The 144,179-nt window shown below is 31.4% G+C and overlaps 1 protein-coding gene across 3 annotated transcripts; it reads left to right on the top strand.

The window, feature by feature from the left end:
• Window positions 1–32,366: 32,366 nt before the first annotated feature.
• LOC126735427 (alpha-actinin, sarcomeric) lies at window positions 32,367–126,840 on the top strand. 3 transcript variants are annotated; one of them, XM_050439409.1, is made up of 16 exons: window positions 32,367–32,703; window positions 77,705–77,939; window positions 80,630–80,811; window positions 80,872–81,025; window positions 81,609–81,704; window positions 87,191–87,276; window positions 93,915–94,007; window positions 94,412–94,642; window positions 94,776–95,074; window positions 101,348–101,627; window positions 101,714–101,842; window positions 113,852–113,936; window positions 118,839–119,070; window positions 119,126–119,304; window positions 119,388–119,617; window positions 125,764–126,840. In XM_050439409.1, the coding sequence occupies exons 1-16, from the start codon at window positions 32,584–32,586 to the stop codon at window positions 125,920–125,922; spliced, it is 2,790 nt and encodes a 929-aa protein (XP_050295366.1). In that variant the 5' UTR covers window positions 32,367–32,583; the 3' UTR covers window positions 125,923–126,840. The 3 variants fall into 3 exon arrangements, with proteins under 3 accessions (XP_050295366.1, XP_050295365.1, XP_050295364.1); XM_050439408.1 differs by lacking the exon at window positions 81,609–81,704; XM_050439407.1 differs by lacking the exon at window positions 87,191–87,276 and having other exon boundaries at window positions 81,609–81,694.
• The last annotated feature ends 17,339 nt before the right edge of the window (window positions 126,841–144,179 follow it).

Here is a 144,179-nt window from a genome sequence, read left to right as displayed (position 1 = left end):
TTTTGTTGGATATTACGTCACTTATAGTACAAATCAATTTAGGAAACATTATCTCATACGCTCAAATATTTCTTCGAAATTATCACTAAAAATACAATAATTTTGTATGTCTATATTTGCGTGAAGGCTAGAGTGCTAAAATTTTCCTTTTTAAGAAGCAATACTAATACTATAAAAAATAATTAAACATGAATAGTTTGTTCTGCTTATCTTTTTAATTTGACCTGATTAGAAAACGCTCCAAAGATAATACTTTCCATTTCTTTGGAAGTCTTTTCCATATTTGCACAGCGACATATTTAAAGCAGCGCCTAAAACACTCAGTACTATGCATAGGTACGACAAAGACTTTGTTGTTACTGGTTGGGTATAAATGTTCAAATTCCTAAAGACTGAATTCTTAAATATGTTGGTTGACCGTTGGATTTTTTTTCAACTTGATATTTCTACAACGCATTGACTACATTTAAAGCATGCTATGGTAACAACAACAACGTTTCAAATTAGTTTTGTTATTTCTCATCCGTTTACTCCTTTTAAGCATAACAATATGCCTTGAGTTCGAAGACGTCAAAATCATCTTTTGACGTCTTCGAACGGTATTGCTTGCTTGCTATACAGATGTTGGTTTGTCCTATCGCGAAACTAGCCGCAGTATTAATTGTACTGCATTGACGGTAATGAAACATGGTATGATACATTCATGATTAATGTATGATTTCCATTCTCTGGAAAAAAGTCCCTTTTTTACCACAGTAAGAAAACCCTATTTTTATTAATTAAACAAGTTTAAAGTTTTGTTTTTTTCAGCTTACTGCCCCTGTTTGTCCTTTAGCGACACAATAAAGTATATATAATGTAATGCTTTAGTATCCATATGCTGATGTGCAGAATGAAGTTGGAATCCATAGCAGCAACAGAGAAACTGTTTCCTTCCTTAATGGAAGAAACTGCTAAAGAACAAAGGCAAAAAAAACAGAATTTAGAAAATTGTATTAAATCTTTGGGCCAGATTCAAAAGAGAAGTTAAATTTATAAAAAGATAGTATCCTCACTGTATTTTAGGATCCAATATACTTAAAATGTAGTGTCTTGTATAAGATTTTTAGTTTTTAGTATAAGCATTTATTTTTGTTAATTTTCATCTAATCTCTCCTAATATGCACAATAACTAAATATGAGGCAAACAAATTAATAAATATTACATTCAGGATGTAAACTGTGTTTTTTTTTATAAGTAAAACTTGTGTCTTTTACACGCATAAGATATAGGCAGCTAGATGATTTTTAATGTAAAAGTTTATTTTAAAAAATATACTTCCACTTTTCTGACTACATAATAACTTTTATGAAAAAAAGTTGGTACTAAATATAGAGATGGGGGTTTTCATGAGTATATTATTATAATAATATATCATAATATGTATTAATTAAAAAAAAACAATAATGAAGGGCATTGAATATGGCAGCCAAAATCCCCACTAATAATCACCACCAAGTAAAAATAAATCTCAATACCCAAAAAAAGGAAATATATAAAATTTGAAGACAAACCAAAACATTTTAGCCTTTTGTGTCAAAAAGTAAATATTTAATGCCTTAATCCACAGAATAAATGGGCCTTAGTAATTCGTACCACCTATTCTCTCATCACTTGTTATAAACACCCCACTGATGGCGCTAAAAACTAAACTTATTAAATTAAAATTTTTGGTTAAACTCATTTTACGTACTTAAATCTTATATTTTAATTAAATATTATCTTGCTATCAACTATCCTGAATTTCTAACTTAATAAAACTAAACCCAAAAATCCCGAGTAATAAAGTTTTAAATACAAATAAACTTTAAGGCCGGATCTGTGCAACTTTTCACGCTTGAGTGGCTGTGACTGAGGTCAGCCATCTTACACAATAGTACGTGGGCGCATGTAGTCAAATTTTACGAATCAAATGTATAAATTCTTTAAAAAATGCTTAAAACAGTTATTTATTTAATGAAATGATCAAACACATAAAATTTTGCGATTTAACCATGCATGTCATGTGACAATACAAGCAACACCGGCACACGGACTATCCGCGGCACATCAAAGATTCTAATAGATCTCTGAACTGAACTATAAAGGTAATAAAACAACAGTAGAAAAACAAGTTTTTTTTTAATTGTAAGAAAATATCAAGACTTAAGGGTGTTAATGCTGTGTGTTTTTTCTTGTTTCTAGAAACAAATTTTAAAAAATTTTGTTGGGAACAAAACACCATGGGGTAGAGAAATAGCGGATCAGTCTGTAAAATGTTTTGAGACTATGCTCGCGAGCTGTACAAGTTCGTGTAAAGCTGGTGTTAATGTAGAAATTGTGAAAATAATAAGAAGTTTTCGTAACGACGAAATCGAAAATGCTTATACTTCATTATATGGGTAAAAAGCAATCAAATCAATTAAATAAATATTTGCAAGATAAACATACTCCACATGATATTGATTTATGGGAATAGTAAGGTACATGAGGTACCATATCCAAACAAATGATATTTTACGTATTACGAGAGGCTTGTAGAGAGTAAATTGACTTATGTAATAAATATTACAAAATAAGACTTAATTAAAAGCAAACATATCAAATAAAGCCGGGCAGATTTTAAAAAAGCCTTTTAGCTAAAGGAGATTTTACAAGCGGATACACAAAATGGTTGATATATGGTTGAGTTTCTAAACCTTTCAGAAGAATTTAATAAATTCCATTTAGATATGGTCATAATTGCAAATATCTTAGCAAGTATTAAAATTTAATTTTAGTATAGATAATTTTCTTTGCATTTCAAAATTTTTGGTTTTGCATAACTGCAAGAGTCTTAAAACAAAGTATTGGCCTTAATCTTGCACAAAAATATGCAGTCTTGGTCTTGCTAGTAAGACTATTCTTGATGTACATACGTCAGATGTAAGTCTTCGGAGTCTACCCAGTATTTTACAGCAAGTTGTTACGTTGTTAGACATTTTCGCTAACAGAAAATAAAGATTCGTTGAAAAGTAAAATAAAACTTAACTTGCTAGAGGGACTAATAATGCATCAATCAAAATGTAAAGAGTTGACTGATTTTTAACCTCCTATTAGCGATTTTAGGAATATGGAATTTGTACAGGGTGTTCCAAACTTCAGGGTAACCATTGATATTTTGTAAATCGTAAAGATACAAGGTTGGTTAAAATATGGAATTAAGATTAATTAAGACGTGTAAGTAAATTCTTATAAAAATGCAGTTTAAATTAAAAATTAGGAAAATTCGTATATTTCAAGAAAACCGAAAAAAACTACATTTAAAAAATATTTGAAGCTCCATTTTAAACTAGCATTCGCAAGAGGTACCATTTTATTAAAAAAAATATGAGGAGTAAGTACTGATCTAACCTGGGATTCATTCACAAGAAAAACAAAATACACAATTGACATATTCTGTTTTTATGCTCTAATCATTCTCAAGTAAAAATAAAAATTTTTAATACCTATGAAAAAATGTGTCATTGTTCCTTTAAGAACAAATTTTGAGAAAATGGTTAGAGATAAAGGCAAACTTGTATCAGATTGAAGATGAAAGAATGATATAGCAATATGCGTTACTAGATACAGGATGTTCTATTTAAAAAAATAGCGCAAAATTGAATTGAAAATATCATTATATGAGTGGCGATTTTGCTCACCCCGTATAATAAAAAATAAATTTTGGAAAGATAAGATGAACTTAGCAAGGACTCTACATTGATTTTTCAAAAAGATTAAAGCACGCCGGTGGTAAATATTTAAATTTAAGTGATACATTAATTTTCGTAAAAATTTCTTTAAATTATTAATAACCAGGCAATGTCGCGTTTAAGTTCAAGATTTAGGGCTAAAGAGAAAGTCAAATGAGACCCCGATTTCAGAAAAAAATATAGGTGCTTCCATTAAAAAAAAATCAAATTATTTATCATGCTTTTTTGGGACACAAACAAACTAATTTTAAAAAGTAGCCCTTCTAACTCAATTAACATTGCCCTTATTAAAAGTTTTTTCTGTTTCAAGACTTAGCCGCAATCGAGCACCGCGATATTAGATAAAAACACCATGTAAAGACTTAACTACTGAATAAATGATCCCTACCTACTCTTAGCGAAAACAAATGGAGGAATTAATTATTATGGTCCTAACCCGCAGGGAATTTCCAAATTTCCATAATCAGTGTGGTTTTTCGTTAACATTTAAATTTAGCTCTCATTTTTTCTCTTGAGTAGTTATATATAGAATGATGACTATTTGGTTACAGTGGATCATGTAAAAAGCTAAAAAGTTCAACGTCCCACCTGCTTAAGCATTGAACCTTGAAACCACCAGAATGACCTTTGGTGGATAATTGATCCTCAGAACATTTGACCCTTTTGGTGGCTTTTGTAAAATCCTGCAATATTTATACAAGAGGGTAAAAACTTTAACCTTTATAAAATCTGGCTTTAGCATTATCCTTAAAGTAGCAAATAAACGTGAGGCATTGGAAGGTAACGGGAGAATTTGCATCTACTCCGATAGTCAAGCTGCCCTTAAGGCGATTCAGAGACCCAGGGCTAGCTCAGCGCTAGTCCAGGAATGCAGAGACGCATTGGAAAGGCTTGCAGCACACAGGGAAGTGAGACTGAGGTGGGTCCCAGGACACCAAGGTGTCGAGGGCAATGAGCGGGCCGATGAACTGGCAAGACAAGGTTCCGTTAACCCCTTCGTAGGCCCTGAACCTTGTCTCGATCTTAGCAAAAAACAAATCTCCCAGGCACTTAATAATTGGGCCTGGCAAAGAACAAGGAAGAATTGGAGGACAGAAGGATGTAGACAGGCCAAGGAAATGATATCAGACCATGACGGCTCTAAAGCAAGGCGACTGCTAACAAAGACCCGACAAAGTATCAAAGACTTGGTGGGAATCCTGACCGGGCACAACAGTCTAAACAGGCATCTACACCTCCTTGGTATAAGAGAAAGCCCACTCTGTCCGAATTGTGGTACAGGGGAGGAAACTTCATATGGGAGGAAACCACATACTAGGTATCTGTGATAGGTGAAGTCGCCTGAGAAGGAAAATTTTCGAAGCAGCGACACTCCAACGGTAAGATCTGGAACTAAGAAGAGAACGGTATTAACTGGGACAACGTGCAAGCCTTTATTAAAAGGACTTTACATTGGGAGTGGAGGCGTAGGGGTGGGTTATTCTGGGGTTGGTGAAAAGGGACTATCCAGGCCTACTTGCCGAGCTCTAGCTCCCCTCCCCCTACTGCTACTACTACTACTAGCATTATCCTTAAATTTGGCCTATAAATCAGCTCGTACAATATTTTTCACCAATTTAGAAGCATATCCTAAGCTTTCCATTCTTGGCAATCTTCTTCCATGATTTATCGTGAGCTCAGTATTTTGGAGTCATTATTTAACAGGGTTGACATAAAATAAAACTCACGTCTTACCTGACCTCAACCTTAAATTTGCTGACGTTTCGGCTTGATTTAGTAGGTCATCTAAGGCCTGAGTTTTACTTGACCTCCATTTCAACCTATTATGCGAGAGGAAAAATGATAAAGAACAAAATAGAATATATTTAAATAGAGATCATCATCAGGTTAACAGTATTAATATCTACTCACTAAATAAAAGAAAATCTTATAATATAATTTTATTTCAACTAATAAAATCTAGAATAAGATCATACAGAACTCGCATGTTTTTTTATTATACAAGGTTTGTATGTATACCTGTAAAGTCATAAAGTCAATAAAATAAAGAAAAAGTTTCGTAATTTATTGCTTATTAAAATATAGTTTAAAACTTAAAAGAAAAATCAAAATGTGTCTGGAGAATTCCGAAGAAAAAGAAGCACATTAAAACAGCACATTTTGAAAATACTTTTAACAATTGATTTTAACTTAATATAAAGCTGATCCGCTGCTTACCAACTGCTTTATCAAAAATATACTTACAAATTTCCTTGTAAATACAACCGTTTTAAAGTATTTTTCCAATGTATCCAAAACATCTATAGACTGTCAGAAGCTTTACAAAGATTTAAATATCTTAAAAATGTATGTAAGGATTTTAATTTTTTTATATGATATTAGTATGGTGTGGTAGTGGAATTGCTAATTGAGTTTTTTTTACTTAAAGGTTATCTAACATTTATTTCAGGTACTTTCCATAAGACCGTGAGGAATGAGAAACTTTTTGACATATTAATTTATTTTGTCAAAATGTCAAAGTGTTTTTATTGTGCTAGTGCATTGAAAGTGCAATTAAAGGGAATATTTAAATCAGGCCATAAAAAGTGTCAATTATGTTGCTATATTGGTTTTATGTAACGCAACGCCAGAAAAAAATTAAATATAATTTATAAAATTTCGTTTTTTCTGTTTCTTCGGAAATATTTTTTTTAAATTTTTAAGTATCTATCTTTATCATTATTAAAATGCATTACTTTTCCAACATTGCATATTTACGATTCCCATGATCCGAATGGTCACTAATATCGCTAGTAGGAGATTAAAAGTCAATCAAGCCTTTACATTGGTTGATTCATTATTAGTTCTCCTTAATGTTATAAGGTAAGCCTACTAGTACTCGTGTCTAAGATCAGGCAAGGATAAGTGTAATTCTTATCTGGCAGCGCCTATGCTTTTTGATGTACAGTTTAAATAGCTAGAGTTTTATCAGGAATGTAAGCATTATTTTATGTAAAGGAAGCACCTGTTTATTATATTATATATAAAGGTATCTCTATTTTCTCTAAAGATTAAGAGTGATCTGCAATCTTGTACACCAAATTATCTGAAAAAATATTATTTTGTATCTGTCGATTAGTATCCACGCAGCCATCCCACCACCAAACAAATACATGAGTACTTCTTTTAGACTTTATTATTTATATATTTTATATATATTATATATTTTATATATATTATATATTTTAATATTAGATATACTTTATTTTACACCTATTTTATATTATGACTATAACCAAATTCAACAGATTTTCATTTTTATAAGCAAGCAAGTAAAACTCTTCTTACAAATCTAAATTTATCTTTAAAAAAAAATTTAATTGAACTGAATAAGTGCTATGAAATAAGTAGTTGCTGAAGCAATGATTCCAAAAATCACCGGAGGTTCTATTTTAAAAAAATCTACAGCTGATATGGAAAGACTATTTTCGGACATATATTTCCATAATGCTTGAATTTCCTTCCGTTCATATGAATTTACAAAGAAACAGCCTTGCAATTTGAAGATCATTGCTATTGCGTATTCGACTTTCTTGGACATATCTGCACAGGACATTGTAATGATGCATGGAGGTAGCTAAAAAGGAATTAATTAATAGTAAAAATAATTTATTTCTTTTGTATAACAGTGTTTTTGTCATTTCAAAACGAACTACACTTAATAATTTCTTAAAAAAAGACGTATTGATATACAAGGGGACATTAAATTTTATATTTGACAAAGTTCTGTCAATTACCTCCTTACCTCCAGCTAACCTTACTTTGATGATATGTAAAATGGGAATTCCTCTCGTGTGACACATCATTGTAAGTAGAATTAGAATGTCTACAACAGTGGCAAAAAAATTAAATCGGTTGACGTACCAGCGAATAGTAAGCAAAAACGTGTGGTAATAAAAGACATTTTAGCAACTTAAACTAGTAGGTCAAATTGTTGCCTCACACATTATTTTAAATAGCCCGACCTGGGAGCTGGTGAAGCGCCACCTCAGAGTGCGGAACCAAGGTTCAATGAGGAACTGAAAAGAAAACTCTAGAAAGAAGTTCGAGAAAGAGCTCTGCGAATTGAGATAAGGGATAAAGAGATCTTCAGAAATTCAAAAATTCACAACTCACCGAAAGACTTAAATGTTTAGACTGTTTAGAGCATAAGATATACTCGATGATCTCTGAAAACCATTCTTTCAAGAAGCAGATCACTGACTTGAATAACAAACTCAAGGAGCTGTTGAACTATAACGACGTCCTAATCAATAAAAATGTCAGACTCAAAAAGCACCTGGCGATGCTGGGGGATCAGACTAAAGATGTAACAAAACTCCAAGAACAAATGAGGTAAAAAACTAGGAATGATGCGAGCGGGCATCATCCCTAGTTCTTAGAGGGGAGCTGGTATCTGAACTGGTTCACCCTATTAAAACATCTAACGAGGAGCTTGATCCCCCAACATCATCAGATGCAAACCAAACAGTCAATCAATTCCAAAATCCTAAAAACCCATTATACATGGCCTTAAACAACCTCTCCCTGGCGGGAAAAGAGAAAAGCGCGGATCCCAATATATCAAAAGTCCCAAAGGTGATAAGAGATACCTCAAATTGTGCTACAAAATATAAATTAATTAGCGAAAATAAAATATAAAAAACTTACAAGGCTCCTCAAGGAAAGGGAAATGGAATTCCATTCGTTCTTCCTTGAGGAGGATAGAAAACTAAATGTGATCCTGAGAGGACTGGACCAAAACTTCAAATTAGAAGAAATTTGTTAATGAAGATTTAAAAAAAAAATAGACAACTTGATGGCAAAGTTAGAAAAACTAAACTCAAACCCGGCAATCAAGATTCTTCTGGGAGTCGAGATATAACTCCTAGCAGCATCCATTTTTTTCCCTTAGTATCTTCTCATAAGCCATCACCCACAGTCCCAATCCTTAACAAACACTCCAAATACAAATCCCACGCCAAACAATCCTAAAACACCGTAAAAGACCAGTTACGTTCACACCTCCGTCCGACCGTTTCTCATCTACCAAAAGTTCTGTATGTTGAGGGGGCGTGGCTTGCTCTGTTGGTTCGTGTCCAATAGAATCACACCAAGACCTTATAAATATAACGTATATAAAATAAACGACATTTCAAAAGACCGACAAGAGCCATATGATGCTAGTCCGGAAGAAACTAGTGTATAACGGCATTATTTTAAATGGCAAAGAATTATTCATCTTACTTCGCCAAAAAAATCATGCAAGCTGAAGCGATTTACCAGTAAAAATGTATGGTAATAACAATTTGAGAATAAATAAAATCAAAAAAATTATTTAAATAAGAAAATTAAATATCAATCTTTCATTATCAATTAAAACAGTTTGAAGAAACGGATACTTGGGGGTATTTAAAAAGCAAAATTTATGAAACTCCTGAAATATTAATGATCGAAAAAAAAGATCGAATTACTCGCGAATGTAAATGTAGAGATATGAATCTGAAAACAGACGCGCATAACGGAGCACATTTTGAGCACTTAATAAAATAACTTCTGTGAACTGATTAAATTATTTATTTTTCAAACACCTTTTTACACACTTACTATTTAGAAGTCTACAAACTTATGCTTTTTATACACCGTTCGATGGTAGATTATACGCCCTTTAAAATGTATCACACTATAGGATAGTCATTTGACATACCAAAGTATGACGTCAATAAGATATTCATTATAACTGGACATTTTAGCTCACTATTTGCTGGTACGTCAGCCAATTTAATTTTTTTTGGCACTGTTGAATAGATATTTTAATGCAGCTTACAAATCATTGTATTCGATGATACATCAGTATCACACGATAGGGGTTCCCATCTAACATATCAAAGTGAAGTTAGCTGGAGGTGAGGAGGCGCTTGACAGAACTTTGTCAAATATAAAATGAAAGGTCGTCCCGTACATCTTGACGTGTTTTTTTGTTGTTTTTTTATTAAGAAGTTATTAAGGGTGGTTCGTTTTGATATGAAAGCACTGCATAGTGTGCGGGTTATCCCCCATCTGAATCAATTGATTGCGGGAGATCTATAAATAGCCACAATTTAAAAAATGGCAACATACTAAAGCATATGTTGTATTATAACATTTAATTAAGAGTAATTCAAATAAGTCAGACATCACTTCTCCATATACGAGTAAGTATCAGAGTCTATAGTATAAATTTTTAATAGATATCTACAAGGTGTGTTTTCTTCCTGCAGCTTGTCCCGCTTCCACTGTCGAAAGCAGCTCAGGTTGTAGTAGCCTTAAGGCAACCACCCCATTATTCATCTATTCAATTCCTAACACTGCGCTGCCTGAGAGGTCTAGTAAGTTAATTGCTTTCTCATTTGCTGGAACTGTTTTTTGAAAGTTATTAGTTTCCCAGCATTTTTAGTTCTAGTAGGCAGTTCCATACCAGCTTTGCAAGTGCCTTTAAAGTGGCCTGACTGTCAGATATTATTAGAATCTGCTTGTTATTTTATGCTCTTCTACTGTTTTCTCTCACACATTTGAGTATTGCAAAGATTTCTGTCCGTTTCGATGGAATCCAATAATTGATGGAATATCTTCGGTCTTAATTATTCTCAAAAAATTCCAGCTCCTGCGCTTTGGCCGGTCTTTGATCCGCTGGCATACCTAAGCAGAACGCTGCCACCTTATGGTAGCTGTTGTTTGTTTAGATACATTAATTACTTCGAAAGGTGAATCAATGTTAAAATCAAAATCATTTCTAATGTTTTATCTTCACAGATTGTCCTGATCCTGATGTCGTATCAAATCAAGTTGACTGTTACTTCCCATCCGCGGGATTCTTATTCGTATTATTGTAAGGTTGAAAAATAGTCAGTAGTTTTTAGTTGTTTATTAATGAGGAATGTAGAGATGTCTTTACGCTGATTTCAAAATGGGTGGTCAAATTGAGAAGAAAATATTTTTCTAACGTATTATTTTTAGTTGGTACTCGTTTTTGGTTTTTAAGTGGGTCAGTAGCAACAAATGATTTTTTCAAGATACTGTCTTGGTATTCTTTAACAATTCTTTAGGGTTCAGTGGTTATTCATTCCATTTATAATAATTAAGTGAACACATATTTCAGGGATATTCAAAAATGCTAAAATCTAGAAAATATTTTAAACATATCTTCTCCACCCACCTTAGCACGTTGGCAAATTTTTCTATTCAATTTTTGATTAATTTATTACAATTCATCAATTCAATTTTTGGAGGATCACCTTATTTATTTTCATTAGTAGAAAAAAAGATTTAAATATAAAAATAAAGTTAATATTCATAATTAAACTATTATAAATGAGATTTTTCTAAAAACACTTACCATCGCAATAATACTATTATAAAGCATACGAGAAAATAATAAATTATCGGCATTATTATTAAATTTATCTGGATTCCATATTTGAGCAACAGAGAATAAAACCCATAATAGTTTGATTGTGACATTGCCAAAATTTAGCAGAATTTTCATACCAAAATAATCATTCATTAGACATGTCTCCTTTATTGAATGTAAATATAATCTCTTAATATATCTTATATCATTTATCGTTCCTTTTTGTTCCTTTTGAACTCTTCTTAAAACTTCTTGCATGCGTTGTAATTTACACTTTATACCAATTAGTAAAACTGAAATACTAACAGCATTAAGATAGTCCAAATATAAGCTCAAAAGGGAAATAACGTTTCCTAAACTTTGTGTAGTTTGAAAAAAATCAGGTTTTCCTAAACTCATCCAAAGTATCAAAAATGACTGAGATATAATAAAATGCGTTGCAAGAAAGAATAAAGTATTCTTTTTGCAAATGAACTCTTGCTCTCTTGTAAATTCAATCAATGATATAAAGTCGTCCCATTTTCTGCGTCTAAAAGTGCTCTGGAAAAAGTAGTAAAATATTGATAGAAAGCTTACAAGTATCATTAGATTGTCTAAATAAGAAAATAAGGTTTGAAACTGCAAAACAGAGTTTAAGTTATTGTATAAAAAATACAAATATGAAGCGGATATAAGTAAAAGTAAAGAGAAAGACTTTCCATTGAATAAATAAGCTTTACAACTCCCGATTGGTCTTTGAAAACTGTTGTCAGGTAAAACACAAAAGGTATAACTTAAAAGTAAAAATGTTTTTAAAAGGCTTTTGTTAAGGGTTTTTACCCACATTTTAATTAGCACTGGACTAACAGTGACATAAAACTTAGTTATGAGGAATACAAACATATAGGTAGAAAACTATGTTTTCTAACGTACTTCTTGGTGCTTTTTCGATTTAATTTATTAATTATATTAGCTTACAGCGGCCAACCATAACTTGAATACTTGTTTTAATTTAACTAAGTGGAAAAATGAAATTTAGTTGTCGGCTTGTGTATTTGACAAAGAGCGTATTTTGCTAGAAGACACAAAAATTTAATTACTTTCTTTGTGTGAAGACAAATACTTAGTTCCGATAATGTATTTAATTTGATGTATCTATACAGATTACATACTGTCTTGGAATATGTACTATGATTGTAATTTAGGAGGGAAATGTTGGACAATATAGTGAAATATTGGGATGCTAATCTGTGCGCTAGTATGTTTTTTGATTGGGAGGAAAGTCAAGTTCCACAATAAGTAAGTCCTAGTTTTAGTCAGGAAGATAGATGGCAATATTGTAATATATAAACACAAATTAGTGTTTTCACTTCGCATAGTTAATGTGGCTTTTGCCCAAGAGCTTTATTACCAAAGAGCTTCCCTGTTATACTTAAAAATGCAATAATAATCCCCCTACACAAACCAGGTGAAAAGAATATAAGTAAGTATCGTCGACTTGCTATATAAATCATCATACGGGAAATTATTGAAAAACGTTAGCGGGACAGGTTGTTGAAATATCTTTAAAAAATTACCTATTGCATAAAAATCAATACGCTTTCAGGGAGAACTCAAGCACTGAAGATGCACTTTGTGGACTAATGGAGACAATTCTGAATAACATCTAGATCTGGATAAAGGAAAGAAGTAATTGGTATGTACTTGATGCTCAAAAGGCTTTTGATGCTGTGGACCACCAAACTTAGCACTAACATTTCTGGAGGAATTTGTTATAGATACAGGATGTTACAAAAGTCGATGCAAATATTTGCATAGCGTGTTGTTGGAGTCAAAATAAGACTTTTTTTCCTATAAATAGATATCCTAAAATGCACTCCCGAATGCACCGAATTTTATCACACCCTGTATATGCAAATGACTCAACAATTAATATCAAAGGTGTGGACTGACATATTGCTAAAATCAAAGCTAAAGTAGCACTAAATAAAATAAAGAAATGGATGGATCGCAGCTTATAATTATAGCCTCTTGCTTTTCTTCTAGATAACCATCTCAAACGATCAAACTATGTAACACCGATGTTAAATTGGAAGCACACTGCAATCGTATAGCATCAATAGAAAAAAAAACATGTTCATAATATTTAGGCGTATTTATATATACAAATTTGACTTAGAAGGAGCATGTTAAATATGTTATAGCTAAAATGAGGAAACTAATTTTTAAGTTTCATCAATTAAAAAACTTTTGATTTTTGCGTCCTTGCGTATGAAAATGGCGTATTTTGCCTTGGACGAGTAGATTTTGAGTTATGGGATCATAATTTGGAGCGATACAGGGTCAACTGTCCTCAGTAAATTGCAGATTGCACAAATATTGATTATTAATATCATGTTCTTTAAAAATAAACGATATCCGTCAGCTTTGGTGTATCAGAAAAGTAACTTATTTACTCCAATTCAACTTCATGTAAAGGCAATAATAAGGTTTATGTTAAAAACACAGAACAGTAAGAGTTATACAGTGTGGCCCAAATTGGGTGTACATGTATGGGTATCTTGGAAACTATAAGAGAGAGAAAATTGGTTAAATGGTGAAAGTTGTAGGGCATTTAGTCACCAATTTAGTGCCGCTTTTAGAACGATTTTATCTTTTTCCGATTTTGAAATACTTGGAAAAAATCAAAAAGTTTTTTTGATTTTTTTTTCATTATTGAAAAAGCCTTGTATTTTTTTATTTAGACGTATTTTTAAAATCTGTAAAAACATTATTAGGACAACTTTATAAGGACAACGCATACCTGAATTCAGTTTTTATTTTCAACGTTTCGGTTCTGAGATTCCATCCTCAACTTCTTTTTTTCTTATGGCGGCCATTTTGTTTTTTTACTAAATTAAAAAGATCTTTTTTTCCCTTTAAAATGACGTATAACAGTTTATGAAAATATTTTATGTTTACGTCAAAAAATTAAATAGTTTATTTTTCGCTGAGTTGGCCATGACTTTTATTGGCATTTTATCGTACACACAATTATTATTAACTTACTAACTTGTTAACTTATACTTTTACGTAATTTCTAAATAAAACAATTAATTACTTGTAACAATAATATTAAATTAAACTATTCAAAATGACGGCCATTTTTGTTAAAACATTTCTTTAAAACACTTCTAGTTACCTTGCGCAGGGTGTTTCTATTTATATTATTTAAGACATTCCGAACCCTATCCTCTAGTTGTTGGAGAGTCGTAGGAGGTTTAAAGTCGTAAACTTTATTTTTAACATATCCCCAAAGATAAAAATCCAGGGGTGTAATATCTGGAGACTTTTAGGTTAATAAGGCATATGTAGTTTAGGAGTTAGTTGGGATTATGGTTATAGAATTCACTGGAGAAAAAAAAGAGTTTTGGAAATAATAAGCATATTTGCTTTTGGTAGATTTTGGTTTATGGTATCTTATGTGTACCTTGATGATTCTCAAACTCAAACTCAAAAATGCTTTATTGTAAATATAAACATAGAAGTTGTAGACAAAGCCAATAGACCGTACATTAAAGGAATAAAAAAGTTTATTAAACAGCTTTCTACCTCCATATATGATAGATCTACGGACAAGTTCAAAATAAGGAATGGGTAGCCTCAACAAATAATTTTGTCGCGTATTATAGTGGCTTCCTAAGTGGAGTTCCTGTTTATATTTTCTAAAAACTAAGCAAACTGTTTCCAAAATAAAAATACAACAGAGGGTTAAAATATTATGACTTACAAAAAGCGGGCGACATGAGTCACGAGGCTTGGCCCCACATAGATATCTAATGGCCCTTTTCTGGAGTACAAACACTGAACTAAAAAGTGAATTTGAACATGAATCCCAAAAGCAAATTCCATATCGAAGGTGCGACTCGATAATCGCGAAGTATGCAGATCTGGCGATGGAGAAATTAAGACTGGTGGCAATAACCCTTAGGGCGTAGCAGCCTGATGAGACTTTTCTACATACATACACAATATGGTCTTCAAATTTAAGGAACTTGTCTATGGAAAGACCCAAAAACTTACTGAACGGTGGCATGGTGATGGCTTCTTTATTTAAACATATATCATTTTTATTATATTTAAAATTAAGGATATTTATTTTGGAAACATTAAATGTCAAAAAATTTGCATCACACCAGTCTTTTATTTTTAACAAATCTGCACGTATATTGGCCTCCATTTGAGAAACATCAGAGTCATGCCAGAGGATGGTGGTATCATCGGCAAACAATGTAAATTTGCCAGTTACCTGCAGTTGTGGCAGATCGTTCACATAAATGAGAAAAAATAAAGGACCAAGTACTGATCCTTGCGGAACACCCACATTTATATTAAGTTCCTTAGAGATACCACCATTAAATTTGATAGCCTGGACACGATTTGATAAATAGGAACGAAATCACTCAAGGGCAGTTCCTCTGAAACCATAGAGCTCCAGTTTCTTCAGCAGCACTCTGCTGAATAAAAAAAAATTTAGTTAATATTATTTATATTTATGCTTACAGGTTAAGTTATTTATAATTTCTAAGGATTTTTTACCGAACACAACTAGGTCATCTATACAGGAAAACCGTGTATGTCAGCGTCTGCAGGCAAAGGTACACAGGCGAAGCGACCTGGACAGGTGACTGTAGAAGATTGAAAAATCGATTCTTTCTTCTTTCGACCTGTGCAGTTGTGCTTTCCGGAGCGTGTGTGCCGCTTATCGAATGCCTGCGCAGTGCTAATTAAGTTTTTTGTGAAATTATATGGAAAGAATGTCAGGACGGAACAGTAATGAAGTAATAGAACAGTTGATTGAAATATATAAATCTGAACACTGTTTATGGCGAGGAAGAAGGAATATCATGATCGCGACAAGAGAAATGCAGCATACGAAAAATTGGTGACAAAGTTAAAGGAGTTGGAGCCCGATACTACAAGAAACTCGGTAGTAAAAAAGATTAACAATTTGAGAAGTAACGTACGTAAAGAGAAGAAGAAACATGATATGTCAAAGAAGTCTGGAGCATCAACAGATTTGTACGTACTGAAACTATGGTACTACAACTTATTCGATTTTTTGGGAGATCAAGACATGCCTAGTTCGTCTATTTCAAATTTGGATGACGACGATGAAAGTGACAAAGTAAGTAATCAATTAAATAAGAATACTGGAATTTATTAAATCGTTTTCAAAATTTCAATACATATTTTTTCACTTTTTATTTTTAAGAATACGACTTTCCTGCCAAGAAAGTTTACCTTCATGAATAAAATAGGAACTGAATTTATCTCTTGACTGTTTAGCAGTAGAATTCCAATTTCCCTGGTTTTAACGCCTCAATGCGATCATGTTTGATTCGGAGGTATCCAAGCCGGTGCATATAACTTCCCCATCATAATTCTCCTGATATGTGTTATTTGGATGCACATAAGTGGTTGGTTGTTGTTGCATCAAGAAATTATGCAAGACACACGTTGCCATCACTACTTTTGATATGGTTTTCAGTTCTAAATTGATTTGTGTATGGAATATACGAAATCTGGATGCAAGTATTCCAAACGCATTTTCCACAACGTGCCTTGCTCTGGAAAGTCCGTAATTAAAAATCTCTTTAGAAGCTGAGTATAGCTGAGCTTGTCGAAACGGCTTCATAATATTCGTTGCTAGGGGAAAGGCGTCATCGGCCACAAACACGTAGGGAATTTGTTTGAAATTATCGGAGACATTGCTAGGCTCTGGAATATTGAGGTTATTACTGATCATGAAATGTAGTATTTGAAAGAACTCCTCCATCTGAAATTCGGCCTAACAAAATCCCCTAAGAGGAACCGATATGTAGCATCCACTATTGCGAGCAGTACATGCTGTGTCTGCCTTTATAGTTTAAGTAGAATGATCCGGTATTACCTGGGGGAACCATATCTATATGTTTACCATCCATGGCCCCGAACAGTGTGGAAAATGCCATTTTTCCTGAAACATTCCTGCAACTCCTTCCCATTTTTTAGCAGAATCAGGAAACTGAAAAAAAAAACATTATGATTTTTGTGTTCCCTAAATTTATAAATATAATTTGCTAAATTTATTTTATTACATTGTATGCTTATTTAAGCTGAAGTTAATAAATTTGTTTGCTATTAGTGCTGTATTACAAAAAAAATCGGTTGTCGATTTTGAGCATTTGGGTCCAATAATATGGATATTTGTTGCAGGAGATGATCGAGAAACCAGCCCTAATACCTTGCGTGAATGAAGTAACATTAACCAAAAAGAAAACGAAATTAGTCCAAAACAAGTAAGGTCAAGTGAAAATGGACGCTGCAATGATCCCAACGAACGCGGGCGATTTCTTGGGTCAAGACCTGATCTGTCAAAGAAAAGAAGAAATGAGGAACTGTCGAATGATGTTTTAGTTTCGGTACGTGATCATTTTAAGAAGCCTCGGCTACAGGAAGATCGATATGACCTTTTCGGTAAAAGCATTGCTATGAGAATCAGGTCTCTGGATAAACGTCAGGGTTTAATGGTTGAGAAAAAAATTAATGATATATTATTTGACGCGGAATATAACATGCTTAATGCGCCATTATACCCATCATATAATAATCCCGAGTATTCGAACCCTACACTGAGCAGTCCCATGAGCAGCCTCGCTTCATACACCAGCATACCCTATGTCTCGCCATCTTCTAATTATGATTAACGAGGTACAGTCAACAGTGGCAGATTGTACGAGCCAGACAAGTTTAGCACCGTAGTTTGATGCGAGATGTATGTAATTTTTTCGTTGGAGGCATTAAATAAAAAACTTTACGGCAAAAAAAATTAATTTAATATATATTTATTTGTTATTGTACGTACCTGAAAATAGTCCTTTCGTAGCACTTTATATATAGCTTCACATGTCTCTGGAATTAATTTACAAAGAGCTTGGGGCGATATTATACGTAGTAGAAAACTTGAGACATTCGTATGACCGGCTAGTTGCAAGGAATCTTAGGGTAGCTGTCAATCTTTGATGGGCGGAAATTGCAGCTCTCATAACTGTATTGTTCTTTTGTATCATGGCCGCCCTTAGGGTGTATTTGTTGTATAGCTCATATGGTGCAGGTGATACCGGGTTTAATTCTCGACATTGTTTTTTTTATATTTTACTTTAAAATTTTGACTTTTTCTTGTTAATGATTTGCAAAACAAATGAAACAGAGCGATAGAGTTATAAAATAAAATATTGTCAACATTTACCTGTGGTAAAGGAAAGTCATTTTAAAGACAGCAAAGTAGACGTCATTGTATATGACGGATGTGAACGAATAAACTGCAATGACCAATCAGGACGACATAAAGACGTCAAAGTAACGTTCCTAAAATGACTTCGGTTAACGTCATTTGACGTCATCTTGCTACTTGGCTAAATCTTAAAAAAATCTTTAAAAAAAAATATTTAAATTTTACATCGTACATATGTATATGTTGTTGTTATAGTTTTTTTTGTGAGCATAACACTTTAACTCAATGTATTCAAATTTGAAATATTTTAATAAAGCTTCTTTCATTTATCAAAGTCTTAGATTAGTGGTTATAAAAGTAGAAAGCAAACAGGGTTTGGGCTTATAAGAAAATCAACCATAATTTTATAGGTTTCAATAATTATAAAATGTTGATCCGTTTAGAACCATATTTATTGCAAAGGTATTTAAATGACAAATATATGTATACATATATACGAACAGAATATAAAAATTTACATTAATGGATAGGATATTTTGTTTTATAACAGTATCTACTTATTTAGAATAAAATTCATATTAAAGCATAATTTTGACTAGGTTGATATTGTTAGTACCTTGATCATGCCTTGTGAGGTTGTACAGGTGTCTGATTTCTTTCGGTTGCCTTGGTCAATGTCGATCTGAAAATTAGAATGAGACTTTATTATGTGTGATGTCCGTAATAGTCAGTTGAGCAAAATTTGTTGCTCTTTCTTTTAACATAATTTTATTGTAAACAAAGTAACTGTCAAACCTAAATATTGAAATGGATAATGTTTTTTTCAACAAAAAAAACATTCAAGTAATCACAGAGATCAAACAAAATAATTTCAAGTACATAAAAAACATTATTAAAATAAATGTTCTTTACGTGTACAAAAACTAAAACAACAAAAAAAACAAAAACCACGACACAATTAAAATTACATTCAGGTACAAGCCGTTAAAAAAATTTGTTTTCATAAAAAAAAATATAAAATTTATTTTTTATACATTACACTTCTTACCTAGGTTTCTTTAGTTATAATTAAAATACATTTATAATAGGAGCATAGAATTATTTTTAACATGGTTTAAATTGTAGGTGTTATTGTGGGCAAACTAGAATCAACAATAAACCAAGAAACAAATGTTTTTATTCTTCCGAGCGTTTATTTATTTAATTTTTATGATTTGATGTTATGTTTATAATCTAAGGATTAGTAGATAAGGAAGATGTATGTACCTATACGTTCTGGTTTTGAACATATCCAGTATATTGTGAATATACATAGCAATTACATTTTACATATTTATTTATTTATTTATTACCATCAACGTTTACATAAACATTCTAAGATAATACACAATAGGTATACATAATATTATAATACTATAAGGCATTTAGAAATGGAAAACTAAACTAAGATACCAGCAAGTGCATATTTTTTAATTTTTTTTTAAATTACTGCAAAAGGAATCAAGACTATCTGCATACCTGTTAACAGTTGCAGAAATCCTATTTATTGGATTATTTAACAGATATGATGTTCAACAAAAAAGAATATAAAGAAGGTGACCTCAAGTTGCATAAAACGGGATATGGATTGAGAACAGAGCCAAACATTCAGGACGTCTGGTCAGGCCACTCAGCACTTTGTAAGCAAAACAGACATTATGAAATTCTCTTCTTAGTGACAACGCAGTAATAGACAAATAAGACATAGTTTGCTCAGTACTAAGAACTACCCCAGATTTGAATAGTCTTTATAAACCTAAATTGGATGTTTTCTATTGGACATACGTTATTTTGATGTTGAACAAGGGGACTACATTATATTTGCGAATTTAAGATTTGATTGAACTAAAGATAGGTACAATGTTTTCAGTGCCGGAATGTTTGTAAAATCCTTGCATGATCTCCCTACGAGTCCAAAAGTTTATTTGCCTTACAGATGATAATGTCAAAATGGTGAGCAAAACTAAGCTTTGGATCTAGATAAACACCCAGATCTTTCACCAATTCAACACTCTTCAGAGCAACATTGTGAATGGAATAATCAACAGCGTGAAAATTTTTTTGTTCACTAAATCTCATAAAACAACATTTATTTACGTTAAGTAGTATGTCATTATGTTGGCACCAAAAATTTATTGTGTTTTGCAAAGTATTAGTATCATTTCGAGATGAGATTTGCCTGTAGACTTTTAAGTCGTCGGCAAAAAGCAGAAAATGGATTCCAAGAGAGATCTAAGATCGTTTATAAAAAGACTGAAAAGCAGGTGTCCGAGATGGAAACCGAAATAGGAACTCCAGAAGATGCCTGAAATGATGAAGATATGCAGCAGGCTTATCAACTAAGACGGTATGATTGACTTTATCAAATGCCTTACTGAAGTCTGTGTAAATGTCATAAGTTTCACAGCTTTTTCCAAAAGATTTAAAAATATGGTTGGTAAATAAAAAAAAGATTGAAGCAAACAATTCAGCAACAAAAAGGGCAGAGTCAGCTTTAGAGTCACCAAGAAACATTTCAGTTGGAAGACTAGTTAGTATACTATCTTAGACTGAGAATTAACAAACTTTCAGAAATAGTTACTGTCATTGATATAGAATTTTCTAATCTTGTAAGATAGCTGTTGTAACATTCCTTGGTCAGATTCCTAGCTTCCAACATCAAAGCACTTAAGTTTACATAGGCAGAAGGAAAACCATTGTGCTTATACAATTCATGCGCGATCTTCTTCTGAGTTGTAATGTTTTTGATTTTTTTTGAAACTGAAGATAATGTTTAGAAGGAAAAAAGCGTTTTATAGGCCCAAAGTTATTACAACAGTCATACAGCACCGAATAAAAGTTAGCAACAATGAGATCTAAATCAGAATCTGACATGACGGTTTCTCAGTTGTAATCTAATAAGTAATTATTGATAAGATTGAAATCCGCATGTTAAATTATAATACAAAGTTACAGGTGCATCCAAAAGTTTAAGTTGATGACAAGATAACTTCAATTTAAAATGTGGGGATAATAAAAATGAACATACCTTAGGCTGTTGATTCCTTTCTTCTATATACTTGAGCTGCCCGTCACTCCCGTTACCGGCCGGTATTTTCGATAACTTTGGCAAGGTTTTACGATTAGTTACTTAATTTGAGTACTAGTGAAGTATACACCAAAAATGCCACGAATACACGAAAATGGTTCCCTTTTAAGTACTTGTCCACTCCTCTCACGTCTGGTTCCTCGTTCATTTTTAGGAGGGGAATGAGGAATTTTGGTGTTAGCGAGCAGACATATTTTTAGATATAGGGGTCATTTAAAATTTACTTAGAGAAGTGAGATTAATATAAGTATTTAAATAATTAATGCAAGTAATGCATAGAGTAATTAAAAGTATAAATTTTATATTTATTTCTCTATGAAGTAATGCTAATGCCATTACTGAACAACAAGTTTAACAATTATATACAGTTGATCCAAAAAGTATTCGTATACTTGAAATGTTAATAAATTCGGCTTAATAATAAAAAACTATAAGAGAATAAAATTAATTGCACAGTAGAAAAATATTTGTTTATAAGTGTAAATTAAATTATAACTTCATAATTTTTAATTCAACTTCCAGAAGCCTAAACGTTATCAATCAAGCAAAAAGTATTCGTAGAACTAAATAAATAATTTTTGACAACATTTTATGTGTAATTTTTTTTAGTCGGTCTTTATTGCGCAGCTTGGTTGCCGGAAATAAAAATAGCCTTATTTTTAATTTTAAGCAATCAATATGTCACGAAAATCGCGAGAATTAAGTGATGATCTTAAAAACCTTATTGTAAAATTGTTTCAAGAGGGAAAATCTTATTAATTCCGAGATGTTCTTTCTGAGGATGCCTCGGCGTCTCCAAAGGGTTATTAAAGCAAAAAGTTATCCTACAAAATATTAATTTGATTTAATTAAATTTAAAATAAAAGTGTAGGAATACTTTTTATTTTTATATTGTTTTAAAAACATTCAAATCAGTGGCGGCTCGTAGCTTGTGAGAGAAACAGTGCACAAGTTTACCGAACAAGAAAGAACGATAGGAAACAAAAACGTTGCTTTACTAGAGATACGGTCGATAACTCGTTTATTAAAGTCTTCAATATTATTGGAAAACACTTTTTCAGCTGGTAACATTCCCAACGTACTTGATCTTTCATCTCTCATCTAGATACGTAGAAAAGTTTTTATCCGCTTTAACATGGAGAAGCATTTTTCAGCTTCAGATGTTGACAGAGGTGTGATTACCAAGACTTCCAGCAGCTTAATGGTTTCTTGAAAAGTGGTCTTTTCAAGAAACACTAGTTTCTTCCTGTGGAACTAACGATAAAAGAGAAATGGCTTCGAAAATTATTTGAAGTTCATTTTTCACACATCTCAATTTCTTGCATTGCATTTTCAAAGCTTTGTAGATCTTGTTTGGTTTTAACTGGGTTAGAATTAATCAACTGCAGTTGCTTAAAAATTATTTCAACATGTGGCATGATTTTATTAAACACTGTTAACCAAAATCTAAAATCTATGTCCTTCAATCTAAGCGCAACAACAAGCCTTGCGAATAGTTGAATTAAAATTAATATTTTTGTCATTCTCTAAAATATTCATAGCTCTTATCAGTTTATTACTCTATTCATAAACTGTATTAACTCCACGCCATTGAAAATTCCATCTAGTTTTGTGATGATCGTGGTAATCGTTTAAATATGCTATCTTATCCAATACTTTTGTGCTTTGCGGTGATATGCTAAAAAAGGAATAAATCCGCGTTGCTCATTATAAGGCACATTTGATGTGCATAGCAATATACAAAGTTTGCACATCAATTTTTCCTTAATCATTTTTTTTGTACCCCATTTACACCGCTCATTACTGACGCAGCATCAAACCTTAACCCTTTTAACTTATTTTCCGTGTCACTGATTAAAGGATGAATTTCATTTAAAATTTAATTTGCTATTAAATTTCCATAATCATTCCACTGGCTGATTGGAGAAAATATATTGTAAAAATAATTACTAATGGAAAGTTGTTTGCAACATCTGTAGTTTTATCGGCAATTACAGTTAGATATTTTTTTTTTAATTTCTTTAGCCTTCGTAGTAAACACCAAGCATACAGTCTAATAGTTCACTTTTAATAGTCTGAGACTAAAGACACGTTGCTTCGTCAAAATGGTCTTTTAAATCTTTATCTAATTAAGAACTAAAATTTATTAACTTCCGAAAAACTCTTTTATTTGTCAATTCTTCCAACTCATCATGACCTCGCAACCCTATATCTAAAACGCTATAAAATCCGATTTGAATTTTCGAGAGAGAAATAAATATAATTTATTCCTTTTTCCTCAGTCTCAAACATTTTAGAGATACTGAAAAGTACAGTTTAAATTTACATGGGTGCTTAATACCCAACTTTCAATTCACGAACCTAAAATGCATTTAAAACGTTAGGTAAATAAGTGCTCAAAAAGTGTTCCCGAGCCACCCGCATCGCTGCTCGGTTCCTATGTATTTAATCGTAAACCACAAAAATATAGAGAAGTGGTGGTTGCATACAAACTGATAAAAATTCCACTGACAAATCAGCTAGCGTCCTCTCGCTTGGCAACGGACACAGTTGTAATTAACTTGACAGTTTGGCGTGCCTAATTGGACCAATCAAAAGGGTAGAAAGGCGTGGCCAAATTAAGGCGAGAAATCAAATTTCATTCTGATAATCTTATTATTTAAGTAATATCTAAAGCAAACGCCTAATAAAAATGGTTGCTTATAGAGAAAGAGGCTTTTTTGATTGGTGAGCATCAGATATTGATCAGAAGAAAAATAAAATTCTTCAGCTTTATTTTACATATCTAAATGAGTTATTTTACTGCAATAATCAATTAACAATAGTAACTACATAACAGCAATTACAAAATGAAAAAAAAGACTAAATAAATGTTTAAATAAATATGTATTGTAGTGTAAAACTAGCAATATCAGTAGTATCAACGTTATTAAAATTTGTTGGAGAGAACTTATAGGAACAAATTCTATAGCTCAAAGTCTTAATAAAATTTACATTGCATATCTCTCTCCACGTTTTTCTCGTAATGGGGACTGAAGGAACTTGAAAAAATCGTTTCTTACTATGTTTATGACTTGAGAGGCCAGACATTTTGTAAATGTATTTATAATAATAAAGTTAAAAATTAAATACTTGAAAAGTAAAACTTCTTCATTGAAATCACCTGAATTTGATTGTATTAAAGACTGAGGATTGACAAGGCAAAAGCATAATAGTAATAAATAAAAGCAGATTTTCTTACCAGAAACCTGGAATTGCTTGCTGCAAATCAATTAAAACATTACTTCCAATGTTGAATGAGTACTTTTTAGAAAAAAAGTTATGAACTTAAAATAACATCCAAACAAATAGCAAACTCAACCGACGCTTCCAGAGAAATGCGTGTTGCCTAATGAACAGACAGAAATTCTGTTGACAGCTTTATTGACATTGTGGACAAAGATGGGGGCAACCATCTTGGGTGGCATGTGGCGGGAAATTTAAACCATCTATTGGGCGATATTTAAATTTGAAGTAATTTGCAGAATTACAGAAGTTGATGCGTTAACTGACGAGTGATAAGAAATATATTTAAATAGAGTTTTATTTTAAAATTATTAAAATACGCTTATCAGTTTAGAAACACCCACATTTTATTAAAATTGTTAATTTTAAATGCTGGGAAAAAAATTGCTCTCATCTCAGACATCCTTCCTCCTCATCACTTTATTCAAAAATTAACACATCAACTAAAATATTATTTGATTTAAATTTAGTTCTCAAGATATTGCTTACTTAGGACATTTAAGATATTTAGATAAAGATACTTACCAAGAATTATAAATTGGCACGATAGGTATGGGAGCAAACTTGAAATAAAAAAAACAAAACTAAATTCTTTTAAATATTTTATTTTAAGATGAATTAAAATAAATTTAACAAAGGATTTTAAAACACATAAAAATAGCTACAATATATTCTAAATTAAATACTGTAAACTGTAAGTACGGTATTAATAAGACCATTTATGTAAAAAATGGAATTGTTGCAGGTATAAAGCATATTTTAACTGAAAATCCTAATAATTTCTGGATTTTCAGAAAACAATACGTGCTTTTTTTGTTTCTATAAGAGTTTAAAATATTATAAGAAACATGTAACATATGTAAATAAAAAATTAAACATGTTTATTTTTTAACCCTCTATACAATTGTAGCAAGATAATATATATCGACATATGGAAAACAAAATCTAAACTCTAATAACAACAAGAACTAAATTTATTTCTTAAAATAAATCTGGCTTCTTATTGTGAATAAATTATGTACAAGTTAATATGCATGTATTTTTCTTTTTTTATTTTTTTTACTATAATCAAATAAAAACAAAATACAGCTTTTGATTTTTGGTTAGTCACAATCAGGTAAAGATGTCACAAGTCATTGGGTTGTCTCCAGTAAGTATGGAACATGAAACATAATAAAACAGATTAAGGCAGTATATTGTGTATTCAATATTATATCCTAATCGGATTAAAACTAATTATCCAAATAATTATTTCATCTTAATGATCCAAAATATGTAAGTCTTTATTATTAGTAAGAATTGATTATCACAGTAGTTATGATCACAATGACAGTTCTAAATAATACTTATCTACTAATATCTAGCTCTATCTATCTTAGTATTAAATGAGGATATTCAAGATTTTTGTTTTTTTGAAAACATTTTAGATTGTCGAAACTTTTTCTGTTCTTTAGAATGGCCAACACTTAAAGATTGTTGTTGTGATTTTGAAGTTGGCTTTTGATTTCAATCCTTTAAATATTTATAAATTATTAAGCTAGTGTTATCTTGAACAATTTGTTTTACAACGTCATGCTAGTCACAAAAAGAGAAGTCCTTAAAAAAATGTTAATAAACCAACCAAAACTTTTTCTCTAAATGACCATGGTTATCCAAAAATGTTTATAACTTAAGGTGGAATAAGTTTATTAGAGAAATCAGTTTTTTAGAAGGATATAGTGATAGATTTGAGAATTGTACCTACAAGGACAAGTGGCGTGAACTAAGAAAAATATTGCCATCAAAGCAGAAGCAAATTCCTAAATCTTTTGTAAATACCAACAATTTTAATTCATATTTTATAGATAGTACAAGAATGACAAATATTGATAATTGTGATGAGTTAATTAATTTTTATGAGCAGAATGCATTACCAACCTTAAATAAGTTTTCTTCATTTAAGTATTATAATCAGTTCATCCCACTGATTATAATACTATTTCTGCAATTATATTACGTATTAAGTCTAAAGCATTCGGGGTGGATAATCTTAATATTACGTTAATTCAATTATGCTGTCCTTTTATTATACCCTTTATTTTACATATTGTTAACGAGTGTATTAATAAAAACTACTTTCCCAAATGCTGGAAAGAAGCCTTTGTGTTTTCAAAAATTCTCGAACGCATTCTAGACTCTCAAATTCGTAGTTTTCTTAATAATAATGATATTTTACCACCTAAGCAATCTGGATTTAGAAGAAATTATAGTTGTACTTCGGCTATGGCGGACGTTATTGGTGACGTAATTCGGGCTAGGGATGATGGTAAGATTTCTGCTCTGGTGTTATTGGATTATACTAAAGCTTTTGATTTTGTTAGCCACTCAATTTTAAAGTCTTTGTTTCATTATATTGGTTTTTCTGATGCTGCTATTAATTTAATTGCCTTTTATTTAAATAATCGGATTCAACGTGTTAAAATAGATAACGAAATATCTGATCCTTTGGAAGTTGAAAGTGGTGTGCCTCGGGGTAGTATTTTAGGACCCTTGGTTTTTATTATTTACACGTCTAGATTTTACCTTCAATTAAAGCATTGTGCCCATCATTTTTACGCAGACGACACGCAGTTATATTATTCATTTTTACCTGGAGATTTTAAAATGGCTGAGTTTAAAATTAATCAGGATTTACAAGCTATTTGTGATGTTTCTTCAAAGCATTTATTAAAATTGAATCCTTCGAAGTCATCTATAATATTCATAGGTAATCGAACTAATGTCAATAATATTTTAAATGGTATAAACATTTAATTGGGGGACGAAAGAATTCCAGTTGTTAACAAATGTAAGAGTTTGGGCCTTATAGTAGATAATAATATTCGTTTTAAACATCACGTGTCTACTATTCTTAAAAAGGCATATCTTGCTTTAAAATTAATTTATTTGCATAGACACTATTTAAGTAAAGATATTAAGAAGCTTTTATGTGATTCATTGGCCCTTTCACAATGTAATTACTCTGATGTAGTAGTATGGCTGGTGTCTTGATTATGAGGTAAAAGCTCCAAAACTCTTGCATTCGACTAATATTTGGCATTCGCAGGAGAAACCGCATTTCCCATAAACTCCACGAACTTCGATGGCTTAATATGCATAATCGAAGGAATGCTCATTCTTTAACATTTTTTTATAAAATTTTAATATATCGTAGTCCGCCCTATCTCTATCAAAAAATAACTTTTAGAAATGATGTACACTATTTAAATTTAAGAAGAAATACTATTCTCATTCCGAGACATAAAACACAGTTATTTAAACGATCATTTTCTTACAATTTTGCTTATCAAATAAATTCTTTAAATTTGGATTCGGACCGATTATCAATTTCTTGTAATACTTTTCGTAATAGGATGATTGTACATCTAATGAATCAGCAGGGTTTATAATTTAGGTAAAATTTAGGTTCTTCAACTTTGAAACTTTTTGAATGGTTGTTTTCTTGAGTAATTTATTACAATTTTTGGTATTGGGATCATTTTATTTATTTATTTACTGTCTGTAATAATTTTTCTATTTTTCGTTATTTAACAAAAAATTTAATCTGTTTTTAGGGTGTTTGCAATGTGTATTATTTTGCTTGATGTTAAACTGTCAAATTTAGAACTTTTATATGTAGGTTTATTAAGTATATGATTAAAGAAAAAGCTGTATTTAATCAGTTATTAGTTAAGCGTTACTGTTAATAAGCGTTAGTGAAATTACCATTTTTTTTTAATGAAGTGTGGGGCCACAATGCTAAAGACTAGAATCTGCCATGGCAGAATTCTGAATTTGTAGGCCTTTTATTTGCGTAAATTTATTACTAGATTTTGTAAACTTGTATTTTTTTTTCTTTCTATGCAAATAAAAAATATTTATTATTATTATTATTCTTATTATTATATGTCAAACTGGAGGTCATCATTTTCTTTAAACTGAACAAATAGGTGTTGTGTTTCTACTCCATCTGTGAATATCATTTCTACTTCAGCATTCTATCTAAGTCGAACAGGATTATCAGGGTTGTTAAAATCAGAACCGAAAAAGTATTTGGAGCAAACTCGATAATTGGTGACATTTTTAGTCAGACTTCATGATAGATCTTCCTCCAAGATTTTTGTAAGGATGGATTTAATGGAAATTAAAAAAAATGTATGATTTCTGTCACTGTTTGGGCAATTCCTAATATGCAAACTAGTGCATAAAGGATATTTGCAGGAATATCTTAATCTAGATGAAGACAAGGAAAAGGAAATACTAGACATTTTCCCAATGGAGGTCCAAGAATTAAAACAGAAATGTAAAAAAAAATTTAAATTGAGAACAGTGACTTAGATATGTCCAAAATAGTATTAAATGTATAATTATACCCTGGAAAATGATAACACATCCAAGATGCACTTCAACATTATTAGAAAACACTTATATGTCACAATTGAAATTTACCTGTCTCTTACTCTATGTAGTTGCACGATGATTCAATGTCGGCACGTTTGTAAAATAATTCATCAACCCATGACTCAAAAAAATTACAAAAAGCTATAAGGTCACTTAAAAACTTTAAATTGAAAGAAAATCATGAGGCTTGGCTTGTTTTCCACCCAAAGAGAACCGAAAAAAGACAATCGTCAAATGACAAATACGACAGTATTGTCATATTTGTCAAAAATTAGTCAATCAGAATCAATCGGCCATCTTGAGTGGCAGACTATTCCGCCCCGCCACATTCGATCTTCATACCGGTGATTCCAGCTTTCATTGAAAGCTAGAAATGAAAACAAACCCAAATGGTATCAGTCAATGTCAATAACTGTCTGTCAGCTCCCTTTCAATTTTGCCAAGCAAGATGGCCGACATACAGTTCCGATTTTCATACAAGCTTCATACATGTGTTAAAAACGCTTCGGCGATGTGACGAGATCCCAGTAACTCTTTTCAATGCATCGGCATATTAGCAGCGGAGCCGTTTCGCAATGTGCTCGAGCTGCTTGAATTATTAATTTTTTCGTTGCGATTAAAATTAAGTTTCAAAAAATTTTAATAAGCGAATCTTGAATTATTCAATTAAATGTAATTGCAAAATTACCAAATTTTCGGTTCAAGTAAAACCAAACACCAGCCACCAGCAAACAATTTGTTATAAGGCTTTGTCAAATCTCACGTGCAGCCGAATACAAGAAATGTTTTTTTTTTCATTTTATCAATCTCACAACCATACATTCAAAGTAAAACACGTTAACATTACTTTTTTATCTAAACTTTCATTTAACATAACGATGAAGTTAAACCAATAACAATTATTATTATCGATTATTAAAAAATAATTTTATCATACTTAGAATTTGATTAAACCAATAGCAGTATCTGAAATATTTTCAATTTATTTTCCCATCAAGCCTATCTGGTCCATTTCAACCATTAAACCTATTGTTAGTAAATTCGAGTCCAAAGACATTGCAATAAATAATTGTAAATGTTTAACTCAGAAGATCGAAAATAGATCTGAAAAAAGAGAGAACAGAACTCTTAATATTTTACTAAATGTGTAAAAATAAAATAACATACAATAACTTTTTTAAAAATAATAGAGAATTACATAAAAACATCAATTAATCAAATGTTTAAACAACCCCAATATTAACAGCTAAACAATATCCTAATCGATTATAAAATTCATTTCTAACGTTACTAAATTGATATTGGGAAATTTTATTACATTCTAACCAAATAGCGTTTTGTAACTGGTTTAGATTCTCAAATTTTACACTTTTATAAACGACACTTTTTAATTGACCCCACAAAAAGAAGTCATTCGGTGAAAGATCAGGTGACCTGGCTGGCCAAAGTACCCGGTACCGTGGACCAATAATACTGCCGTTAAAAGCATTTTCCAAGCACTCTCTAACCATACGGGCATTATAGGCCGGGCAACCATCCATTTGGTACCAGATCATTTGATCTTCCTGGACAACTTCTTCCAAGGCGGGTCCAATTTGATTTTAAGATAAGTCCAAATAGGTTTCAGCTGTTAGGTTATAGTCCATAAAAAAGGGTCCAATGATATGGTGTCCGATAATTCCCACGAATACATTTGTTTTTTGGGGATATTGTGTCCGAGTATGAACAAAGCGATCATTCATTTTCTTGGCTCCAATACCGGCAACTCTGAACATTTGGTTCATTGTTGAGGGTAAATGTAGATTCATCAGTAACACATATATTTTATTTAAATTCCTATCATTATTTGCTCTTTCCACCATTTCAAAACAAAATGCCATTCTTCGCTCTTCATTTCCATTTTCTCCTTCCTGCAGCTCTTAATGTTTTTCGAATTTATACGAATAATATTTGTGTTTTTTTAAAGTGCGCAATACCGTTGTATGATGTTTATTTACCTCTTGCCCAAGAACCCTCGTACTAACCATCTTGTTTTTCTCCACACTCAGTAGAATATTAAGATCTCTGTTCTCTCTTTCTTCGGCTCTATTTTCGATATCCTGAGTTGAACATTTACAATTATTTATTACGGTGCCCTTGGACTCGAACTTATTGACAATACGTTTAATAGTTGAAATGGACCGAATGGGCTTGGTGGGAAAATAAACTGAAAACATTTCAGATACTGCTCTAAAACTTTTTCCCGCATAATGCCACTTAATTATGGCTATTTTTTCGTCGATTGAATAATTCATACTTGTTTTCAAATATCGACTGTCGCTGATTTATTGACACTTTTTCTCACGTCAGTGGCAATATTCATTTTACTGGTGTCCGTTTGCTTTTACCTGAACCGAAAATTTGCTAATTTTGCAATTACATTTGATTGAATAATTCAAGATTCGCTTATTAAAATTTTTTGAAACTTTGCACAAGGGTTTGCCAGGTTGGTCTCTTCAAAAAGTTATGTTACATTTTTTCTATAAAATGTACAGGAAAGGCAATAATTGATCCCCTTAAAATTTACATGGGTTTTCCTATGTTCCGCTCGGCAACGCACCACCCGGTATTTTACGACCAGTGCCATGGGTCCTTGGCCCCTTAGGACAAGCCGCCACTGGGCACTGATTCAAATTATTTTTTCCTGTAACAACAGAGATAAATAATACTTGAAAATAAAATGTTCTTTTATTATTAAACATTATTACCATATAAAATCAAGATAACATTTTGTTTTGGTTTTTTAAAAAAATATATACATTTAAAATTAGGGTGTACGAATACTTTTTGGATCAACTGCATTATACATTTTTTGCAATGTGGGTTATTAACCATTCCCTACTTCCAAAATGAACTTCAATAAAACCATTAAGGGCTTTACACCACCCTGTAGGCACGACCCTGTCTGTATTCTTCTTCAAAAATTTCAACGTTTCCATACTTCGTATAGTTTCTGAGATATTCGTATTTAAACGTTGGGATCTGGAACTTCAGAGATTTAAGGAATAAATATGGCAACGTACGGTACGTTATTTGTGCAATAGCCTCGCCTAGTCCGGTCAACTGAAAAGCGAAAAGGAAGATCGTGTTGCCGTTGTTGCCGTCAGCTGCGCCAGTGTCGGCCCAGCCCAGCTGAAGCACCCCGAGTATTAGTGGATCAGTGCGGCTGTACGCGTCTTTGTGCGCGCGAAGGCATCTGTTCTCGTGTTACATCTGCCGACGAACGAACGACCATCATTTCTTTTATTTTTTTTTTAATTTTAACGACGATTTGTTGTAAGTTGGAGATCATCATATAAGTAAACATTCATTCGTACCATGATTCAAACGGACGGCTATAATAGCATGGAGCCCTACGACGATGGCTACATGGAACAAGAAGAGGAATGGGAAAGAGAGGGTTTACTCGACCCGGCCTGGGAAAAACAGCAGAAAAAGGTAAATACCGGTGTTTGTGTACATTTTATACAGTTTCGTTTACAGTCATCTAAACCGGCATTAACAGTACTGTTCTTCCGAGTTGTTAATTTATAGGACATCATTATTGTTTCTCATTGTACCGGTAAATAATGTAGAAAAACGATTTATAAAAGGGATTTTGCCCCTATTGTAGTATTGCAGTTGGGCTATTTTTACCATCCTGATATAACTATAGATATGATTATGTTAGGAAACTATATAATGTAATAAAAACATGACACAATTCATAATTGCTAAGTATTAAAAAAAAATAACTTTAATCAGAGAATGTAAATAACATTTTGCCTGTTTTTTGGGGCTATACTGGAGGGTTTCTTTCTGGCACTTCTTGGGAGTTTGTGAGTAGAACACAATCATCAAAAAAGTCATTATATTAATAGGATCCCAGGTTTTTATGAAATATAAATAAATTGCTTTGAGTGGTTGGAAAATTTAAAGAATTTCTTTTTGAAATATGATATAGAAATCAGTGATATAAATTCCAGAAAATCAGATGACATCTAGATGCCTGTTCTTACATCTAACTTAATTATGTATACAATAGATATGTTTACAACGTCTTTTAATCTATTAGATCCATGGATAATGATAGACTATTTTTATTTAGTACAGCCCTGTTTACAAGGATTGATTTTGAGGGTTAAATTAGTCCAGGATTATCTCAGGATCAAAATGTCAGTTGAAGTGAGTTTAAAGGAAGAATTATAGGACATAACCTCTAAAACTTTAAAAGTGTTATTGTTTAAAGATAATAAAAATAAACTTATAATTTCTTTTTCAAGGCTTAAGCTTGTCTTCTGTATTTTCTTCTCTATTTTTGTGTACAAAAATAAAAACCTCCTAAGCTAACATCCAATAAGAACTTGTCATTTTGGTAATTCAAAATAGGTCCCGAAAAAAATACACGTAGTACAACCGAAAAAAACTAAATTTAATCTACCCTTTTTGAGAAGCATCAAATTTGCATATCAAATTTTAGTGCCCTGCCGTTTACACCGAAAAAATAGTCCTCATGACATCATTTGATCCAAGTACTAAATATTTGGTACCCGCGTTGTAAATGTAGCTAATACTAAGTTTTAAAATAGATAATATAAACTGTATGAATTATAAAGAGTACATTAAATAGACTAAAAAAAATCTGACAGAAAGAAATAAGTAAAACTCCAAGAAAAAACACATCACAAAGCCAAAAAATCATATAGTGTTATACATATGTATGTATGTTATACTAGGTATATAATATGTTAGTAGCAATGTTTATTGTATTAATTCTTTTCATAATTTCAAAAGCCCACCAAAAAAGGGCAGCCAAATTATGTTTTATTGTTCTAGCTTTACCTAACTTCTTAAAAATGTATTTTTTAAAAGAACATAAGCTAAAAAGGTTTTTGGTATTGGTTTGACAGCTATTTATAATGTTTTATTTGATCAGAAAATGATTTTCTATAAGTTTCCTTGAGTGAATGGGAAGTGTTTGCCTTCTTTATACCAGGTATTAATATTGTGAATGCCTGTGCAAAATTTTATTGTATTTTATAAATAGGGGATTTTGAATTAATTATATAAAAAATTATGACAATGGGTGAAAAATCCCTCTGTTATGCATAGTCAACCACTTGGTTTTCCTAAGCATGTGACATTTGGGCATTTTGGAGTGTCTGTATCCTTCCTAGGACCAGAGAATGAAATAGCAGAATTTTTGTTTTTCTATTTAAAATGTAAAGATGTGGGTAAGGTTATATTTTTAAGGTTTGAAAATCCTTTTTGAATACTTGTTGAATTTACATGCTGTATGAATCACAGTTCACTATCCAGTATCCAGACTTAAACTGTTGCAGTGTTCAACATGCTTTTTAGGCTCATTATTGATATAAATAATAAATTGATATAATATAATCTTGTAAAAACTTCTCAAGTCGCATCTGCCTCCAAACATTATAAATGATGATTTTTTAGAATTTAATTGTAAGCAATGATTTTTGGAAAACTTGTAAACATTAGCAAGGTCATTAATTAATGACATTCACTGCTGCTTAATAGTGCTGCTTTGATTATATAAATATTTTTGTAATGTTTGATGCATAAATTGAAAAAAGAATTGGACCAAGGATGGAGCTTTAAGGCATGCCAGAAAAAATTCACAAAAAACCAGAATCTATCCCATTATAAAAAACAATGTAGTACCTGTCTTTAAGATAATTGGCAATTGAAGCATGCTCCCTCTCCCAAAACAACAAAATATTTATTAGAAGATCTTGGCTCAGACTATCAAGTCTTGCGATAATCAAGCATTATCAATAATGATAAAATATAAAATATTAGTTATAGAGGTCTAGGGCCAATCAGCTGTGGTTCCATCTAAACCCTGATTGTGTCCCTGGTAAAATTGAGTTGTAAATATATATTGAAGCTGCATTTCCATAATTCTCTTTTTTCACATTGAAGGAATATATATTTAGACAAGAGTGAATATTTTATGTATTTGTACGAAAGTGGATTAAGGAATATTCAAAATAATTATAATATTCTGGAAAAAATGGTCTTTGATATTAATTTGTGGAAAAAATATTGAGCATATTCTACCTGTTTGTAATATTTTTAAAATAATAGTTCCCAATGTGTCAAATGAAGGTATTGGGCACCTCATGACCAAGTAAGGATTTTGTTTATGGAGCAAACTAAAAGATATATGTTGGGGTAGAATCAAACATTTATTATTTCAGAACATTCTTAGAACATTTTACCTGTTCAAGAAATGTTTTGAATAATTGAATGCTATTAATAAGACAAGTCAAGTGTGTTGTTTGTCAAGAGTTTTAAATATTCTCTGCATTGAAATAAAAGTTCTTCAAATATTTACTAAAAAATTAATAATTTTTGTTTTCAATGAAAAAGTCCACCTAAACCTTTTTTAATAGTATAATAAAAGTAGTTTAAAGAATTGGTTTTCACATTAAGAATTAAGTTTAATTAATTTGTAATTTTTCTTCCACACTCCTCTTGAAAAACAAAAAGATATATTAATGTTGTGTTAAACATACTACTAGAAAGGAAAGAAAAACATGTTATACCACACCTTATTATGAAAACTCTATTCTTAATATTATGAGCATCTATTTTACCCAAATATTTTATTTATCTAAATCTATGCCCTTTAATTTTCTTTGTAACTTATGTTTTGTGTGCCAGCAGTTCAATATTATATATCTCTGGTTCTTTATTTTCTAAATTTTTAAATAATAGTTATGCTTTTATGTATATGTGGTTCTGTTTTAATACAAATGCTTTTCTCTTCAGGTCTCAGCCTTTTTAAATAGAATTTAATCTAAAGTATTAGGTACAATTTGCCTTGCTCATTAGGGTGAATAATTCACATTTTCCAACACTATTTTGTTTAACAAATTTTTTAACCAATGTATTTAATTTTATTTAATCAATGTATGCTAAAATTTTTTGTGAATATGGACAATTAGAGCTTGAAAATTTTCACCACTATGTGAATACAATTGGAAATTAAGTAAAAACATTGCAACATGAATTCCTAAAAACTTATAGAAGACATCTAGAAAGGTTAGAAGATTGTATGTAAAAGATGCATCCTAGTTGCTATATGTCCAAGCCTACATATGCACTGTTTCAGGAAAACTTTCCTCTGAAAACACTGGTATATTTATTTTAAACTGAGGATTAATTCTTCCAGTAAACCATTGGATCTGTTTCTAATAGCTGAGTCAGTTTGTTTAAGTACAACCCATGAACAGCCCTCGGAAATTGCTTGAAGAAAATCAAATCAAATATGCTTTATTTTCACATAACATAAAAATGTTGTTGACAAAGTTGACTTAAACATAGAGTAAACAAACAGACAATAAAAGAAACAAATGGAAACACAGTAAAAATAAATGGGTCAATAAAATTAAAATATCAGATTTTTTTTATTGAATTATCTGAACCTTTAAATATCACATAATAAAGCATAATAAAAACCTTTAAAATAGTAGTAACTAAAGTTGGTCAAAATCTGTGTCGTAATTATTCATCATGCTATACTGTAAAAACCACCTTAAATCAACTTTGGTTTTTTTTGCACCAAATCTAAACCTCCTATAATAAGTCAATAAAATCAAAGTCAAATAAACCTAAAAATGGTCCAAGAGGTATAATTCTATACTGTAGTAGGCTTTTACAACTAACATCTTTATTACCTCTCTCCTAAATAACTTATAAGAAACTGTCTTATGAAGAGGCAGTGGAAGATTTTAGGAAGTTAAATATTTTTTTACTTTCGTAAAAAAATGATTTTCTGGTTGAGGAAGATGTAGGGATTGTTAAATTCATATAATATGAGGACCGAGTATTATTTACATTTTCTGATTGGATAATTAAAGAATACTTCTGATGCATCAAGCCAACAGTCTCCAGTATAAATAAAGATGGAAGAGTCAAGATTTTCTGAATAATAAAGTGAGCTTTGCAAGACTCATGATATTTAAGAAGACATAAATGTCTTATTTGGAACATTGACTACAATTATACGTAAAATCTTTTAAACATTTGCAGGTCAATTTGTTTTTTTTTGTTTTCTTCAGCGCAACATTTTTAACATTTTTCGTCCCAAAAATGGTGTATACTAAGCTTTAGAGGAGTGCATACTGACAGTCTATATCTTAGCAGATTTCTGATAAGAATTTGGAAATCTGTAACATTAGCTAGTTAGCAATGGAAAAATTTAAAATGATCGTGTTGAAAAATTAATGCAGTCCACTGTGTGTCGTCCCACTTCCCTTTTTATAATTTGATATAGTCTAATCGGGTTTAATAATGCTCCTCTTTCGTTTATCAGCGATTTTCTTGAAAACGGTTAATTATATTGAAAAGTGTAGATAGATTTTAAATTTCCTTATCCGAGACGTAAGTTTTTTTGCACGGGCTGTAGGAAAAAAAAGTTTTACTTTGACTCCAATAATATGCTCTGAAAATATGGATGCGCATCAAATTTTGTAACACTTTGTAGTGGACTGAATATTTTTTAACACTTTTATTGAAGAAATTCAGGGTGAGCCTTCTACAATATTTTTAAATTTTTGTCATTTAATATTCTTCATCTTCATCATGTGATACAAATTCACTGCTCGCTATTGATATGGAATGAGGTGAAATTTCAACTGTTTAAATAGTTGTTCAAGAACTGAATATTTATTTGGTTTCTTAAAACTTCCATTTAAAATAGTATTTCTCAACCAGATCTTTTTTTATAGCAAGTTAAATGTATATTTAGCCACCATTTTTTTACCCTTCCAAAGCTTTTGGTTTCAATGCATTGTTTTGTGCATTTTCCTCTTTTTTAATTCACCAAGAAAAATGTAGATATTTGAATTAAATTTAACTAGTGAGTACATTTTCTTTAAAAATCTTAATTCTTTATTCTCATACCATTTTTCACATGAATAAGAGTATTTTTCATACTTACTTTCAAATTCTAAAAAATTGGAAAAAATATTTAATTTTTCCGAACAATTCTAAAATATTCTTCGCGTATTCTAAAACATCATCTGACAGCTCTTCTGCCTACCTACAACATATTTTTTTCGAATTTTTGGATACCTTATATGTTCATAAAATTTTATTTATAATTTAACTATTTACAAAAAGTAACAGTTGATTCTGCAAAACACAAATTAAATTAACCGATTATAATCAGTTCTAAATAATAAGGAAACGATTTCCAACTCATAATGTCCATTTACACATGTTGAGATCTCATGGCAGGAAAAAGTTGAGAACTTGAAAATTGCACTCACAAAGTATAGGAATTGCAGGTCCCCGACACCTGTATGGTTGACATCTTTCGCAAGTATAGGATTGGCAAAATAAATACAAATTAAGGCAGCTCTGCGTTTAATTTATTTAAAAATAGAACATCAATAAAGGCCATACCTTTGTTAGACAATCTATCTCGAATTGTTGGAAAATTATTAAACGTGCATTCAAATGGAACCAGTCAGGTTTAAATGTATCCTGTATTCACGATTCTGCCTTTGACGCTTTGGTCGGTTTGCTCTACAATCCGTTTGGCATTTTTTGGGTCACAACCCAACAACAACGAATGGCAATCACTCAAGCTTGTATGTTCTTACCCCGTCAAACTTACCGACAGACGACGGAAAATGGCACTTCGCTTCGTTCTAGTTCATTATACGCCAAATCAAGATGAGCTAGCAAAATCACGGAATGAAGACTGAAAATCTTCGAGCAATCTACGTTGGTAGACGGTTTGCATCGCTAAATAGTTACGATAAAATTATGCATATATTTAAATAAAAATATGTAAATTTTGTGATGTTTGCCTCCATCATTTTCTCAGTTGATTATCTTATGTCACACCACCTTCCCTAGTTGGACATATTTTTTAATTAAATTAAAAATAGGAAAAATATAATAAGATACTTTCAATTAAACATAAAACTTTCGTTGATTTTATTCTGAATACTTAAGATTTATTCATGTAAGGTCGCGAACATTCTACATAGGTATATTTGTTTTCCATTGCTAGTCCGAGTTATCAGGCGAGTGGTAGGTTAAAAAAAATTAAAATTAAAATATCTTTTTTCATAGCTATGTAATATGCATCTAAATGATATGTACTCATTATCTTACATTATTTTTATCTATTTTTAGTAACTTAAGGAAAGGAACAATCTTGTGTACTTACTGACGTAATAAAATAAGGTGTGCATAAAACAATCATATACAAAGCCGTCTATGTAAATCTGAGTCATTATTATCATTTAGTCTAGTCTGTCTCTATCATCTATTAATCTTAAAATATTTGATATTAAATCCTCAAATAAATCATACCTAAAAGGCTGCCAGGTTTTCAAGTAATTGAATGCGAACGAATCTACCCGGCCGTGTAATGCGATTTAAAAAAAAAAAACTTAATAAAAGGCGTTTTATTTTAACATTATTTGTATGTGGCTTAATACTGAAACCTAAATTTTTATTTCTATTTTTTCTCTCGGCTCGTTCGTATAAATATAACGGCATTCAGTTATTTTTAGTTGTGTTTACATGTAGCATAAATAGATCTCAATGATATGTCGCTGAAAAGCTATTTTAAAAAAAAGAACTTGCTTCTACTCGAAAAATATTTAAAATTGCTGTAAGGATGCAGTAAGTAAGCCAAATCTTATGACAAATACTTTCTCTTCTGCCTAAAAATAAAATAATAGAGCCACAAGCTGTCTTATTAATTATTTTATATGACATTGTAGAAATAGGAAGGATTATGTAACTGGACTAAAATAAGTTGATAATAAATTTATATATAGACTTTTAAATTTATACATTTTAAAAGTCTATGTGTATATAAATTAGTTAAATTATTAATATCTATCTTCTTAAGTATGAAAACAAAAAATATAAGAAATAGTTTGGTTCAAAAATGGCAATTTTATAACTATCAGAATAACTTAAGTTTTAAGTGTGATGCAAATTTTTCGCTATCCTCCCATATCTAATAGATAATGAAGGTAATAAATCTTAGCCTGAGACTCTTTCAATGCAAATTTTTTTGCCCTATTTGTTTAGATTGCTTATTAATATTATAATTTTACTCCATTCATGACCAGTTTCTGCATTGTGATTATAATCTAGGTTTCTTGGTATTTTATTAATACATTTTTAGGATTCATTGGAAGAATTCTACATACATCAAAGCCGTCAATTGAATTCTATTTGCTTGGAAGATTATTGCAACAGTAATATTGCTTGCTGCTTCTTCTTCTTAAATTTCTTTTCAACTAGATGTATACATGAAGTAATGTTTCGTTAGCACCCGCTTTTTCTTTCCTTCCAATCCTTAATAAATCAACTAAAATCAACGAACGAATGTCAATACTTAGCACCTTTTCTAGTTATTATTTTAGATGAACCAGAATCGCAGTAAAACTTTTGTTATTATAATTTAATAATTTTTTCCATTTATTTATGACCAGTTATGAGTTAATCGTTCTTAAGGTTTCTACACATTATTAAAAAGGTAAACCTACAAAAATAAAGAAAAATAAAAGTAAGCCTTTTACTTTATGGATAACCGATAACATTAAACTACTTATACAACTAAGAGACAAAGCACATAAAAAATATTTGAAAACTAAAAGTGTTAGTTGTCTCCCGTACTATCGTAATTTAAAAAAAAAACTAAACACACTATCATATACCTGAAAAAAAATGCTTGTTTTCGCAACTTATCTAAAACCTCTGGAAAGCCCTTTTGGGATACAGTAAAAAAGTTAGATATTATACAAAGAAAAAATGATTACAACATACCTGCCGCATTATCGAAAGTAAATGTACTCAATGGCTTCTTTGTACATTTAGTACAAGCACTTGTCTTGTAAATCTTATTATTGATATCAGGCTCTATGAAGACCAAAAACAATTAACAACCTTATATTTACTGCATTTTAAGAAGGCATTTGACACTCTAAATCATGATATGCTGCTAGCTAAATTTCTTTGGTTTTTCTAATACTTCAATTGCCTTTCTAAGATCCTATCTGACCCCCAGGTTTCAATGCGTGGAGATGATTCTCACCTCTTGTACTCAGATTCTGAATTTATTTCTGTTACTACTGGGGTACCTCAGGGATCTCTATTAAGACCCTTATATTATTCTCATTATATGTAGCTGATATGAAAAATACTATATAGGTTGTATCAATCAAAACTACGACAATATATGGAGATTTATACATCGTTCTCATTAAACTCCTTACTAGACTCACAAACATAATTTAATTCCGATTATATAGAAATAATTTATATATACATATATGCTAAGGCTCATAATTTTAAACTAAAGCCTTCAAAATCATGTCTCTTATTTCTAGGATCCAGTGGAAATAACATAGAAGATATTTCTCAAGACTGTGATTAAAATAGACAATACCTATGGTTAATGAAGCAAAGAATTTAGGTATTATTTTTGATGATACTTTGTCTTTTTCAGCCCATAAAAACAAAAAAATTGCCACTGCTTATATGCGCTTAAAACATTTATATAATCTAAACCATCACTTACCGAGTGAAACCAAGTATTTTTTGTGCAACTCTTTAATATTATCATTGTTTGATTATGGTCATGTAATCTACAATAACGCAATTACATCTGCAGTTTCATCTTCCATTCAAAAAGTGCAAAATCCCTGTATGCGTTTTTCCTTTAATATTTGCTACAGAAGTCATATTACCCCATATCTGAATAATCATTTTATTCTTTCAATGTCAAATAGACGCAAATATCACATGTACTCTTTTAGATACAGAATTTTGAAGTCGGGAAACCCACCATATCTAAGAAAATTTTATAATGTGCATGAGCACAATTATAATACCAGATGGTTTAATATTTTTAGGGTTACTCAACATACAACAGCAGCTTTTCAACAATTATTTATTATATTTTTACATTGCAGTTTATTTGTGTTTTGTGTTCATTTATGAGTTACCTCATTTTGTTAAAGATTATTCTTTTTATAAAGGGTTGTGTCATATTGATATAGCTGTCTGGGTCAAGCCTACACTCATATTATATATTTTATTTATATAAACATCAATTGTATATTGGATGTGCTTTCTCTCCTGTGCTTCCCTGATTCAGTTGTTGCCTGTCCCTGCCCTCTATACATAAATAATGTAAATAATTTTTTTTTTTTTTTTTTATTTTTTTGAAACTCTCTTAATTAATAATAATAATAATAATAGACAGTTTATATTTCCTCATAAGATATTACATATGCTCACTTATAGATATAAATAAGTTTACAATATAAATACAAAGAAAAAAAAATCCATCAGTGTGTATTAATTCAGCATGTAACTGTAAAGAGGAAATAAAGGTCATATTTCAGCTACCCTCAGAAGAAGGAGCTGTTAAGACCTTGAATATTACACTTATAATTAAAAAAAAAAAGTCGCGAACCGCATTATAAACTGTACGAATAGCATGCATACCCTACATCCATAACTAACCGAAAAGAAAAGAAATTTAAATTATTCTAGCTTACTTATTATTTACTAATAGGAGGCAGGAAAGGAGGAACGAGGGGGACAGGTATGTTGACTATATTTCTGTTGTAGACTCTTATAGTAGAGAAAAATATACACTTTTTACATACAAAAATTTATATTTACAAACGCGCGCAAGATCTAAACACGGAATCTCGACACAAAAGAGAGCAGAACCAGGGCAACTGATTTACCAGAGATGTCAGTATTAACAAGAAATAACATAAATTATTTCAATGCATTAAATATTATTTTGTTTAGATGAAAGAACCATTTTTATTGATTTTTTAAAGCCGATGTAGATTTAGAAAAATCCCAAATTTGCTATTTATTAATTTTGGACACAATATTGTAAGAAAATGACTTTTTAAAAATTTCTTTCTTATGTAAAGGTATAGACAAAAGGTCATGTCTGCGAATATTTATGTTGTGAACGTCAGTACGATATCTGAGCTTAATATAGAGATATGGTGGCGCTTTAAATTTCATTATTTTATAAAAAAAAAACATATGGAGTGCAACTCTCGGCGATTTAACATATTAAGCCATTTAAGATCAACTAATTTATATGATACCTTTTCCCTACGTCTAATTCCACAATTTGTTATGTGACTAACACAACTAAGACAACTTGTTATGTGATCTGTGAACTTTAGCTTGACGTCTATCATTAGGCCTAGAGTTTTAGTTGAAACATGAAAAGGGATAAGTTCTCCATTAAGAATTAGTTGGACATGATCCAAAACCGCCCTTCTGCTATTATCACCACAAAATAACATTGCCACGCTCTTGGCTGGATTCAATTTAAGAGAATGATCTGTCGAGACTCTATTTACTAGAGCAAGGTCAGCATTCAAACAAAAATTAGCTCTTTCAATATTACTAGCATTAAATGACAAATATAATTGTGTGTCGTCGGCGTAGAGGTTGTATTTACAGAATTGCAATTTATCCATAAAAGCCGACGTAAAAATGCTATACAACAAAGAACCCAGAATGCTGCCCTGTGGGACGCCAGACCTTACTATTGCCACCCTAGACTTATCTTCTTCAATTAAAACTCGTATTCTATCACTTAAAAAAGATAAAATTAATTTAGTAGCTGTAGTATTAAAACCGAAATAATGTAAAATATTAATCAAAAGTTCGTGATTTAGCATATCAAATGCTTTAGAGTAATCAAGCAGTATTAAAATCATTGCATCACCCTTGTCCAAACTGGCGACAACCTCATCAGTGACGTCAGTAAGAGCGGTAACACCGCTAAATCCCTTTCGAAATCCCGACTGTTTTTGTAATATAATATTCTTATCAGTAACATAGGCGGTAATTTGTTTTTCCATTACTTTTTCCAAGATTTTTGAAAGGGCTGGTAAAATTGAAATTGATCTAAGTTCGCCATCATTTAAGGGATTATTATTTTTAGGAAGTGGCAAAATAAAAGCAGACTTCCAAGATTTTGGAAAGTACGAGTTTAACAAACAACTATTTATAATATGGGTAATAAATGGTATTATAAATGGACAAAAAAGAATTATTAATGTTGTGTTTAAATTATCAGGCCCAAACGCCTTAGATTTAAGTTTAATAATTAAATTTGATACTAAATTTTCATCCACTGGTGTAAAAGAAAATAATGGAGGAAACTTCTGATTAGATTTATAGAAATTGAAGGTTTCGTTTGTCTAAGGAGTAATATTAGAAGTTAAATGACTGAACCAGTCGTTAAGTTCATCGACTTTTTTTAGATGTTCGGGAATTTGTCTAGATTTGTAATTTATTATATTCAACTTATAAAGCTCCTTCCATTTGTCTCGAGTAGTGCAGTTTTGAAATTTGTTATGTAAATAAGCCTTTTTTTCATTACGTACGGCGGTGGTGGTAAAATTTCTTATCTGCTTATAATAGTTCCAATGTTCCAAATTTCTTGTTTTTCGAAAGCGCATTAAAGCACGATTTCTGTGTTGCTTCATTATTTTTATATTATCAGTAATCCAAGGACAGTAAGGTCTATTTTTACAAGTTTTAACAGTAAGACGTGCGTGAATATCTAGTATATTAAGCATATGATTAGTAAGGATAGACACTTTTTCATCAATATCCTCAGTATCATAAATTTGATGCCAGGGTGCACCTTCTAGATCAATCTGAAAATTATCAAAGTTAATTCGTGTCAAAGGGGTCTGTACGAAAGCGTATTGCTTTCGTTATTTAGTTTATTTAGTTGTAGATTACAGTATGTTAAAAAATGATCCGATATATGTATATTTATAATACCAGAGTCAACTAAATTATCCGAATTATAGCATATTAGATCGAGGAGAGTTAACGAACCATTAGAGACTCTAGTTGGTTCAGAAATATACTGTTTTAAATCAAAAACATCAAGAATCCCATTTAAGTCATCAACCCTACTTGACTCCAACTTAAGCATGTCTACGTTAAAGTCCCCAAAACATAAAATTTTATAACATAATGAATATCAAAGTTATTAAGAAGTGATCTGACCTTAACATGAGCACACAACATAAAATCAACAAATTATAATATAAGTTATAAGGGGGTGGTAAGAAAAGGATTGGATGGAATATATAATATTAAAACAAAGGAAAGCCTCCTAGGAGAAAAAAATAATCTAAAACCACTATAGTGTAGTAAACGTTAATCCTACTTAAGTACATTAAAACCAAACACTGACCATCACATTAAACTAAACAATATCCAAATAATCTGTAGCCGAATTTATATTTTTCACAATTGTAGCTGTTTTAATTAAGGCCTTTATATAAAGCATTAAATTTATGTTTATTTAGTTAAATACAAAAATAAGTTTGTAGTAACAGAAAAAAAGAAGAAATACTTTATTTGCTAACATTACAAAATGAGAAAAAATCCTAAGGGCTTAGTAATAGAGCAATAAATGACAGATAAATCAATAAGTGAATTTTTTTAAATAACAAACGAAGGTAGAATAATAAAACCATAGTAAGTAGAATAATAATAATCAAAATGAATCGAAAGAAATATTTTTATGTAAGGTTTTTTTTTGTTTCAAAAAGGTACTTGGGGGAACCGTTTTTTATAATCGAGATGCATTCATATTTGCTAACTTCACTTACATCATACATACAATTGTTTTGTAATTTTTGATATTGACAAATAAATGTTTTGAATTTTAATTATTAACCCAAACCTAGTGCTTCTGTTACAATTTTTATCTCTAAGTCTCCAATTTTCCTAATATCAAACTTTTTATAACTATTATAAAAATTTTCAGCAAAAATCAATTTTTTTTAGGTTGAATGATATTTGACATGGCCATGCTACTGACAAATAAGAAATAGTTTATTTTGTTCATTCATAGATAATATTAGCTTATTCGGCTACTATCACCGTTTCGGCAAGAGAAGATAATACATTCTAAGTTCCTTAACCACTCGTTTGATAGTCTATTTCCGTTACTTTTTGCTTGATTCATACTGAATAGGGTTACACAGTATTTTATCGGTGATTATCTCGTTAACTTCTTTTCAAAGGTTTTTTTACGATTTTTTATCGTCACTTCTGTCAAATTTAACAGAAGCCTTTAATTTATGCATGAAAACAAGTATTGAAATGATTTGTCTTGGAAATTACGATAAAATCAGGTTAGTAATTGCTCCTATTGCTTCATTAAAAAATATTATGACTTTAATCGAACTAGATGAGAGATTGAAGTATTAACATTCTTTCAATCTAATATTGTTTCCATTTCTATATATAAGTTGGTTTATAAAATTTTAGCTTTGCAACACATTTGATTTACCTTTAGATGTGCTCATTTATATATTACCTGGGAGCAGCAGTTTTTTTTACAGGTCTGTGCATGCTATAATACTCTTCATTTCAGCACAGATAATGGAACAATATTAAAATTTTAAAAAAATACGGCGCCTCTGCGATATAGCTCAAAATCATAATAGGTAAAGTAACGTAAAACTTGTTGTAGAAAACGTAAAACAGATGTTTTAATTATCATGATACCATATGCGTTATAAATCACATCACCTGTTATAGTAAATGTCCTGCGTTGTTTCTATCGTGATTAGTTTAGATATTTTTAAAATGAAGTCTTTATATACCTAAAGAAGGCTATATAAAAATGCACGGAAAGTAATACAATATATGAAAATAAATAATAGCTAGATTAGTCATTTAAAATAAAAAAAAAGGAAGGAATACAAAGTTTTCATAAAAAGAATAATGGTATCGAATTGGCAATGCAAATATGTTAATAAAATTGCTTCGCCCATTTATATTATAAATTTAGTTTTGGATAATATTTAACACCATATATACAAATATTTATTATTTAAACGCCGATTCAATAAAAGCGCCCATATAGGAAAACAACAAGTATGTGAAAGTTCATGAAGTCAAAATTCATGATTGAATAAAAGAGAATGGAGGCTTAAGTAAGGTAATTAACTACAAATATCGATTTAATAGGGTTATTATTTTGTTAAGATGCATTGTAGCAAACTTAGCTGACTAGTAAAAGTTAGTTATTCTGTTAATAAATTATTCTGTAGTTCTGTAAATAAAGTTATTCTGTTTTTTGTTCTGCGATAGTGTTTATTAGATTTGATTAAGGATCTTTAGACCACCAATCAACCAATAATCTTAACTAGATTGATATATATGCCCAGTTTGAATATCCCTCCGTCGAACACCCGTTATAATAACTAAGTTAAAGATTGATTATTAATAAAATCTCCGCTCACAACTTTTTTAGTTGTATTGTTTAGTATGTTAGAATTGTATCTGGCGAAAATTCCGCATTTGCAAAGGGAACAGAAATTTAATAAAATAGAGCAATCTAAGACCTAGACTTTTTTTAATTTATTTTTTTCTGTAAAAATCCAGAACACTTTTTGTTAAGGGAGCAAAGCCAGCTTTCAAAATCATTTACAAATATTCAACCCTCTAAGTGGGGTGTCATTCCCTAGTATTTTTTAACTGAGAAGAGGGGTCGAATAGTCCTCAGTAAAAAGTGTTTAGTTTCTTACATACATCCAAAAATCTCATCCATTATTCTCTAAGAGACCAACACTGATTTGGTATCACTGACATAGGTTTGCGAACCATTTGCTGGCCTCTACTCATAATTTTTCTCCTGGGGTGGGAGCTGAAATGCTTCATGAATGCCCTAAAGGTAAGAAGCTTGACCTTCTGGAGAAAATGGAAATTACAAAAGCTAAAAAGAGTCCTGTTCTCGTGTGTGTGAATGACGTGTTTACTTTTGAACCTAATTTAATTTTTAACAATTTAATTTAGCTAAGTATTGTTTAACATTTTCCTTGTAGTCACTTTCTTTAATTTACATTGGCTAACGTGTTAAGTTGTTTTAGCATTAGGTCCGTATAGCCGATAGGTTTTACACTTATACTTCTAACCTTGTTGTACCGGGTTCGATTCTCGTTGAGTCTATGTTGTTGCGTTCCATTTTTTAATTTTTAATTTTTTGCTTTGTACAATTATAATCTTAAAATTATTGTTTATTTATGTACTGTGAAGTGTGTGGATGGCTTCTAAAGGTTTTTTATTGTTTTATGAAAGTTTTTAGTTTTTTGTTTAAGTAATATTTTTATTTTAGGCCTGATGATGTTCTAACTAGAGCGAAACACGTGTAGCCCGTTTTATTACATGTTATGAGACCGTGACTTTGTGTTTTTCTTTGTTTTTCGTCAATGTTACATACATCCCTATTGTTTTTTCAAAATCGGTTCACTTGCTTAGAACATCTTGTTTAAAACATTTTAATATTTTACAAAAGAAATTTATATTTTTTGTTCTCAAAAAAAGGTTGATATAAACTCCAGATAACTATCTTGCAACAGAAGTGCAGAAACGTATTTATTCGGGAAATTATATCGCTACAAGCTTAAGTTGGTGCAAGAATTAAATAATGATGACTTTGATTGCTGCACATAATTTTGTGATTGAAAGAATTGTTGCTGCAAATATGAGTGATCGAGGAATAAACATCGACAATTTCCTTTTTAATGTGCGATGTTCAGTCAAGTAAACTTTCTTCTTAAATGGTTTGATTGCCACAACTGTTGTTACAGGGCCGATAGCAGTCCTTCGGTCTTTCACAACGTACATACACAAGACCCTTAAAAATTACAGCAGTGAGCGGGTATTTTTGGAAATTTTTACGACCCTGTTTTTCCTTCATTGAAATAGAACTATTCACACGTATTAGCATTTACTTGAATATTTTGTTGCGCCAGCTCTTACTAATATTATAGAGAACGACTCTGCATACATTGAAGAAAGAGCTTTGTTTCTGCAAGTCCATATTAAACACAAATTGTAAATAGGTATTTAAAATATGGAAACCTGACAAGTTTCTAGGTCGCTGGATACAACCAAGGGGTAAGGTTAAATGGCCTCCTCGGTCACCCGACTTAACATCTTTGAATTTTGACACTTTTTAGACATTAGAAGACCTGAGTAGACAAATTATTAATGTTGTGGGGTATAACACCGCAAATGTTCCAGAATATACGGAAACGGTTTTATCATTGATTGGATTTGGGAGGAGAGTATTTCCAGCATTTACTTGATTAATAAAATAGCATATTTTTGTGAAATTGCTTTATGTTTTGCGTTTTTTCGAAAATATTTTTTAACAATTTAAAGTTCTGTATCTTCTAAAACGATATTTTGATTTTTAAGATACAAAAAACCATATACAGTGAATTATTTAAACAATAAATTGCATGCTGGCATGCTTCCCTTTCTTAGGAGGTTGAAGATTTGCGTTTTTTTTTTGGGTTAACAGTTATCCCCCTAATAAAGAATTTAAATTTAAAAAAATCTCTGGCAGTTATATGCTTGGCAGTAGATTTTTGGTAAGCCTGTTTATATACTAAAAAATATCTACTTTTCATATTTTAGTCATGATTGTTCAAACTCTTTATTTATTTCTAATTTTTGCTGTTTCTTAATGTTATATTTTAAAAGTTTAAAAAACTTTCGCAGTAAAAACAAACTGTTGACAATGGTAGTATATTATGATTTCTCTCATACGCTCATTTCTGGCAAAGTGGGATTTTCTGTCTAACTGTGATCCCTGTTACTCAATAACCAGTTTTGAAATTTTTCAAGAAAAAACTTGTGATTAAATCACATTAAAGAAACAATGGTGATTTTATGGTGTCCTTTTTATACTGCGATATTCAAATTTGCGCAATATTTTTTACATTATAACATTTATACCAGTGGCGGCTCGTGGGTCAATCTTCAGGGGGGTCATTTTGGTTTGAAAACTTATAGTTTACTCTAATAGAAAAAAACAAATCAAACTATTGATTTTTTAAAGTATTTAAAAGATCTTTTTGTCATTTATATTTTGGATAAAAAATACAGACTTAGATAAAACTCAATAATATTTACCGAGATATTTACCCTATTAAGGGTAAAAATAACTTTAAATGCTTAAATCGTTTGCCGAAAATTAACTTTGCCTTTTTATTAGAGTAAATATTTTAAATAAAAATATAAGAAAAAGGGTATAAACAGGTTATCGAAACCACTCTACCCAGAACCATCGTACGTTTTGGAGATCGGCCGAAAAAGGACGAAAATGCGTATAAATTTACAAAAAATATTTTTATCGGCTTATGTTGACCCGCCACTTTTTGCAGGATAAGTTGATGGGCATAGCAGTGCTAGCAATAAAGTGTGCATTTGGGTATATTTCTTTAATTTTTGTTTATACTCCTACCAGTTTACCGCTCATGACTGATGCACCGTCGTAACTTTGGGCAATTAATTTTTCAGGTGCTTGATTAATTTTTGATAATTGAAGTTCTTCCAATATTACATTAGTTAAATGTTGTGCTGTGGCATCTGGAGGGTTAACAAATTTCCAAAATCTTTCATGTGCAATCAGTTAATACATATTGCAATATGACAATCATCTGCGTTTTATTGAAGCTGTCTGTGGTCTCATCTACTTGAATTGCCACAAAATTTGTCTGGCCAATCTCCTTAATTATATGAGTATGTACAATGGCTAACATTGATTCGAAAATATCGTTCTGAATTGTTTTTGTTGTGCCTTTAAATACTGTACTTCTTTCAATATGTTTTTTAAACATCAAATCCAGTTCAGAAACAAAATCGATAAGGCCCAGAAAAATTTCAGGATTATTGGAGTTGATACTTTCGTCATGACTGCGCAATGCAATTTCGAAAACTCCACAAAATTTTACACAGCCGATTAGTTTGTTTAAAATATACCTATTTTTAAAAACCGATTCATTAAAGTCATGCACAGATTTACGATATACACTATCAAGTTGCTGTCTTATGTTAACACCAAAGTATATAGTTTTCAACTGTTAGACTGTGTTAACACGTCCTAAACTTGCGTAACTCATTGATGAATTTATATGAGTAGTGGAAGAAGCAAGCTTTGTAATTTTTACTTTTAAATGCTTAATGTCAATTACTCCATTTTTCGCCCATACAGCGTCATTCGAAAATAGTAAAGACGGGTAGCAAAAAAATTTCTCACACTGCAGCCACAAATCCAATCACACAAATTGTACATTGATTCTTTAAAATATTTTTGAATATCTTTACCCCTATCCTTTGTTGTTTGTTTTAAATTCATATTTGGTTTTGGTCGACCACTTTCCTTTTTCTCAAGCCGTCATAATTATTTAAATTAAAATCTGCTGGAACATCATAATTTAATGTTCCAGCAGATTTTAAGGCAATTATTTCGTGCGGGCGGCAAACAGTAACTATTTAAAACAAAACTGAAAACATTTATCCAGTCGGGCCGTCGACTACGTTAGCGATATAGGACTGAAAGGTGACTCTCACTCCCGCCCACGAAATGCTAATCTGCCTTCTTTGTTCTATTTTACATGCATTTCTCCATAAGCCATAAGAACTGTATAGGGACAATTTAAAATACGGCCCAGCCACGGGCTTGTGATGCGCGCGAGGCGCGACGTTAATAATATATTTATTTGTTTTGCCAATGCAGACTGCTTAGAGAATTTTATAATTCACAATGAAGTTTTAGATAAAAGATATTTATAATAAAATTGGGATTTTTATGAGATTATTTAAGGGGGGTCATTGACCAATTGACCCTAAGAAGGAGCCGCCACTGATTTATACGCGTCAATTTTATGTTATTCTGTTTCGGGGATCTTATCCTATATATTGACCTTCTTTACTGACCCCATTTTATTAAAGTGTCGGACTTCGCAGCTGTAAAATATGTAAACATGCATTATGTATATGCGTTTAATTAAATTCTAATATTGTACTAAATTTCAACTTTTTCGGTCTTTTTTAATCTTCAACGATATTTAATAAACAGAGATTGCTTTTAATTATTACAAAGTCTAAACGTTATATATATTTAATGATACTCCCCAAATCGTATAATATATACAAATTATTAACATCTGAAGATTTTAGTGCCTTATTGCAAATATATATTTTCTCAGTAGGCTCCCCCTCTTTGGAGGAGTTGCTATTTTAATAAATACCAATGCCCCAAGTCTGGCATTGATATTTATTAAAAATATTGATTAACAGGTATAGGATTATTGAAATTAAGATTTTTTTAAGGCAATAGACTTTTTTATTCATAAATACCACTCATCATCAAAAAAAAGAGTTACGGTTTAGAATGAAATCTTGCTTTTAAACGATCTCTAAAATCACTTAGTCTTTTCGTATGAAGTAATGATATGAAGAATTTTGCAAACATTTAACGATTTAAATATTTAGGACTTACGTATTGCCAAAATGATACAATTTACATTTACTTCGGTTGTTCAACGAAGAGTTATATATTTTTACCTATCTCTGGTTACTTTTACATTTAATTTATACATTTTTATTTGAAACGCGTTAACAAATGAATATATACGTGATCAATAAGCTGAATAAATTTAAATTTAAATATGTATATGCCATGAAAATGTGTAATAAATGAGCCATAATCAGGTACTAAAAAACACAAACTTCTAATGTTAATAAGTACTAAAAATCCAGAATTATATAAAACACATCACAAAAGTATTAAAATTTAGGGAAACAGTGATTTAATGGTACTGATAAAAATAATCAAATATTGCAAACAATACATCTATGTGGAGGCATCTATGTTAAGTAGATGTGAAAAGTTAAAACTTTGATGCAGGTCCGAGTTAGGTATCTACAATTTATGTAAAATAGAACAAAGAACGATAAGGAACTCTTGCGTACGTATTGATGGAGAGGAAATTAATTTTTTTTGTCATGAAAAGAGAAGAAGAGGCAGAATTTATTAATTATTATTTATTTATTTACGAGGGCTAATTAAATTGAAAAATCGCAAGCTGTTAAAGTTAGACTGTTCATTGACGCTAATAAAGTTAGCATATTTAATTGCTCTATTTATTTCAAAAGCTTCCAGTAAGTTCAATTTTAACACCTGCTGACAGACATGAATGACTTCTATATTGGTGGATCAAAGTTATGACTTGACTCCAGATTATGGTTTGCGGATCTATGTATTACTTGAACTCTATCTTTGGTGTTGACCCTTCGCTAACCTATTCTCAATTCCAAAACATGCCGGGTGGTGCGACGCCGATCGGAACATAGGAAAACCCATGCAAATTTTAAGGGGGTCAATTATTGGCTTCCCTGTACATTTTATAAAGAAATGTAAGATAACTTTTTGAAGAGACCAGTCTGGCAAATCCTTGTGCAAAGTTTCAAAAAATTTTAATAAGCGAATCTTGAATTATTTAATTAAATGTAATTGCAAAATTTCCTATGTTCCGCTGGGCAATGCACCACCCGGTATACTAGATTTTAATTTTGATTCATTAGAGCGAATTTTGTTTTTAATTTTCTTTTTGAATTTTAATTTTGATGTAAACAAGAGCCTACATAACCATTATCAACACCTTACTTTTTGATTTCTGAATAATCTGCATTTCTTTATGTTCATTATTCGTTATAATTCATTGAAGTCCATCCATCAGTCTATTGATAATTCGGTCTAAGAAACGGTTCATATATTTTGAAGAAAAATACGGCTTTTTTCATATATATAATACACCTTTTTGCGATATGCATGTTGGGTATGTTGCGGTTCGCGGTTGTGTAGAATAACTGGTACACACTACGAACTACTTACTATTTACGAAGGAAAGAAGGAAGGCCGATGTTGTTACCATCGCTCCTATTTTAAAAACGACTCGATGCTTTACTGCGAACGACATGGACTGTACGCAGTATTAAATGGATCTATACAGAATTGACGAATTAATTCAGACATCTAGGTGCCTGTTCCGTGCCTGTAACCTAATTATCTGTACTACTCTAAATAAGTTTTAAATTAGAAATAATATAAACTCTGAATTGAAAAGAGTACTTTAACTAAAGAAAAAAAAAAGGGCTGCATATTGGTCTACTCAAGAAAAAAAACAAATAACCCCAAAAACAACACAACAAATTACAAAACAAAAAAGGTCAATTTAGTATGTTATACGTATGTAAATTATAATATAGATAGAGCTTTAGATTAGAGCTTTAGATATTTTTTATTATCGCAAGAGCCCATTAAAAAAGAACATAATAATATATTTAATGATATAAGTATGAAATTCAGCCCAAAAACTCCTGCAAATTTTTTGTATTTTTTTTGCTTTTTTTCCAGTTTTTTTTTGACACTGACAAAAAAATACATCCTCTACAAACAACAACACACTTGCAAACAAATTACACCTGAACAGGAGTAGTAACGAAAGTAAAAAGAAATGCGAAAAATAAGATTTTGAAAGGCTGCAATTTTACTATGGGGAGAAGTAATGACTTAATATTCTAGAACCATAAAGCATTCAGTGGGAGCTTTCAAACGATGTATCGCATAATCCCCCTTTTTATTAATTTCCTTTTACAAAATGGCGTCCCGCCGCCATTTGGAAGTTTCTTAAAATGAGCTAGGGACCATTTATATCGGGAGACCTATTTACACGTGTTGATCTCAAGGACTGCCACTGTTACAGCATTAGGAAAAGAACGCCTATAAAAGTTTGGTATAGGAAATGTGGCGAAGAATGTCCATTTGTACCCAATTTATATAAAAAATATAATAATATGATTGATAAAACATAATATCAAATTTTTTAAGCTTAAACGTATGCACTAAAATAAACTATTGCAAGTGTCTAAAATATGATATTCTTAAATACCTACGCTGCGATATCATAATTTAACAACCAATATTTCTATGCAATTAACGTTGCCGAACATTGTTGTTACTATTACTTCTTCTCTAAGTGTAATTCTTACATTAATTATATCTTTTGTAACGTTTATGAATTTACAGATTTCATACTTTTTGTGATAAGATACAAATAATAAATTAATTTTAAAAACTTCCTCACTAAAAAATCCTTCTCACGGGGAACTGGTTACGTTCTCAAACTCTTTAGTTATACAACATTGTCGATCTTAGTTAAAGTAACTGTTTCTTAATTCAAGCTCAATTCTAAAGTCGGGATCTCACGACGCGGAGAATACAATTCTTAACTTATGGAGATCATTAAGGTTTGTGGATCAATAGCAAGACATGCAAATTGCGTTGCCATATGGCGATTGGTGATGTTGCTATACGTTATAGTGTCGGCAATTAGAAGTAGTGATCTAAAAGTCGATCTAGATTAGTTTAGCAATAATAATCTTTTTAGAGATTGTTTCATTATTCTTTTTGGATATGTGATGATAACTTTCCTTTAAATTAATAATAAAATAATGTTTTATTTTTGTATGTTTTTAGTTTTATGTCAGTTATATTAGTTATTGTCATTCGATTTAATATATTACTTTAGAACATTTATTACCATATTTTTTAAGAGAAAAAGGATTTTAGTATGATAAGGAATTCAGAAATTTTAGTTGCAAAATTAATCATGCAGTATAGTTATAATACCTTTGGCAAACAATGGTAAAATTTTCGCAGTTATCATGTTCATTTATTATGCGGTAAACTACATATTATTTAAAAAAAGTAGCTATTAAAAGCTAACGGTGTGATTTTATTCCGCGATTTTTTTTCTTGATATACATTCAGTGCTTTTATTATAAAACGACCACCCTTAATAGTTTTCTTTAAAAAAAAAGTTAATTTATATATACAGGGGCAAGTTTAATTTTGCACTTAATAAACGTCTCGCAGCCACCTTCTTACCGTGTCACACATCATTGTAAGTAGCATAAAATTGTCTATTCAATCACAGCAATAAAAATTAAATCGGTTGACGTCCAAGCAAATGGTAAGCAAAAATGTGTGGTAATAATCGATTTTTTATTATTTACCTCAAACTCATATATTTGATTGGTATTTTTGAATTGGGTCCCATTTATTCAAACTGACCTCTTTTAAGAAAATTAAAAATGCAATTTTCATAAAGGAACTCTTTGTTGCCATTCTGTCATCGGGTTCGGCACTCCAAGTATATTCTAAATTAAGCAAGCAATATGGATATACGTATGAGAAATGAACAGTTGGTTAATGGGTTAAATTATATATTTTTTGTTAACAAATGCTAATTGCCAGCCTCAGAAAATCACATAGAATGAATTATCCAATTACACACAAAAATAGAGTGTATGCCGTTAAACACAAGTTATCAGAAGATATAGCATATAATCTAAAAAATGAAAATCCAGACATGCGACATACCTTGCGATTTGACGTTTGTGACGATAAGGAAGAAATTTATAGTGCTATATTCAAATATCAGTTTAAAGGACATACGATATGCTGTCCAACGGATCAAAAAAATATTAGGTTAATAAGACCTATTAGCAACTAGGGTGTAAAAAGGCGTGCTAGTAATAAACAGTTTATTCCGTTGAAAGAATTTTATTTATATTTTATTAAATGCTCAAAATATGTGCTGTTATTAGCGAGATAATAATAAAGCTTATTTTGGAAATTTATCGCAAACCTTGGCAACGTTTTGTCCACTTTACATTCCCAAGCAATATGATCTGTTAAAAAACATCATTCATGTGGGGTTTTATAAACTTTGCTTCTTAAATACCCACTAATGAAGTTAAGTCTAAGGTAACAGAGCAAAAATCTTTCTAAGGAAGGTCAAATGCAGATTCTAACCCTATATGAACAAAGTTGGAGTTAGTGACGTCAGGCCACCAAATTCTCCAGACATGAATCTAATAGAACATGTGAGTTAAAGATCCGAACTGTTCCAGTAGAGAATGTTGACCAACTTCGAAATACGGTTTTAGAGGAGTCTGAAAATATCACCCAAGAAGTCATCAATCACCTCATTGTGTAATTTTGAATGATCAGTCTTATTATTTGCTAAAATCAATTTCGTAACTTTAATATTTTTTATGTCTTTTAAATTATTTTTTTTTAAATATTATGTTTTTACCTCTAGAACATTAAAAATAAATGAAGAAAAAATTTTCGGCATTTTAAGAAATGTATATGATAACGCACTTCGGCCGCTGATTATATTAATAATAAATCTGCAAAAAAGGTATGAAGCCTAAATTCATTTAAAAATAAAAAATAATTGAAAGTAGATCAATTTCTATGGGAAACTTTGAAGCTATCAATTAGATGAAAAATCTTTGAACGTTTAAAATGTTAATCCTCAATAGAAGCTTTGATGATTCCAATCGGTAGTATCAGAACTCTGCTTTGCATATTAACTTTAGTATACCGGGTGGTGCGTCGCCGAGGAACATAGGAAAACCCATGTAAATGTTAAGGGGGTCAATTATTGGCTTCCCTGTACATTTTATAGAAAAAATGTAAGATAACTTTTTGAAGAGACCAATCTGACAAACCCTCGTGCAAAGTTTCAAAAAGTTTTAATAAGCGAATCTTGAATTATTCAATTAAATGTAATTGCAAAATTACCAAATTTTCGGTTCAGGCACCAGTAAAATGAATATTGTCACCGACGTGAGGAAAAGTGTTAGTAAATCAGTGACGATAAATCATAGTCGATATTTGAAAACAAGTATGAATTATTAAATCGACGAAAAATTAGATATAAATATTTAATATAACTTCATCGTTATATATTAAATAAAAGTTTAGATAAAAAAGTAATGTTAACGTGTCTTACTTTGAATGTATGGTTGTGAGATTGATAAAACGAAAAAAAAAAACATTTCTTGTATTCGGCTGTACGTCAGATCTGACAAAGCCTTATAACAAATTGTTTGCTGGTGGCTGGTGTCTGGTTTTACCTGAACCGAAAATTTGGTAATTTTGCAATTACATTTAATTGAATAATTCCAAATTCGCTTATTAAAATTTTTTGAAACTTTGCACGAGGGTTTGCCAAACTGGTCTCTTCAAAAAGTTATCTTACATTTTTTCTGTAAAATGTACAGGGAAGCCAATAATTGACCCCCTTAAAATTTGCATGGGATTTCCTATGTTCCGCTCGGCGACGCACCACCCGGTATAGATCTGAACCATGTATGAAATACTTATGTTTAACAGTCAGAAATAATTTGACCTGAATAGAGTAAGCGGTAATGAATGAATCATGAAGTATTTTTAAATAAGGGTGGAAAGACCCCTATGGTTGCCGGTTGTCGCTGCCCTAAGACAAGTTAAAATAAATTAGGGTATGCACGTATACATTATGTTACAAACAGTTGTATACATTACGTATACAACTGTTTGATGTTCTAAGTCCATGTTATTGTTTAGTTTTTCAATTAAAAGGCCAACAGCCTTATGAACAATACAAAAGGCATAATGCGTAATGACCAAATAAGCTAAATGCTACACCTTTTAATAACTCAACTGGTTTGTAACTGACCTGAAAATTAGATAAGTTGTTAAATAATTAACACCACACATTCCAACGATTTTTTTGCGGAGAGCTTTATTGGGCAAAATTCCCAATGTATTTTTATTAACCGCTCTGAGTGCTATTAATTGAAACTGCTGTTCTGAATTTGGCTCGTATTTAGTAATTTAATTTAAGGATGTTGTTTTGCTGGTAATAAAAGATGCTTTTTGAACCATGTAATAGGTATGTGAATATGTAACAGTTAAAATATTTACCCAGACTAAATGTGTGCCTGTGATATTTTTGAATAAATATAAAACAAAATCAAATCAAAAGCACAAATGTTAACTTTTAGTTTTACATGTTTAAAACTTATTAGAAGTCATTGAGGTTAAGTAACCCTATTTGTGAAAAAAGATGGGACTGGATGGAATAAAAAAGGGAATTGTGCAGAGTTGCACTTGAGCAAATATCTATTTTAATAAGTTTAATCATTGCATTATCATTAACGTGAATATTTCTTGAACTTATTCAGAACTCTTAACTGACTGTGAAGTTCAATACTCATCACAGTTCAAAGCAAATGCATTGGAAATATTTTCAGAAAGCTTGCTTGTTTTTTAACCTTTTGAACCAGTTGGTCTAACATTTGTTTCAGACTAGATTGGTATTTTGTTGATACAAACAATTTTAACCTTAAATAAATATCTACCAATTCTAACCTTTCTTGAATACACTGTACTTATAGTTGTTATGTTTTTTTGAATTTATCCAACTTTGCCATCTATGAGAATAAAAAAAAATATTTACATTTACAAGGCTCATACAGCCTTAAGGATTGTCCTACCAGAAATGTAAATGATCTGATTCAGGACTTCAGTCCTGTTGAGAAGACCAGCAGTGACTCTAGATATCTTGCAATAAAATTACCTTACTTAATAATCACCTTATTTTAAAATTCTTAGCCAGTCCGAGATTAAAATTGAAACCTAGCATCTAAACAAGGATTTTCTTGTCTTTCATTCTGATTTCGGATTGTAAATCGTATCCGATAACTGTCTAACATGGAACAACATATAAAACAGCTTTAGCCAGATTTTATATTTAGTACTGTGGACTTTTAGAGTCTCACGACTCCTATAATAATCTTTTGACTTGACCCCGCCTGTTTGAAAATAATTATTACCTACTGCGATACTGACACTTCCTTTATTCGGGTATACCTGGCATATGTATATGTAATGATGAGGAATATCGGTGCAATGAAAGAGATATGTTTGGTTATTTCTGCGCAATAAAAAATTTAATGATTAATTCTAATTGATAATTAAATTCATGTTTCTTTACTCCTGTTTTTCTAATATTCTTCGTGGATTATATTCGATATCGTATCCTGTCCTTGAAATCAAGCAAAATTATATTAGTTGCAACTGAGAGCTTGGAATAAAAAGTCATAATCTTCCGTTTATTTTAGTTAAAAGTGCAAACAGTATTTAGACGAGATGTTAAATTTAATATAGCCTCTGTGTGATTTTCTAAAAAATAACGGGTTACGAGCCAAAGGACAACGTAACTAAATTCTAATCTGATGTCACATACCGTGACGTAGGAACGATTAATTTTAACCTGCTATATTACTGAAAATTTTGTGTATAACTAGCCAGTTATTTTTAGAGGGCGGCAATTCACTTTAGTGACAAGTAATTATATTAGGTCCGGAGAATATTACTCAGCTTATAAATATTGGCCAAAGATCAAGAGCAATAAAGTTTCTGAAACAAATTCTATAAAATAGGTTACCATAAATTTTAAGAAACCTAATTTGTACATTTGCTTGCCTGTATACATTTGCTGTTGGTTAGTTGTATTCGTAATATAAACCCATACGTCTAGAAAACTATATAGAAAATATGAACCTATTTTATGTTACTAAATATCTACATTGAATATGTAACCAAATCCATTAGTTTCGTAACTTAATTTATCTTATAATGTTCTTATTTATTTATACTATGAAAAAAAGAAAAAAAGAACCGAAATTCTTGAGAATGTAAAATGACCAAATGAGTGTGACAATACCGACATTATTGAAAACTGGTTTCTGTTAATCTGACACTAGACAACAAAAGGTTTACAGGTTTTAATATAATATAGAAATGTAGAAATAAGTATTAATACATAGATTTTACTCTAATATGATTAATATTAGATTTTACAAAACTATAAATTTTCTTGCTTTAAAAGAATGAAAATCTCCACCTTATTTCTGATCAATGCCTCAGTATTATATAATTTAAAATAAATATGTCTCTTTTTGCTTTTATTTTTTTAAATTTCACTACTACTACTAAACTTGTTGAGTAAACGCGTACTATCACTTATTCTTAAGTCCAATGCAGTGTATTACTTTTTAAATTCAAAGAGTTAAACGAGATGTAGTCAGTCAATAAGGCTATAACATTGCTTACAGAAATAAAGAAAATAATGTCAAAAATTAGCTGTATAGCCTAGAAGATATTGAGGAGACGTGAGTAGGGTGTTGATGCCATAAACAAAATAATGCCGTCTCCAGTCTTTAAATTGAGCGCATTAATTAATTTTGAAGCCCTTTTTCTGTAACATAACAAATTATATATCGTTGTATTCTTTCGTTCCTGCACCAAAAATAAAATCAGCGATTCGCTATGAAAATATTCTATGCCTTGAATGCTAATAGGTTGTGAAGATGTTACTTTTTTAGTAATAAATATATATATATATTTATATAAAGTATATATTTATATATATATAAAGCTCTAGATGAAATTACCGCAAGACACAACATATAAGTAGTTTAAAAAATTGAGAAATAATATAAAATATAGTTACTTGATATGGAATATGTTTTTGACTTTTCGTGAAAAAATATTTATTTTATTAGGAAAATTATTATTATTTTTTTTTTGGAAAAAATTATTTCTGAAATAGTGAATATTTTCGCCATCACAATTGTTTGTAGTAAAATAACTATCTTCAAAAAACTTTTAAAACTTTTTGGCTTAGAAAGTTCCTTAAGCGGTGTTTTGGCACAAAACCAACAAAAAATGCACTTTTTAGTTTCTTGGCTGTTTCTCAAGCTTACATAACACCTTGTTCGAAGTTGCTTGTTTGAATATTTACTATAGCAAAGTAGATACTAATCATATTACGAAAGAAGTTTATCCTAATTTTGTTATAGTTATATATCACACTTGTAGACTGGTGCCATTGTGTTCTTTTATACATCAAAAATATTAGGATTTCCTTATTTAGATTTGAAGTAAGTAATTTTGATCCTTTATAAATTAATTAGGCATTTTGTATAGAATAAGTCAACAATATTTTTCGCAAATACCACCCGTAACATAATAGTGGGCTGGGTTTTGGTTGCTATTCAAAATCTCCATTGCATAGGTGCGCTATTAAGTCGGTTTGACAAAGTGTAACAATAACCTTTTAAATAAAAATAGTTTAAAACACATAGCACTAGTAAATACTCCTGAGTGAATGGGGCAAGCGTGGGCGATAAGATACCCGTGTGCGTGGGCTTTCCTTCTGGCGCCTGTTTTTCTATTTTGTTATCATCTTTGGGTAACTCACTAGGCTAAGTATAGAAAATATCATGAATATATGTGGATTAAAGAAAACTACCTAAGTACCTTATTTCATCTAAAAATACGTTGATAAAAATATAGTTATATCTATTAAAATTTAAATAATAGTTAATTAGACGTCTTTATCAGCTTAATTACTTTTTAACTTTACTATTGGAATTTATAAACAAAATACCCATAATGTCATTTTAATTCAAGAAAATTCAGAAAACCAGAATAATAAATAAGCAATCAAGTGACCACTTTGCCAATCCAATCGTTCTTATCTTCAAAGAATCTACCGTTTTGCAGATGGCGCGCGTAACTCACGAGATGCAAATTAGAATTACTCACTTAAAAGCTGGATGATTACGGGTTCATTAATAACGGCAATACGGTAGATGTTATCTGTGTCAAAAGGCGAGAGGAATATTATTAAGTTTTTCGATTAAGCGGAAAAACATGCTGTTAGAGATTCAAGGCATTCGGCGGCCGTCTCGTCTCGATGCTCGAACACCGCTGTCTCAGCCAACAGTGAATGAGTGAATCCATTTTTGGGCACGCTATGCGGCGTCGAAATCCGACGCTCGACTCCTACGATAACGGATGCGTTGTTGCCTATATAACCATTTTTTCATAATAATCCAGATATTTACCATAAGATGTGACCACCTCATTATAACCTGCAATTTTAAAGTGTATGACCATTTTAAAGAGCTTTGCATACAATTTGTTTAGGTTTAAAATTTAATCCAAATATTTTAATTTATGTATTTCAATTGTCATATATTATTTAATATTTTTTAGGTGTAATTTGGTTAAGCTAAAAAAATTCTCGTTTTGAAATAAATTCACATATCTTTTTTTGCATTATATGAAAAACAATAATGAAATAAATATATATATTAATAGGTTATCTTCGATAATAACTGTCTGAGAGATAGCTAGGCAGCTATATAAACTATTTAGGCAAATGCAGATAGACTAAAGTTGTCATAAATTTAATCTGATATTTAAACAGTGTAAAAATTAAAAAAAACTTAATAAGAAGTTTGTAGGTGGAAAGCATGATGTATTTAGGACAGTATATAAAAAAAAATTTAGAAATACATCTTTGCTATTTTATATTTGTTCTCATATTTGAAAACTCGATCACTCATGTGTGTTATGATGTGTATAATAATGGTGCTTTCTTTGAAGTTTAATTTATGGTTTATCGCCCCCGTCGCGTCGTTTCAAATGTAGTTGGTTTTAGACACTATGTTTTTCATATTTTTTTTAATTTGTTTCAAAAATAATTTTGAATAAACCTCAAAATGATATTTGTCGCTTGTCATTACACTGACTTTTGATATTTTTTATTTCAATTTAATTAGCTTTTTATTGTTCCAAAAAAGCACAATTCTACATTTCATCTTAAAGGATTAATTATTATAATAAATCGAAAAAGGAGCGAAGTTTAGTTGATCATGGCAGTATAGAAAGTCAGTCAACTAGTTTTCCACTTAAACTTGGGCCTATAAAAACAAAAATTAATAACTTACCTCAAAAATTAACTCATAAAATATTACTAATGTTAAATAATATATTTCCAAGGAATAAAAAATAGACTTAAATTAAATTACAATAAACATAAACAAAATAATAGTATCTAATTATTAAATTAAAGTATTGCCAAATATTTAAAATATCGACAAATGTCTTAAAATCTCAGTAACTTTAACTTTCCATAAAGAGAATTTTCACTTTCAATTTAAAAACTGCCTGTCTAAAAGATTTAATATTAAATGAAAGTCTGTTAAATTGATTAACTGCTTGGTTTGAATACGATTTCTGGAAAAAGGCTGTTTGATGTTTAAGGTAATATGCAGATTGGTTATATTTCTGAGCTGAAGGGTATGCTTAACTGACCTAGGTGAAAGGGTCGAATTAGAAAATCAAAATTGGAACGAAAAGTCAGCTGGCAGTTGTCGAGGGAATTTTGTGACCCTGTTCCATTAACATTTTTCCATTCCATTAACATTGCTCCTTTGTGTGATGCTCTGGGTGGTTATGCCTTGCATCATCTATTTCAGGCAGCAACTAGACAGGGTGTTTCCTTGGATAATGTCTTTGTAAGTCCCTATATCAATGTACTTTCATTACTTGTTGTACAACCCAATATCTCAGACCATGATGGTCAGCAGGTTGACTTTTCAGTACCTACATCCCGCAGTTTAATACATACAAAAAATATATGCCGGCCTGTAACACAACATGGGCTTTTTAATTTCCATAACATTATTTCAGATACACCTTGGCATTTTGTATCAGAGCCTAACATATTGGTTGAAGAAAAGTTTATCACATTTCTAAACATTTTAGAGGATACATGCTTGAAGTGTTTTCCCATAAAGCAGTTTACTGTGAGATCAGATCAATCCAATAATATTTCCTGGTTTAGTGACGAGCTTAGAGGGATGCGTGAGAGGCTTAGGTTTCTTGAATTGGTGAGTAAACAATACACAGATGTATATCATAAAAATGTGTTTCTTCAGTACAGAAATAAATACAACAAAGCAATAAAAGTAGCAAAAATTAAAGCAAATGACCGACTCATTCAATCTTCAAGTAATCCTGGTCGCACTATGTGGCAAGTCATAAATAAATCTTGTGGCAATAAAACTGGAAGGGTTAGAGATTGTAGTCTTACAGCGAATGATTTTAACAACTTCTTTTTGGGTGTAGGTCAGGGTATCATGTCAGGAATGCTAATTTCAAATATTGATCCAATATCATTGATTCCCAAACTTGATATTGTTTTTTCTTTCAATGAAGTTTCCTATAACAAAGTCCGTGATATTATCTCCAGCCTCAAAAATAAAAATAGTAAGGATATTTTTGGTCTAAATGTTAAAATATTAAAATCAATTACAAATGAAATTATTGTTCCACTTACAAATTTAATCAAGTTGTGCCTTAAAGAATCATGCTTTCCATCTGTTTTAAAGGAGGCACTTGTAATTCCTTTGTTTAAGAAGGGTGATTGCAATAAACCAGATAATTACAGGCCTATATCTCTTTTACCAATTGTGTCCAAGATTTTAGAGAGGTGTCTAGCTGAACAGATTGTGGACTTCTTTGAAAGAAACAACTTATTTAACAAATGTCAATTTGGTTTTCGTAAAGACAAAAGTACAGTTCTGGGCGTCTTGGATTTGGTTTCAGATATTCTTGAAGGTTTTCAAAAATTTCAATATGACACAGTTCTTTGCTACGACCTGAGTAAAGCTTTTGATTGCGTCGACCTTCTTGGAAAGCTCAAAGCCTATAATTTTAATCCATCAAGCATTCAACTTATGAAATCTTACCTTGAGGGCAGGTGTCAGTCTGTGAGTTTTGCTGGGGTGGCGTCGGCAATAGGCGATATTACAATGGGTGTGCCTCAGGGGTCAATTCTGGGACCCATTCTTTTTTTAATATATATCAATGATCTTCCACTAATTAGTGAATATGCAAAATTTACCCTCTTTGCCGATGACACCACAGTATCCTTTCGGGCTGACACTCTGGGTGCTTCCCTGGAGGGATCCCTGGTGGCGCGGGAAGGAGTTGAAAGCTGGTTCTGCAGCAATCGGCTTCTCATGAACTCAGATAAGACACTTAAAATCATTTTCTCTATGAGGGAACTTGGGCAGGTGGAGTCTGCTGACACAGCTAAATTCCTAGGAGTCACACTAGACCAACGTTTACATTGGGGTCATCACATCAACCAACTGACTTTAAAGCTAAACAAAGCTGCCTATCTAATAAGAGGGCTCAGTGATAGGGTCTCAGCAGCAGTTCTGAGAACTGCATACTTTGGTGTTTTCCATTCACACTTGTCATATAGTATTCTAGCCTGGGGACATGCATCTGATACCAAACGTGTGTTCGGTATACAGAGAAGGGTGATAAGGGTACTAGCTGGTCTTGCATATAGAGAGGACTGCAAGGCAGCCTTTAAACAACTTGGCATTCTCACCCTGCCCTCAGTGTACATTTTGGAAAACCTTCTGTACGTTAAACGTAATACTCAGTCTTTTACTACTCACCAAGATATACATGGCTATAATACTCGCCATAGAACTGACTTTGTACCTCCTTACTGCCGTCTGGGAAGGTGTCGGGATGGACCGGGCTTTTGGGAAATAAAATTATTTAATGCTCTTCCCTCTGAAATAAAATACTTACCTCTAAACAGTTTGAAAACAAAAATCAAAAAAGTTTTATTAGTGAATGCTTTTTATTCATTAGAGGAGTTTTTAAACCACATATTTTAAGGTGATTTTACTGTGTTTTTATAACATCATTTATTGTTTTAGTTATAGTCGAATTTTAATTTAATGTTCTTAGTGTTAGTACTGTTAAGTAGTCTGTTTTGACTTTACCTATGTATTTTTTGACTTGTGTAAAATTTATATTACTGGCATCAATAAAAATTATGATTATGATTATTATGATTATGATTATGATTAACATTGTGACTATGCCATATTTGACTGGGGACATAGTCTTCAAGCAGAGGATTTTTAAACTCCACAGAAAAGCAGTTCGAGCCATAAAGGGTCTTAAGACCTTCTTAAGTTCTTAAGACATCTTATGATACTATATATATCTTGGTGCCTAGTCTATACTTAAAAAGACTTAAATGAATATCATACTCCAAGTGAATGTCATGGGCATACTATTGTGGTCGTGATATGTGTTGTGTATTTTGGTCCTATCTTCACAAAAGATTTTGATAGGGTTTTTAAAGACTTAGGTCTACGAATAGTCTATCTAAGTTCGGCGAAGTTAAAATTTTTGTTTAGGAAACACAAAAGATACAATGAAGACCAATGAAAAGTCCTGGATCTATGAGATTAATTATAACGAATGTGATAAGAAGTACATAGGGCGATATTAATTAGTGTCAGATTTAAAGAAGATGTAGGTCATGTGAAATATGGAAGTGTTGAAAAGTCAAGTTTGGCTGAACGTGTTTTAAATTTTTAAATACTGGCCACTGAAGGAATAGACAATTTAAAATTACTTAAACCAGTTAATAACAATAGAAAATTAGAGGCATATAAAACTGCAATATTTAAGAATCAAAAAACCATTCTTAACAGGGATAAATGCCCAATCCCTTGTGGTCAATTGTATAATTTAGTTAGGGTTTAAACTTTGTTAGCCATGCTTCATTGCATTTTCACCTTATTAGTTAGCTTTTTAGTATATATGGCCACTTGTAAGTAGTTTTAGTTTAGTTTTAATCTTTTCCTGAAGAGGCTAATATCCTTAGCGGAACACGTGTCAGAAGTAAAATAAAGAGTATTGGTTAGCGGTAAAACTGTTTTTGTGTCACACCAAAGGTTCCATGAGGCTAAATAGGTCATATATAAGTGTAAACCTTTTTGTACCAAAATTCTTGTCTACTCAAGTCAAGTATACGAGTGAAAAACCATTTTAATATATAAATAAAAAAGGATCCATTAAGAAAAGCTTTTTATAATTTTGATGATTACTTAAACACTAATGACTTTATAGAATAAATTATGGTAGGGTTGCGGAATTGCTTGTTTGACTCTGTCTTATTTTATTGTAATGTAGAGTGTAGTATATGTTTTGCATTTTTACGTTTGTGCAATAAATTTTGTAATTTTGTTGGCTTAATAAAATACAATTTTATATAAATGTAAAGAACAATTCAAGAGGTTTTTTTTTAAATTGATACTTTGATGCTCTTATTTTGTGGTTTAAATTTCCCGCCCCTCGATTCTGTTGGTAACGAATGATAAACTGATCGGTGTTTGCCAAGTTTGATGTATTTATTTGCGTTTTGTCGTTAAGGTAAATTTCTTAAGCTGTAAACTTACAACTTGCGATCGAATAATTATTGACTTAATATGTTGCATAATATCTTGCAGAATACGTATTTTAATAGGCACCACATTAAGCAACTTTTCTATAATTTAACCGATTTTGTATCTCTTACGGTTTCCGAAATCCCAATCAGAAGCTTAAATTTAATTCAAATTGTATATGTTACGATTCATGAAGAGCATTGAAATTTATTTGGTACGGGCTGTAAGTAAACTATTATTAGTCCACGGTATAATTCTGGGAGTGTAGACATTTTTATCGATAAAAAGAGCCAGCCAAAAAAAAAAGGGTTTTTATATAATGTTCTCTAAATTTTATATCACCAATTAAATTTAATTTTAGAAATATATTTTTTTTATTCATATATTTAATCAACAATAAGTAAATAAAGAAAAAAATATTACAATTAAAAAAAAATCTATTTATAGAAATAGAATTAAGAATATTTGAAACACCTAATAGGAAAATATATTTTTTTTTGCTCTATTTAGGTAGATTTTCGAATTGGGATCTATACCTCTATACATTTTCTTATTTTACGGTTTTTTTATCGCCAAAATTAAAACGAGTGGGGATTTCGTCTGCCACCAGATAATTGTACAGTGGGTCTCCATAAATAAGATGCATGTTAACATATTCACTAAAGGAATAAGTCTTAGAAATTCCTTAGACTTATTCCTTTAGCGAATTACTGAGTCCCAAAGTACTCAATAATTAAATAATATATAAATATATAATAGTACTCAATAATTTCCTGCTGATTCAAACAAATTTTACAATTGACAATTGCACCGTTCCTCTTACCAAAAAAAACGAATTTTCCATTTTTAAGATAATGTAAAAGATTGCCAGGTTAATAAGATAATATAAAATCCTCATTCATTTTTTCAAGAGACCACACAAAATGTAAAGAAACAAACAAAAAACAAAGTCACGGTCTCATAAGCAAATTTTATTGGCTACACGTGTTTCGCTCTGTATAAGCAGGGCATCATGGCTTTAGGACCTACATACACTGTAAATCTTACAACAAACATGTTGTTGTTTTGTTATTGTTGTTGTCAAAAATATTTTTGTTGTAAGTTTTACTGTGTATGTATAAGGCCTGATGATGCCCTGCTTATACAGGGCGAAACACGTGTAGCCAATAAAATTTGCTTATGAGACTTTGTTTGTTTAATAAGATAATGTTTAAATTTGTAAGTAGAAGTCTATTCTTGTAGTGGAATGGCTGTAACATAGCGGGTTAGAAAGGCTAACGTACCTTATAAATGTATTTCTCTCATGAAAAAATAAATTTTAGAGTTTGATGATAAGTGAATTTATGGAAATACATTATTCTTGATTAAAACATTGGCATTTTTTGGTAGAGAAGCCTTCTCGCTCTAAAAATACTAATTTTTTCTATGCAAATGTTTTATACCTTTTAAGAAAAAAATTTTTATTTATAAAAAAAGAAATCTGTTAAAAATTTCATCAGAAACGTATAGTTGCTACTCCGTACTTGACTCTCGTGACGACGTAATAAACCTTAAGTCTTAAGTGTCGTTATGATTTATAAAACTGACCAAAATGTCATTAAATTATACAGTCAATTAGAGCCAAGAAGTACCTCGTTGCGGCCCTGTATCTCCGTTAAGAGTCCCTTTAGAAATTTTTTATATAACAATTTCTAAGTAGCATTATGTTGATCTGTATATATTGCATTCTGTATATGTGTATAATGGTAAAAACAGTATTTAAAAAGTAAAAAAAAGTACTTTTTTTTCATTTCATAATTCAATTGACGTTTTATCACTTTTTAGGCGAAGAAGCATAATTATTGTTTTTGTAACTTAATATGGCATATACTTCATTAGAATATTTTTTAAAGGGATATCAATTTATTTTTCACAAAAAATGATGTTAAAATAACGATTAATACTGGAAACAAATTAATTACTTTATAAGATGTATTCATATTTTTAACAGTGCCAGTACTTTTTATTAGAATATTAGTTAGAATCTAAGAATGTATGGCATCTTTGATGAGTTTTTAGACGAATTTGTGATCACATGATTTAATGACAGTAAAAAGGTATTTTTTTATATCGGAATGCATTCATATATGGTGAACTATGACGGCCCGAAAATGTTTACTGAAGTTAAGGTTAAGTCCTGGGATTGGTTGACTATTTAAGCTATTAAACCAATCTTTATTATTTTTAATCAATTCTTCAATTATTTTTGCATGAAGCATATTTTAAATCAATGTCTTGAAATTCCCATTGCAATACTCTAGTTACTACTAACTACATTACAAACCTATACTACATTTGTATTGATAAAAGGAGCCAGCAAAAAAGGTTTTAATATAATGTTCTATATATTATCTATAAATTTCATATTACTAACTAAATTTTATTTTAAAAATATATTTTTTCTCTTTGTATTTAATCAAAATTAGTGAATAAACAAAAAAAGTGAAACCTAAATTAATTTTTTATAAATTTTCTTATTTCACAGATATTTTCTAGTTAAAACTGAAACAACAAGGGCGTAGTAGCATATTTTTTTGCAAATGGTAGCATTATCTTGCCCAATCTTTCTTCATATTGAAATCGGTTCACTTTACCCAGACCATTATATTCAATCATGCTTCTCAGTATATATGCTTTGATAACTACTCTGCTTACTGATTCTGCCATCAATCCAAAAAACGGTATACTTTTTTTTTTTAAGGAAAAGAGGATGAGCTCTATTCCAGTCTATTTCGATTTTTTTATCTTTATGTTTCTCTGATAGAAACGGTTTTTTAACAGCAACTTTTCCATAAATACCGTTATTAATTAAGTCTGTACATCAAAAGCGTTACTCAACGCACGTGACCACAGAAACTGCGAACCCAGAATTTTATGTTCATTTTTATGTCAGATTTTGTCTAAAAACAGCGTTTTCATGATTCGAATTCTGTTAATTGATTGCCCATTTTCAAAGTCAATTCTCATAGGAACATGGGTATTTTCATAATTTATCCGTCTCATCAAATTACAATAGTAAATTGTCGATTGTCATTTTTATGATAACTTTTACTTTAAAAGTTATCATAAGTTTTCAATATAGTTTTCCCATATTTTAAAACTTTTTGTTATGTTTGTTTTAATTAAACAACTTGGTGAAATGTTTAAACTAAACTACTGCACTATAAAAATTTTATTTTTATGCATCTCATAAACCAAGCCGTGGTATTATTTAGAAAAAATGCATATAATCTTTAAAGACAAAGTGTTTTACACAAAGTCATCTTTAAGTAAAAGTAGCCAAATTAATAAACTTGCAAAACATAAACTTGGTGTTAAAACAGTTACTCTTTGTAAATATATTTCCAAATAACATTTTAATAAACCAGTACGTACAGTTCAACGTGCACAGCAATAAACTTTTATTATTAACCTATAAGCCAATTTGAATTCATTATGAAAATATCAGTCGTCTAGAATTAATTTATTATCGATTAAACTGTGCAAATTTAATCGGCGCGCCTGCTAGTATACTATACTTTCATATATCAAATAATATTAAGTAACACCCTAGTTTTTTCTTTAATGATATATATTTTTTTTAATTTATAAATTAATATCGATAAGTTAGATAACATATATGCATGCATAATGCAAAAATGAGAATAACCGGTTTAAAACACAATTACTTTATATTTTCTATACGAACCTATTTCGTTGGGTATAAATCGATTTAAGCCAATAAAGCTTCTTAGATTTCGTAATTCAGCACAAGGACGTAACATTTAAAAATTATTATTTGGTTGTCAACAATTAAAAATCTGCTCATAAACTTGTTAATTCAATCCATATTAGATTGGTCATCAAATTAGATTCAAATTAAATTAGATTAGAGATTTCCGGTTTGCAACGTTTTATACAGATTGCTTATTACATCAAAGTCATACAGAGTGTTTTTGGTTAAGTAGGCTATTGCTAACTTTTTGTGGTTAGCAGTAGCATGCTAAGTCTTTCCTAGCGACGAAATTAGTTACAAATTAGTAACGGTTTTGAAAAATTAAGGAGAATCTATATCGATAGCGTTCCAAACAAAGTGCAAAAATGAGTTTTTTTATTTATGTGCTCAACGATTTTTTAACTAATAAAGTTTATAGGTTATCAAGCGAATATTTTAATTCTTACTTTGAATATTTGAATTTAAGAGATCCTTTGGAATAAATCAACGCAGCTCTATTGTTACAGCCAAGGCTTATGCAATTGTTGATGCCCTACTATATCCAGGCAGTATCAATTGTTATGTCACAGTTTCAATGTTCTGTTTAAAGGCCTTAAATAACAAAATCAAAAATATATATACATAAGTCCAATTATTTTTTAAATTTTATAAAAAGTTTGAAGTCTCACAAAATATAACATCTGAGTACTCATCTAGCTGAAAAAACATTCCAGAATTCAAGGAAATGAAATTGCAGACCACATCTTGCTAATAAGAAAGACGTTTATGGATTACAATTCTATGACATATTTCCTTGCCTTAAGGAAAGCAATAAACAACAATTTAGTGAATATAAACCCAATAACTGTAATTTTTATACAAAGACCAATAAGCAACTTACCCTTAAGTCATCAATAAAAAATAACAACTTTCAAGTAACTATGCTGCTTTGAGTAGACTTATCTGTGGTCATAGCAATGTAAGATAACTATTACACAAGATAATCGGAAATCCATATTATAAAACATGCAATAATACAACTACTATTGACGATCTTAACCATTGGCTCTTTGGATGTCAGTCAAATCAACGGGCATCCATGTTGATGAACCAACATTAAATCTGCTACTAACAAATGCATATAATTTAGTAAATATATCACAGAAAGACAATATATGGTTAACCATATATTAGCTAAATTTGTAATTTGCACCAATGTCGGAACGAATGGTTTAATTCATTCCTCCTATATGTTTTACATTATGTGTGCATATAAGTCACCTTGACGAACCCCTTGACCCTTCGGCGTGAAGTGTGTCCAGATCTAAATCCTCTTAAGTAGAGTAGATAACATTTAAATAGATTAGATAGATTAGGTTAAGGTAGTAGCTGAATGCACTATGTGCAAAGCAGAGGAAAAAGTTCCTTTAGAGCGGGACGTGTATATTTCAGTACAAATAGATATTATTTAATAAATCGTCTTATTTAGAAGATCATTTATTTTTAATGTTCTAAGCTTTAAAAAAAGTTATAACTATTTAATTGTTATTAAATTTAATTATTAACAATTTCTTTGCATTTCCGGCCAATTTTTGGCAAGAGGACTGTAAAATATATTACGTAGAGAGCACTTCTGCTGATATCTAATCCAGTAAATAGGATATGTATAAAAAAATCTCAATTGACAAATGCCACTAACACAGATGAAACGAGACCAATCTGTCTTGTGATAGCTGTGCTACCAGTCTACTGATTTAATTTACCTTGAAGATGCAATAATAATTAAGTTAATAATAAAGGTTCAGTTACTAATATTAAGACTTATACCATCATATATATGTAATAATAAAACGTAGCACTAGATTTATATTTTCAGTTTATATAAGGTTTTAAGTTTACTTGCATTGCCTGCTTAGACAAATATAGTTCATCAATAAATCTTTTCATAAATGTAGGCAATCTATTACTATTGAGTCAGAATTCTTAAAATTAAATGTTGACATATTGATATGAATGAGGTATCGTCATTCGTTTATCAGGCTTAAAAAATTTTTTAATTTATGTTAGAATTTTATAGTTTACATACACTGTGTATTATTTTCCTTGCAAAAAAACTTTTAAATTTAATAAAGAGCAGGTTAGTTTTCAGGATCTTGTGTGATCTTTCCACTCATGTATAATTTGTTGCTTGATGCAGACTGGTTGTCCGTCTTGCAGTCTTCTGACGTTGACTGCGTTTGCAAGGAACTTTACAAAAGACTTGATTCAGCTTTTGCTGCTTCAGCACCTTTAAACAACGAAGACGACGGCGATTTCCAGTATGGTATTCAAAACAAATTATTTCTAATATCTTTAAGAAGGAAAAAGCATATCGTGATTATAGATCCTCTCCAACTGAATTTAATCTTTCCAGATACAACAGGCTTCGTCAGACAGTAAAATATCAAGCCCGTGAGGCCTATAACTTATTTGTGACCCAAGCCGAGGAGAACATTGTCACTGATTCCTCATCGTTTTGGTTTTTTGTTAGAGCTAAGAAAGGTCACTCTTCACTTCCGTCTATCATGTGCGATGCCAATGGTAATTCTTTTCAAGGAACAGAAAATATTGTGCCAGCTTTTGCCAAACTTTTTCAGAATGCCTATAAAGATCCAATCAACCTCGCAGAAACCTATCCTCCTTCTAATTCCTCAGACCTCATTGACATTCTTCCATCAATTACCACTGAGGAAATTATTGCTGCTAGTCGGAGGCTAAAAAACCAGTTGACAGCCGGTCCAGATGGTGTTCCAAGTTTTGTGGCTAAAGACTGCATGTTTGTCCTTTGTCGGCCTTTATGTCATATTTTTAACCTTATTTTAAAAACTGGCAAATTTCCAGGCATCTGGAAATGTGCTAAAGTAATACCAATTCACAAAAAAGACGATATAAACAGAATCGATAACTACCGACCTATCTCCATACTTTGCAATTTTTCCAAAACTTTTGAAACTATTGTTTATAACAGAATTCTTCCCCAAGTTCAATCACTACTCTCTATAGATCAGCACGGTTTTATTCCTTAAAGGTCGTGCATCACTAACCTCTGTAATGTGACTCATTTTATTTCTTTAGCCTTCGATAGAAAAAGTCAGGTTGCTGTGGTGTATACAGATTTCAGTAAGGCTTTTGATCAGATAAATCATAGCATTCTGCTAGAAAAATTGAACAAGGAATTCAGCTTCTCAGAAAGGCTAATTTCGTTGCTTTCGTCATACCTTATTGACCGTCTACAGTTTGTTGAGGTGGAAGGTTGCAGATCTAATACCTTTGTTTCAACTTCTGGAGTCCCACAGGGATCCAATCTCGGCCCACTTCTTTTTATCTTTTATATTAATGATCTTATAGAATTGATTTCCTGCCTTAGACTAGCTTATGCTGATGATCTGAAAATATTCTGGTGTATCAATAGTATCTTGGACTGCTTGTTCTTACAGAGTAACTTGGACCTAATTAGGGGGTGGTGCAGTCGAAATCAGTTATGTCTTAACATCTTGAAATGCTGTGTGATCTCCTTTCACCGAACCAAGGATCCTGTTTTATTTAATTACAATATAGACAATCAAAGCCTCTGTAGAAGTACTTCTATTAAAGATCTAGGGGTTGTATTTGACGATAGGCTCACATTTGTGCCACATATTGAACAGACAGTGACCTCCTCATTGAAACTTCTGGGTTTTGTCATTCGAAATAGCCGACTCGTTTGACTTTAACAACTCAAACTTAATAAAACTATTGTACTTTTCCTTTGTTATATCAAGACTAGAATATGGTTCCTTGGTGTGGTGTCCTTTCTATGAATGCCATGTTGGCTACATCGAGAGTGTTCAGAGAAGGGTTTTAAAGTTTCTTATGTTTCGTGAGGATGGAATATATCCTGTTAGGGACATGATCATGATCTGATGTTAGGTAGATTTAATCTGCAATCTCTGGCCATGAGGAGAACAATTCATTTTGTAACATTCTTATAAAAGTTGGTCAATAATCAAATAAATTCTCCTCCTCTCTTGAACGATATTCTATTTCATGAACCACGATTTGCTTCTAGAGCTAATATCACTACTAGATCGCGCCAGAACTAACATTAGGTTTCAGGATCCCGTATATCAAATGTGCAGAATTTTTAATTCAGTATCATCAACCTGTGACATATTTGTATGCTCCATAAAGGATCTAGTTTTGTCTCTGACAAACCAACAGTTACCATAATTCCTTTTCTCTTCCCTTTTCCCTTGTCCCATGAATCCCTTTCTTTGTTCATTCTAATGTTAATTTACATCTCCTTTAATTTTGATATATACATGACATTACTATAGTAATTTAAGTTTTCCTTATTTTTCTTTCTTTTTGTTATTTAATTTATAGTAATTTAATACTTGTTTACACTTTCAAAACATTAATTGTAGATTTTCCTGTAACTGGGCTTTGCCTGTTGGAAATAAACTGCTAAATAAATAAATAATTTGTTTCCCTGGCTTAGGACTCAGATAAAAATAAAAACAGGTTTCATTCATAAATGACGATTCGAGGATTATTGCAAAACCAACAATAATAATGAAATAAATATCTTTTTTTTTAATTTGCGTTTGGGCAATACATGATATGTATCAACAGATGGAAGGCAACAATGAATTTATCAGAAGATGTTACTCAGCTCGTTTTATTGAATTGTTTTTATTTGCCAACGACGATGTTATGTTTTTCCTTGACCCTGTTATTATTTCATGTAGAGATGTCGGTCCAGATTCTATATTGATGCATAATCATGCTACCCCACATAAAGCAACGAAGAGACAAGAATAATCCTGGCAAACGAAACGTGTTTTAGATTGGCTCGCTTAATCACCCGATTGAATCCAATTGCCTGGCTTATGTTTCAACGAAGACTTTTTAGGACCAGGATCAATCTGCAAACGGAAATCAGCTGTTTTAAGCTCTTTAAAACAGTGCTTCCCCAAGAAGTTAATTTAATCATAATGAATATGGAAGGGCGTGGTAGAGCGACCATAAATGCACGAGAATGCAACATTTTACTATAAAATAAATTTTAGAATTTTTTAAAATGAAACTACTTAGTTTGTGTTGTATATTAAGTACCTTAGCTACTTCTTACTTTAATAAACTTAATAAAATAAATAGAAAATTAAAGTAATTATAATAAATAGAAATATGTACTGTATTTATTAGGTCCCTTGATTTTGAGCACATTTTTCTTGCTGTTGGTCTTGCGAAGCCCTAATTCAAAGCAAAAAAAATTGTAAAACTCTTCAGTTAAATTTCAATATTTTTTATTACAGCTTTTACCAACATTCTTTATCAATGTATTAAAACTAAAGTTTTCAATTCTGTGAAATAAAATATGTGAAAATAATGTGAAAGTATGAGTAATTCAGGAACAATGCATGTTAAAAATATTCTGTTTTACTACCGATGCCGATAAATCTTTTACATATACACCCAGAAGTAATATTGCCCACTAAAATATCGTTGTATTTATAGATTTGTTTAAAATTGTTTATTTTAAGTTTAACACTGATGTACGTGGAACACAGAACGTAAATAGTACACCATATTGCTGTATATTTACAGAACAGCTCTTTATTCCGTTGATAGGTCAATCCCATAGCCTGCGTATGCCTTTATTATTTTAATCTTACGTGATATTACATTTAATTGAAATTTTTATAAAACTATAGATTTTTTTATATGCGGAACTGTTTAAGTCACGTTTTAAAAAATAGATTAGTATATCTAATGGTATCTTCTTTTTAGACATTCACGGCATGGTGTAACAGTCATTTAAGAAAGGCCGGCACCGGTATCGACAACATCGATGAGGATTTTAGGAATGGGTTAAAACTAATGTTACTGCTCGAGGTTATCTCCGGTGAAACACTACCTAGACCAGACAGAGGCAAAATGCGTTTTCACAAGATCGCAAACGTAAATAAGGCACTAGATTTTATTGCCAGCAAAGGAGTCAAGCTGGTGTCGATAGGTGCAGAAGGTGAGTGTTTAGATTCGGATTAAATTAATTTGCGTCCAACAGCGCAAACTTCCAAATTCAAATCTCATCGAATTAAGATATTTGACATTTGGACGGTCACTTAACACCCCTAAGATAAGGATATCCTAAAACTATAAAAGAAAGAAAAAGTGATAAATTGAGAGAAAATTGCAACATTTTAGATTTATTTTTAAATATATAATTTTTATTAATTTTATTGATGCTTTATCTTTTACCGTTTATAATATCCTGGTGTTCAACATGTTAACCCTAAGCTCTAGGTGCCCAAGCTCTAGGTACTCTCTAAATAAAAAAAATCTGGAGGGTTTAACAAAAACCCTTTTCTTATTTTCATTTAATTTTAAATTAAATATGTACAGCATTTCAACTAGATTTGGGACTTACGTGAATAAGTTTGGTAGGCAGTTTCAGCTCAAAGACAATTGTTAAAAAAAAAATTATTTATTCTATTAAATGCACTTAGATTAGATAGTACAAAACATTAATATATCTATTGTGTATACTAATCTATACCATCTTAAGGAAATAGTTTATTTTACTGTGCTGAACACAATTTTTATGAAAAAAAAATGCCGTATCGAGTTTTGTCTAAAAAAATAGGCGAGTAAATACCCAAAACATTTTTATTTCATTTAAGCATTTAAGATCCATAATTTTGAGATCCATATTTGTATTTGAATTTAAATTAACATTCGATACCTAATTCCTATGTAGGTTTTAAAGGCGTCTGTGACCGTGTGTGTGCATATTGATGTCCAGAGTTCCAGATTTAATAGTTTCCTATTAATAATCATACTGTAATGCCCAAATTATTTAAAAAATATAATTTAATATAAAATAATACTTGGCTGAAAACATTTTAATAAAATACAACTTTTATATTTATATACTGTTGTTCCATAATAGTGAAAAAAATGCATTATTTAAATATCTGATTGGAAAAATATAATAACTTAAACTTTTAAATAAATTTTTTAAAAGAAAATAAATCTTAAGTAATATGAATCTAATATGTAAAGTAGCTCTGCTTCACACTATTATATGTTTCAGTCAGTAGGATAATTTTTTTTTCTTCAATCTTGACTCTATAGGATAGATGTCATCCCTTCAAACTTTTTCTTATAATTCCTAAACTTATATAAACATATAACAACCCAAATATTGGTATAATATAGATCTGTATATATGATGTATGATATTGATTTGTCTATCTGTATGATACCTACATATTAATCTTTGGATTGTTATATGTTCTCCAAAAATAGACCCTTAATGGACATCTCATGCTTTATGGTGTCAAGTAAAAATTTAAAAGGCTTGGAGTTTGATTTGGTCCGATTCCTGTTTTATTTTTTGTTTTTGCCTGATACGACCTGAATTACTTTTAGCGGTCATTTTTCCAGTCAAGGGAAACAATTGATTTATTAATAACCAAACCATTCAAGGTACAATAGTCAAGAAAACAATGAAAAAAAATTACCACGGCCCATTGCTTAGAACATTGAAAGGCTAGAATTAGCATTGCGGTGGAACTATGGGCCGTTTGTTTACTTACAACATCTCTGATTCAATGATGCCAAATGCTTATGTAGAAATGGCAAAAAAAACACACTTTATTATATCATAAAAATTTCTCACTTATTTTGATAACGTCCCTATATTAGAGAAAAAGTCAATAACATCGCAAATATTTACATGATAAATATTTATTAATATTAGATTATGCTTTAAATTATAAACAATATTACCGTTTATGAACTCTATGCGTTTTTTCAACGTACTTCATTAGAGTAAAGATATTTATGTAATAAAAAGAATTTTACGGAAATTAGATATTTTATAATTATTATAGATTTCTTATTAAGTTTTTATTATTCTACGTTCATGGCGACGGTTGTCCCTTGATATGATGTTATGACAATATAACTTTTGAAAAGGTCGGAATAAATCGCCTATTTCCTATGGTACGGCACAAGTTTTTACTATCGTAACAGTTCACAAAAACACTGAATGTAAACACAAAACCATTTGACAAGATGACATTTCGCAAGATGACATCAGCTTTTGCTTGCGGTGTTGCCATTTTAATTTTTTTAGAAGTGGTTTTAGGAATGAGAATGTTAATAATTTTTTTTTTGCTTTGAAGATTTTATTTTTGTGCTAACATATATCTATTTCCAAAATCTAGCATCAATAAGTTACATTAATATGATTACATGTGTTGATATATAGCTCAAAAGGTCATATCTTGAAAATGCGTGTAAACTTGACAATCTTTATCGATAAATATGTTTGCAAAACAAAACACCCCCCTTGCCCGAGTGCACATATTGAATTCAAACAAAGTTGTTGTTTACTAAGTCTAGCCTTTCAATTTTCTAAGACCTAATTATTAAAGGAGAAGGTTAATTACAATACAGTCTTTACATAAATAAATAAATACATACATGTGTACTTGACATAAAGAGCATTGATATGCATTGATAGGATGGAACAACTTAATATTTCAAATATTTTATAAACCCATGCAAATGGGTATATATACCTAGTTTTTAATATTTTTAATAAGTTGCCACATTGGGCATAACATTGTATGTTGCCGTTAAAATGCGTATACACTTGTTTTTTTTTATTTTAATTTTGTTTTAATATTTATCCTATATACACAGAGATCGTAGACGGAAACCTCAAAATGACACTTGGAATGATCTGGACCATCATTCTGAGATTCGCTATCCAAGACATTTCGGTAGAAGAAATGACTGCTAAGGAGGGTCTTCTACTTTGGTGTCAAAGAAAAACGGCACCGTACAAAAATGTCAACGTACAAAACTTCCACTTGTCATTTAAGGTAAGAAACCTTACAATTAGTCTCTTATGATAAATCAAACTAATGCTTGTATAAATTTAGGATGGTTTGGCCTTCTGCGCTTTGATTCATAGGCATCGTCCAGACCTGATCGATTACAACAAATTAAGTAAAGACAACCCATTAGAGAACCTAAACACTGCCTTTGACGTAGCTGAGAAGTACTTGGACATTCCAAGGATGTTAGATCCTGACGGTAAGAAGTTATTAATTGATTACTAAAATCACACTTTATATGATTTTATTTTCCCCTTGAAGATATTTTTTTTTTAATGTTTTAACTCTCAACATTCAACAAGCTACCAGGTTATTGTTCAGAAATAATATTTTCTTGCGTGTTTGCGAAATAAGTCTATTTAAAAAATCCCAGTAAAGTAACACGGCTCATTAAGAATGTATTATTGTTTCAGTCTACCACAACAGAATTCTTTTTTAATGACACAGTGCTTTGATTGCTACACAATAAACAATCACATTCTGCAATTTAAAATCGGAATTTTTTTAAACATTCTTTTTAGATGACTTGTTATTGGTGAACTTTAAATTCCTTTTTTTAATACCTGATAAATTACTGCTTAAACAATGTTCATTTTTCTATATTAAAAAACATTAATTGATATTTGTAATATATCTTGTACAAAAAAAACCATGTTATGCTTCCAACACAAGTTTGGTTTGCTTTAAAAACAGCTTTCAACGCTTGCAATTTCCGATTGCTTGATTTTCGAGACGCTTTTTTTTTGTAAATTTTTACATAACTTGGGTGAAATTTTTTGCAGATTTAATAAACACTCCAAAGCCGGACGAACGCGCCATTATGACCTATGTGTCATGTTACTATCACGCGTTTCAAGGCGCCCAACAGGTAGATTTTTGTAACGGAACACGTGACAGCTTCTGTTTTTGGTTTTATTTTTTGATGTTTTTATTTTTTTCTTTATACTAAAAGTATGAAATAAGTTGATGATTTTATGCCAGCTCTATAAATCCCTGCGTTTTCTACTAATTTATTTTTAAATTGAAATCCCTAGTAATTAAAACGAAATCACCATGTTCGTGAAAATGTTTTTATTGATCTTATCATATATACTGTCCCAAATTTAACCAAGAAAATATAACAAAAATAATTAATTTTTATCTATGTACTTAAAATATTAAATTTTCTGTAGCTATATGTAGATAGATAATCCCCTGGGAACCGGATCGAACGATTGTGTAAAAACTATAATTAGATAATGTGCTAAGTAGGGTCGGAGACATGTATGTGCATGTACATGCTTAAAATTGATATTAATATTTCAATATAACAGCTAAACTAAATTGTACATCTAAATTAACAATAGTTGATGATAATGATATTATTCCAATTAAATTATGAAATAATATAAAATATGTGAATAAGATAGGCAGAAAGGAAAAAAACAGTATTTTCTTATTAATGTTGCTAAGATAATTATTATTTAATATCATTGAGATTAATACAAAAAATATCCAAATAGAGGAATTTAAGCTGAATTGACAGTCTGATCTCATTGTCGTAGCATGAAAAAAGAAAATGAAATTTAAAGAAAAGATATTTTGCCAATAAGCCTATAATGTGACTTAAAAACCCTACAGTCAGTATTACTTAAACATATTTTAAAATTTAATTGTTTATCAAGCGTGACTACTACATCATTAATTTGAGCTTATACTATAAGCGAGTTTTTACCTGATAACTTAAAATAAGTTGACATTTATAATAAATGTTCTATTTTAAATACGCCTTGAAAACATTTTGGGCGTAATTCCTCGATCACGTTAACGCAGATTGCGACATTTTTGCTAATACACAATTATAGTTTTACTACAATTGCTTGATTAATTTCGCGGATGACTACCCTTGGTAAAAGCGTAGATTTGAAAAAATAGAAGAACTTGATTTAGATACGTAAGCAAATAAATGATTTTTAACACATTTAAGTACCGCATATCCTTTTAACTAATATATAAATGGAAAAATATTTCACGTGGATAACTTTGGGACATTTTTTTCCTTGTTTGACCCTGTTTTAATGATATTAAACCCCCATATATCTTATTTTTTTACTTGTCAGATAGTACAGTTAATTGGAGTAGGTACGCAAATATTTAAAACGTACTTTTTTTAAAACCGCAATTTGCTTATGACCCTGAAATGTGATATTTCATAGCGCCGTGAAGGCGCACTATTTCATTGGAACAATATACTGTAATATTTCTAAGAATCTGACTTTATTATAAGAAATGTAATTGTACTATGAAAACTACTGCGAGAATTACATTTGATACTATTTTACTTTATTTATTAAAAATAGAAACTTTACCTTGAACGTTATACAATAGATAGACAAATAGAAGTGCAATATAATATATTTAAAAATCTGAGATTTTTTTATCTGGTAATTGTTAAAAATTATATAAAAACTGAAGATAGATGAATCCGTTATACCAGCTCATTATCTTATATATGCTTAATCATTTTAAGAAAAAATTTCTAATCTTTTTGCAATTAATCAAATTTTATAGTTTTTTTTATAGTTTTGCAGGAGTATCGCTGTTTTGAATCATATTATGAAAATGATAGATGAGCTAACACTGTAGACATATATTTTATGAAAGAAATCCCATTCATAAACTTGTTCACCAAAAATACATAATTGAACTAGTAGCCAAGTTCAGTTAGATACAGAATCAGTGACAATCCGAAGGCTAATTGCTCCATATCAAAGAATAATGGGAAATGAAGTAATGAAAGGAACATTGTATATCTTTTACGAAAATTGAATGAAGACGATTTTGACAGGCGTTTGAAATTTTGCGAGATTAGAACTTTATTTAGGTTTTAACATCTTGGAAAATTAAGACATTTGGGTTGAAATTTATGTCTAATCGATTTTTTAAATGAACAATATTCGAAATATTTGCCATATCTCGTTTTAATTGATCAAGCTTGAAAATTTCAATTACACATAATTTTACCACGTAAATTTTTCTTGAAGTTTATATAATGCATTCATGATGAAAGGAACAAATTCATTTAAAATTCAGGTATTTCTTCTTTTTTATTTTTCGGACACGTCGATTTTATTGCAATAAAAATTTTCTATGCAGGGTATCTCAAGTAGAAAATATAGCGTCAACATTGATTTTGTTAAATGCAACACCCTGTACATCATGACACTTTACAATTCTACTATATATTCGGAATACTTTTTGTATAGCATACCATATGCCTAAAGTTAGCGGTTTGTCAAATTTGACGTTATAAGCTATCCAGACATACGACATTAAAAAATACAAATTTATACAATATTTATTGCAACTGATGTTCAATTTGTTGTCCATTTACTTCAATGCATTTTTGAAGTCAATAAATAACTTCCAATTGCACATTCGATCACTTGAGGATCGATTAGTTTAATTTGTTGTCGAGTTCTTTGCTTTAAATTATCAACATTATTTGGTCTGTTGACATAAACTTTGGACTTCAAATAGTATCACAAGAAAAGATCTAATGGGGTTATATTCGGTGACCTTGGTGGCCACTCAATCGGTCCTCTTCATCTAATCCATCTGTTAGGAAAAATTGCATCAAGAAATTGTCATTGAAAGTGAGGAGGTGCTCCGTCCTGCTGAAACCATATCTCATTACTAGGTATGTCAGCCTCTTGTGGATCAGGGAATAAAACAATTAATGCAGGGACAAGTTTAAACTGTAGAAAGTCCAAGTAGCGCTCTCCTTTTAGAGTTTCTTCGAAATAAAAAGGTCCAAGGATTCGATTTTTCACAATACCTGCCCACACATTAATTTTTTGAGGGCGCTGTGTATTGTATTATTGGGTCCAATGAGGATTTTCGGTTGCCCACTGTCTGCAAATTTGCAGTGAACATTTCCAGTTAACGTAAAGGTGGCCTCATCAGAAAAAATAACATTTTGAATGAAATATCCGTTGTCATTTTTAGCCTCAGGAATCTGCCCACAAAAATGCACTCGGCGGTCAACATCCTCTTTTAACAATTCATGTATCAGTTGTACTATATAAGGATGATATAAAGATCGTGTTTTCGTTGGTTACTTATAGGAAACCGCATAGAGGTCAAATTTTGCAACGTCGCGCGTGTACGAGTGCCTGCCACAGAGCACCGCCCCGGCCAGCCCGAGGACGGGATTAGTAAACATCTGACTTTCGTGGGAGCTGCGTCGTTTGGCGACAAAATGTCCCAAAATATTACGCGAAAATGCAAACAAACTTAACAACATATCATTTTTTAAATAAAAGGCTCAAATAAACCGCCTTCTTTCGCTAAACAAAAACTTAACCTATCGTAAAAGTTATTTCGCACCTCAAAAAGAGTTTCAGGTAAAATGAAATTGGCACCTTCGACAATTTTATTTCGCAACTCCTCTAAATTTGTTGGCGTACTAAATTCATGCTTGTAAATGGTCTCCTTAAGGTAACCCCACAGATAAAAGTCATTTGGAGACAAATCTGGAGATCTAGGAGGCCATTTAATATCGCCAGTCCCACTGTCGCCCAAAATACCTGCCCAAACATTCAATTTCTGAGGATACTGGGTACGAAACTGAAAACTTCTGTGCTTGTTTTCCTGAGACCAATAACGAACAATGGAAGGATTGTGTTTGCCATGTAATGGAAAAGAAGATTAATCAGAAAACAAAATATTCTTTTAAAAATATTCGTTTTCATTTGTCTTTTCCATCATGGTTTCAAAAAATTCCACTCTTTGCCACTGGTCTTCATGAAATATCTCCTGAGTTTTTGAATACTTGAAACATTTGTACCCATATTTTTTCCAGATACGAGCAACAGTTTTATTGCTCATTCCTAGTTCCTCTCCAACACTTCTAGTGGACCGTGTCGAATCAAGTTCTAGGGTATTGCAAACCATTTCTTCCCGCCGTTCTATATCCTGGACCACTTCAACAGGTGGTTCTTGACGTTTTGTGTGGCATTTTTTACAATCTTGAAGACAAAAAGATGTCTCAAAATTTGTAACCACATTTAAAACCGTTTTTGCACAAGGAATCGGTCTATTCTCAAATGCCGAATTGCCTCCATAAAACCATTTAATTAGTTAAACTCTTTCGGAAGGGGTATAAACAGCCATAGTGAAAAAAACACGAAAATAACGCTCAAAAATTATTAATGCAACGTACAGTAATACTGCAAAGTGAGGTCTGCTGACTCCCGATTCAAAAAATAAAAACGAAAAATTCCGCCGCCTGCAAGCCGCAACCAAGCGGTGTTGCCATTATTTTGGGTAATACGTAGCTCACGATAACACGATCTGTATATCTACAGGTACATATATATTTACAAGTATTTTTGCCACTACAATACTGATAAATTCCAATTCCTGGAATTTATTAATCGCAACATGGGGATTATTTTCCGTTTCTAATATAACATTTAGATACTTTTGGAGGTTTTCCTTTAGATACATTTTTTACCTGGCCCTGATCCCTAAATTTTTATTCAATTTTGCTAAGGGTGGATCTAGTAATAGGAGGATCATCATGAGTTGCATTAAATAGATTACAGATTCTTAATGTGTACGCACCCGGTCTTTTCAGATAAATTAACTAATATGACAATTATACTCACAAATGCGTGACAAACCGTTATCAAGTAGATTCAAAAATTGGAAACTGTTTGAAAATAATATGGTGTACTTTCTAAGAAATCATATAAAAAATTAATGCTGGCGTCCTAGTTTCTACTTGAGACACCCTGTAACCAAAATTTTCATTGCAAAGGAGGCATTGAATCAAATGGATAACAAATTTTACGTTAAATAGATTAAATTTTTATGTTTAATTTTATATGTTTGGTTAGTATGTTACATCATATTTGACAAACCATTGACTTTAGGCATATGATTTGCTATACAAAAAGTATTTAGAATATATCATAGAATTGTAAAACGTCATAATATATAAAGTGTTCTACTGAAAAAAAAAATTAATGAAATTACCATACTTTAAAGATACCATACTTTCTACTTGATGCACCACATATAGAAACTTTTTAATTCAAAAAATTTTTAATTCTTTCTTGGTAAATGCGCTGTATTATTAAATTTAGATTTATGAATCAAACATAAAGTTACAATTCCTATGCATATACTGTATCAAATGAGGGTACGAAAAATATAATTTGCGACAATTATTGCTATCTGACAAGTAAAAAAAAAAATAACAGTAGCTTAAAAAAATACTGTTAAACGATTTAACCATGCAATTTATCTAGGAAATGTGCCTCGTTAAGTGTTATCGCATGTTGTGCCATGTTCATAATAATATGTTGTTTGCACGCAGACTTACAGAACACTGCCATGCCCGATGAGCGAGCGGTCATGACTTATGTGTCATCCTACTACCACTGCTTTTCTGGCGCTCAAAAGGTGAAAAGTTAAGTTTTATAAAAGCTCTAAAACTGCATAGACATGTAATATTTTGTTACTTGAAACTTTATTGCATATATTTTCTTATCTGTCAAGTATATAAAAATGAAGTCGACTTTTTTTTACATTATTTTACAGATAATTTGATGTTGATTAAAATAGGTACCAAATCTCTATATAAATTCAATAAATAAAAAATGCCACAATTTTTTAATAAAGGATATTTGTTTTTACCAGGGTCAATTGAAGAAATAATTAAATCTTTTTCATTTAAGTTTTCAATAGATCATCATTTTAGATCTAGTAGTGGCCATAAATCACAGAAACTCTATACATATTTAAGAATTATAATTATTCGCGTACTAAATGGTCTAGCTTTTACGATTTTACATTTTCTTTGATGTAAAATGGATTTAATTTTTGGATGCATATCAAAAAATGTTGGATGTAAAACAAAATACATTTTTATCAACAGATTAAATTAAAATCAGTCTTAGAAAATATGTTACAATCCTTACTACAATATAACGCATTAAGAGACGACTTGCTTACACCTAATTGCTTTAAACCTAATTCTTCACAAAATTTCCGAATATATGCATATATTATATATCCATTAACTAATTAAATCCATGACTTGATATACTGAGGTAAACAATCTAGCTTTTAGCCTTATTATAGAAAAATTAATTATAATATTATTATAGTTAAACATGTGTTTTGAAATGGAAGTTGGTATGATTATGGCCATCACCGCTACCTGTTATGTTTGAACTCGTTGGATAATATACCTACATTAACATTTTGGAATTTTTGTTCTGTTCTTCAGTGTTAAAATTAAATTCTCGGAAACACTAAACCTATTTTTTTAACTGGATTGGTAGCCAGGCTTCTTGTTAATTATATTTCTCTACCTGGACTAGTAAAAAAATTAGCAAGTAGAAATTATGAAAGTCAATGGATATCCCGAAATTTTGAACACTTGCCAGAGAGGGCATTTGCATTTTGTTCCACTAATTTTATGGCAGCTGCTTTAGCTTTGGATATATAAACGATTGTTGTGGTTTTAACTGTTTTTACTGTAGTGGCCATAATTATAACAACTTTTGAAAATTTAAAAAATCTTATGCTATATCACTTCAACTAGTTATTAGTTTATAATAATATGTGCTATATTAAGTTAATGCTTTAAACGGAATACCACATACCAATATTTTTTACTTAAAAATATGCATACATGTATCTATTTTAGGCTGGGCATATTTATAGCAACTTGTTTAAACTTAATCATTTTCATCCTTGCCCATCATGCAGTTTAAATTGTCTACTTATTTTTTAATAATGGGTCGTAGTAATACTATTTCATTGGCTGTGAGAAAAATTATCATTCGACATTAGGAAGAAGGAGATAAGCAAATGGTTATTGCAAACAGTTTGGGTCTAAATAAATCAATGGTTTCCTGCATTATCAAAAAATTTACATTGACAGGAGAAGTGGAAGCTAGGAAAAATCCGGGACGTATAAGGCAGACAACAACAAACACTGATACATTATACAGTCAAAAAAAAATCCTTTTTTGTATCATCGGCGCAAATTCAAGCTAACCTGGAAGAAATGAGTTTTGCTATAATAAGTTCAAGAAGTATAAGGAGAAGAGTGGATTTTGGTCTATTTGGCCGAAGACCAGCAGGATAAAACCGCTTCTACTGAAAAAGAATCAAAGTTTAATTTATTTCGAAGCGATGGGCTTTCTTATGTTCGACGTCCTGTAGGGTCAAGGCTGAACAAAAAATTCATTACTACCTACTATAAAACATGGTGGAGGTTCCATAATGGTATGGGGACGTTTTTCAGCTTGTGGTGTGGAACCTCTCCATCGGATGGTAGGTGATATGGACCGGTTTATGTACCGTAAGACAAATGACAAATTGGTCCTATATCTCGATGAAGTAATTAATGCCTTTAAGAAATGTTTTTCAACAAGATAACGACCCAAAATATAAATCCAATTTATCAAGGATAAAGGATAATAAAATCAATGTTTTGCCGTGGCCTTCGCAGTCGCCAGATTTAAATCCCATCGAGAGCCTCTAGGATTATATGGATCGTAAAATAAGGCATAAAACCTACTCCAACCTCAACCAACTTTTCTCAACTTCAAAATGCTTGGGAAAATATAGATATGGCTTATATTCAAAAATTAATTGACTCTTTGCCACGAAGTTGTGCGGAAGTTATTAGCCAGAAGGGTAGTACACCAAGTATTAGTTTTAAATTACTTAGGGTTTATTTTGTTTAAAAAAGACTGGAAAAATTTAAGTTGCTATATTTTTGTCCAGCCAAATATTGGAATAAATTTTTTTTTTCTTTATGAACTTTTTTGTTATTTCATAATAATTTTCTTTTTTTCTTACCATAAATAACAATGTTCCATAAATAATATAATATTACGGTGTTAATCTGATTAAAATGATTGCTGATAAATTATTTAATATGTTTAAAAGTTGCTATATTTATGGGCTCTACTGTATATTTTTGAGTAGAAATCGCCGGTTTTGCTTTCGATAAAGTTAATTTTGTTTGTACTAATAAACTTCCCAATATAATTACCAGAGTATGAGCAGATATGCAAAAGGGTATTGGGTCTTATGTGGCTAATGCATTGAAATAACTGATACCCAATAATTACAGTTACCTACCTTTTCCTGTACCCCACCTTGTTCGTGGGTTTTATGTTTACCGATATATTTAGCATAATAGATAAAAACAATAAAGCAAATAGATAATACATGGCACATAACAACATACACAACACATAAAAATCCTTAGCATTAAATTAATATAATTTTTAAAACGTGTCTATGCAGTTTTGGGCTATTAATATTATTATATTATTATCTTGCTGTGTAGGAATACATTTTATTGTCATTAATGTATATTGTACCCTCCTTAAAAATTGATATTACTAATAGCTATTACCTTATGACTCTATTTTACTTGTAATAAACGACAAACGACATTAATTGATTACAAAATGTCACTTAGTTTAGTTTGTCGCGATTTAAATATTAAGAGAATAAGTTATGCAATTATAATTAATCACTTGTAGCAGGTTTCCATAATCAATAGGTGTACCTCAATCTAAAAATTGTTTTTTTTTTATCTTAGTTCAAGTACTATTGAACGTTACAGCAAGAGAAATGTTATGTTTTCCGAAATTTTCCATTTACTCCTATGATTTTTAACTTTTTATATTATAATAAAAAAGCATCGCCTATAAAATTAAAGAGAATTAATAAAATCTGCTTTATTGTTGAATTGCGGCTCCTGTATTTCTTTATAATGTATCATAATAGACCGCTCGATATTCCATCTAGTAATATTCCATAAACAAAATGCAATAATCAAAATAAAAAAGAATAAATAAACTATAGGGCAAAGAAAAATGTAAAAATATTTTTTTATTATAATTTTCATGTGTGAAATTACGTAGGAAAAAACTTAAATGGGAGAAATTGTGCCAGGAAAGTCAATTAAATCATTTTCTGTAGTCTTAAAATCCGAAAGACGATAAATCTTATAATACTGCCTTTTTTTGCTATTTCTTGATAGTCTCAGACTAAACGGGCTTTCGATAATATATTCTGTTGTGTGTTTAAACATGCCTTTTACCTATCCATCCCAATTATTTTCTTCAATTTGTTTGGTACTAAACTATTGCAGAATATTTATTTTTATATTTAGCTATATTCATTTTTATATCCTTACACATTAAAAAACTAGAAATATACTAGTAAAAGTTACAATGATCACTTTTCAAAATTCTGCTTTTGAACGGTAATTTTGTTAATACACCTAAAATATATCATTAAAGCAGATGGAAATTTACAATTAATTAGCATTAGCATAGCATAATTAACAAAATGCTATTAATTGGAAAGGGGTTTGTAATAGATTTTTGTAGACATAAGCCAAAGTTACCAAAGAGCTGACAAGCTCATGAAAGTTATAACGGTTGGCTTTACATCTCAATTTAAAGAATTTTAATATTGAACTTGTCAAATTATTAATTTGTCAAAAACTAAATTGAACAGATGTTACGTTATTCTATGAGAGTTTAAACAGTGTTTTCAAATTTTAAATGTTACGGATTTCAGAAATTCGCTGTCAAAAGCAAAATTTTAAAATACTAATTTCTCTCTAATATAGGTTTGGACAATTTAAGCCTGATTTTATTTTAAAAGGCTATCCTTTCAGGCGTAATGCACGCTTATCCCCTTTTCCCCCTAAAGTAATTTTCAACACCCCATATTTGTACGTCGTATGTGGCTTCGTAGTCTGGACAACCCTCCGGGTAACATTAAATAAAAATTAAATCCATTGGGGACTTTTAATTACTTTTCAAGTTGGTTTAATTTTTAATTAGATATATAGAGTATTTCATAATGAAACGATCATACTGTGAATAGAATATGATGTTTTTTCATCAACATTTATGCAATTTTTACGATTTGTATAGGAAGGTCTTGAGAGTGCAAACAGTTATTAATAGTGACTTCTTTATTATGTACATATATAGATAATGTAAAATTGCACGCCAAATAAAATTAAAGGTATAGTTCCTTAGTTATGACTTAGGAGGGACGAAAGTAAAAAAATTAAGAAACTTAGCTAAACTCTATTTACGATTGGTGTGTTCTTTCCATACGAAACTCTGTATATTTCGATTGGAAGAATAACGATTGTAAAAACTTCTCTTTAAAAGTTCTTAAATACATGGTACTTCAGAAATGACCACCTCTACAAACAGACCATTTTAAAAAAGATAATTGCCTTTTTTGTGTTTTTTAAACTTAAGTGAAATAAGAAAAGCTTCTCTCCTGCGTGATTTGCTTTAAAAAAATGTTTGCCAAGAATTATTACAATTTTAGTGTATATAGAAAATTTCATGTTAGCCATTCACACAATTCGTCAAAAAAATAATAAAATGTTCGAATTTCTTACCACTTCTTTTTTATAATACCTTTCTTAAACGTTTATATACAGGGTGATTGATGGTTGATGGTACCTTGGACGTTTACGGAGAACGGAAAATATTTTTTTTTGAAAATTTGGCAACATGGGTTTTAGCTGATGATCTAACGATTAAAAATATTTTTAGCGATACAGCGTTGCCGCTTATACCAAAAAGTAGTAGCAACTTTGTTATTTTAAATGGAATACCCTGTATATTTTTTTATTTTCCGATCCGCTATCACTTTATGATTGGTTCTGTATAAGGTGTTCCTATACCTATCTTTAGTGGTTTTCGAGAAATTATTTTCTTTATTTTTTGACCAAAACATAGCTCCAAATCAATTTGTATTACTACGGCACTGTCCTTGAATAATAAATAGATTCATGAAAACTTTATTTGAATAACTATTTCTTTCCATTTTAATGAATTTTTAGGTCACTATTTTTAAAAAACACCCAAGCGTATTTACTATTAATCAACTAAATGTCACTGTCAAACATCAATAGCATAGCATTGTTTCATCATGACCTTTCATGGCCAACTAAAGCAAATATGTCAAACTATTCCGATTTTTACAGAAAATTGCTTTTATTTCCGAAACCGAACTACTTCGATATAGGAACATAATACCTCTTTAGACAGGGATTTTAATTTCCTTTTAGAATATGTTATAATATACAGGGTGTTCCATTTAAAAAAATGCACTTTTTACCATTTTTGTATCTAGCGGTAAAATCACTAATTTTGAGCAACCCTGTATAACGTAGAACAAATTTTCATAGTGAAAAATAATGTACAATACTTCCATAAATTACGTTTATAATTTCAAGGTTCTGCGCGGTCCAGTGCCGTAGTAATACAAATTTATTTGGAGCTATGTTTTGGTCAAAAAATAAAGAAAAGAATTAATTTCTCGAAAACCACTAAAGATAGGTATAAGAATACCTTATACAAAACCAATCATAAAGTGATAGCGGATCGGAAAATAAAAAAATATACAGGGTATTCCATTTAAAATAACAAAGTTGCTACTACTTTTTGGTATAAGCGGCAACGCTGCATCGCTAAAAATATTTTTAATCGTTAGATCATCAGCTAAAACCCATGTTGCCAAATTAAAAAAAAAAAAATTCCGTTCTCCGTAAACGTCTAAGGTACCATCAACCATCAATCACCCTGTATGTTATCCTCTTAAGCTGTTTCCTTCCATTAAAAAAGTCTTATAAATGTGTATTCTACAAGCAAGATAATATGAAAGTTTATAAATATAACAATTTATCTTTTACTTCCAATATTTCAAATTTTATATAGTATAATATGTATAAATTTTGAAATTTAAGTAATACTTCTATTGAATATTATTTCTCATTAAAGCTTTTCTGTTATTTCATAATTCATTTTGTTGATTTTTTTAAATATGCATATTATTTTTCAATAGTTGTATTATTTAAAATAATTTTAAATAAGAGAGGGAGAAACCTAATATGATTAAATATAATACAATTACTGTCGTATATGCATTCTCAAAAATTAACGATGCTTTGCTTTGAGTTCTTTCTTAACTACTTGAAGTTTTTCTGCTCTTTTGGAACCGAAAAATAAGCTCTTACCATATTTTAGGCCGAGACGGCTGCCAACAGGATTTGCAAGGTACTTAAAGTCAACCAAGAAAATGAGAGACTTATGGAAGAATATGAACGGCTGGCAAGTGATGTAAGTAAAATTGTAAAATATGATAGCTTAGGAGGCTATAAATAAATAACAGGTGCTTAGGTAATTATTTAGGTTGAATAAATCTAGTTTTACTTCTTAAGTTTTATTTTCAAATGCCTAATATTATTATATAACTGTACTTGAACTTAAGCCAAGCAGTTTGAAAATGATGAAATCGTCTTTAGATGCCGCTTAGTGCGAGATACATTGTAATTTACTACTATACTTAATAATTAAATTAACTTTATATCGAGGTGTAGAGATATAATACTATAAAACAGTTTTATTAATGTCGAAATGCATTTTACTATTTTTTAATTCGAATATTTCATTAAATTACTATATTTTAAATATTATGAGATAAAATAAGTAGCCCCAGAGATATTAATGTTATCCCATTATAGTTGCTCGAATGGATCAGGCGTACCATGCCTTGGTTAAATTCAAGGCAAACTGACAATTCATTGGCAGGTGTTCAGAAGAAGTTAGAAGAATATCGAACTTATAGGCGTAAACACAAGCCACCTCGTGTTGAACAGAAAGCGAAACTCGAGACCAATTTTAATACTCTTCAAACTAAATTAAGGTTATCCAATAGGCCCGCCTACATGCCCACGGAGGGAAAAATGGTTTCTGTAAGTATCAATGTCCATAAAATATAAACCTAAAAATGTAGTTTTGATAGTGACTTTTGATGACAGTGGTCAAAAACTGCGTTCATAAAAATTATATCAATGAAAAAAATTTATAAATTCAAATATATTTTAGGATATTGCAAACGCATGGAAAGGTCTGGAGGGAGCAGAAAAAGCGTTCGAAGACTGGCTGTTGTCAGAAATGATGAGACTGGAGCGTTTGGAACACTTGGCTGAAAAGTTCAGACGTAAGGCTGACGCACACGAAGAATGGACCAGAGGTAAAGAAGAAATGTTGCAGAGCCAGGACTTCCGTAACTGCAGGCTTAACGAACTGAAAGCGCTTAAGAAAAAACACGAGGCTTTTGAAAGTGATCTTGCCGCACACCAGGATCGCGTCGAACAAATTGCTGCTATTGCTCAAGAGTTAAAGTAAGAGTAAACTATTAGAACTAAAGTAACTTATTAGAACTATTACTGTATGTTTACACTTCTTAAAAGGGGTAAAATGAAAATCCTGCAGTCTCCCTCCACTTATTTATTAAGCATTCAGTTATTTGAAATTCCTTACATGTTTCGAACACAGTCCATCATCAGGGGATAAAATTTGGGATACAGAAAAGTGTAATTGGTTTTAAAGTAGTATATTTTTAAATAAGGTGAAGTTAAAAAAGGTCTTATTTCTCCAGAAAATTCCTAATTTTTATTTTGTGGCAACCGTTTTCGCGATTACAAAACTTATCGCATCATCAGGTCGAGGACTAAATATCAAAAAAGGGGAGGGTTGGAGTAAATTGATTAGGTCCTAATAAGCACGCTCACTTATTATTATAAAAGAACTAAGTTACTTACATTAGTTAAAATTGTCAAATATACTATGGCTAAAAGACGACAAACGTACATTTCCTAAAAAATTATAAAATTTTAAAATACAAGTACACTTTTAAAAGGTTTCTTTAAAAAACATACAACGGACAACACAGTTAAAACTTAATGAAAAAATAAATGAAATAATGATAATTGTCATATCTCTTTAAAAGGAATTAGTGGAGGTAAAACTTATAAAACTAAAATAAAAATTATACAAAGAAAACTTATCTCTACAAAAATCAGTTAAATTCCAGTTGTGTATCAAAAACACCAGGAAGCGGTACTCGAATGTAATCTAAGTTGCAGATTGTTGTTACAATAAATAAAAAACGGGTGGCTCTAGCAGTTAGAAAGATAGGAAAAAAAGGACAAATTTGACACAATTTTTAAGTTTGTCGAATTTTAAGTAAGAAGATTTTAACATAACAAGGCAAAAATTAGGGGGAGGGGGGTTAAAAGAACTTTAGACAATTATTAGTTAATTAATATTTTAATCAGATTATTTCCAGGGAAATCAATCTGGATGTTGAGTGATTTTTCTTTTGCCCTGTTAAAAAATCTTTGTGTTTCTAAAGGCTCTAGGTTACTTAGGTCGTCGTGGTTTGTACTCTGTGTAAAATTACATGGTTTTGTTGTATGTTTGAACGGTGTCGTCACGTTCACATCGAACACGTTTCCATAACGTGTTTTGCAAATAACGACTCAGATTATTTTGCCTAATGCATCTATCATGTTCACTAAACCTGATCTTAAAGCTACGCTTTGTTCGACCCACATAAAAACAACCACACTCACAATGAAGTTTATAAATGCCTTTACAGTAAAATATCTGTCCGATCCTTATTAATAACCAAAAGCCCACCTAAGGTATGTTTAGTTCTTAAAGCAATATCAACATTAACAGAGGCAAAAACCCTCTGTATTTTATATGAAACAGCCCCGTTATATATTAGTGAAAAATATTTTGTTTTGGGTTGGTTGTCTAAAACCATTTGACTATTAGGAATATAGGCGTTTCTGGATGCATTACGCAATAGAATTTTATTTTTAATTTTATTCACCAATTTAGGGTTGAAGTTATGTGTAGCGGCTATTTGTCTAATAATAGACAACTAACTCCCTCTCTCTACATTCAGCCGACATCGGAATCTCTAAAGCTCTATTCATTCAGCTACTTAAGGCGGCTACCCTATGTGAAAATGGGTGGAATGACTCAGTATGGATAATTGTACCAGTGTGGCTAGGTTTCGTATAAATTTGAAATACGTTCCTATTATTTATGTTTTTAACACATAAGTCTAAGAAGGTTATTGTTTTATTAGTTTCTGTTTCTAGTGTAAATTGTATTTTAGGATGGATATGATATTATTAATAAAAGACACGAAATCATTTAAAAATTGATTGCTACCATTCCACAGTAAAATAAAATCATCTACGTATCTATAATAATACAATAAATTTGAATTATTAGATTCAAAGTAGTCCATAAAAGTGTCAGCTTATAGAGAAGAGAGGGGAGAGCCCATTGCAAGGCCATCTTCCTGAATGTATGTGTCATGGTTGAAATTCAAGAAATTTTGTTTAAGGCATACTTCTAACAGATCTAAACTCTCCTGAACTTCAATATCAGTAAGCCTAGAACTAACCAATTTATTTTTAATAATATTAACCACTTCTCGTATGGGGATATTGGTGAAAAGGTTTTTTACATCTAGAGAAATGAAAAAAACATTTGTTGGAATCCCTATGTCTTTAATTCCCTCTACCAACTGTATGTTACTTTTAATCGTGTGACGAAAATTGCAATCTATGCTGTTTATCAATCGTTTATTAAGCCACTTAGCTAATTTATATGTTGGGGAATTGGTGAATGCTACTACAGGTCTTATGGGCATTGAAGCGGGATTAACGAACTTGACGAACGATTAACGGGATTAATAAACATTAAGGAGTCCATAGAGTTTGGGAATGCTAGTGTTGCTGATGCTGAAAGTATGTAACGAATTGAAGGTTCAATTAAGTGTGAGCACCTTTTTAAGGTGTCATTTATTTTTTTAAATAAATGCTGGAAGTCTTGCAATCTGTTTTTTAATATTATTTTGTTGAATAAATTGAGCAATTTTGTCATCATAGTCAGTTTTATTTAACCGGTCGTCACAAAATAAAAATTAGGAATTTTCTGGAGAAATAAGACCTTTTTTTACCTTCACCTTATTAACAAAACCTACTATATGTTTAATAAACCCATATTATTCCGCAGTAGAATAATGTAATTGTCAATAACTATTATTTTTCCATGGCCCTGAATCTAATGCTACTATAGTGAATTCCAATATGCTGATTGACAGAAAAAAACGTGTATAGCACCTGCAACAGGAACATTATATTAGGCGTATGAAATTTTGTGGTTGGATAAATGATAATCGTACTGTTGTATCGCGCGTGCTTTTTTTCCGATGAAGCAGCATTCACCCGTGATGGTAATAATAATACTCACAACTCTCATGGACAGACGAAAATCGAAACTATTTTAAGCACAAGTTTTCGGTAAACGTGTGGTCATTAGTTATTTGATTGGCCCGCACATTTCAGAAAATCGTCTCACAGGAGATTAATCCTTTTTTTTTTGCGAAATAAGTTTAAAGCATTATTAGAGGAAGTTTCTCTAAACATCAGAAAGCAAGTGTTTTATCAGCACGATGGAGCTCCCGATATAATATTGCTCGATTTTGATCGTCAGGTCAAGCAATATTTGGACGAAGAGTTTTCAGGACTATGAATTGGTCGGGGTAGTCCTATTAGTTGGCCTCCAGAATCTCCAGACCTCACGCCACTGGACTAATGGTTGTTAGGCTGGTTTAAAAATGAGATCTACAAGGTGAAAGTCGACACTCGACAGGCACTCATTCGACGCATTAGAAATGCGGGAGTGTTTGTCCAAGACAGACATGGATCACTTAGGAAAGCCAACAAGGATCGACCATCCCATCGCAGACGAAGTAGAATATATTTAGAGGTTAATGGCGGTATTTTTGAACATTTGTTAAAACAGCGCGGTAATTAAAACGTTGGTATTAAAATTTTGTAAAACCCTGTATACAGCGTGTGTCATAATTAGTAGGACAAACTTACAGGAGTTGTAGAGAACTTCAAAATAAGAAAATTTTGCATAATAAATTCTTACCCGAAAATCATTAGATTTTGAGATTCAGGGTAATCAAATTTTAAGAAAAAATCTTATTTTTCTTAAATCTTCCTAACTTTAAATCTTTCCTAAATCTTATTATACACGATGACATCCCTGTAGATATTATTCTGAAGATTAGTAGGTGGTTTCTATGCATCTAGTACTATTTTTTAATACATAATTTAATTTTTTATTTTGCCAGTGGCGTCCACGCGGGCTAGAACCTACTGAGCTATTTAAAAAAAAATGGCACGCTACGTTTTTTCTTCAAATAAGAAATATTTTTCAAATCCTCATTTAATTTAAAGTAAATTTTGTCTCCTAGCTTTGTTTTTTTATTAAAAAAAAATAAAATTTATTGTTCGAAATTTATTTCTTGCTAGAATTTTAATTTTTAGTTTCATCTGTTTGATAATAATTACGGTAGTTATTATAAGGAAAAAAAAACTTGTCTGGTATACTGGTCTACTTGTCTGGTATCTGCGTGTTAATATTTTTAGCAAGAAACAGATAAATAATTAATAAATAGGTGTTTTAAAATGGAAGTACATTCGAATGTGGAATACGCTGACATGCAACTCATTTATGGAGAAGCTGGCGGTAATGCTAAAAGAGCCGAGCAGCTGTACGTGTTTCCAGCACGTCGTCATCCGGAACGTAGTTTTTCCAAGGATTCATAGAAATCTTCGTGAAACTGATAGCTTCCGACGTCAGACGGGATAAGGGCCACCGTTTGCTATTCGTACAGTTGAGTTTGAAGAAACGGTTTTTAACCATGTCAAGGCCAGTCCTTCAACAAGTATGCGTGCTATTGCATATGATATGGGAACGGCTGCAAGTACTGTTTGGCGGACTCTCCGAGATCAACAGATGCGTACGTAACACTTACAAAGCCAAGTTCAAGCCATGGGTCCAGATGATTACATTCTGCTCCAGATGATTACATCCGGTTTTTTAGGTGGTGGTTGCATCAGTTCCTGCTGCAACCACCAGGTTTTGGCTGCCTTGTTTTGTTTATTGACGAAGCTTGTTTTACACGGGACGGTTTTTTTAACAGTCACAATACCCATATTTGGAGTAAAGATAATCCTCATCCCTTTGTAGAGATCAAAACCAGTTTTCAATAAGTATTTGGACTGGAATCGTAAAGGCACAAGTCATCGGGCCATATTTGCGGCCATCACAGTTAAATGGACATATTTATGCTCAATTTCTACAGCTTGTGCTTCCGGACCTATTGGAGGACGTGCTAGTAAATATTAGAGCTCGTATGTGGTTTCAACACGATAGCGCTCCACCCTATTTTACTTTGCAAGCGCGGTAATATTTAAATGCAAGCTTTCTTAATAGGTGGATTGGTCCAGGCGGCTCTGTTCAATGGCCAGTGCGGTCGCCCTACTTGACCCCATTGAATTTTTTTTATCGGGTTTTTTAAAAGAGTTAACTTGCTTCTAGCCCGCGTAAACGCCACTGGTAAAATAAAAAAATCAATTATGTATTAGAAAATACTACTAGATTCATAAAAACCACCTACTTATTTTCAGAAACATATCTACAGGGATGTCAAATTATCGTGAAAAATTAGATTTTTTTAATAAAATTTTATCACCCTGTATCTCAGAATCTAATCATTTTCGGATAGGGGTTTATGGTTCAAACTTGCTTATTTTGAGGCCCTCTACAACCCCTCCAAGTTTGTCCCACTAAAGATGAAACACACTGTATATCACTTTTATGTCATCTCATTGAACTTACTAGTAGTAATTTTTCTCTATACCCAAAACATTCACGCTGTTGTTTGCATCATTTAACTTAGCTCCAATAAATATTCTGCTAAAAAAATCTTACCTAGGCGCGAACGTTTCGAATAGATAAGTATCTTGATTCTCCGTCTTGTCCCCAGTACTGCTTGTAGGAGTATTAGAAGTACCAGATCATCCCATATTTTAGCACGCGATCTCAAGTTAAATGCAAGAATTATCATTATTCCATCTACATTTGCGCGCTTATATTTCGATTTATTCATGTACTATTTCCTATTTTATTCATTTATTTTTATCCGTACATTCATTCAAGTATTGATTGATTGCGTTTAAGTTTGTAGTTAATTAAATAGCTTTGCACCATTATACGCATTACATTACAATAGGTTATAATTTTTAAAATAAACGACCGGCTTCCATGCGATTTGTCCGAGACCCCCTTTTCGAGATCACAGAAGTCGGTTTGCGACTTTACCGCCACTTTCGTATCTGCAAAGTGGTTTTGCCGTATCAAAACATTGTCCAATACATCAAGTAGACTTATACTTCCCTTTATCTCGGAACAAGATATAGAAATATTGCCGAACATTTATATCTCTTGCATTGCTACTAACCTCTTTATTACATGTATTTATTTCCATCAAAATTCTTAAATGAAAAATTTAAGAATTTGCGTCTTATAAACCTATAACCCTTAATATTATTACAATTATAACACAGTATGAATTAAAAATCATAAGTATCATACAACTATATTACATACACATATAATTTGCCCACAAAATAAATGTATTCCTAGTAACTCAATTATCTAGTAGATCAAGCGTGAAAATATTAAACGAATATTTTTTATAAAGATAACTAATACAAGAATTTTTATTGCAGTACACTCGATTATCATGACAGTGTAACTGTAAATGCCCGTTGCCAGCGCATCTGCGACCAATGGGATCGATTGGGAGCACTAACGCAGCGAAGAAGGCAGGCGCTGGATGATGCTGAAAGAATTATGGAAAAGATCGACATTCTGCATCTCGAATTCGCCAAACGTGCCGCTCCATTCAATAACTGGCTCGATGGAACAAGAGAAGATCTCGTTGACATTTTTATTGTACATACTGTTGAAGAAATACAGGGATTAATTGACGCCCATTCCCACTTTAAGGTAAATTGTTTTATTGCTCTGGTCACTTAGAGTCTAATTTTGGTTATTAAGTTTTATCCAAAAAAAAAATTATGCGTATTTGTTAGGCTACATTGGGAGAAGCTGACAAAGAATATCAGAGCATCGTTGGATTAGTAAGAGAAGTTGAAAGCATTGTAAAGCAACATCAAATCCCTGGTGGACTTGAGAATCCGTACACTACACTTACCGCTCATGTAAGTACAAAAGATTAAGTTATCTTCGTGCGGTCTAATAATACATCCCATTACTCTACTTTTATTTCATTAAATATTACTTTAGTTTAGAAGAACAAACATTTTTACAAGACTCTTCTTTAATCCTGTACTGAAAGCAATAAAGTTTTAGTCTATTTCGAACAGTCAAAATATGCCAGCTAAAATACATTAAAAGTGTTAATATAAGAATGAATAATACGACATTATTAAAATTAGTAGAAACACTCGGCTTTTTTTTAACTCAAATTGGTTATATTGGATTTAAATTTTGCAATCTAGTGCTAACATTTGATTCTCTCCGATTTTTCAGGGCAAAAAAATCGATAAGGACATATTTATTTGACGCTTATTTTCTTAAAAATGTAATTGTTTGTAAAACTATTTAAAAAACTATGAATAATTTCCCTTAAAATATTTTTATTTTAGACAAATCAATTTTCATTTAAAATAGTATGTACCCAACTAGCATTTATAGTGGGCAGGAACGATATTCCGACTCTAAAAGAAACTATAGAGGGGACGACGACCTTGCGACTAAAATGAGGAATGATTTTGGGTAGCTGGGTAGTGTTTTGGGTAGTTTTTGCCACTAAGGCATTTACTCTGTTGTGCTACTATAAAGTAGATAATTTCGTCCCAGATACGTAGGTGCCACGAGGCTGCCTAGTTAGTGCGTGGTCACAATTTCGTGGCAAACTAATGCTTTTTCGAACGTCTTCACCAGCGCCACCTTTATGAAATTGTAAGATTGTTTTAAAATGGCATGATGACAAACGAATCATAAACAGCCATTTTACTTATTATATTATGATTTTTCATAATATTGATTTGAGTTTTTCTTAGGAATATGAAAGTAAATTTATCGACGCAATTGAATTTACTGGTTAAAACTATAGGTTTATATGAAAATAATTTGAAGCGTCGCACCAACTATCTGAATTAACCTTTTTATTTATGTTAAAAAATTATATAATATTACGAAATTTTTTAGTTAAACTTAGAGACTACCTCGTAAGCTTTCAAAAAATATGGCCGATACCATGAAAATTACTAAAAAGTTCTATACGCTACTATAAAGTGGTAAAAATTATGAATAATTAGGCCGAAACTACCCATTTGAAACCTTAAAGTATAGAATTCAATAAAGTAACAATCGTAACTACCCAGAAGTGACTATATCGAAACAGGAACTCTTTTGGAACTGTATTGCCAAGGGTTTTTAGTGACTATAAAGTAACACTCTTCTATAAAGTTCCCCGTGCAACCAAAACGCCACCTTTCAGAAGCGCTCGACTCGATATCGTGGAGACGCGCCGCGCCGCGTAATACCTTGGCCACTATAACATCCTTCCAAAAACTTTCTTCCACCTACAAGTATGAAGCAAAGGAAAAAATACAAGCTTATCTTTCCATTCGATTGGAAATAATTTACATTTTATTTGATCTAAACGGTATGATTTAGGCAAACTAAAATCGTTTTTACTTTTATGCTTACATTCATAAATATTCATGTTAGACGATTTAAATGGCAAAATAAAAAAAATCTGTATAATTTTTTATACCAGCACCGTAAACGTAGTATCATTCTTTATCTTGCATTACATACATTAACTCAATAATAATATTATCACTCGTCATAAACCATTTATTTTTAATATTATTAGATAACATATTTTCTGACACATAAATGGTTTTGTAATGTATAACCTGTATCCTGCAAGTGCTAAAGACTCTGGTTTTTTCTTTAAAATTTCATTTGTCGCATAAGGAGTTACTAAACCAGGAAAAGCATCTATTTTTAAGCTTTGCATTTCTGTCAGCCGTTTGGCAATTTGTGCTAATGGCCTTTTACCAGTACGAACTAATGATTTTAAACTAAATAAAAAAATTTCAAAAGGATATGCACTTATATCAGTTAGAGAACCAAACTTTTTAACGTCATTCACAACATGGCACAGATTGTGCACGTTGCTCCCAATAGCATCCTTGCCATATAAATTACTAAATGTTGTAGTAAACTGAAATAACAATTTCTCAGCTACATTAATGTGTTTTAAATAAGCTGAACAACTCAAAACAGTAGTAGCACAAAATAAATAAATATAATTTATATATACTGGACCAGCTAAAATATCTTTAAGGGGTACTGGTCCCAAGTAAAGTAAAAACGTCCGATATTCAGATCCTTTCCAAAATTTTAAATTCTTTAGTGGTCTTATTGCTCTGTAAAGTTCAGTTGGCCTTCTGATGTTACATGATATTAACATTTCTGAGAGATATTCAATATCTCTCCCAGAGAATTTGGTTTTAAAATTGTAATTACCATAAACTCCATTAAGACACTTCTTCATCATACCTAAAAGAATTAAAGATTTTTTAAGAAAAAATAAAATATTATATGTATATTACCTAAGTCAAATAAATGTAGTGAATCAGCAATAATTATATCTTCAACTATATTAGTGGGCAGCTTCAGTAGAGGTGTTACTTCCTTATGATGACCTTCATCCAACTGATTTCGGAAACTTTGGTCTGTTCTTAAATAAGGATTTTTAATATTTGGGAAATACATATGTCTTCCTCCTTTATCATAGGCTCCTATCACTGTACACTTTAAACAACCATGAGCTGAATTAAAGCCTAGTGTGCCTTTAAAGAAATATTTTATTTATCGAATAATATATAACATTTTACAATAATAGTGATACTTACCTTTAATAAAACTTCTAGCTGGAGTATCGCACACAAAATATCGAACCAATATTTTAATTTTTCTATTATTTAAATAAAGTCCATTTTCTAGAAGGATATTTAGCTCTTCTACAAATTGTTTAAAATATTCTTGAAGAGGAGGTTTCGTTGGTCCACAATAAATAGCAATAGCCATTGGCTTTAATTTAGGGTATTCATGTACTTTGAGTAATATTGACCAAAATTGTAAAGGAGAACTATTAAACGGAGGCAGTCCATCAATATTAAAAATAAGAGAAATAGAAGAAATATCTTTATCCTTATTTAACTCGGTTAAAAATGATTGCTGATACAAGTTTTTTTTTGACCAATAATACCAGAAATGACCATCTCCCATTGGTACTATGGAACAGGAGTTTGGTGGTCTAATTAAAGTTCTACTGTCTCTCGGTAGTTCTTCAAGCTTAAGTTCATTTTTTAATAAAATTAACAAATCCGTTAAGGCTACGTGGGGAATTGAGTATTTTAAAGTCCATTGAATTAATTCTGATTTAATGTTACTTCCAGGTTTTAAATTAATTTGATCTTCACAGGTAGAATCACCTGAAGGAAATTCTAAAATTTCATCAACGGGATTATGTTGATCTAACAGCATTACAGGATCATGCAAAAATAGATTTTCGGGTTCTTCAAATTCGCTTTCTGGCACATTCCGTTTTTGTTTAACTCTCTGGTAAAAGGTACTGGAATGTCTAAACTTTTTTTTTACCTTTGGCGTTTTACTGTACTCTAAAATAATAAAATTTTATAACAAGTGTAACACTATTAGAAACTTTTGATATTTTTGTGGTTCTGATCTATTATTTTGCTCTTTTAGTGGGGTGTATTAAGTAACGGCCACTTTAAAGTACCGATTTTTAATCCCGGCGACTTTTTAGTGGCAAGGCGTATGGGGCAGCCACTTCTTAGTATCCTACCATAGTGACAATAACTATCTTGGAACTATAGGTACGACTATGTTTTTAAAGATCCTAATTGTCGTAGCCGGAACCACCCTGGAATTTAAATTGCTACCACAAAGTAACAAAAACCATTTCGAGGCATTACAGTAACATTTATAAGTAACTGCTACCATAATAAGTGACTATAAAGTTTCTGGTCTTTTATCGTGGCATTTGTAAAGATTCGGGTAGTTCCAAGATACTACTTGAAAGTGAACCGTTGCCACTTAATATATGGGTGCTTATCTTCCACAAATATTAGTGGCAGGAACCAGACAGCGACTTCTAAATTATACTTTAAAGTAACTATGTTCTATAAAGTAACATTTTAAGTAGCAAAGTGGATTCAGGAACTATATTTTAGTAGCGAATACTTTTTAGCAAGAATCAGGGACTATTATTACTAGTTGGGTACGATTACATAGCACTAATCTCAATAATACATATTATACAAGAATATAATTTGTTAAAACCTTAATTTCTTGAGTCAAAAATGGTGAAATTATTTGGAAAGCTTGATTTAGTTAATATACTGGATGAGTGTATCTGTATTCATAAAAAAATTAAATTGTTATTATATACTTATAGAAATCTAGTTACAATGTTTTTATATGATACTTACTTAAGTCTTACGTATCACGGATTTAATGTGCATTATGTTTATTTCTTTGCATATAAGACATTTTCATGTAAGACATATTTTTGCAAATTAGCCTCCTGATTGTTTTTACTATCAAAATGGTGTTTGACTAGACCAGTTTTTACATTGTCAATATTCATGATATTGCAATTTCTTATTGTTCTATGTTCACACCTTTAGCAAGAGACTTGGTACACGACATCGCTCTTTAATTCCGTTCTATCTCTGTTTTTTAACTTAGAGAAAAGGTTGCCAATTCTTTTGGTCCTGTAGAAAGCCATATTTGATTAATTTTATTTTATTACTTAATTATATTAATTTTTGTGCAGTGGACATAATTTCGATTTCAATAATGTTTTAGAGGAGGCTAATTTCCAAAAAAGAATATTTTTGGAAATGTCTTCTGTACAAAGAAATACACTGATATCCAAGACTTAAGTATCATATAAAAAAATATTATAAATAATTTATTATGAGTAAGTTCATATTTACTCATAATAAATTATTAATTCATTAATTCTATTTTTTTATTAACACAGACATACTCACAATATTCAGAATTTTTTACCAAATTAAAATGCATTAAAACTTCGATTTCTTTATGATACCTTTAGTTTTGTTCTCTACGGTACATTGAAGGAAGCTGACGTCCGGTAATGTGTGTATCTCGTTATTTTTATTTCTTTTAATGGTGTTCTATTTAACAATCTCATACTAATAATCGGAATGGCTGCCTCCATTTAGTTAAGAGCACTACATTTTTAAGCTTCATTCATTCTTTAAGGTTTTAACAAGATACATTTATGTGTAAAATTTATTATTGTTTTTGAACTTTGCTATGTAATCGTATCTATACTTTTTTAACAAAAAAAATCATAGTTTTTTTTTTAATCTTTCTATACACAATTACATTTTTACAAAATAGGCGTCAAATAAAAAATTTCTTATGGATTTTTTTAGCCTCGAGGATATTAAGGAGAGTATCGAAACACTTGTATTAGTTTTAGACATTTAAAAGCATATATATACTTTATATTCAGTAATCTGCAACACCGAAAAATAACGAATATAAAATAATACGTAATACATAAGAATAATAATATTTTTTTAGAAAATTTAAAAAAACGCAATTGATTCTTCAAAGCTCTACAAAAATATGTAAATTATTACAAAAATAAATAAAAGAAAAAAAGACAATATTTTGTGTGACTAAAATTTATGAGATACTGTAAAGGTGCTGTATGTTAGCGATACAGTTCGATCATGGATTATGATGTTAGTATTAGAATTGTTAGAATGTGTACAAGAAATTAACAGTACCATTTTTCCCAGCACCGTAAAGTCCAATCTTAATTACTTCTAACAAAAAGAAAAAATATATTGCAATTATAATCTATGTCTAAATTTACACAGGGCTCAGAGGCCAAGTTCAAGCATACAAAAAATAATTAAGTATAGTGCCACTATTATATACAGGGTGTTTCAGAACTATGGGATCAAAGTTCTAGGGGTTGTTCAGTGCAACAGCAGAATCCACTTGAGTATAGGAACCCATGTCCGGAAATGTGTTACTACGCCACTACGGCCCTAAGACGCGTTTAAATGTAGAAAAAATATTAATTACCTAAATAGGATCTGATGCATTTATTTTTACCTTTTGTATATGATACCATCACAACAATTGTTCAAAATGTCTTCCTCCAACCTCAATACACCGATTTAAACGCCGCACATGATTTGGGCGGACTACACTAAAAATTTGATCCTCGTTTTGAATGATTTCAAATGCTGCTGTTATTCGTCTAGTTCTGATTCTATTGGAGTTTCGTAGACTAAAGACTTTACATGTCTCCCACAAGAAAAAATCGAGCGACGTTAAATCGGGTGACCTAGGAGGCCAAGAAACTGCTCCACCTCTGGCAATCCAACGGTGCCCAAACCGCTGAGCCAAATACTCGCGTGCTTGTACAGCAAAGTGAGCCGGCGCTCCATCATGCTGAAGCCACATTTGCTGTCTAACGTTTAGTGGAACATTTTCAAGGAGTTCTGGGAGAACTCCATGAAACGCAGATAAATAGGCCCTGTTAACCGTTCCGGTGCAAGGCATGGCCCAATTAAATATTCATCAACAATTCCTGCCCATACGTTGACAGACCAACGATTCTGATGTTTTCTTGGAAAAATTGCATAAGGATTTTCTTCGTCCCAAACATGGCTATTCCTACTATTAAAAATACCGTCTCTTGTGAAAGAGGCTTCATCGGTCCACAAAACATATCGTAAAAAATTTAGTTGTGCAATGATGTGATCCAGGAGCCATCGACAAATTTGAACTCTAGGATGATAATCGGCTGCAGTCATACCTTGAACTTTCTGAAAGTGGTAAGGATGCAGTTGTTGCTCGTGTAGTACCCGTCAGACAGAAGCGTTACTCGTATTCATATTCTTAGCGACGCCACGTGTGCTATATGATGGTTCATCGGCAACTCGCTGAAGCACCTCTTCTTCAAATTCTTACGGTTCGAGCAACACCAGTATCATGCATCTTGGTCTTAAACATGCCTGTCTCAGCGAGCCGCCGATGAACCGCAATAAACTTTTTGTATCCAGGATGCTGTCGTTCGGGAAAACGTTCATGATACAACCGCGATGCTGCTTGTGCATTGCAGTTTGTCGCTCCGTATGCCAAATGCATATCCGCCAATTCTTGATTGGTAAAGTTTTCCATTAGCAATAAATGTTTAAAAATTGTAAGTTATAAAATTTTTAAACATGACATTGATAAGCCTTGGTTTTAAACAATTGTTGTTATGGTATCATGTACAAAAGGTAAAAATAAATGCAGCAGATCGTATTTAGGTAATTAATGTTTTTTATAAATTTTAACGCGTCTTAGGGTCGTAGTGGCGTAGTGACGCATTTCCGGACATGGGTTCCTATACTCAAATGGATTCTTCTGTTGCACTGAACAACCCCCAGAAGTTTGATCCCATAGTTCTGAAACACCCTGTATAAACATTGTATTGCTTGAATGGCAGGATTAACGAAGGTTGATCAGATAGGTAAAAGCCACAACCATAAAGAAGCTAATATAGCTTTTAAGAGACTGGCTATACAGGGTGGCTCTCCACGAACAATATAAATTAATTATGGAAAAACTAAATCTAAGTTTTAAAATTTGGCGATATCTAGGTCTGTGGACACGATTAAAATAATAATTAAAAAAAAAAGTTTTTCTGGGGTGTTAGACTTTGGCCAAATAAAATGCTTTTAAATGATAAAAAATCTAAGACGTTTCCTCGTCAGGACTCGTTCGACAAAGATTTCAAATAAAAAAAATATGATATTCATACAACAGTATTCAAAATTTTCATCAATTAGCTAAACATTTGAAATATTCAGGAGATTTCATTTTAAATAATGACATCTCAGAGGTTCCCAGAGGATCGCCCTGTATACGTAAAAAACTATAGCGTACAATATTATTGTACCGATTATGTTTCTTTTTAAATTTCGTATAAAACATTCATCGTAGTAAAATAACGCATCTGCACCATCATTCATCAAGAATAGGTTTTTTTCCAACCCGATTTAAAATCATTCTTCTACCGGCTGTTGCGACCTGTATTATTTATAATAATTTTAGTTATTTCCTGAACATTTGCTGCATTAATTATAACAAAAAAGAAAAATGTACTAGGCAAAATTTACAAGAAAAACGTGGATACGAACTAAGTAATTATCAAAATATATTTTTTTATTACGCGCGCATTGAAAGGTTGGTGTCCGTTACGTCTTAAGTGATGAACAATTGGTATACTCTTACTCAGTAACTAGGCAGCGGCTAACTAAGATGGCGGGATAAAAAAATATTTTTGTCGTATGCAGAAAATAAAACGCCATCGACTTTTCTAATTTCGCGAACCGTTATTTCTATCCTTTTGTTAGACCGTAGTAATATTTGTATTAAATACACTACAATATTTGATGCATTCATTATGGAAAATTAAATACTTGTATGAATTACCCTTCACACTTCTCATTAAAACTTTTGATTACGAATCACCGTATTTCATGCCTTGGTTTGTAATATACTATTTGATCAGATATATTAGGGACATTATTTTGTTAAGAATAGTAGAAGAATACAGGAAGGCCCATAAGAAAATTCATTTTTGAAAGTTTTATGTTGTTTAGGGATTTATATGGCATTGTTTATTGACCTTAAGTTAGTGTATATACTGGATTATATTCAATATGTTTTATTCTTAAAGTATCCCCATACAAAATTGGCTGGAGTAAGGTTAAGATTCCGAAAGGTTCGTGAAATATTTCCTCTGCGAGAAATAAATGTTTAAACATTTCTCTTACGTCCTTAATAATTGTTTTGGAAATATATTAGAGGCTTCGTACTGCCGTATGCCTTCCTAGAATGAAGTCGTTTTTGATGTTTTAATCGAGGGTTTTCGGAACTCAAATAACGATAGTTCGGTACATTTACAAATGCATCTAGGTGCAAGTGAGTTTTATCTAAGAAAGTTACTGCTTCCTGATTTGGTGTTCTTAATTCTTGGATTATCCGAATCTTATACCGGTTTTGTTTAAAATGAAGATGTAAAATTCGTTACAGGCATTTTTTTAGTTCTCTTAAATCCTTTAACAGGAAATGCGACGAATAACTATATATGAGTGATTATTCTTATATTTACATATGGTAAAAGTAAGCTGCTCTCCTGTGTACTGCATAATCGTAACTATATTTCCAAAAGGCTACAAGACGGCACCACATTCTGGCATTTAAGGCGCAACGACAAATTTTCTTTGTCCACCTCTTTCTTTGGCCACCCTGTATTATTATTTGTATAAATCAGATGTAGTGTTTTGTGGGGAAATTGGTAAAGTGCTAAAGAAAGCTATTCGTTTCTTGTCAACGTTTCGATTTAATAAATACGGAGTATTTACAAATTTATCTAATTTGAAGTGAGTTTCTTCGAAGAAAGTCATTACTGCTGCTGAAGTTCTTCATTCATGGGCTAGCTGGATCTTATACCAGTTTAGTTAAGTGCTGAGTTAAATTAAATTACTCCGTGTCGACACTTGAGATCTTTGACAAAATGAGATCACAAGCCGCCGACATCAATCATCTTTTTACGAGCGCATAAATTATCGTATAGGGTATGTAGGGTATCGTATAAATTATCGTATTTTTCTTTGCTAGGGGAAAACGGAGCAATATATTATACTCATTTAAATTTATTGCTCTTGTATATTATTTTCTACCAATAAGTATATTTTTTTTACCAAAATCAAATAATCGATGAGCCTTCGCTCAGAACTTAAATTTTGAAATAATTATGTACTTTGAAAATAATAATTATTATTTTGTAGTAAATTGATTAATTTAAATTAGTCCTGAGGTATAAGTATAGTTGTGGTGGTGATAAATATATTTAAAAATAAATTAAAAGCATTAATAATTATTAAAATATCTGAGATGAAATACTATATCATTACTGTAAATATTTAAGTGTATGTCTAGTCATTAATATTATGATAGTTACCTCAGTTAGGTATAAATAAAATATTTTGTTATTCATATTATTCGATATATGTACAGGGTTCTTCACGACATACGACACGGCATACTTTGGCTAAACCACAAAAAAAAATGTTAATATCAGAGGCGTTCCAGAAGTATGTTTTAAAATAATTTTTATGATATACAGGGTGTTTCATATTGCAGAAACATATCACAGTTTGGATAGTTTTGGATTGTACATCCTATAAAAAGGTAGGTTTCATTAAGGTTTACTCAGCCTAAGCATAATAGTACAACAATAAAGTTTACAAATTATTTTGTGTTTTGTGAAAATACTGGGAAAAAATTTCAATGATAAACTCCTTTATATGGGTTTTCTCTTTTTTTACCATATTTGCATCGAGGAGCACAAGTTATTAAATTTTATATTTCATTCGTAAAAAAGTTGTAACTATTTTATTACAGTTTTTACAAGGCAAAATCACTTTCATCCTTATAAAATTCATCGTTTCCAAGAACTTTCGGGAAATAATTTTAATAATGTTCTATTTACCGATGAATGCACTTTTCACAATAATGGCTCTTCAAACAGACATAATTTTCATCATTACTACTATTCCAACCCGCATGCATTTAGAGTAAACCATAATCAGCATAAATGGTCTGTTAATGAATCGGGAGGAATAATGGCTTGTAATAGGTCTTGTAATATGTCTAATCTTAAAGGTGGCTTTGTAATAGGTCCACAATTTTTTTATGCAAATTTAAATGCAACAACATTTTTGAAAATTCTTAAATAATGATTTTTCAATATTGTTGAAGAATATTCATCTACGCCTTCGAAGAATCAGGTGGCTTCAAATGGATGGACCACCGCCACATTTCTACCGTGGGGTTGGACAAATTTTAAATAATAATTTTCATAACTGATGGATAGGAAGTCTTATCGATGGCCTCCAAGATTCCCCGATTTGACAGCGACGGTTTTTTTCTTATGGGGATATTTGAAAGATTCTGTTTTGAAGTTACCTCCGACCACACCAAAAAATATGTAAGAGCAAATAGGAGAAGCTTTTCAAAGTAATAATCCACAAATTCTCTCAACAGTGGCTGTAAATTTAGAGAAATATAAGAGGGTGCATCGATATTTGCACTTAGACGATTACTATTTTGGGCATATTTTGTAATTTATTATAATGGTCAGTTGAAAATAGATACCTTATTAATAAAGTTTTCAGGAAAAAATCATAAACCATTTTCACGCTTGACCCTGGGCTTACCGATCGGGACGAGGGGCAGGGGTATAGCCGGCTTTCGCGCAGATTGAGAGTGCGGCATTTTATATAGTATATTCTGTAAACTTTGGTTTCGTCCCCTGTACGTAAGCGCCATCATACTGGGATATGTATGTTCTTATTTACCTGTAATATGTTTTTTCTTCTATTTTTACCGCGAGAAAACTACGAATTCCAGCCCTGAAAATGAATTAAATTTAATTCAAAACGTCGTTGGAAGAAACAAATAATTTTTTTTATCACTTGACCAATTTACCCAGAAAACACATATGATTTACAATTTTGTCAGTAATTCACAAGAACAATTTGCTTAAATTTTTAATTCGTCTTAAATCAATTATCTAATTAGCGATAACTTTTTGGATAACCGGTATCTTTGGAATTTACGAAGAAGTATTTTATTTATACAAATTTTCAAAAAAGACAATTTTAATCTAATTCAATACATGATTATATACGGTTGTGGTAAACCAATTTTTAAGTTTGATTATTATGAACAGCTCTTCGAATAAAATTTGTCTCATACAGTCAGTCTTCTACTAGACTTCTCCTTGAAGGAAAATAAACTACTATAATAGTGTGATTATTTTTAACATTTAGGTTGGACAAAACTTATTTAAATTTCATTTCTATACATCATCTCATCCCTCAGATAGACTTTAAAATATATATTAAATTAACAGCGATTTACAATTATTTTTTGTTCTAATGCTTGTACCAAGGAAGGATTTGGTGGTAATTTGGAGGTAAAATAGTACATATACTCCCTTTACCTCGAGGTATGTGAAATTTAAAATATTTATATATTAAATATTTTTATAGGACTTGACCAGGAAGTGGGGAGATGTGAGGACTCTGGTTCCACAGAGAGATGCAACTCTCCAAGCTGAACTTAGGAAACAACAAAGTATCCTTTATATAATATTGCTAGTTTCAAAACTACGAATACTTTATTTAGAAAAGAAAGCTAAGTATCGTTTTGTTGATCTACATTTATTCTAATTTTAAAACATATTTTTCAATCTATAAGTATTTGGTAATTTCCGTTTTATCTTTATATCTCGATCTGATTGTTTTAAATAGCCTAACAGTATTTTCTTATAAAGCAGGTTAATAAAAGCATATTGAATATAATTGCGGCATCTCATAGTAAAACTTGTCAAACGTTCGTCCAAAAATCGTGAAGACCATAATTTTTTGCAACCAATTAAGTAAAATTAATGTACACACCCCACAAAAATTATCGCATCACTTATTATTTCTTAAATATTTTAATTTTTTTTTCTGTTTTTTAAAATTTTATTGATTTTGATAATTAAGTCATCAAATAATACGACTTTTGCAACATTTATTTTAAATCAGTTCAATCTACAGAGGACAAATATTTTGATTTACCAAAACATACAAAAATCAAAAAAATTGTACAAAACATGTATACAAAAAAAATGAACTTTATTTAAGCCAATGAATTTCTAATAGCGTGTGTTACCGCCCCTGGCTCTAATTACAGCTTCCATTCGTCTTCGAAGGCTTCTAAACAGGTTCTGGAGGTATTCTTGTGGCACGTTTGCCCAGAAGTCAAAAAGAACATTTTGAAGATCATCTAGTGTTCTTACTGGTGCTGGATGTTGCTAAATTTGCCATTAAGTCCCAGACACGTTCTATCGGATTAAGGTCCGGTCTACGTGCAGGCCAATTTAGAGTGGGTATCTCGACCTCTTCTAAGTATTGCCGAACAACTCTAGCAGCGTGTGGACGAGCATTATCATGCATTAGCACAGAATTATCACCGATATATGGCATATAGGGCACTACATGGGGTTCTAGGATATTGGTTATGTACCTGTCAGCATTTAGTCTTCCATCATTCACTGGTACTAGCCTCCGTGCGACCCTCAAAAGAAATTCCTCCCCAAAACATGATAGAGCCACCACCAAAGCTTTCAGTTTGACAATAATTAACCTGATCGTGCCGTTCACCACGTCGCCTATATACTGGTACACGCCTATCTGATGAATATAGACAAAATCTTGATTCATCCGTGAATAAAATATTGGACCAATCTTGAATATTCCAATTTGCGTGTTTTCTAGCAAATTGCAATCTTGCTACTCGATGTCTGGTAAGACGTGGACCTCTGGCTGGCACTCTGGCTCGTAAACCTGCTTCTCTCAGCCTATTTCAACAGATCTGTTTGCAGTCTTCTAGAGGTGGTATGCCTAATTCTTAAAGTCGTTAACCTTAAGTAACGATCATCTACTGCCGAAGTTACCCTTCTGCGGCCTTGTCCGGGTCGTCTGGATAGTTGTCCTGTTTCTTGGTAGCGATTAACAACTCTGGATATGGTGCTTTGTTGAACTCCCATTATCCGAGCGACGTATCTTTGATTGCGGCCATCTTCTATGAGCGCAATGATTCTAGCGGATTCTAGCGGCTTCTTCATTAGTCACATGTCTTGTTAAACGTTCAGGCACATCCATTATTAACAATAAATTTAAATTTTCACTTTAGAATAACACTTTTTCGTTGATACATATACAGATTGTCCCAAAAAATATTAAAAATATCTTAAAATACTACTGATGCGATAATTTTTGTGGGGTGTGTATATTTTAGGCAAATTAAAGCTTCAATTGTAAATGAACGTATTTTGCAAAAAAATGAAGAAATGAAAACCCGTCAATGAAATCCTTTAGGAAAAAAAAGGAGTTTATATAAGTGTTCAAAAGAAAATGCTGGAAATTGTTATAGGGTTTCTGACTATGCCGGTAAGAGGGCATAAATGCTATTATCGAGAAAAAAAATATTTTTCACGTTTCGCAGAACTGATCTTATAAATTTCAGATGGCTGTTTTGTTCAATGTCAATGGCTGTCTGCAAGGTCTTTAAGAACTGCAGATTCCCTTAATTTATAATCTTCTCCAAAGTGAATCTCTAATAAATTGTTAAGATCCACTAACTTAGAAAATGCTAGAATAATTACTTATTGTAGGCACTGAGTTATAGAAGGATTGAGTTGGGTTGGTTTCCACTTTTCTACATCGAAAAAAATTAAAATGCCAGAAGCTCAGGTGTTTTAAGGAATCGCCAACACAAGATTTTCAATCCACGACGAGGCAGTCATAGCCCAGGCCTACTACAGTACCTTTTTACATTTTTACATAACTCCAAATAGCTTGAATTCTGGATGGATTTCACTTGTTTGGATTATGTTTGTAAAGAAGCGAACTAGCCAGGTTTTTGCGTATTTTCTACAGTTAAGGAGGAATTCATGAATGGATTCCACCAAATCCTGGAGCTTTCCCAGGGGTAATATCTTTAAGGGCAGTTGATATTTTTTCGGCAATTATAGGGCGGGAGTGCTTAGTTTCTCTTGCTCCAGATTTTAGAGTTCTTAAATGTTCTTTTACCCTTTTCGTGTGAGCTTTATATCTGGGAGCCCTGGATGTTGTTAAGTGTGTGAAACCACTGAATTGGGACTAATTGGAGCTTTTTGTTTCTAAAGAGGGTTTCCACCTCCAACTTTTCTATCAACTTAAGAATATAAGCAGATCGGTTGTCGTTACACGCCGCCTTTGGAAACGTGTAAGGATGTCGTAGAATATTACTAAGCCCAGCGGCCAAATTTTGTAAAGTATTTTAGAATTATAGTTGCGTCTACCAATATGTTGTGGTTTATGTGTCGCTCAAAGGCTTCGCCTGCGGCATCTTTGATGATAGAAGAAACTCCAAAATAGATTATTGATAAAGGGAACTATAAAAATTAATGTTGATAAAACTCGCTAATTTCGTACCATTGTACAAATATGCAGGGTTAATGGGGATTCGATACATTCAACTCTAATATGCATTATGCAAAGTTGATAGTTTTTGAGATATTCAAATTTTTTTGTGTTTCTCCAAAAGGTACCTTAATGGTTTAAAAGTCAGTTTTCAGAAAATCTACACTTTTCAGCAAAATACATGCTCAAAATCATGGTGTTACGTTTGCAATTAAATAAATTGTAAATGCAATATTATTTTTCGAAAAATATGTGAGCTACATTTGTCAAAATTTTCTTGTTATGTTATTTCGCATCTCCTGTGCAACGTTGGTTATGCTTTGGATAAGATCTTCCCGGGTATTTACCGGGGTTGCATAAACCAGTGCTTTCATTGCACTCCGTATGCTATAATCACAGGGGGTTAAGTCAGGGCAAGGTCGTGCTGGCCAAAGTATTGGACCTGACCTACCAATCCAACAATTTGAAAAAATGTTTGTATATATCACTGTTTAAATGGTCTGAGAAAAAATATGGTCCTATTACATCACGGCCAATAAGTCCCATCCAGATATTTACAGAAAAATTTCTTTAAAAATTAGTTCTCTTGTTAAACGTGGGTTTTTTTCGCAGGTTATAAAAATTTGTAATGCCCTCATAACTAAATTTTGATTCGTCCGTCCACAAAATGTTTGTTAAAAATCTCATTTGGTGTTATATAAACCAGTCTTTCCATTGCGATGCTCCTGTTTGCCTCGCAATGGTAGTAGTGGATGTGGTTGGATCATCTGCGAAATGTCTTAGCATATCTTCCCCAACTGCTTTGACTGCTGTTTGATATCCGCGAGGAGCGCTAGCCTCAACATTTCTAGGTTTTACGGATGCGTTAGTAAACGTGGCCATAGTCCAACATCTACTAGAAGCAACGAAAAAAAAAGCTTGAAATTCCTATCAAAACTACTTTCTATAGCTTTTGCTATTGACTATCTAATTTTTAAAAATAAAAATAAAAAATCAAATGGTTGCCAAAAATGAGTAAAGTAGATACTGAATAGAATTTTCAAAGTGCGTTTTGTAAGAAACTCAATTATACTGCACAAATCAATATGATCGTAGATATTTTATTATTATTTCGTTAATCAATTTTTTATTTTTTATGTTTTAATATTTATTTTGTTTAGACGTTTTCTACTATTTAATTTTCATATGGTAATAATTTTTCAACATTCTTACCTTGATAATATTTATCCCTGGGTCTGCTATATTGTAACTTATTTATTTTGATTTAATTATATTTCTAGGTTATATCCTTATTATGCTTTTTTAAAAACTTTTCTCTATGAGTGATTAAGTTTAAGAGTAGCTTTAAGACCTCGCCACTCAATTTATTAAATTTTCATTGCTTTATTTTCTAAATTATGTAAATAAATGCTGTTTATTATTATTATATAACTCACCTATCAAAACAATGTCAAGCAGTCTTGGAAGCATTTATAGGCTGTGAGCTAGCATAAGTAATAAGTAAGTTTCAAGAAAGTGTTGATAAATACAACCCAAATATTTTTCGAAAAATAACGACCAGAAAGTGTAATATTTTATTTTAACATTAAAAAACTTACACTTCGCAATATGATTTGCAATAATTTACTTATGGTTATAACTATTTCCGAATTTTTATCATTGCAAATGTAACACCATAGTGTTGGACATATATTTTGCTTAAAAGTTTAAAAATATGTACAGCAGATTTTCTGGAAATTGACTTTTAAACCATTAAGGTCTACCTTTTGGAGAAAACCAGAAAAATTTGAATATCTCAAAAACTATCAAATTTTGCATAATGCATATTAGGGTTCAGTTTACTTCTTACTCCCTCCCCCATCACATATCCAAAGAAATATATCGAATTACCAGCAACCCTGAATATGTGTGTGTGTATAACTTTGTTAAAAGTAAAAATGTTGAGTCTATCCTTGAGTGAGGTCTATTAACCTACCAAACTGAAGAATATGTTGCAAAAAGATATTTTCCTAACACGTGCCATTAGACAATGAAATGCTCCGAAGACAATTTGCTGAAAAAGCTAACGCTGTTGGTCCATGGATCGAACGTCAACTTGACGCTGTCACAGCTATTGGTATGGGTCTGCATGGTACTCTAGAAGATCAGCTGCATAGGTTAAAGGAATATGAACAGGGAGTGTACGCGTACAAGCCGCATATTGAAGAACTCGAAAAGATCCACCAAGCCGTACAAGAAAGCATGATTTTCGAGAACAGGTAATAAAATATTTTAAACGATGTTTATTTCAGTGTAATGAATATGTTTTTTTAGATACACACAATATACCATGGAAACACTGCGTGTAGGCTGGGAACAGCTGCTAACATCTATAAACCGCAACATCAACGAAGTAGAGAATCAAATTTTAACTAGGGATTCTAAGGGAATTACTCAAGAACAACTTAACGAATTTAGGTCATCATTTAACCACTTTGACAAGAACAGAACAGGTATTTTTTTACGAATTTATATGAATAAATTGAATTTAATTTATATTATAAGAATTGATGATTTTCATACATAATATTTTTAGGACGACTTGCACCCGATGAATTCAAATCTTGCTTAGTTTCTCTGGGCTACTCGATCGGAAAGGATAGGCAAGGTGATATTGACTTCCAGCGAATTTTGGCCGTTGTGGATCCTAATAACTCCGGATATGTTCACTTTGATGCTTTCTTAGACTTCATGACTAGGGAAAGCACCGATACCGATACGGCCGAACAAGTCATTGATAGCTTCCGTATTCTTGCTGCTGACAAGGTAAGACGAGTTTTTTTTTTATCTTTTGTTGCTTGACGCGGAACTATGAGTATTTTAATAATACGAGTAACAGTAATAAAAACAAACTGTTTTTACAGCCTGTTAATTAATTTACTGCTGATAATACAAAGTGTGAATTTTCGGGTGATTTTAAGGATAAAATTTTATATCAACATTGTCCTAAACCTCTTAGTTTTCGGATTATTTAGATTTTTTTTTCATAATATTTTATATTAGGCTGTTTATTTTTTTATCAAAATCTGATATTTCTTTCTTAAATATATATATATAAATATCTGATATTTCTTTCTTAAATATATTTTTATAATTGTTTTTTTTTTTTTTTTGGCAAGGAAAAACGAACATACTAACGCACTTTTTCAAAGATTCTTGGGGTCTTTCTTATGGTTTAGCAGCACACGATTATCTGATTTCGTAACTCTTTTTCGGTTTGAATCGGCACTGCGTACATTAAGCTTCTAGTCAGCCATGACTGTGTTCCTCCGCGACGTATCCACCTATTTCGAGAGGCGTGATTTAAATTCACCCACTAAAAGATTAAGGCCTTCAAGAATTGGGGGCAGATCTTCAAGAAAGTCTAAATATGATTGTCCATCAAGTCTTCTTGAGAGGTAAAATGGGGCTATCAAAGAGTTCTAGCATTATTAATGCTAGCGTAAACATTTAATTATAACTGTCCTTAATAATTTGATTCAACAATTGCGTAAGGGTTTTCATTTGCCCATAAATGGTTATTATGAAAATTTCTTATTAAGAAAAATTAGCTCTATCAGTAAAAAGAATGTACCTGTCAAATAAAGGATTTTCCAGCTGCTTACAGAAATTAATGACCCAGGGTAATCTTTGAATGTGATATGGGTGTGACAAATTTTCAATCAGAATTTTTCACATGTTCTTTCTTGATGTGAAATATTAAATATTGTCACGATTTTCCTGAATTTCATGTAAAATTCCTTTAGCACTGTGGTCTACTTTTAATGTATAATGCGTATTTTTATTGTATACCGCCCTTGGTATAACGACCTGGCTTCGTATGCGTTTGCGCCTGCAAGCTCGACAAGTGAAATACATGTCAGCTTGACTGTAAAATTTACCATTTTATATCTAATTTGACCACTTTAATAATATTTATTTAATAATCAACATTTATTGCCTATGTGAAAAGCAGCGTCAAAAACTATGATACTTTTTCGTTACCCAGCTTACTAATAATTTTTATTTCATTGGCTTTAAGAGGGCATTTAATGTGCTTATCGTTCTTTTTTCGAATACTCAATAGAGGCCTGCGCAAATCTCACTGGTAAAAGTAGAAAATTAATTTTTTGTACCAAAAAAAAAAGCGTTTCTAGTCATAGTGGGTGCCAACCAAATTTCAACAAAATATTAAAACCAGTCCCAATGAACTGAAGAAAAAAGTTTATTTAAGCGAAAACTGTGCATCGTATGAAAGTAAGTCTGGGAACAAAATTTGCTCTAAAATAAATAGGCATTTCAAAAATAGGTTTTTAGAAAAATTATTCGCGTACCATTTTTTCTTCAAAAATTGTTAATTTTTCATGTTTCTAATAAAATATATGCATTTTATAATAAATAAATAAATAAATATATATACATAAACTTAAATTGTTTTGTTTTGCCAAACTATCGTTTACAATATGCAATGACACGTTTATTGCTTAGGAATACAGGGTGTCAATTTGAAAACTTCCAACCCCTATTACCTCGAAACGGGTTGGTTTTTATAAAATCGCTAGGACACGTCAATTTTATTATCAAAGGGGAACAATTTCTATGTAGAAATCACTTTGCCTTTTTAAAGTCCCTACCCGCCACAACCTTTGAAAATCTTAAATGACAAATGATACCTCATTTGAAAGAACTTTTTATTATCTACATTGTGGCACCTTATTTTTCAAATTTGAGTTGTGCGTTGCCACGTTAGGGTTATTTAAACATTGTCAATTACTTATTATTAGACATTATTCCTGTAAGTGTTTTAATTACGGTAAAGCTAAGATTTTGTATTGGAACATGTTTTTTTAGGTTAGTGAATTGTCTTAATAAATCAATACACCATTTTACTAACCTATGGACTTCCCGTTTTTTGACATGACGATAAAGAGAACAGGTGCATTTATTACTGAAAGTGTTTATCAATGGATAGGATGATTATGATAGGAGAATAGAGTTTTGCGAAACCATGTCCAACTTAATAGACACTAGTAACATTTTGGTAACCAACATTTGCTTCAGTGATGAATGTACCTTTTTCCTAAATGGCCATGTCAATAAACAGAATTGTCGATACTGGAGTGACAAGAATCCCCACATTTTTAGAGAGGGTGCTACATAGTGGGCCCAAAAAAATAATGTTTGTACTAGTGTTCTCGAAAATGTGAACAAAATTCTTTCGAAAATTCCCTAACCAATGGATTGGCAGAAGGGGACCGATAGAATAGCCTGCTACATCACCAGACTTAACGCCGTTATGTTTTTTTTATGCGGGCATATAAAACGGTTGTTTACAAAAATGAAGCAAAGTGATTTCTACATAAAAATTCCATGTCAAGTTTACTACCTACCAGACGTATTTTCAAATGACATTTAAAAAGTAAAGAGAAGTATTTTATAAGATTTGATCACTGATGATAGAAATGTGTAAGTCTGGTTTTATATGATAAAATATTTTTTCGAATAGGTAGGGAATTAATGTTTTCGAAATATGAGGAATTGGAGCGAACTGCCAAATATGGCAACCATATTTTGTCGAGCAGAAAACAACACCCTTACAATCATTTGAGGAATGTGCGAAAGATCCCCAATATGCAGGATGCATGTGGGACCAGAAAAAGAAGAAGAGAATTAATCGAGCCTGAAAATAAATACAAACGCAGAAATAGAGGCTTATTAACCAAGTATACAGTTTGCAATACTATCATGGACACCAGCAAATAAGTTAACAGATTCAGAGAATTTCTAATAGTAACCCCTTGCATTTCTTAAGTCTTACTTTAAAGTTTCACACGCAAAACTATCATCGACTTTAGTCAGATATGCGGCATTATTATATGTTCTAATACAACCCATTTTTTACTAATAATTTACCAAAACCTGGAATACTATCTTTTTTTACGTTATTAATAAAAAAAACTACTTCAGACGGTCAAATATATATTCTGTTGACGTTTCGATCTCTATAACATCATCTTCAGGACTAAAAGATACACCAAAAACGTAAATAAAATCATTAACCAATTTTATACAATTAAAATCACATTGAATAAAATTAATTAATTTGAAGAATTGGTATCGTAATAACCAAATCACAACAAACACAAAATTCTAAATATTCCAAATTTAAAAGCAAAAGCTTACAATAGATTACATAAAGAACATTCTATTAGAATGAAAAACTATATGTACACTTGCATATATTGTAGATCGTCCTCGTTAATAATAATAACTGTAATATCATAATCAATACAAGAATTTATAGGTTTTTCCGTGGTCTAAATTTTTTTTTGTTATAAGTATCTATCGTCTTTCAAGGAGCTAATCTTCCTTTCAATTCTTTATAGAGAAAAAGAACAAAACATTGAAATTTTTTTTTTTAATTTTGAAGAATAACCTGGGGAGCCACATAGTTTTGGGTCTCTCTAAGCATCACTTAGATGGTCAACGTCCTGTCTTATATTAATGCTACTTGGGTGTTTTTAAATTTCAATCATTTCACTCAAGAGGTTCTTTTTAAAAGTTTGCTGCCTAGATAGAATTTCTGTTTTTTCAAAATCAAATGCATATTGGAACTTTAAAGTGCTCAACAAGAGCAGTTTTTGAATTACTGTTAATAAGTACATGAGGTTTTGTACTTCTCTTATGTTCCGAAATTCTAGCTCTAAATATTTCGACGGATATTCAGCACCATCGCATTTACTACATGCAGTTTTTTATACAGGGTGTTCATTTGAAAACTTCCCACCACGGATTTATCGAAAACCACTGTTTAAAAAACAAAGCCGAAATACGTCAAAAGGTTTGTCAAGGGGAACAATTTTCTAACCTAAAATTACTTCACCCCCTTTTACCCATTGCCTCCCAGGGTCATCCCCTTAAAAATTTTAAATGGCAAGGGGTATCGAGTAATAGCTTGCTTAAAAGGTCTTTCGAAGTCTTTTATTTTGACGTTTGATTTTTTTAAATGGGTGGATTCGTTTTCGAATAAATTAGAAAAATTTTTGTTTATCTTAATTTGTTCAGATAGAAAACAAAAAACATGAAAATATCAGTTTTTATTTCAATAAGTGTTCAAAATGTTGCCCGTTTTTGGCCAAACAATGATATAGGCGATGTTCAAATTCCTGACGGACATTTTCAAAAACATGTGGGATATCATGGCAGCTGTCGATGATGCATTGACGAAGTTCATCCAAACAGGATCAAGGTTGGGAAGTAAACCCAATGGATTTCAAATGTCCCCATAGAAAAAAGTCTAACGGAGTTATATCAGGAGATCTAGCAGGCCATTCTATAGGCCTCCTTCGCCCTATCCATTTATTTGGAAACTCGTCGTCTAGCCATTGCCGAACGGGAAGAACATAGTGAGGAGGAGCGCCGCGCCGTCATGCTGGAAATATATTTCAGCCTCATCAAGTATAGGGTTTCCATCATCATCGATTTGGTTTTCAATGGATTCAGTGATTAGCGGATTGATGGTATTTTCCAACATATCCAAATAAATGTCTCCATTTAAATTTCCGTTAATAAATAATGGCCCAATCACTTTAGTTCCTAAAATGCCTGCCCATACATTAATTTTTTGAGGGTACTGGGTATGCTCTTCTACAAATGCATGAGGATTTTCATTGCTCCAATATCTACAGTTATGCTTATTAACAAATCTATTTAGATAAAATGTGCATTCATCGCTGAAGCAGATATTCTTTACATGAATAGTATTATCATTAATCTCTTCAGTCATTTTTTCACAAAACTCAACTTGCCTATCGAAATCGTCTTCGGTTAACTCTTGCAATATTTTTATTTTGAATGGATGAAATTTATGAAGTTTGGTAACTGTGTGAACAGATACAATGAAATACCAGTGGCAGCAACAATTTTGCGTAATGAAGTATTAGGATTTATTCCAAAATGACCCAAACCTTCAACTTGAGCGGCTTCATCCAAAATTCGCCGATGATCACATTTTTTATTTGCAACAGATCCAGTTTCAGTAAACTTAGTAACAAGGTCCAAAACATACCTATGCGAAGTTATCTTCTCCGGATGTCTGGCGATTTTGGGCACCATAAATTAGAATAATTTCCACTCTTTCGGCTAGTGTGTAAACCATTTTGGAAGTAAAATCTTCAATTCAACAAATAAATTTTCACTATTCCAAGACTGTCACAAATGTAACTGACGGCAAAATAAATTCTTTATTTTCCTTAGCAACTATAAATAACTAAGCAGTTATAACAATAAATACAGTTCGCCCAGGATATCTGTGTTGATGAAAAGAATGCGGAAAAAAAATTCAAGTTGTTATTTAGTTTTTTCCACGTCTAATCTTCGGAATTGCTGTTTATGTTGGTAGTTTTCGTTTTAAATTATAAACGAATTGTAGATTTGGCAAACCCTAACGGGTAACATTTTGGACACTTATTGAAATAAAAACTGATATTTTCATGTTTTTGTTTTCTATCTGAACAAATTAAGATAAACAAAGATTTTTCTAATTTTCTCGAAAATGAATCGACCGATTTAAATAAAATCAAACGTCAAAATAAAATACTTCGAAAGACCTTTTAAACAAGCTATTATCGATACCCCTTGCCATTTAAAATTTTTAAGGGGATGACCCTGGAGGGCATAGGATGAAAGGGGTGAAGTAATTTTAGGTTAGAAAGTTGTCCCCCTTGACAAACCTTTTGACGTATTTTGGCGTTTTTTTTTAAACAGTGGTTTTTGATCAATCCGTGATGGGAAGTTTTCAAATGAACACCTTGTATGTTTGATCTATATTCAACAAAAAAAAATTAAACAAACTTAGAAACTGAGGTCACGAAAAATTATTTATTAATAAAAAAACATATATTTTTCGATAGTTAATATTTTTTCTCTTTCAGCCCTACATCTTACCTGATGAACTGAGAAGAGAATTGCCCCCAGACCAAGCCGAATATTGTATTCAAAGGATGCCACCATTTAAGGGACCCGGAGGTGTACCAGGAGCATTAGACTACATGTCCTTCTCGACGGCGCTCTATGGGGAATCCGACTTGTAAAACATATCATTCTTTCAAATCGTATTCATCTTCCCTATATTTAAGTGGTACCGTAAAATTTATCACTGTCACTATTATATTGCCTTTGATCCCCATTGTACAATTCATTAGTGTTTACTTATTTATATTATTTATTATTTATTTTTTTATTCGAATACCTTAAAGCTACAGCTAAAAGGTAGAGAAATGCTTTAGGCTTGCTTGAAGGTGGCATTAAAATTCTTGCCATAGGTGAAAAATATTTGAGTAGGCCTACTACAGGTTACATTGCGAATTAACATTTTGTCTAGACTGTTTAAAATAATGTAAAAACCAAGTAAAGAAGTGAAAGATATATTAAAACCTCTAAACTAATAAGGCATAATTATATCTGTATTTATAGTCATATAATGTCAAAGTGCCATTGTAATTAAACCCATTTTATAAATTATGCTTAGTTCTACTATAATATCATGTAAGAGTTTTGGTGGATTACAGATAAATTTTAAATGCTCTATATATAATATGAGTTGGGAAATGTTTAAGCAATTTGTAATCTTCCAAAACTGAAATTCTTCATTTAAACTAAGTCATTTGGAAGATTTTTACATTCAGTAAGCTTCTAATTCTCTTATAAGACCGCATGAAAACTGAGTTATAAATATCATATTTATTATGTATACCTACATAGTTAAAACTATATTTTGAGATGTTTATTAAAACTTTAAGTCGGTGGAGTGAACTATTTAATTTGTATTATGTTTTATTATGTTCATTTTATTCAGTAGATTATTTATTTTGATAAACTTTATTTTTTAAAACGTCGCGGAGTCTTGAAATTTTAGTTTTTATTTAGATAATTTATATGTTTTATCATCTCATATACGTATATTTTTTGTTTTAAGCGTTAAATATAAAATAAATATACAATTATATACATGTACTGTTTTATTTGATTAGTTTTTTAAACATTTCAATACTACTACAATAATGCTTAGTCCGGCTTGTCAAATATTTCTAGAGACGTGAGTTAGGACTCTCTTCCTAACCGCTGCCAATTTCGTACATTTTTAAAAGCGACATACTTTTACAGTTGGCGAGAAAAATCTGTAGTGATTTTATACAAATTGTTTATCTACTATATGAAGAGCACAAGGGAAACGTGTAAGTCAGTTTTTGTATTTTTACCAGAAAATGAATTTGAAGTTATGAAACGCTACGCTATCTTTCGGACTTACGCAGTGATTATTTATTTAACATTATTTTAAAGCTAATATATTTTTCAAATTTTTTAATAACCCTTAGGACAAAATATTAATTTGGTACTCTACCGCAATGTGTCAAGTGACAAAACTCCATAAGTACAGGAGGAAAAGGTGCTATGTCACTGACTAATTCTTGACCTTGCAACACGTTTTTCATTGTTTTTCATTGAATATAGACTATAGTAGATATGTAAATAATTACTTCTAAGGTAATTATTGATTATTCGTTTATAAGTTTATACTTTGTTCTTAATTTACGAAACGTAATATATTACTAATATTTAAAAAATATTCAAAGTTTTACAAAAACGAAGAAAAAAAAAGTTATTCTTTTTTTAAAAATCTGCTGCATTGTTAAATAAACTGGAAAAAAGAAGACAAAATTGTAATTTAGTAGAAACTACCATAACTTGCAATGACAAGAATTTTACGCTACTTGTGCTTCAAAGTAGAAAACAGTTTACCCTCCGGGAAGTAAAACTGCTTTAACTTCTGAGCCTTTGTATTTTTCCAAAGCGTATCATCTGTACGAAAAAATATCAATAGTATTAAATTGCAAAAGATTTAAACTTACTAACCAATAATGGTTGTTGGTGGGTGGTACAACTGACCGACGAATTCCAAAAACCATTGTATCTCGATGATAAACTAATCAAGGATGTTCCTAAGTAACTTTTAACTGCCGTATTGGGCGTGTAGCGGAAGGACATTTCTTTACATACATTGAAGATAAAAATTCTGTCCAGTTCCTAATCAAATATCGGTCAACTTCTTCGACTCGGAATGGTGTGGGCTTTAAACGAGCCGTCTCTATATGTTGCAATCAATCAGTAGTGTTTCCGCCCGAAACTTTCCATTTAAAATCCCCTATATACTTATACAGTAGAGCGCCGATTATCCGAAACAATTGATGCAGAGGGTGTTCGAATAAACGAACATTTGCGAAATTCCAGTTCTTTGTTTAGGGTAGGGTAATAAAACACGTCATTGGATTAGGAATACATATTATGTATGTAATGCTTTTTAATGATACACTAGAGTACAGTACTTATGAATAGACACATACACATTAAAGTAGGGATTGCACATACGGTACATAAATACATATGTCTAAACATTTTTTAGTTAAGTGACTTAGATGTGATAATAGTACAAAACTAATCTAAAAAAAAGTCGAAAATATTTATCTGCTTAAGTTTTGAGACTCGTTTTTAGCCGCCAAATCTCTTAGGCGTTTTAAAGACAGCAACTGCACAGAATCGCATTCGTCTTGGTGTTCCAACTGTCACCTTAAATTTTCCATCTTCTCTCTCAAGTGAAAGATTTGAGGGATGACTTGGAGCATTATCAATCACTAATAAAACATTTCCAGTGTCTCCAGTTTCTATCTGATATTTTTTAACCTCTGGAATGAATACAACGTCATACCACTTGACAAATACTTGAGTGTCCATCCAAGAGTTTTTTTTGGTTTTTGTAAATAAGCGGCAGTTTTTTAATTCCTTTGAAGCATCTTGCATTCTTAGATTTTCCTATGATCAGCAAAGGTAGTCTATGTGTGCCCATATTGTTTTCACATACCATAGTTGTTGTGCGGGATTTGCTTGCTTTGAATCCAGGCGCTGCCATTTCTTTTTTAGAGACAATGGATTTCGTCGGCATTCTCTTCCAGTATAACCCACTTTCGTCTGCATTGTAGACGTTACTGTCCTTATAACACTGCTTTACAAGCAAACTCTTAAAACTTTCTTTGAACTTTTCAGCAGGTTCAAAGTTGACAGCTTTTCCCCTTGAATATCTAGCTCTTTAATTCCATGCCTAGACTTGAATCTTTAACCCAACCAGTCGATGCTTTAAAATCATTGTTACCCCCAAGCTTTTTGTTCATTTCTAATACGTCTTCGCAGAGGACCATTTATTGGTTAACCTTGAGCACGTATCTGGATGAACCATGAGTAAACTACAGTGTCTAGGTTTTTTATTTTCTGCCATTTTCATTGTTTTTCTATGCAAGCTTCCATCTTCACTGTCCAGCACGCAAGCAAACTTTGCGATAGATTCCCTGTTTTTTTTTTAATGTCAGTTATCGTTGAATTCCCAACATCAAACTCTCGAGCTAAACTTGATCCACTTGCCCCTTTTTTTAATGGTTCCAAAATTTTAAGTTTGTCAGAAAGACTAAGCACAACTCGTTTACGTTTCGGCATTGCTAGGAGTCACACAGCACAAATAAAAAACAGCACGAACCGTTAAAATTACACTGAAGTCAGTCAACAACAAAGAAACAAACTGATTGGACGGATCCGTACTTCTGCCGGCCGCTCGTATTTTTATTGAAGACACGGGAAATGCCAGAATCATTATGGTACCTTGCGTCGCTCTCTGAGTCATTTCTATTAAACGTTTCTATTTCATTTGTACTTTTTTTGTTCTTTATATCCGAAAAAGGCGTCATGTTTCCTTTCGGTTAACCGGCGTTTCGGATGACCGGCTTTCGGATAATCGACGCTCTACTGTATGTAAGAGTGCTCGCAAATGGGGAAAGTCACTTAAATGGACTCGAGCTTATTGGAGCAATGATGGACTAAATAATGTAAAAATTTGAACAATGGATAGTTCTTATTTTGTCCAGAACACAAAACGACAGAATATATGCAAATGTTTCAGCAGGTAACTGAGTTAATGTAATCAAATAAAAATGAACAGACTTCTTTCGCGACTTTTTTGCCTACTGTGCAGCATGAATAAGAATAAAGATAAATACAGGCTGTAATACATATAGTTCGTAGATAAATTAGGCATGGGCAAATTTCTTCCAAAATCCATACATATCGTTTCGGTATCTGTTTTTTTTATTGTCCAATCTGGCTTTCTTCTTACAGAAGTAGAATATTTCTGCTTTTTTAGAAGTACTTTTAGTTTGTCGCAAAATCTACAAGAATCACTACTAGGATTCCAAAGAATATGTTGTCGCAAAATACGAAGCGGTAAGTTTCATAACTAGATTTAACTCAAGAAAATTTGTCTTTAAACATCCCACACATTTTTTTCACATTTAAATCTGCAGATATATTCACTTGGTTTTATTGACACTGTAATGGCTTGATATTGCCTTGTTAGCGCTTAGTTTGTGTATTCTATTTAAATAACTGTCGCGTTTATCTATTGGTGCAATTCCAGTACACTGAAGACTCTTTTGGATGGTTTCTATTCTATATCGTGTTAACCCACGTAGAGAAATAAACGCATTTTACAAACTTACTCTTCAACAGTTACATTATCACGAACTTTGTAATAAAACGTTGAGGTTTTAAAACTCTCATCTACTGCTAATCGAGGTCGGCGAAGAGCCACTGAACAAAGAGAAATTAAGCCTGTTAAATAAGCAGTTTGGTCATTCCAACTTTTCATCAAATTGAAGTTTTGCACGATGTTCATTTTTTCATTTGCAGCTATTTTATTAAAGAATTTTATTTTTATTTTATTAGCATGAATTGTATGCAATAACAAGGATCAGTGATATGCGACTGAAGCTTCATTATCTTAGTAGCATCTCTTGTACGGCTTTTCTGTATCGATTTTTTCTTTTTTGTACCTAATTGTTTTGTTGGATCCTCACTATTCCCAAAATCATTATCAATTGTACTCATGGTGCTTATTTCCTAAAGAAATACTAGCCAAACAAACTTTTAACGCACACTTTACTTGTCCAATGCAACATCAACGAATGATTGATATACTTGCAAGGTCTCGCCAACATGACTTTTTCATTGCACCGCTTGGACTTGACACGTTTTTTCCCAGTAGCTTATAATACTAATCTTTGTTATTATGAGAGATTCGTCAGGCTTTTCCGTAGTATCGTTTTGCATATAGATAAAATTATTCAGAAAAAATGGTAGATTTCCCTACCATTTTTTCTGAATAATTTGATTTGAAAATTTTTGTGACTTTTTTCACTGTGGTCTTCATATTTGCAGAGAATTATTTTTATTTACATTTTTTAATTTTTATTAATATGGACAAACGAGGGAGGTTATAGCTCATGTATTTTTTTATGCAACGAGATGCAGCAGAAAATCAGTCTCTTAAAGATTTTAGAAAAGTTCAGGAGCGTACTGCTTTAGTAATGGGAGTAAGTTAAAATTCGATTAAACGCATTTCTCGAGTATTGAAGAGGGTTCTTTCTCTCTCATTTTCCCAACCTGGCAAAACCAAAATCAGATCAAAATCGAGTTAAGACGATTTTGATAAAAGCCTGCTTCGTCGTATAATAATGAGCTTTTATATTACGGAAGAACGAGTTTCTACATTGCGACAAATAACCGAAAAATTAAGTATAATTATACAGCAAATAATTATAGCAGGATCCTATGAAACTTACGCATATTTAAAATTTAATCTAGAACTAAGTCGGGTGACTATCATGGTGAAATCAATTTTACCAACTACAAAAAAACGGATTGAAGAAAAACTTATTTCAGCCGAAAGCGTGTTGATTATAGATAATGGCCATACAGAAAAATGTCCAACTATAGACTCCAGAAAAGATGTAATTAAGAATTGGTTGGAGCATATTTCATTTTCGGGAGAAATGTCGAAAGCAGAATTACATAGCTTAATAAAAATATAAAATCTATAAAATAAACAAGGTTATGACCATTGCAGGTTCATCTGTTTTAAGATTTCCACCCTACTGCTTTAAAACAATATGTGGCAGATAAAAATGTAGATTTTAAGTTTTTAAATGTAGAGCAGTATTGTGTTTTTTTTTCTCAAGAGAAGTGGAAAAATGCGATCATCTTATTTTTTTCTAGCACTATCTAATGGAATTAGAACCAGCTCGCGGCTTGGTTGTTGATCAGTTAGTCATAAATTTAAAATAATTTGATACCTATAGTGTGGATTTTCAGGAATATAATTTTGAGGCAGAAGACAAACCTTCAGATCTTTGACTTTTTATAATACGTGTGATATCGCCAAGTCTCGCGTTAAATTGGATGAGTTGTACAAGAGGTCACTGTTGGTAAAAGGGTAAAGTTGAGCCTTAAACGAAGATTATGTTAATCGGCGCACATAATTTTACAAAATTATAAGTGAACGCGCCAGAAACATTGGTAATTTCCTTTTTAATGTGCGATTTTTGGACTAATATACTTCTTAAATGCTTCACTTAATTACCACAATTATCGTTAATGGTAACCCTTAAAATCAAACGTATTTTTAAAAATTCTCTTTGGGGTAATTTTCTTCCTTCCTGGAATTTTAATGGAGCATATGAAGCTGTCTTTAGCACTTCTAAATTCCCATGGAATGAGATCCCATCTGTATATGAATCTCAATTTACTCGAAAAATACTCTTATTGATATAGAGAAACCTTGTTTTTTTGCATGGCCATAATATGTATTATATTTTATTCCTTCATATCGCTGGATACAAGGCCACGCTATTCTACCGGTTTAATTGGTCAAATTAGCTACGTCAAACTGTCTAATTAGTTACAACAGTTCCGTTGCAAAGCGAGAGAACGCTAGCAGATCTATCAGAAAGATTTCCCTCAATTTATATGCTACCACAATAATTTCTCTGTATTTTTATGTTTCTTAGTGGTTATCTGGTATAGGAGTAGTATGTATTTTTTTATCAATTATTTAAAAGACTTATTTAGGGCTATTGAACATATTAAATTCAAAAAACGAGATTTATTCAATCGGTGGACAAAATCTGCAAAGATTATCAGGCAGGAAGAAGAATACTTATGAAGAGAAGAAGATTTAAAACAAGCCTTTAATCTTAATGTTTTTTAGCCTGTCTACTTTAATTAAATTAACCACATCTTCCACGGAATCATCATTTTGTTTATTGAATTGTTGTAAAAAGTTAAATAACAATTGGAATATTTTTTGTTTAATTTTTATTTCAAATTCTTCTTTCAGGTGCTTCAATTTGAGAAAAATAAATTGTACATGAGAAAATGTGAAAAATATATATAAAAAATTAAAACTGTTAAAAACAACTGCTAAAACAAAAAATACTAGGAGCTCAGAAAAGCAGAAAGTTTCAAAGGTAATGTAGACATTTCAGAGTCGAGAATATTTGGAGTTTTATTTTAAGGATTACCTGTTTTTTTAGATGAAGTGTTATTTTGTTTCTTTTTAATTAATAGCTACTAGTACGTTCTATTTAATAGCTACGTTTACAACGCGAGTACCAAATATTTAATACTTGGATCAAACGACGTCACGAGGACTATTTTTCGGTGTAAACGGCATGGCAGCGCTCTAAAATTTGATACGCGAATTTGATGCTTCCCAAACAGGGTAGATTAAATTTAGGTTTTTTCGGTGTAAACACCTAGGACCTATTTTGAAGTACCAAAATGACAAGTTTGATATTTTATTGGATGTTGGCTTACGAAGTTTTTATTTTTGTTACAAAATAAAGAAGAAAATATAGAGGACAAGCTTAAGCCTTGTAAAAGAAATTATTAGTTTATTTTTATTATCTTTAAACAATTACACTTTTAAAGAGTTAGAGGATATGATCCTATAATTCTTCGTTTAAGCTCACTTCAACTGACATTTTGCTCCTAGAGATAACCCTGCATTGGGATTCTAAAATCACGACTCGATCACGACTTCGAATTCGATCGCGACTCAGTTGTAACGAGAAGGGTGATCTAAATTTTAATCATCGGTAAACTCGTTTTATTCGATTTGATTTAGGTTTCTTGGTATATATTTGTTATTTTCCCTATTATTTGATAGATGGAAACGTCAATTCACAATTATCTTTTCTATTGATAAAAACTAAGAATTTTCATTTATTTTGCTAATTTTTTTCGCCTCCGTGTTTCTTTGTTTAAATATATGCCTATTGTTTAAATTATTTCTTTAAAATAAGAAAAGATATACAAAATCACCATTACTCATTGGGAAATAATAATTGAATTCATGGAAACTTACAAAAACTTGTTGTGTTCATCCACTTGTGGTTTTAATATGGCAATATGGGTGCAATTAATAGGTCCTATAACACCAGGAAAATTGGTTCTATCCATAAATGTTAATTTATTAATTTGCCTCTCATCTCTTATATTTGGAAAATTAATAAATCGGTCAGCAAGGTGATAATGATAAATGATGAATAATTTCAGTAATTTTATGGATCCAACGACTTTGAGTAGTTTCGCTAATTCCAAATTTAAAATCTTGTCCAATGCTTCTTTGGTAACAATCTGTGGCATAACATTTTGACATACTAAACTGCCCATTCAATGGTAACTCTACTTCCTCTGCCTCTAGTATTAACAGAAGGTGGTGAAAAATAACTGGAATAACTGAACTGGACTAATTTAACCCTCAAAATCAATCCTTGTAAACAGGGCTGTACTAAATAAAAATAGTTTTATCATTTGATCCATGGACCTAATAGATCGGCGCGTTGTAAACGTTGCTAATATCTTATCTAATGACTTAAATTTTAGTTCTAAATAAATATCCTTAATATGGATTCTGTTTTCTGTTTGCGTCGTGAATTAATTTTCATTCAATTTCATGGATTTGCATATATTTTATAACTAACTATATATATATATATATATAACTCACTAATTTTTAGTATATGATGTCATTGATAAAAGCACCCATATTGGGGAATCTTGTATGAGTTGCGAAATTGAGAGGCGAAATATGGCTACTTGCTTATTACGTCATTGTTTTTCAGTATAACGTTAATCTTGCTTTGATGGGGATAGCTACGCAAAAGTACAAGCATTTCTAAAATATTTTTAATGCAGGCTTTACATACATCAGTATACAATCACAGTATATAATCACATCAGTATATAATCCACTTACGGGTGCTTGAGTAATGTAACATCCAACGATTTTCTGAAAAAAAAAATTAATGGAAAAAGTCATATTTTGTCTTAAAAAAAGCAAAAAACTTTCCAAAAAAATGACGTTATTTTCATAACACTGCAATGCTAAAACTTCCCATATCAATTTTCTATAAGGAATATTGACCATGTTGTCATACTTGACAGAATTCCATCACGTTTAGGTAAAAGTCCGCAATTATTAATGACATTCAATGGTGAGTTGTGTTTTTCACAGGGTTGTTCATTCTTCATATAACTAATAAAAATATAAGTTTTTAAGTTGTAAGTTATATAAAGTAATTACTTACAATAATTAAAACAGATAACGTTCTCGCACTTGGCTTGTTAGGTTAGAGAGTCAAAGCAAAGGGCAGGTGTGTCCCCATATACCTGCCACCACATGAACTGATAATATATTCGGATACAAACGCTGACTGCATCACTCCCCGTCGACGCATGTATGTTTGAGTCTTGCCTAGTACCCCTCTACGTGATTCGCACAAACACCCGTCACTGGATCCCCAAATTGCGAGTGTAATTCACAGTTTTATGAATATCTAGAGACACTCCACCCAAAACCTGGAATCCCGAATAATCCCGTGAACAGTCTGTCCAAATTTCTGTTCCTGGCGGAATGTGTATTGCAATAAGTCGTTCCGGGGTTTCGGCATTGCGGTTAGGAACGAATACAACAAAACCGCGTTTGGTGGTAACATCATACATCCCTAACACCCACCGTTCCCGGACTATTCTGTCGACGCTATATTTCCGCTTAGTGATGACAGACTCGTCAATTTGAACCATGTGTTCCTCACCACCTAAAAAGTAAAACATTCCTTCAAGATACTACTTATGGATCCTATAAATAACATCAATACTTTTGCATATTTACACTTATACAACTAAGCCAGAAAGACTAAAACTTGAAAGAAAACAAAACCTACTCCCAAGAGCATGGTTGAAGAGTAAGCCCAACCCAAACCAGTAGGGTTGGGTTTGCTTCCATCTTTTAGCCCTGTCATCATCTCAAGTCTCACTAGGGTTGGGTTAACCCTAACTAATCAAATAACCTGAATCAAACCTAACCCTAATTGAAGTGAATCAATAAATTCAACCCTATTTGAAAAAACACATATCTGAATTCAGTGGCGGCTCGGGAGGGAGGGCTCTAGGTCTCCGCTTCTCCAAGAATTTTCACCTCACACAACATACAAAAATGCATATTTTATTATTTGAAATTATATTTTTCTAAATTGTATTTTTTTGAAATTGTATTTTTTAAAATACGTCTACCTAAATACTTTCATGCATATTATTAATTCGATCCTCCAAAACAAATCTATTACGAGGCAACCCTAACCAACATTTTCTCGATGAATGGACGCAGAATTGTGCGGGGGTGGCAAAACTAATGATTTTTTTGTTTCATTTGTTTGTTATGTGGAGGTAAAGAAAACTGGACAAATGTTGGAGTTCGGGATTTAAAACATTTGACTATTTTTCAAACAAATGTTTAAGATCCCAAACATAAAAACAATTTGGTGAGTTTCAAACTTTTAGGAAATACAAATATTGCATCTTCTTTAAGGAGGGCTTATGCAGAACAAATAATTATTCATAACGAAACCGTTAAAAAAGTCGTTTGGTGCTTTCAAAAATTATAGACTTTTTAAAATTATGTAGGACATGTAACCTTCCTCTTCATGGACATAACGAAAAGAGTAGTTCGACCAATAGAGGCGTTTTTTTAGAAATAGTAGACTATACTAGGAAGATTGATTCAATTTTAGATAACCATCTAAGCGAAATGAAAGAAATCAATGATAGTTCTTTCCTTTCCGTAATGTCTGATGACACGACAGATATTTCAACCCTTTGTCAAATAGTTCTAGTGTTTCATTATGAATTAAAAGGTTAGATTTTTAAGAAGTTTTGGGGTTTTTCCAATCTAGAAGGGCAAGATGCTAATTTACTCTAGAAATGTATTTTACAGTTAATAATAACTTGAAGATCGAAGACATCATTAAAACGATTTTCGTGAAACACATAAGGAAATGGTTTTTCTACTCATTTCAATTAAAAGTTTATAGTCTCTTGGCAAATACAATTTCTTATGTTTTCTGCTTCTTTCAATGATTGCATGGATGCTTTCTGCTTCGACGTAGCTATGACCACTCTTCATGAACTTTAGGTCAATTGTTTGTAAATCACCAATAGTATTTACAGCATAAAGTAAAGCAGCGAATACATTTTGGCCACCGCATGTGTCCGCGTAAAGTACACTGTGTGTAATTTCCCTTGTAAGGTTTTATTAAATATAATTTAATAGGCACGTACCAATTTCTGAACCTCCTTTTTTTCCTTCAGTCTCGTCCCATAGGAAACAAATGCCATTATATTTCGAATCATAAACTGTAAAGTTCATAAGGGAAAGCTTTCTAGAAAAATAAATTTGAGCATCGTCAGCAAAAGGCAGTGTTAGCACAGCCTGTAAATTAAAGGTAGCGTAAATCATTGTTTCAGAGTTCTCTGCATCTTTCTTGTTTTTGTCTTTCATTATTGCGATATTCTCCTTTCTCTGCCTATGCTGTTTAGAGTTCTGGTCAGTCTCAGCTGTTTCGAAAAAGGTGGCTCAAACTCGTTAAAGATTCTGCGGAAAACATGCTCCTTGACTGCTGCAGGGCCTTCTCCTTTTTTATAAAGTTCATACAATTTTCTGAGAGTAAGATCAGGTGCCAGGTATAACCGCGCACTCCGTTGTCTACAGTAATGCGAAAGTACCTTAGGGATATCGATAAGGAAATGACGCACTTTCTGCATCTTTGCTTTTGGAGTTGTATTATGGGCTGGCTTTCCTTTTCTAATCTATTCCAAAGTAGGATACAATTTAAACTTTTAAAAGATGCATCGTTCACGATTCTTTTAGAAATTGTAAAAGTTCCACAAAAAAGTGGGAGATAAACACGAATTATTATTTCTTCGATCTGGTAAGAAATATGAGCTGCTTACTTTTTTGTCGATTCCCGAATCCTCTTTCCTTTTTCTCTTTCTGGCTATTGGCAGTTCTTTGACCAATGAAAAAATGTAATCCTTTTGTCTGGTAACATCGGCATAATTCCAACATTCCTCGAGTAAGGTTTGTTGGTGTTCACTAGTTCACTCACTCACTAGTTCACTGTTTTTGTATGAGAATCGGCACGCACAACCTATTATTTTCAATTATTATTTTCTAGGTCGCACAATACTCGTTCTGCTCCAGACCAGCTGCTATTTTCAATTTTCGGTCAAATTTCTTTCAAAGATTTAGTTCGGCGCATCCTTTCCGTTTTTTTTTTATATTTTATATACCTAACCCAATTTGAATTTTGTATTCCTTTCTTATGTTATTAATAAATAAGGTATTGTTTTATAAATTAATATTTTTTATTTTATAGTATCTTGCAGGGATTTAGTAAACTTAGTTACAAATAATGGCAATACTTATGTATATTTACTTGTTTTAGGGGAATTAGAAGTTGAAGAGAATAGACTTGTACAACGATTTATTCAAAATGTTCCGAGATACGCAAGACCCTATTCTCGTTGAGCAATACTCGATTTAGATTACAGCTTGGTTCTACAAGGTTTATCAGGAAATAATTGTCAAATGATGATGTTTATAAATAATGTTAATATTTAGGATCGCTAAACTCCAATTAGAAAACAGATAATTAATATAAAATATAATCGCATGTAGCAATAATGGTGGGCGTGTTTTACATTTGTATTAAGCAAAATTTAATTATATTTTTCAAAAAAAAGTCATCAAACAGTATATATTCCTCTGTGCGAACCGCTCACCTTTTATATTAAATCCTTGCAATAGATCTAAATGAAACACAGTACAACTTTACCTACACTCATTCAAAATTACTGAGAAACTGAACAGAACCCTTTAAAGTAACTTAGAATAATCTTTTATAAGCGTTTGGTCTAATTGACTTTTCTCATTAGTATTACCTTTGAAAAAAATAAACAAGATCTTATTACTGACACCTCGGCATATTTAACTTAAATAGTCATAACAAAAAATATGGCCCATCAATAGCCTTTTTATGCCTTACATGAAAAAAAAATCTGTAGGCTATGCAATATAGTGGAATAAAACTTACATCTTACAATTTGTAAATTATGATATTTTCAAAAATCGCGAAAATCGCATTTAAAAATATGCCGAATATGCGCCACAACTGACAATGAAAAAGTGTAGCCAATATAATATATATGCGATGCCAACATTATTATTACTGAATATTCCTAGATGTAACTAAAATCGAAATTATTGAAAATCGCTAACAAATGCGACTGTCATGACAGAGTCGCTTTGAAATCGAACTGATCATCGAATGACATCTCAGTGGAATAGAATCAGCCTGAATCACCATTGATACGTAATTACGGATCCGTTGAGACCACGTGATTGCTATCAGCCAATAAGAGACCCGAAAAGGTTTCACGTACTTACGGGAAGGAAAACACGGATAAAAATTGGTTAATTTGAACTTCATTCCGTATTTTTCGTCCGTTGTACTATTTTTTTATTATTATTTTTACCACATTTTTTTTTGTTATTTTGTTCGAGGATTTATGAAAAGAATTGAAAGGTTTTTGAAAGTGAGGTGACAGAGGCAGAACAGAAGTTTTCTTCTCATCTTGAAAAATTACATAAAAGAAATGATTTACTTTGTGAGAAAATTCAAGAACTGCAAACAGGAGAAACAGAGTTATTATTCAAAGTAACCTCGCTTGAAACAAGCAAAAATGATTTTCAGAAAAGGGTAAATGAACTAAGTTTGTTGAATAGGAATTTAATACTTACAATTAGTACTCTGGAGAAGGAGAATGTGGGATACATTGAAGATCTAAAAAAGCTGTAGAAGGAGATTGAAGAGCTAAATATCCTCAAGAACCAAATGATCATATCAATTAAAGTATTAGAAGAAGAAAATAAGAACTATTCCATGAAAATTAGTGATATGAATAAAGTGATCAATATCACCAATTTTTGCCCACCACTTAACTCTATGTCCACCAAGGATTCAGTATTTTCAGGGAATTCTCCTCCTCAAAAAAACTGTTCATCTGAGAGTCCTTCCAAGCTTCGCAGAATTTTCATATTGGGGGATGAAACGGTTATGAGTTTAAACAGATCCTTGACAAAAACTGGTATTGGCAGGGTTTTTAACATACAATCGTTTGTAAAACCTAATGCAACACAGGAGCAGGTGCTAGAAAATCTTAGTGACTTAACCAAGGACTTGTCAGCAACAGACTTTGTGATAGTGGGGAGCGGTACAAATGATTTGACTAACGGTAAATATCAATATATAAAATTATAAATATCAAACATTAATAAAAAAATAAAAGAATGTTTACAGACAAGTATTATATTTTTATCGGCAACAGGAGGACATAACATTGATAAAATTAATCTTAAAAGAGCTCTAAATTATAATCCAAGACTTTGTGACTTTTTAAATACTGTAAATAGATATACAGAAAATTGTGTACTGTTTGCTAACATTTGCGATAGTTTAGGTAAAAAGTTAAAAAATTATATTGTCTCTCGTTTGTTGTCTTATTTAGTAAATCAGGAACCCTCAAGCCATAAAATAAACAAAACCATAATTCACGTAAAAACGACAAATAACTTGCAGGAAGTATCTGATTTTGTAAATGTATTGAATGATGATAGTGTGCTTTTAACTACAGATGTTCGAAAAGACATTGAAATTTCCCCTATTATAAATAATATAAATTTTCAAGAAATAGGAAAATTGAAAGAAATAATATAGAAAAAAATAATTATTTTCATCCTTTTGAACCCCCCTAACTAGATATTCTTTGGTACATCTTAATATCCAATCTATAAGAAAAAAAATGGATGAACTTCTGATATTCTTGGAAGGGCTTAAACATCCAGGTTTTGTTTTATTATGTGAACACTGGATAAAACCTGATGAACTTGTAAATTTAGAGAATTATGTTGTTATTGATAAGTACTGTCGTTCAAATATGTTGCATGGAGGGTCAATAATTTTTTTGCATTCTGAATTGGTTAAGGAAATTAGTTTTGTAAAAGTAAGTAGGTTTGATTATTTAGCTGATGACAGGGTATTTGAATTGTCAATTATATAGTAGCTCTATTGATCTGTATGTTATATGTTTATATAGAGCTCCTGCTGCCGCTGTAGGCGACTTTTTATTTAGACTAGAAGGTTTTATTGTCTGGTTTAAATGTTTTTTCGAAAGTAATTTTGTGCGGAGATTTTAATATTGACTGGTCAAATCTGTCTAATAATTTTACAAACCAATTGACTTACCTTTTAAGGTCTTATAGTTTAAATGTTATAGTTCATAATCCAACTAGAATAACTTCTAACTCTACCACTCAAATTGACTATGTGTGCACCAACATAGATGCAAATGATTTTAATTGTAATGTTATAAATTCAGGGCTCTCTGACCATGAGGCTATTGCATGTGATTTTTGCATAGGTCACAAGAGTCAAATGAGGGGAAAGAGAAGGGACAGAATTTATAGCAAAAAAAACTATAGTAGCTTCTTGCAACTGGGTAGATCAGAGGATTGGCAGCGCGTTTTGTCTACTGCAAGCCCTTTAGAGTCATTTCACGCAATTATTTGTGAAAATTTTAATAAATGTTTTCCGATAAAAACCTTAAAAAAATTGGATTACCAAGGGTCTTAAGGTGTCTGCTAGAAATCTTAGATCACTTGTTACAGGTTAAAATTGGCATTTTATACTCTTTATTAAAAGCACTGATTACAGTTATATCGTTGATTAAATATTTGGGAAGATACGCAACCTTATGGGCTAAAGCGTGACCGCAAATATGCGTGAAAAATAGATGGCGATTCTCTCCAGTATGCGCGAAAATAATTTCGCCCGTCGCTTCTCATTAGTAATCGGCCGATATCCCTGAGTCGTGTGGGAGAGTTTTTGCACAGGTTCGTGTTTCCCGTATTGCAATTTGGTAGTTGTTAAAAAATTTTCTTGGATATCATAATCACAAATAGATAGATATATGTAAATGTGTTTAGTTTGTGAGACAATGGCCCCTTTAGGCAAAATTAATCAGTGTGCGTATCGTGGGTGCAATAATGTAAGAAAATGTAAAAACAATGTTCTCAGTTTTTTCAAATTTCCAATTTTAAAACCAGTGTTGCTTAGCCAGTGGATAGAAAATATAGGCAATGCAGAAACATATGTTATGGATGAAAATTTATTAAAAAACAAAGTGGTTTGCGAAAAACATTTTGACAAAATATATATTGCAGTAAGTAATAAGCGAAAGAGACTTTTAAAATCAGCTGTACCAATTTCATGGAAAGGTATTATTTTTGATATTTTACTGTTTCCTTCCAAATTAGTGTTATAAATTTACTCTAAATTATAGAACCGGCCTCTAGAACCACAATTTCTTTGTCTGATACCTGATGTAACGCTCAAAGCCTTGAGAGTTTAGATGCAAAAGTTTTATCAATAAATTGAGAAAATGGTAAGTAAAGAATATTATAATATTACTTAAACTTGACACTTTATTTTTTATAGGCAGATTTTTTTAACTGTTGTTAAAAGTACATGAGTGGGTATACTTTTAATACTCATTCTCGTGCTCGCATTACTGAAAATATTCCTATTTGCCCTTTTGCATATTTTCAAACCCTTTTACAAGTTGGTGACAAACCTTACCTATTACCACAATAAGTATTATAATATTATTATAACTATAATTATTATTATATATTACTTACATATAGACAGGATAATTCTTCTAATGCACAAATGTAAATGGACGATAGATCTCCTCATTTTAGGATAAAAAGTTTGTTTGTTTTTTAGCAAAATTTGGAAATGCCTATTTATTTTAAGAAAGCTTCGCTTTTCAAAAAAAGTTCTACAGCAAACAAATATTTTAAATTTAACAGGCCACTTAATTTGCTAACTAGAAGATGTTAAAGACGTTGACGATGATAATGATGAGGCAGATATAAATTTATTTATTTATAGTGTTAAGCGTTTATGTACCACCCCCGAAAACCCTATAACTGAAAAAAAAGAATTATGTAAAATAATAAGCCCAGAACGACAGGCAAATGAACTATGTCAAATATCAAGTCCCTCATCCACAAAATCCTATACAAAAAAACAGTTGGGTGCATACATTTTAAAATAGATGTTTTAAAAAACCAAATTAGGGCTAAAAGAATGCAACATATCCGTTTAAAAAGAAAAAGAAATGTAAATACAAATATTTTTAGAGTTTAGGGGAGTTACTCTAGAATGGTTAAAATTTTGTTTTGTTAGACAGAAAAAATTTTGTTTGGCCAAATGGCAGTTTGTCTGAACTTTGTGTAGTAAGCAGGGTTCGTTTCTCGGTCCTATTTTATTTCTATTGTATATAAATGACCTGGCGTCTCTCCAGATAAGAGGATTCTTCACTATTTTTGCAGATGACACCACTATTTTATGGACAGACAATAATAAAAGCACATTATCAAGAACAATTTCTAAAGATTTATTAATGATTAAACAGTGGTCTGATGCTAATTTGTTGTCTTTAAACATAGATAAGACTAAATTGTTAAGTTTTTATGTTCAGAGCAGTTCATGATTCACAACAAAGAATTGGAAGTGAATAATTTTAACAGATTTCTTGGAATTGTTATCGATCATAAACCTAAGTTTTATGGAGATATGTCAGGAGGCAAAAACTGGCTCGACGATGTTTTCGAAATACGAAAGGAAAAGATGTTAACTTGTAAATGAGAGAAAGTGTTTACAACAATGTATAAATGATTTTATTTTATGTTTTCAAATAACGCCAGAAACAAATAAAAAACCATTTTGCCAAATTTCACCTTTTTCCTGAATATTAGGAAGTATTTGGCATTTTTCCAATTTTTTAATTGCATTTATATTGCGCAACTTTCGCCTAATTAAACCATTTACTGCTCATCCTTATTTTGGACTTCCTGTATAATCGCGATGAGACCCTTCATACCGTTAAACAAAATATTTGTTTTTTTTTCTTATTAACTTTTTCTAGTTTTAAGAATTAGTAATTA

This window comes from Anthonomus grandis, chromosome 4 (assembly GCF_022605725.1).
Source record: "Anthonomus grandis grandis chromosome 4, icAntGran1.3, whole genome shotgun sequence".
Classification (NCBI taxonomy): Eukaryota; Metazoa; Arthropoda; class Insecta; order Coleoptera; family Curculionidae; genus Anthonomus; species Anthonomus grandis.
This window is presented reverse-complemented; position numbering and strand designations above follow the sequence as displayed.

What these genes read in the sequence shown, in the direction of transcription:
- LOC126735427 (XM_050439409.1), top strand. Translation starts at nt 32,584, where the DNA reads ATGATTCAAACGGACGGCTATAATAGCATGGAGCCCTACGACGATGGC. An exon ending in ACTTCCACTTGTCATTTAAG is followed by an intron (nt 80,812 to 80,871) that starts GTAAGAAACCTT and finishes GTATAAATTTAG; the next exon opens with GATGGTTTGGCCTTCTGCGC. An exon ending in AAGGATGTTAGATCCTGACG is followed by an intron (nt 81,026 to 81,608) that starts GTAAGAAGTTAT and finishes AATTTTTTGCAG; the next exon opens with ATTTAATAAACACTCCAAAG.